Below are 144,179 nucleotides of genomic sequence, written 5' to 3'. Positions count from 1 at the left end.
GTTAAAAACATGCAGAAAACAACAATTGGCACTAGGCACTATGTCAATAGGTTAGTACCAAAAAAGATATAAAATAATTGTAAAACATCCAAGAATGATAATATAACAAATGGAACAAACAAAAATTATAGATACATTAGAGACGTATCACCGGGCGACCTCAAATGCATCGACCTCACCATAGTGCAGGCGACACCTTCCCCAACCTCCGGTTGAACAAAGCAGCAAGGTGAGATTCCAAGCTTCCCGCCCAAAATTGATGAATTCCTGCTTCCCAATAAATCGATGCCCAGTCCAATAAATATGAATTGCTAGCAGTTGATGTCTAGTGCTCTAGTGGCCCAATCTAGTGTATATTTTTACTGGTTTATAGGCAATGCTTAACAGTTGATGCTTATATTAGTTGTCCTTGTTTTTATTGTAATTGTAGATAGGACTAGAGAGAACTATTTGTGTAGAAGTAATTCGGTATGCTGCTGCCAATGATTTTTTTATTTTAGATATAATTGCAGAGCAGAAAATGAAGATATGAATGGTGTGTTGGGGAACGTAGCATGCAATTTCAAAAAAATCGTATGATCATGCAAGATCTATCTAGGAGATGCATAGCAACGAGATGGGGAGAGTGTGTCCACGTACCCTCGTAGACAGAAAGCGGAAGCGTTATGTTAACGCAGTTGATGTAGTCGAACGTCTTCACAATCCAACCGATCCAAGTACCGAACGTACGGCACCTCTGTGTTCAGCACACATTCAGCTCGATGATGTCCCTCGAGCTCTTGATCTAGTAGAGGGTCGAGGGAGAGTTTCGACAGCACGATGGCATGGTGACAGTGATGGTGATGTGATCCGCGCAGGGCTTCGCCTAAGCACTACGACGATATGAGCGAAGGAGTAAACTGTGGAGGGGGGCTTCGCAGACGACTAAGAAACAACTGTTGTGTCTTTGGGGTGCCCCCTGGCCATGTATATAAAGGAGGGGGGAGGAAGCCGGCAGCCTAGGAGGGGCGTGCCAAGGGGGGAGTCCTACTTGGACTCCTAGTCGAAGTAGGATTCAACCCCCCCTCTTTTCCTTTCTCCACCGGAGGGAATAGGAAGGAGAGGAAGAGGGAAAGGGAAGGGGGGCGCCCCCTCCCCTTGTCCAATTCGGATTGGGCAAGGGGGGCGCACGCCACCTCCCATGCGGCTCTCCTCTCTCTCCACTAAGGCCCACTAAGGCCCATTATTCCCCCGGGGGGTTCCGGTAACCCCTCGGTGCTCCGGTAAAATATCTGAATCACTTGGAACCATTCCTATGTCCGAATATAACCTACCAATATATGAATCTTTACCTCTCGACCATTTTGAGACTCCTCGCCATGTCCGTGATCTCATCCGGGACTCCGAACATACTTCGGTCACCAAAACACGTAACTCATAATACAAATCATCATTGAACGTTAAGCGTGCGGACCCTACGGGTTCGAGAACTATGTAGACAAGACTAAGACACATCTCCGGTCAATAACCAATAGCAGAACCTGGATGCTCATATTGGTTCCTACATATTCTACGAAGATCTTTATCGGTCAAACCGCATAACAACATACGTTATTCCCTTTGTCATCGGTATGTTACTTGCCCGAGATTCAATCGTCGGTATCATCATACCTAGTTTAATCTCGTTACCGGAAAGTCTCTTTACTCGTTCCGTAATGCATCATCTCGTAACTAACTCATTAGTCACATTGCTTGCAAGGCTTATAGTGATGTGCAGTACCGAGAAGGCCCAGAGATACCTCTCCGATATACGGAGTGACAAATCCTAATATTTATCTATGCCAACTCAACAAACACCTTCGGAGACACCTGTAGAGCATCTTTATAATAACCTAGTTATGTTGTGACGTTTGATAGCACACAAAGTGTTCCTCCGGTATTCGGGAGTTGCATAATCTCATAGTCAGAGGAATATTTATAAGTCATGAAGAAAGCAATAGTAATAAAACTAAATGATCATAATGCTAAGCTAACGTATGGGTCTTTTCCATCACATCCTTCTCTAATGATGTGATCCCGTTCATCAAATGACAACACATGTCAATGGTGAGGAAACTGAACCATCTTTGATTGACGAGCTAGTCAAGTAGAGGCATACTAGGGACACTCTGTTTGTCTATGTATTCACACATGTACTAAGTTTCCGGTTAATACAATTCTAGCATGAATAATAAACATTTATCATGATATAAGGAAATACAAATAACAACTTTATTATTGCCTCCAGGGCATATTTCCTTCATGGTGCCATTCTGGACCTTCTTCGAAAACATGAAGAGAAAGCGAGGAAGATTGCTCATCACACCAAAGATATTAGAAACTTGCGTTGTCCTAATTCCGCACCTCTAATCCATTCCGATACGAACATGGATAGATACTGAGATCGATGTTGAAATTGAAGATGCAATAGCAAGTCTTCCATCACCCCAACAACCAAGTGAACATGTCTTTTTAGGTGATATAGGAAAAAAACTCCTATTTCAGAGTATGCTTTTAATGATCAAGATAGTGTTCGAAGAAGAGATATTGCTAAAACTGCATGCCGGCCATATGCACATGCTTTTCAAGTCAGGAAAATCTATGGTAAAAATTGACACTTTAGTTTTGTTTGGTTTGAGAAGTACAGTTGGCTAGAATATAGTGTCTCAAAGGAAGCATCATATTGCTTTGTGTGGTATTTGTTCAAAGGGAAAACTAATGGGGGGGGGCTACGGGTGATGCCTTTGTTAAAACTGGTTGGAGAAATTGAGACAAACCGGATGCACTGGACAAACATATGGGTGGTATTGGTAGCATTCACAACCAAGCTCAAGAGAAGTAAAATTTATTTGTGACACCTGAAACGTCAATTGTTAATATCATTGTGAGGGTTTCTAAATAGGATCTACGTCTTTAAAAGGCTAGGCTAAGTTATTCACTAAGATGCTTCAGATTTCTTTTGAACCAAGGATTGGCATTTAGTGGACATGATGAGAGTGAAGAATCTAGCAATAGGGGGAGCTTTCTTGAACTTCTAAAATGGCTTTCATAAAATGATGAAGAAGTTGATAAGATTGTTTTGCATAATGCTCCTAGAAACTGCATCTTTACTAGGCAGTCCAATGATACAAAAACATATTATTGAATGTTGTGTTGTGCTAACTACTAAACAAATTATTGAAGAAATTGGTGATGAGCACTATGCAATCCTAGATGATGAGTCTAGTAATGCATCTCACAAAGAGCAATCCAAGGATACCCAAAAGAAACTGTTGGGTACACCTTCTATCACAGATCTGAAGGCAAGATATTCGTTGCTAAGAATGGATCCTTTCTAGAGAAGGAGTTTCTCTCAAAGAAGTGAGTGGGAGGAAAGTAGAACTTGATGAGGTAGTTGTACCTTCTCTCGAATTGGAAAATGGTTCATCACAGAAATCAGTTCCAGTGATGCCTACACCAATTAGTGAGGAAGTTAATGATGATGATCATGAAACTTCATATAAAGTTACTATCGAACCTCGTAGGTCAACCAGAGTGGTACGGTAATCTTGTTTTGGAAGTCATGTTACTAGACCATGACGAACCTACGAACTATGAGGAAGTGATGATGGGCCCAGATTCCGTGAAATGGCTTGAGGCCATGAAATCTGAGATGGGATCCATGTATAAGAACAAAGTGTGGACTTTGGTGGACTTGCCCGATGATCGTCAAGCCATAGAGAATAAATGGATCTTCAAGAGGAAGAAGGATGCTGCACTTGATGAAATCTGGCAAATGGATGTCAAAACAACAATTCTTAATGGATTTATTAAAGAAGAGTTGTATATGATGCAACCAGAAGGTTTTGTCGATCCTAAAGGTGCTAACAAAGTGTGCAAGCTCCAGTGATCCATCTATGGACTGGTGCAAGCATCTCGGAGTTGGAATATACGCTTTGATGAGTTGATCAAAGCATATAGTTTTATACAGACTTTTGGAGAAGCATGTATTTACAAGAAAGTGAGTGGGAGCACTACAACCTTTCTGATAAGTATATGTGAATGACATATTGTTGATCGAAAATGATGTAGAATTTTCTGGAAAGCATAAAGGAGTGTTTGAAAGGTGTTTTTCAAAGAAAGTCCTCGGTGAAGCTGCTTACATATTGAGCATCAAGATCTATAGAGATAGATCAAGACGCATGCTAAGATTTTTCAATGAGTACATACCTTGACAAGATTTTGAAGTAGTTCAAAATGGAACAAGTCAAATAAAGGAGTTCTTGCCTATATTGCAAGGTGTAAAGTTGAGTAAGATTCAAAACCCGACCACGGCAGAAAATAGAAAGAGAATGAAAGTCATTCCCTATGCCTCAGCCATAGGTTCTATAAAGTATGCTAAGATGTGTAACAGACCTATTGTGTACCTTGCCATGAGTTTGGCAAAGGGGTACAATAGTGATCTAGGAGTAGATCACTGGATAGCGGTCAAAATTATCCTTAAAAGACTAAGGAGATATTTCTCAGTTATGGAGGTGATAATGAGTTTGTCATAAAGAGTTACGTCGATGCAAGCTTTGACACCGATCTGGATGACTCTGTGTCTCAATATGGATACATATTGAAAGTGGGAGAAATTATCTAGAGTAGCTCTATGCAGAGCATTGTAGACATAGAAATTTACAAAATACATACGGATCTGAATGTGGCAGACCCGTTGACTAAACTTCTCTCACCAGCAAAACATTATCACACCTTAGTACTCTTTGGGTGTTAATCACATAGCAATGTGAACTAGATTATTGACTCTAGTAAACCCTTTGGGTGTTGATCACATGGCGGTGTGAACTATGGGTGTTAATCACATAAAGATGTGAACTATTAGTATTAAATCACATGGCGATGTGAACTAGATTATTGACTCTAGTGCAAGTGGGAGACTGAAGGAAATATGCCCTAGAGGCAATAATAAAGTTGTTATTTCATATTTCCTTATATCATGATAAATGTTTATTATCCATGCTAGAATTGTATTAACCGAAAACTTGACACATGTGTGGATACATAGACAAAACACAGTGTCCCTAGTAAGCCTATACTAGACTAGCTCGTTAATCAAAGATGGTTAAGTTTCTTGACCATAGACATGTGTTGTCATTTGATGAACGGGATCACATCATTAGATAATGATGTGATGGACAAGACCCATATGCTAGCTTAGCATTATGATCGTTTAGTTTTATTGCTATTGCTTTCTTCATGACTTATACATATTCCTCCGACTATGAGATTATGCAACTCCCGAATACCGTAGGAACACCTTGTGTGCTACCAAATGTCACAACGTATCTGCGTGATTATAAAGATGCTCTACAGGTGTCTCCGAAGGTGTTTGTTGGGTTGGCATATATCAATATTAGGATTTGTCACTCCATGTATCGGAGAGGTATCTCTGGGCCCTCTCAGTAATGCACATCACTATAAGCCTTGCAAGAAATGTGACTAATGAGTTAGTTGCGGGATGATGCATTACGGAACGGGTAAAGAGACTTGCCGGCAACGAGATTGAACTAGGTATAATGTTACCGACGATCGAATCTCGGGCAAGTAACATACCGATGACAAAGGGATTGACGTATGTTGATATGCGGTTTGACCGATAAAGATCTTCGTAGAATATGTAGGGACCAATATGAGCATCTAGGTTCCTCTATTGGTTATTGACCGGAGATGTGTCTCGGTCGTGTCTACATAGTTCTCGAACCCGTAGGGTCCGCACGCTTAACGTTCGATGACAATTTGTATTATGAGTTATGTGTTTTGGTGACCGAAGTTTGTTCGGGGTCACGGATGAGATCATGGACATGACGAGGAGTATCAAAATGGCCGAGAGGTAAAGATTGATATATTGGAAGGTAGTATTCAGACACCGGAAGGGTTCCGGAGTGTATCGGGCACATACCGGAGTACCGGAGGAGTTACCAGAACCCCCGGGGAAAGATATGGGCCATATGGGCCATAGGAGGGAGGCTAACCATCCCACAAGGGGCTAGTGTGCCCCCCACAAGGGATGAGGCCGAATTGGACTAGGGAAGGGGGTGCCACCCCCCTTTCCTTCTCATACTCCCTCTCCTTTCCCCCTCCATGAGAAGGAAAAGAAGGGGGGCCGAATCCTACTAGGACTGGGAGTCCTAGTAGGACTCCCCCCTTATGGCGCACCCCCTAGGGCCGGCCTCCTCCCTCTCCCTCCTTTATATACGTGGGCAGGGCACCCCTTGGACACAACAACAATTGTTCCAAGTTGTGTGTGGCGTCTCTCTCCACAGTTTGCTCCTCCGGTCATAGCATCTAGTGCTTAGGCGAAGCCCTGCGCGGGTCACATCACCATCACCTTCACCACGCCGTCGTGCTGACGAAACTCTCCCTCGACCCTCTGCTACATCAAGAATTTGAGGGACGTCATCGAGTCGAACGTGTGCAGAACTCGGAGGTGCCGTACGTTCGGTACTTGATCGGTTGGATCGCGAAGTCGTTTGACTACATCAACTGCGTTAACCTAATGCTTCCTCTTTCGGTCTATGAGGGTATGTGAACACACTCTCCCGTCTCGTTGCTATGCATCTCCTAGATAGATCTTGCGTGATCGTAGGAAATTTCTGAATTACTACGTTCCCCAACAAAAATGGTCCTCAGTTTGAACTAAAAAATATTATTTTTCTTTTGGGCCATCTTTGTATTTTTCTTGTGAGGTTTCATGTTTCTTAACTAAACACATACAGTGCAGTTTGTAATGTCATTATAAATAGATGATGCATCAGGCTACTAGAGTATCTAGTTTCTATCAGAAATAGATAAGAAATAAGGGCACGATAAGGTGATACTAAATATGTGTTATTGCAGAACATAGAATGTTTGGTTTCTATGTTTATATGTGTGCAGCGCAATCCCCAGTATCGTGCAAATAGTATCAAGTTCGGAGACTTGATCATGGAAGCTAGCAGAAATGTGTGATTTAGTACGCAAGCTAAACTGAATGTTTGCTTGCATATTTGTTCAAATATGGTGAGTGGTACAATTGTCCGCCAGTGTGCAATTCCTAGTGGCTAAACTGAAGCTTGCTCTTTTTTAAAGATCAGTCACAAAAAACAAATACTTGACTGTTATTTTTCTGGGAAGCATATTTAGTTCAGTTCACATTAGGATTACATCTGACTCCTTTTGTAGGTAAACATAGGTGTTGTGGCCTTTTGCTGATTGAGTAGCTTCGAATGCAATCTCTAAAATTATAGTAAGGACCTTACTCCTGATGGCTTAGAACAACCTGATTGCTCATCGACGAGTTCATACATTTTTATAGTAAGCCATTTCTGATATGCTAGGTGCCATGCTGACTTTGGTTTATATTCTAATAAGGTTACCTTTTGTAACTCGAATCTTTGCTTTATAACTATAGCATGCATGAACCACAATGACATGCATAATTTTTATTAGAGAGGTCAGGCAATCAAGTATCAGTTTACTTTTCTTGTATGCAAGTTGGTGTGTTGTACATCTTCTATTTCTTAGACCTTTGGACTCAAAGGAAACTCATGAATTTGAATACATTGTATTGTTTCAAATATTGCTGAAACATACGAGTTCTTTTATAGGGACAAATGGTAGAAAGTAGCAAGTCCACTAGTTGATCGAAGATCTTCTCATGATTGCTTTTCTTGAGAACACGGATGACACATTTTGTTCCTACGGAAGTTGATTTGGCTTGGCGATTGAAGATTTGGTCTTCTATAATATTTTGTAGTAGTAGCAGTCCAGGGAACAAGCACTTGGTCTCTTATGAATTTTGTTCATTATGTTTGTAACATGCCTCTATTGTATATCTGACTTGTGTATTTCCATAATGGTTGTAGCTAACTTGGGTGAAGAAAACTAATGGATCTTGTATATATACATATATGTATGTATATATATTGAATTAATGCATTGATCAATGATATCTTGTGATGAATGGAAGAGTGCATTTGCTTGTATGTGTTGCATATTGAACATGAATTCAATATTATGAATGTAATTTCAAAAAAAATGCTCATTTGAATTTCTGCTGAAATGTAGAACACTGACAGCAAATGTGTCGGTAGAAGCATTTGACGTCGCACAAACTGTCGGCATACCGCATTGATAGACAAACTGTCGGCGTATCAATGGGCGTTGCACAATCTGTCGGCATAGCACTATAACATCCCAAATTTTCAATTTGGAATGTTATATATAGATCATTCATGCATATCATATTTTATTGCATTTCGTTTCGCGATCCTGGAAATCGTAAGCAACTCAAGGACCCTCGGAGAGAGTTGGGGATTTCATTGTTTTCATATTTGAATTTTATCAAATATATTTTTTTGACCATGAATTTTATCAAATATTGAAACGAGGATTATTGATTTTCATTATTTTTCTCTCCGAAAATATTTCATATTAAAATATATGAGAGGAGATAATATGACTTCTCTAAAATAATTGAAATATTGGAGGAAAAATATTAAAATCAAATATTTGCTTTTATTTGGATTTTATTGCTAATTTTATTTGCATTAGAAAAATTGCATGTTTTTCAAAATTGCATTCTAGGGCCAAGAAAATGTTCATCTCGTTCTAAATATTTTATTTAGACGGTGAAAATTTGTTTTGGTATTTTTAGATTTTTATTTTATATTCTAGAATTTATTTAAGTTCCGGCGAAATTATTTTAAAAAAATCTCTCAGCCTCGATTGGGCCGAAGCCCAGCCGAGCCGGCCCGCTAGCCCCGTGCCGCCCTCTCCCTCCACGAGACCGGGAGGCTGCCGCTGCCCCGACCCCGAGTCCGGCCGGGACTCCGCCTCCCGCGCCGCTTGCCCCCTCCCCCAAGCAGCCCCCTCCTTAAATACCACGCCACCAGACCCCCCCCACCACCAACCCCGCCGCCTGCCCGCCCCGCCTGCAGCGCCGCCGCCGCCGCCCGCGCACCCCGCCTCGCCGGAGCCGCAGCCCCGCCTCGCCGGACCTCGCCGGAGGTATACGCCTCATTGTCGTTCGGTTTTTTTAAACCGATCCGGGTTTTTTTAGAAACCCTAGTTCGTTTTTTTTAGATTGGTTCACCGGTTTTCTTGGTTTAGTTTATATAGCGGGCATTCGTCCTTACGTTCGTTTTAATGAACGGTTTTCGCTCGTTAGTTACAGACAATGAACGTTCGTTCGTTAGCCTGTTCGTCAGTTTTCTTTTTCTCGGATTTTTCCGCGATTATTTTTTATCGCAATTTCTGATCCGATTTTCGTTTTAGTTTATCTTTTCGCTCGTTTATCGGAATCAGGCGATTCAAGCGCCTAGATCTTCGTCTCAAAACCCTCTTTCTTTTTGACCAACTTGAACATGATTTTGGTACTGTAAAATTTGACTTTAGTCCAGATTAGTAAACGGATCTTGTTTCTTTCGCAGTTTGAGTTTCGTTGCTCCGTTTGATTTGATTATTTTCACAAACCGGAGTTATTAAGTTGAACTTTCTGGTTAGATCTTCTTATTTGAGATTTACCCGTGTTTCTTTGCTTGATTGATTATGTATGCTATTGTCTGTTTGTGATAGAATTCCCGGAGTGCGAAGCGTGCTACTACGAGTCCCTAGGTTTTGCGGATCATCAACAAGGCAAGTAACACATTGATCATACTCCTTCCATATCCAGTTTTTATGCATTAGTTTCAATCCTCAAACACTGCATGATTAGGTTGTGATTAACTTGTGGGTTGGGAAGTAGTTGATGAGGTAGAACCTATTGCCCTGTTATATTCAAACCTTGGGAGTTACTTCTACGTATTGCTTATATTGCTATGCTATGCTTGTAGACGTGGATTGGGTTTGAGTGTATCCATGACAGATGTGAGATTGTTAATTAATGGTTCAACTTAAGGTGGCAACTTAAATACACATCTGGGTGGATTGCTTGTCGGGCACCTGGAGAATCCAGTGTTGTCCTAGGATATCCCGGAGTACCCGTGTGATCGTCCTAAGGTCCGCCACCCAGGCTCAAAGGGAACTGAGATATTTTCATGCTAGAAACTTCCTTGTGCATCCACAAGCTATTATGGGCTCTAGCATAGTTCAGTAAGTTACATGAGCTTTTGAAGAGGTGGATCAGCAGGTAGAGGAATGTAGGTTTTGTATGGTCTACCCGGAGTAAAGAGTTAATGTTTCTGAAAGACTGTGTCTCGGTCATCCGTTTCTCAAACACCATGTAGTGCAAGAAATCCAACGGAGGTGATCGAGTCTTGTGGAGAAAAGTGCGCAAACCTCTGCAGAGTGTACAATCTAATCATGGTTAGCCGTGTCCCCGGTTATGGACAATCTTGAGTATCTAGTACTTGGAGTATCCTAAGTATCTCATCACTCTAATTTAATATTGTTGGGTTGTTAATTACTTTAATTAGGATTGAGTTGGAGGAACCTTCTCAATGATGTTTCAACCATCATGATAGTTAAAATAAAATTTATTCCTTTGTTGTAGGGAAAAATTGGCTTTTCGCAAAAACTATAACCATAGAGCTTTCCACCAGCCAAATATGCATGTAGTGATAGCATTATTCTGTTCTTGCTCTACTGTGTTATCTTGCCAGCATTTTCCATGTGCTGACCCGTTTTCGGGCTGCAACATATTATGTTGCAGACTTTTCAGACAAGGAGTAAAGTTCGTTAGGTCGTTGCCGTGCAGCTCAGCTATGCCGTTGGAGTTGATGGACTCACTTTATCTTCCAAGCCTTCCGTTGTTATCGTATTAGATAGCCTTAAGACATATTTACTGTAATAAGTTCTCTTTTGAGACAGTCGATGTAATAAGTGTGTGATTGCTCCTCTGTTATAAATCCTTCGAGTACTGTGTGTGTCAGCATTACCGATCCAGGGATGACACTGAAGCACAGGGACTTGACCGTCTAAGGTCGGGTTGCTACAAGATGGTATCAGAGCACACGCTGAGTGTAGGACACGACCATTAAGATAAGCCATAGGTCACTCTTCTCTACTCATTTCTGACTCCTCTCCTATTTTCTACTCTTTAGGATGGCGGATACAAGGATCAAGTTCACGCAACCGGATGAAGACACACCCTTTGGACGCCACTTGAAGGAAGTCACTAGGTACTTAAATATCGGAAAACCAAGCTTCACCGGGACGTACAACACCACCTTACCAGAAGAGGAGCGCTGGATGATTCAAGTTCAAGTTCCAGGAAGGACATTCATGCCAATCACTGAGCCCATAGAGTTTTCTTTTGATGCACCAACCTGGAGTCTAGGCAAGAGCATGGCAGCCTACATTGCCATGGGACGCATTGGAGAAGTTTACAACAAGGATCTTAAGGATACTATCTATCAGATATGTGGGCGCCGAGATGAGCAATGGGAGATAGTTAGCACCCAGAAGGATAGATCCATTGCAGCTTTTATCCAGGAGTTAAACCAGCACATTTGACGCCAGGAGAACCAGATGTGCTCAGACATGTTAGAATTAAAGAAGGCAAAGACAAGGATCATCGATCTGGAACAAGAACTCAAGTCTACACACGATGGATATGAGGAGGAAATTACAACACTATTGGAGAAGAATGACGACTTGATAAGGAAGATCGGAATATTCATGGGAGACCCCGCGCCGGGAGGAGAGGACGACGATTCCACTTGCCCGGAGAACTACATCATCATCGACGACACCGACTCCGACCCCAGTGATGATGACTTTGAGGACGAAGCTGGAGCAGACATCATGGAGTCCTCTATTGATCAAAATTTCTAGATGACCACCAAATAATTAGTAGTATTTCCCCCATGTATATAGTAGTACTTGAGCACTTTAATGATAGTTCTAGACCGCTTGTATGCCCTTGCTTGATTGATTGAGTGAAATGATTGTGTTTGTCTCATGTGCATATGGGTAGTGCTTTCTCATTAGACCCCCTTTCTATTCTAATCTCTCCCCTCTAAACCCATCAGATGCCTCCGAGACGTGACACCGGATTTACCTTCCCGCCGGAGCTCACTCAGTTGATCCAGCAGCAGAATGCCTTGATGCAATTGTTAGTCCAGAACCAAGGCAACAACAACAACAACCCGCCTCCAGTTGACAACTTAGCTCGCTTTCTGAGGTTGCAGCCGCCGGTGTTTTCCAGTAGCACCGAGCCTATAGTTGCAGATGATTGGCTACGCCGTATTGGAAGGGAGTTGACCACCGCAGGTTGCATAGATGCTGAGAAGGTGCGCTTTGCCGCACATCAATTGGATGGACCAGCAGCCTCATGGTGGGAGAATTATACAGCCACTTTCCCCATAGCCAACGTCACTTGGGATCAGTTTCAGCAAGCTTTCCGCACAGCCCATGTCTCAACTGGAGCTATGAGCATGAAGAAGCGTGAGTTTTGCAACTTATGCCAGGGAAACCGTATTGTAGCTCAGTACGTGGATGATTTTAGTAAGTTATCCCGCTATGCCCTGGATGATGTGGCCACGGACGCCGCGAAGTAGGAGAAGTTTATGGAAGGGCTGAATGATGAGTTGAGCATGCAGTTGATGGTGGCAACATTCAACAACTACCAGGAGTTGGTATATAAGGCTCTTATGATTGAAGGGAAGTAGCAACAAATTGAGAGCCGTAAGAGGAAGTATGGGCAAGGGAGGTATAACTCAGGAGCTCAGCAGAAGCCTCGCCTAACCCCGAACTCGGGAGGACTTCTTCATAACCATGGAGGTCATAACCACACCGGAGGAAGTTCGCATAACCACAATGGTTCTAAGAATGAGACTGGGAACAGAACAAACAACAATCAGAACCGCCCCAATCCAGCCACACCCGCCAAGAGAGATCTAAGTCACATTACTTGCTTTAAGTGCGGGAAGACTGGACAGTATGCCACGAAGTGCCCTGAAGCGAAGAATAGAAACGACAATGGGAGCGCTGGGAAGCAGCCCAATCCATTCAACAAAGGACAAGTGAACCATGTTAACGTGGAGGAGGTTGAAGAGCAGCCAGATGCGGTTATAGGTAATTTTTGGTTAAGTCTTTTACCGCCCTTGTTCTTTTTGATACTGGTGCATCACATTCATACATATCAAGGGGATTCGTGGATAAGTTTAAACTACCAACCCAAACCCTTAGGACCCCTCTATTAGTGAGTTCACCTAGAGCAGAGCATATGGCCAGTCGATGGTGCGACCAGATACCCTTAACCATTGGTAGCCATGTTTTTCCATCCGACCTAATTGTCTTGGAGTCACAAGGATTGGATGTGATATTAGGCATGGACTGGATGTCAAAGTATGGAGGAAGCATTGACTGTGCTAGTAAGTCGATTTTTCTCACCACCCCGGAGGGAAAAAGGATCAAGTATGTATCTAGGCATGCGCCTAGGAGGAGCCAAGTAAATACCCTCACGGGAGTTGTTTAGGAGGAAGTGCCAGTTGTGAAGGATTACCCGGATGTTTTTCCAGAGGAGTTACCGGCATGCCACCGGATCGAGACATCGAGTTTTTGATAGAGCTATTGCCAGGTACAGGGCCAATATCAAAGAGACCATACCGGATGTCCGCAAATGATCTAGAGGAGATTAAGAAGCAGATCAAGGAGTTATTGGAGAAAGGTTACATTCGACGGATTTCATCACCATGGGGAGCCCCAATGCTTTTGGTTGAGAAGAAGGATAAGTCTCTAAGAATGGTTGTTGATTATCGTGCGTTAAATGAAGTGACGATCAAGAACAAATACCCACTGCCGATGATTAATGATTTGTTTGACCAACTGCAAGGAGCTAAGGTGTTTTCAAAGATCGATCTGCGATCAGGATATCACTAGTTGAAGATTCGAGAGAAGGATATACCAATGACGGCATTCACCACACGATACGGGTTGTATGAATATACGGTCATGTCATTTGGACTGACTAACGCCCCTGCCTACTTCATGAGCATGATGAACAAAGTGTTCATGGAATATTTGGATAAGTTTGTTGTGGTGTTAATTGATGATATAATGGTATACTCGAAGAATCAGGAGGAGCACAAAGAGCATTTGCGTTTAGTTCTCGAGAAACTCAGGGAACATCAGTTGTATGCCAAGTTCAGCAAATGCGAGTTTTGGTTGAAGGAAGTTGGATTCCTTGGACATGTTATGTTAGGAGAAGGTATAGCAGTAGATCCCACCAAGGTACAGTCAGTCACTGAATGGTTGGCACCCAATTCAGTTAGCGAGATCCGCAGTTTTCTTGGACTCGCGGGATACTATCGGAGATTCATTGAGAATTTTTCCAAGATTGCGAAGCCAATGATGGAGTTATTGAAAAAGGATACCAAGTTTAAATGGACGGAAGTATGTGAAGCGAGTTTTCAGGAGTTAAAGAAACGTTTGACTATAGCCCAAGTGCTGATTCTGCCTGATATACGCAAGGATTTCCAAGTGTATTGCGACTCTTCTCGCCTAGGACTTGGAAATGTGCTTATGCAGGACGAAAGAGTTGTTTCGTATGCCTCATGACAACTAAAACCACACGGATTGAATTATGCCACGCATGATTTGGAGTTGGCAGCCGTAGTGCATGCGTTGAAGACCTGGAGACATTACCTTATTGGATATCGTTGTGATGTGTACACGGATCATAAGAGTTTGAAGTACATTTTCACACAGAAGGAGCTGAACCTTAGGCAGAGGAGATGGTTTGAGCTTATAAAGGATTATGACATGAAGCTTCACTATCATCCAGGCAAGGCCAATGTCGTAGCAGATGCTTTGAGTCAGAAGAGTTATGCTAACACCCTAGTAAGCACATAATTGCCAAAGGAGTTAGCAGAGGATCTCTGATGAGGACACCACAACCATCGACAAGTCTCCAACAATTATAGGTCCAATCACACGAAGTCGCGCCGAACAAATAAGTGACCAGGTGAACGCTAACTTAAGTTTACCTTGTAACCTTGATGACACAACTATGCTTTCATCTCCATTGTTGTTGGGTGAACTTAGGTATAACATGGAAGAAATCCAACAACCTATGAGCTCTTGAAGCAACCGCTTTGGAGGAACAAGTTTGGAGAAAACAAGTTGCAAGTGAAGTTGATGCTCTCAGTTTTTACCTATGATGTTTTGGTGTGGGACACCCATGTGATGGAGAGACGGGGCCATAGGGGTACATCAACAGAAGCTACATCAAATTATCTTTCCAATTCAAAAAACCTCACATTATTTGGAGTTGTGAGTCAAAAGTTCTAGTCATTCTCGTGGAAGGTGTCTAGGTTGTCAAGACTTCACGAATTTCCGAGGAGCTCTGCAACAACTCCCAAAGTTGACTGCTTATTCACCCAAGAAAGCCAGGCAAACCTGTTTACTTTTAAAACCATTTTCACACCTAGCTAAGGGGGGTTGTCCCTGCTATAAAACCCCATCTCCCCCATCCTCTAGGGAACCTTTTGTCAAACCATTCAGCTACAAGCTTATGCAGCAAGACTGCTAGAGAGATCCGAGAGATCTTGCTACCTTTGCTCTTGTGAGTTCATTCGGATTCGCAAGAAGGAGCCTTTGGTTCCCCCTAGTTCGCGCTCTACGGTTCCGGCCGTTTTGTGTGGATTAGTCCCGGTTTGTGGTTCTGCGATTGTTCGGACAGCGGGTTGGAGTTCTTGTAGCTTCGGCCAACCATCCCCAACGTACGGGTTGCATCCAACCTTAGCAGGTATAAAGCTAGTTATCCTGGTTGCTTGCAGCTAGTTATCCCTCCCGATTCGATCCTACGACATGAAGATCGGGCCACCCTCGGGCGTGAACTCATTCATCGGGTTCCCACCTATCATCTGGTATCAGAGCTTTCGTTGACACGGTAGGATCTGTTATCCAACTTTATCTTGCTATCATCCCTTTAGATCGAGTATTTTTCATGCTATATTTTCTATCCTAGAAGTCCAAAGCCCCACCAAAAATAAATCCAAGCCTTGTTGGTGCTGAGATCTTGTTGTTGCATACCTTGCATGTTCTTCATCTTTTAGATCTGCACCAAGTTCGTCTTCATAATTGCTTTCAGATTTGGTTGTGCTTTGGAAAAAGAGATAAAAAAGAGTGGCAAAAAAATCAAAGAGAGAAAAAAGAGTGGAAAAAAGTCAAGAGAGAAAAATAAAGTCTTGTGTAAGATCCAAAAGTTTCAGCTTGATAGAAAAAATTTCAAAAGCTTGTGTGTTTGTGTTTTTCAATCTTGGTGCAAAGGTGCAGCAGATCCATCCACATATTTTTCTTGGTTTGCATCAACTTGATTTCAGCACAAGCCCCTTTTTGTTTACCCCACCGAGCTCCACCAAAAACCGAAGCTAGTTCTTTGATCCATGTCTTTCAATCGCTTTAACACATCCAGGAGAAGCACAATCTGATGTGAACTCATAAGAACTTTGGTGAGTAAGAGGTGAGGTTGTGTGATTCCACAAAATTATCATATTCCACTTTTGGCCTTACTAACATGGCAGGATCTAGATCGAGTGTTCATGGAGAAAACCACGGGGAAGAAGATGCCCCGGTCACACGTGCTGATTTTCAGGAATTACAGAACATGGTTCGAGACCTTGGAAGGATGTTTCACGAGCGACCTCCAGCAGGTGGCGATAGGGTTCGACACCGACAACACCCTATTGACCCACTTGAGGAAGTTGGGGATGAAAATTCCGTGCATGCTGCTGTGGATGGTGACTTGGAGGATGATAACAACAGCCATGGTGTACATGTGGCTGCTTCTCGTGGGCGTGGTGTTGCTGCTCATGGAGGGCAGCGAGGGGGACAACTTCGAGGGCGAGAACATGGTCCTCGTGGGCACTACTATGACCCTCATGAGTGTGTTGCTCGTGGTCATGGAGATGATTTTGATGATTATGATGGTGTCACATACCGTCGTGCTGCTGAAGATGGGCGTCGTGCAGAACATCGTGATCGAGATGGTCAAGATGACATAGCAAGAATCAAGTTGCATATCCCCAAGTTCAGAGGAAAGGAAGACCCCGATCATATTTTGATTGGGAAGAGTAGTGTGATCAGATTTTTCGTAAACCTTGCAGATCCAAAGAGAGTAAACCTTGCTTGTGTTGAGTTTTCTGGTTATGCACTCACTTGGTGGAATCAACTACAAGAAAATCAACTGCTGCTAGGCCGTGATCACATTGACACTTGGCAAGAGATGAAACAAGCCATGAGGCGAAGGTTTGTTCCTTCACAATATCAAAGAGTTCTCTGAAACAGATTGCAGCGTCTCAGCCAAGGTACGTGCACGGTGGATGAGTACTATAAAGAGATGAAATTGTTGTTGGTTCATGCTCGTATTCATGAAGATGAGGAGTCAAAGATGGCAAGATTTTTGCATGGTCTCGACAATGAAATTTCTGATTTTGTGGAGATGTTTCCCTTTAACACTCTACAAGATATTTTGGAGCAAGCAAAGCGCACAGAGAGGAAGGTGCAGCGGAGTGGTCATGGACGGATATCTCATAACCGCACCACCACACCATGGCAAAGGTTGCAGCCAAGTGTCTCTCATGGTGGTTCTCAGTTTTAGCATACTTCACACCCTACTGCCACCCAGCGAACAGCGGCTTCATCGGCATCATCACCAGCCCCTAGGAATGTGGACAAGCGTGCTCCTTCTGCTGCTTGAAGTACCTCTAACCCCACGGATGTACCATCATCTCGAAGCCGAGATATTGAGTGTTGGAAGTGCAAAGGGCATGGTCACATTTCTTCTGAATGTCGAAACAAGAGAGTTCTCTTTGTGAAAGAACAAGGTGAATGGGAATCTGAGAGTGAGCATGAAGATAATGGAGCATCGGGTGATCATGAGGATGAAGAGGGCGAGAAGAGTGGTTGTGATATTTTGGCCGACATGGGAGATTGCTTTGTTTCTCGTCGTGTGCTTAGTGTTAATGCAGCTAGAGAAGAGAAAGGGCAGCGACATAATATTTTTCACACCCGTGGCACCATCAAGGACAAGGTTTGCAGAATTATTGTTGACAATGGCAGTTGCAACAACATTGCAAGTTCAGATTTGGTAGAGAAGTTGGGACTAAAACAAATAAGGCACCCAAGTCCATATAAGATGCAATGTCTCAATGATTGTGGTACACTTCGAGTAAGCAACATTGTCACCGTTCAGTTTTCCATTGGGAAGTACCGGGATCAAGTGGAATGTGACGTGGTGCCAATGCAAGCATGCCAATTGTTGTTGGGAAGACCTTGGTTGTATGATCATGATGTGCAAATCAGCGGTCGTACTAATCGTCTCTCATTCCAATACGAGGGAGAGCGCATATCATTGCTCCATTTGACACCCGAAGAAATATTGATGGATGATCTGAAAAAGAAAGAGAGAGTGAGCGAGAAACACTTGAGTGACATCCACCAACATAGTGAGCGAGAGAATCCAAAGCCAAATAAAACCCCACAGCTTAAATTGACCAAGACATGAGGAAAATAGGGATTAGTTATGATGGCTAGGAAAAGGGACATGAGAGAGTTGAGAGAACCCAATTCCATGTTCTTTGTACTTTTGTACAAGGACTATTTTCTTCCTACTAATGAATTAACCTCCACCACTCCTAGTGTTGTTGTCGAAATTTTGCAGGGGTATGAAGATGTGTTCCCCGAGGAGATACCACCAGGGCTACCACCACAAAGAGGCATTGAACACCAAATTGATTTGGTTCCAGGAGCCCCATTGCCGAACTGACCACCATACCGCACAAATCTGGAGGAAACCAAGGAGATTCAGCGACAAGTTGAAGGCCTACTAAACAAAGGTTATGTAAGGGAAAGTCTCTCTTCTTGTGCTGTACCCGTTCTTTTAGTGCCAAAAAAAGATGGATCTTCCCGAATGTGTTGTGATTGTTGGCCTATTAACAACATCACCGTGAGGTATAGGCACCCCATACCTAGGCTTGATGATATGCTTGATGGACTTAGTGGCGCCACCGTCTTTCTAAAATTGACTTGCGAAGTGGCTACCACCAAATTAGAATGAGAGAGGGTGATGAATGGAAAACTACTTTCAAAACAAAATCTGGTTTGTATGAGTGGTTAGTTATGCCATATGGATTGACAAATGCACCTAGTACTTTCATGAGATTAATGAATCATGTGCTTAGAATGTTCATTGACAAGTTTGTGGTTGTTTACTTTGATGACATCCTGATTTATAGTAAAACTTTGGATGAACATGTTGAACACATTCGGTGTGTGCTTGCTGTCCTAAGAGAGGAGAAATTATATGCTAACAAGGAAAAGTGCACATTTTGCATAGAAAAAGTTGTGTTTCTTGGCTTTGTTGTTTCAGGTCAAGGTGTGGAGGTAGATGAGGAGAAGGTCAAGGCCATCCGTGAGTGGATGCCTCCACAAAATGTAAGCCAGGTATGAAACTTTCTTGGCCTTGCTGGTTTCTACCATCGGTTTGTGAAGGACTTAAACACCATTGCTGCCCCAATGAATGAACTAACCAAGAAAGTTGTTCCCTTCAAGTGGGCAAATGCACAAGAGAAGGCCTTCCAAGAGCTGAAAGAAAAATTGACATCTGCACCATTGCTCGCACTACCCAACTTTGGTAAGACTTTTGAAATTGAATGTGATGCAAGTGGTGTTGGTATTGGAGGCGTACTAATGCAAGAAGGCATGCCTATTGCATATTTTAGTGAGAAGCTAAGTGGCCCAACTCTAAGTTATTCAGTTTATGACAAAGAATTATATGCACTTGTGAGATCTTCGGAAACATAGCAACATTATTTGTGGCCTAAAGTATTTGTGATACATTCCGACCATGAATCTTTAAGGCACCTTAGGGGTCAACAAAAACTGAACCGTAGACATGCAAAATGGAGTGAATTCGTAGAATCTTTTCCCTATATTGTCAAGTACAAGAAAGAAAAAGATAATGTTGTTGCTGATGCTTTGTCTAGACGCCATATTTTACTCTCACAACTCGATACTAAAATTCTTGGGCTGCAAAGCATCAAAGAATTGTATGCCAATGACCCATATTTTGCTGAACCACACTCAAAGTGTAGTGAGGGGAAAGGTTGGGAAAAGTTTCACTTGCATGATGGATTCTTGTTTCGAGCTAACAAATTGTGCATCCCAGATTGCTCTGTTCGTTTGTTGCTTTTGCAGGAGGCTCATGCTGGTGGTCTCATGGGACATTTTGGAGCAAAGAAAACTGAGAGTGTGCTAATTGACCATTTCTTTTGGCCAAAGATGAGGCGTGATGTTGAGCACTACATACTATGTTGTGAGATTTGCCGCAAAGCTAAGTCACGTTTAAACCCTCATGGACGTTATACGCCCTTATCCATTCCTAGTACACCTTGGGAAGATATTTCTATGGATTTTGTTCTTGGATTACCACGCACTAAGAGGGGGAGTGATTCAGTTTTTGTGGTGGTTGATAGGTTTAGCAAGATGGCTCATTTTATCCCATGTCATAAGAGCGATGATGCTTCACACATTGCTGATTTGTTTTTCAAGGAAATCGTGCGGCTACATGGAGTACCACACACTATTGTTTCAGATCGTGACACCAAGTTTCTGAGCTATTTTTGGAAAACGTTGTGGGCAAAGCTAGGGACAAAGCTTCTCTTTTCCACTACATGCCACCCACAAACGGATGGACAAACTGAAGTTGTCAACCGCACGCTATCCATGATGCTGAGAGCAGTTTTAAAGAAAATTTTGAAGATGTGGGAAGAATGTCTCCCCCATGTGGAGTTTGCATACAATAGGGCAGTACATTCGACCACTAAATTTTGTCCTTTTGAAATTGTTTATGGTTTCAAACCTGCTGCTCCCATAGATCTTTTGCCTTTACCATTGCAAGAGCGAATCAATCTTCATGCAAGTAAGCGTGCTGACTTCATGAAGAAAATTCATGAGAAGACCAAGGAAAATATTGAGAAGATGAATGAACAATATGCAAAACAAGCAAACAAGGGAAGAAAGAAGGTGTTGTTTGAAGAAGGTGATCTTGTGTGGGTACACCTGCAGAAGAATCGTTTCCCAGATCAACACAAATGCAAGTTGCAGCCACGTGGACATGGTCCATTCAAAGTTCTTGCGAAGATCAATGACAATGCCTACAAGATTGACCTTCCGATGGATTATGGTGTTAGTCCAACTTTCAATGTGTCCGACCTCTCTCCATACTTTGGATCATCAGAGTCGAGGAAGACTCCTCTTCAAGAGGGGGAGGATGATGAGGACACCACAACCATCGACAAGTCTCCAACAATTATAGGTCCAATCACACAAAGTCGTGCCAAACAAATAAGTGACCAGGTGAACGCTAACTTAAGTTTACCTTGTAACCTTGATGACACAACTATGCTTTCATCTCCATTGTTGTTGGATGAACTTAGGTATAGCATGGAAGCAATCCAACAACCTATGAGCTCTTGAAGCAACCGCTTTGGAGGAACAAGTTTGGAGAAAACAAGTTGCAAGTGAAGCTGATGCTGTCAGTTTTTACCTATGATGTTTTGGTGTGTCACACCCATGTGATGGAGAGACGGGGCCATAGGGGTACATCAACAGAACCTACATCAAATTATCTGTCCAATTCAAAAAACCTCACATTATTTGGAGTTGTGAGTCAAAAGTTCTAGTCATTCTCGTGGAAGGTGTCCAGGCTGTCAAGGCTTCACGAATTTCCGAGGAGCTCTGCAACAACTCCCAAAGTTGACTGCTTATTCACCCAAGAAAGCCAGACAAACCTGTTTACTTTTGAAACCATTTTCACACCTAGCTAAGGGGGGTTGTCTATGCTATAAAATCCCATCTCCCCCATTCTCTAGGGAACCTTTTGTCAAACCATTCAGCTACAAGCTTATGCAGCAAGACTGCTAGAGAGATCCGAGAGATCTTGCTACCTTTGCTCTTGTGAGTTCATTCAGATTCACAAGAAGGAGCCTCTGGTTCCCCCTAGTTCGTGCTCTACAGTTCCGGCTGTTTTGTGTGGATTAGTCCCGGTTTGTGGTTCTGCGATTGTTCGGACAGTGGGTTGGAGTTCTTATAGCTTCGGTCAGCCATCCCCAACGTACGGGTTGCATCCAACCTTAGCATGTAGAAAGCTACTTATCCCGGCTGCTTGCAGCTAGTTATCCCTCATGATTCGATCCTACAACGTGAAGATCGGGCCACCCTCGGGCGTGAACTCGTTCATCGGGTTCCCACCTATCAATCTCAGGGAACTTCGATTGGAGATTGTTACTAGAGGTTTTGTTGCAACAATGGAGGTTCTGTCTACATTGTTAGGAAAGATTCGAGAAGCTCAGAAGGATGACAAAGAGATTGCCGAGATAAAAGAGAGAATGAGCAAAGGAAAGGCCAAAGGTTTTCGTGAGGATGAGCACGACACCTTATGGTTTGAGGACCGTGTTTATGTGCCCAATAACACAGAGATCAGGAAGTTAATACTTCAGGAGGCTCATGACTCACCATACTCAATACACCCCGGAAACACCAAGATGTATTTGGATTTGAAGGAACGTTTCTGGTGGACTGGTATGAAGAAGGATATTGCCGAGTATGTAGCCGTATGTGATGTGTGTCAAAGAGTGAAGACAGAGCATCAAAAGCCAGCAGGATTGTTACAGCCTATGCTGATACCCGAATGGAAGTGGGATAAACTTGGCATGGATTTCATCACCGGATTGCCCAGGACCAAATCAGGATATGATTCTATATGGGTAGTAGTTGATCGCTTGACCAAAGTAGCTCACTTTATCCCAGTGAAAACAACTTATACAAGTGCGAAGTTGGCCAAGATATATATGACCAGGATCGTATGTCTGCATGGAGTTCTGAGGACCATTCTATCAGATAGAGGAACACAGTTTACTTCCAAGTTTTGGCATCAGTTGCACCAAACTTTGGGAACAATGCTGGAATTCAGTACAACTTTTCACCCACACACAGATGGACAGACAGAGAGAGTCAACCAGATTCTGGAGGATATGTTGAGGTCCTGTGCACTAGATTATGGATCTAGTAGGGATGACAATTTACCTTACGCAGAGTTCTCATACAACTACCAAGCCAGTTTAAAGATGGCACCGTTCGAAGCCCTGTATGGACGAAGGTGCAGAACACCGTTGCTGTGGGATGAAGTTGGAGACCGACAGTTGTTTGGACCAGACTTGATCAAGGAGTCTGAAGAGAAAGTTTAGCTGATCCGAGATAGACTGGAGGTAGCTCAGTCCAGGCAGAAGAGTTATGCAGATTCGAAATGCAAGGAGGTAACCTATGAAATTGGAGATAGAGCATATCTGCGAGGAGTAAAACGTTTTGGAGTCAAGGGAAAGTTAGCCCCGAGAATTGTAGGACCATATCATGTTTTGGAACGTATGGGAGAAGTTGCCTACAAGTTGGAGTTACCTGAAGGACTGTCAGGAGTTCATGATGTATTTCATGTTTAACAGCTGAAGAAGTGTCATGCTGAGATGGCCGATATACCGTTAAGAGATACAGTACCTTTGGAGGCGATTCAGTTGGACAGTGATTTGACCTATGAGGAGAAGCCAGTCAGGATTCTTGAATTTGCCAGCCGAGTCACCCGGAGCAAGGTTATCAAGTTTTGCAAAGTTCAGTGGAGCCACCATACCAAGGATGAAGCCACCTGGGAACGAGAGGATGATCTTCGCAAAGACCACCCACACCTATTTTCTAGTCAACCCGAATCTCGAGGGCGAGATTCATCTTAAGGGGGTAGGTTTGTAACATCCCAAATTTTCAATTTGGAATGTTATACATAGATCATTCATGCATATCATATTTTATTGCATTTAGTTTTGCGATCCTCGAAATCCTAAGCAACTCAAGGACCCTCGGAGAGAGTTGGAGATTTCATTGTTTTCATATTTGAATTTTATCAAATATTGAAACGAGGATTATTGATTTTCATTATTTTTCTCTCCGAAAATATTTCATATTAAAATATATGACAGGAGATAATATGACTTCTCCAAAATAATTGAAATATTGGAGGAAAAATATTAAAATCAAATATTTGCTTTTATTCGGATTTTATTGCTAATTTTATTTGCATTAGAAAAATTGCACGTTTTTTCAAAATTGCATTTTAGGGCCAAGAAAATGTTCATCTCGTTCTAAATATTTTATTTAGACCGTGAAATTTGTTTTGGTATTTTTAGATTTTATTTTATTTTCTAGGATTTATTTAAGTTCGGTGAAATTATTTAAAAAATAAAATCTCTCAGCGCCCGACTGGGCCAAAGGCCAGCCGAGCCAGCCCGCTAGCCCCGCGCCGCCGTCTCCCTCCAGGAGACCGGGAGGCCGCCGCCGCCCCGACCCCGAGTCCGGCCGGGACTCCACCTCCCCGCGCCGCTTGGCCCCTCCCCCAAGCAGCCCCCTCCTTAAATACCCCGCCATCGGACCCCCACCATTAGCAACCCCGCCGCCTTCCCCACCCCGCCTACAGCGTCGCCGTCGTTGCCTTTGCCGCCGCCGCCCGTTGCTGCGCCACGCCGCTGCAGCCCGCCTCGCCGGAGCTGCAGCCCCGCCTCGCCGGACCTCGCCGGAGGTATATGCCTCGCCGCCGTTCGGTTTTTTTAAACCCGATCCGTTTTTTTAGAAATCCTAGTTCGTTTTTTTTCAGATCGGTTCACCAGTTTTCTCGGTTTAGTTTATATAGCGGACGTTCGTCCGTACGTTCGTTTTAATGAACGGTTTTCGCTCGTTAGTTACAGACAACAAATGTTCGTTCGTTAGCCTGTTCGTCAGTTTTCTTTTTCTCAGATTTTTCCGCGATTATTTTTTATCGCGATTTCTGATCCGATTTTCGTTTTAGTTTATCTTTTTGTTTGTTTATCGGAATCAGGCGATTCAAGCGCCTAGATCTTCGTCTCGAAACCCTCTTTCTGTTTGACCAACTTGAACATGATTTTGGTACTGTAAAATTTGACTTTAGTCCAGATTAGTAAACGGATCTTGTTTCTTTCGCAGTTTGAGTTTCTTTGCTCCGTTTGATTTGATTCTTTTCGCAAACCGGAGTTCTTAAGTTGAACTTTCTGGTTAGATCTTCTTATTTGAGATTTACCCGTGTTTCTTTGCTTGATTGATTATGTATGCTATTGTCTATTTGCGATAGAATTCCCGGAGTGCGAAGCGTGCTACTATGAGTCCGTAGGTTTTGCGGATCATCAACAAGGCAAGTAACACATTGATCATACTCCTTCCATACCCAGTTTTTATGCATTAGTTTCAATCCTCAAACACTGCATGATTAGGTTGTGATTAACTTGTGGGTTGGGAAGTAGTTGATGAGGTAGAACCTATTGCCCTGTTATATTCAAACCTTGGGAGTTACTTCTACATATTGCTTATATTGCTATGCTATGCTTGTAGACGTGGATTGGGTTTGAGTGTATCCATGACAGATGTGAGATTGTTAATTAATGGTTCAACTTAAGGTGGCAACTTAAATACACATCTGGGTGGATTGCTTGTCGGGCACCTGGAGAATCCAGTGTTGTCCTAGGATATCCCGGAGTACCCGTGTGATCGTCCTAAGGTCCGCCACCCAGGCTCAAAGGGAATTGAGATATTTTCATGCTAGAAACTTCTGTGTGCAGCCACAAGCTATTATGGGCTCTAGCATAGTTGAGTAAGTTACATGAGCTTTTGAAGAGGTGGATCAACAGGTAGAGGGATGTAGGTTTGGTATGGTTTGCCCGGAGTAAAGAGTTAATGTTTCTGAAAGACTGTGTCTCGGTCATCCGTTTCTCAAACACCATGTAATGAGAGAAATCCAACGGAGGCGATTGAGTCTTGTGGGGAAAAGTGCGCAAACCTCTACAGAATGTACAATCTAATCATGGTTAGCTGTGTCCCCGGTTATGGACAATCTTGAGTATCTAGTACTTGGAGTATCCTAAGTATCTCATCACTCTAATTTAATGTTGTTGGGTTGTTAATTACTTTAATTGGGATTGAGTTGGAGGAACCTTCCCAATGATGTTTCAACCACCATGATAGTTAAAATAAAATGTATTCCTCTGTTGTAGGGAAAAATTGGCTTTTCGCAAAAACTATAACCATAGAGCTTTCCACCAGCCAAATATGCATGTAGTGATAGCATTATTCTGTTCTTGCTCTACTGTGTTATCTTGCCAGCATATTCCATGTGCTGACCCGTTTTCGGGTTGCAACATATTATGTTGCAGAATTTTTAGACGAGGAGTAAGGTTCATTAGGTCGTTGCCATGCAGCTCAGCTATGCCGTTGGAGTTGATGGACTCACTTTATCTTCCAAGCCTTCCGCTGTTATCGTATTAGATGGCCTTAAGCCATATTTACTGTAATAAGTTCTCTTTTGAGACAGTCGATGTAATAAGTGTGTGATTGCTACTCTGTTATAAATCCTTCGAGTACTGTGTGTGTCAGCATTACCGATCCAGGGATGACACTGAAGCATAGAGACTTGACTGTGTAAGGTCGGGTCGCTACAAGCACACTAGCAGATGAACTGTCGGCACATAGTAGTTTGTCGGTGTATGTCGTGGGATTGTCACGGCAGATGTCCTCATTGAAAGGACTTAGTCGTGAGGCCAACGCATCTATGTGGTAGCTTGAGAGGGGTTGAGTGGCATGAGAGACGCAAGGTTTTACCCAGGTCCGGCCCCTCACGGTGGAGGTAAAAGCCTACATCCTGCTTCATTGATTTTGATGATGATGATCACGATTACATGAGTGCTCTAACTCGAGAGCTATAGACTTGTTTGTCTATCCCTAATCTGTCTAACTTGTGGAACTTGTCCCTCTTGGGGTGCTCTGCCCCTCCTTATATATGTTGAAGGGGCGGGTTACATGACTAGTCCTAGTAGGATTAGGATTACTCTATTACAAGTGGAGTCCTAGTCTACCTTCTAATACAAACCGGATACAAGTCCGGGTCTTGACTCCTTTTAAGGGAAATATTCATCACGCCTTTCCTATTAAACCGGCCCACCATTAACATAAACCGGCCTTCTGGGCCTTGGGCCTTGTCATCCCTTTGTCCCGCCCGCTGGGTTACCAGTGAGTCATAATGTTCAGGCGGGTTGCTTGTAAACCGTCTGGTTAGGGCGGGTCGCCAGTGAATCGCCAAGTGACAACTGGGTTATATTTCTGGCCGGGTTACACCACGGGGTATATCCCTGACATTAGCCCCAAGTTTAGCTTGGATTTATCCATGGTAAACTTATGCTACAAAATAAACACAAGAACAAATTTGACAGGTTGTGCTCCGGGTAAGAATTCTTGTAAACCGGCACCTGATCATCCTTAATTCCTTGTCATTTCCTCCTAGAAAATCCGGGTCAATAGACCAGCTTCATAATCAATTTGCTTGTAGAATAAATATTGTAAATAAAGAATCCATTTGATTCAGCCTTTAATCCTCTGACTTGACAAAAATATTGGTCTCCAAATATTCAAGTGATATTCAGCCGGCTTGAAAATGTAGAACTTGCCAAGCTATGATTTCCATAATCGGCGGGTTATAAAAATTGATAATTTCGGGTCATGATTGTTGCCAACGCCGGTTCATGATTATTGATGATGCCGGGTCATGATTATTGATGACGCCGGGTCAATCTAATTTATTCAAAACTGAGAATTCGAAGATTTTTCTCCCTTATATCCATATTATCTGTAGCCCCCAAGTCTTGAACAGAACAAAGTGATGGCTTAAGACTTGCTTCAATATAAATACTGCCTCTTAAGAAATCCATGTTGTTCATCCCAGTCACTTAGTAAAAACTGAATACTCCATATTATGTAGCCCCCAAGTGCCGGGTTGTCATTCTTGCAGCAACCTGGGACTTGTAATTGCCTGATGCTCAAAAATCTTCAACCAGTGTAGCCCCCAAGTGCCGGGTCATTATGCAATAATGAGCAGGGACTTTATAAATATAATCATGCTTCATTGAAAATAACATCATATGATGTAACTCCACCATGGGGCTTTGAACCCACGTCCACAAGGTTAAGAGCTTTGTGCTTTACCAACTGAGCAGTGGACCTTTCAATATAATGATTTTAAGACTTGTGTACCTTGAATTGTTGATAGGAGCAATTGGTAGCCCCCAAGGGCCGGCTCATTACAATGTGATGAGTCGGGTCTTCAATAAGGTGAGCAAAAAATGACTTTGCATTAGCCCCCAAGTGTCATGGTGCATACTTGCAGAGACATGAGACTTGCCTATTTGATGTAATCTCAACTTGAATAATGTAGCCCCCAAGTGTCGGGTCGTAAGCTTGCAGCGACGCGGGACTATTCCTTCAATTGTAGAATAAATCATTTCCATTGATAATATAACAGCCATTGCGCTAAAGCGAATTTGAAAACCTTAATCATAATACTGGTTACTGATAACCATAATAAAATCCCAGCCATGTTGGCTATTTGAAGATTTGAATAATATAATCCAATGATTTATGAGCGCATGATTCCAATGGCACAATCCAAATATATACTGGCAACTTATAATCCCAAGCCAGTCTGGGTTAATGAACACTGGATAATTTATCATCATACTGGCGACCTATAGTCGAAAACCAGGCCGGGTTAATAAACGCCGGTGATTTATAATCATGCTTTATTCAACCTGTTTCTGCATACAACAAGTTTAAAGTGTCCTGGCGGTTTTCGGCCGGACGGGTCATAATGCCCAACATATAACCCGGGTTTATAACCAAGGCTGCACTTAAGAATAATCAAATATGAAATATATCATACCTGTGACATTGAATCACATTGTTGGTTTACCAACTTTCTGTAGTAAGGGTGATAACCCAAATCTTGAGTACTGATAACTCCTCCCATGTCTTGCCGGTTTTGTAATAAAACCGTACCGGCTTGTAATAAACACCAAATTATCCATATATAATACTGGCGACTTATAGTCGAAACTAGACCGGGTAAATAAATGTCGGATTATAATTGATCATGTACTGACAACTTGTTGTTGAAAGCTGAGCCGGGTTAATGAACGCCGGTTTATCAAAACCATTATAAATCTCATCAAAGGAGAAGAAACTTGGCAAATAAAAGCATATGAAAACTTGTAGTCGAGGCTTTTCACGGGCTGCCAGGCCCCAAATTCGAGGCTTTTCATGGGCTGCCAGGCCGCTGAGTTAAACCATTTTACAAAGCTTTTAAGATGGACCTCAATCTTTAACCAATCATCGTTTTAACTTTGAAAAGTTCAGGGTCTATGAGATTGACTTGTCAAAAGTTCGGCGGGTCATACCAGTTTTACCTGGATGGAGTGGCTTACTTAAAAAGGCAGGCTAACCCGGGGTTTTAGGTGTATACACTAGGCTTCCAAGCCGTGTCTTGATAGCCTATTACAAGTGTAGATTATTTGTTCATTGTGAAGCAAAGAATCCGCAAGCAATATTTTGAGCTGTGCTCAGCGGGTGCCTATGTTTGAGTTGTGCTTTTGCAACACTCTCTTTGGCCCCTAAGTAATTTCCCTGGCGGTCTTACGCGGATCAAGAGGTGTAGCTATGGTTCGATTACGACCAAGCCCCCAAGTGATTTCTCTGGTGGCCTTACGCCTATCAAGAGGTGTAGCTATGGTTCAAATACGACCAAGCCCCCAAGTGATTTTATATATGGCTTTATAAGCTGGATCAATGGGTAAACCAGACTCCACTTTATAAACGGAAGCCCCCATGTGATCAATAATATGATAAGCCAATAAGGCAGGATACCCATGTTTGAACCATGCATCATGGCAATAGGTCCCCTTCGGCAACTTTTAACTTTTTGCAAGAGATAAATTCTTCTTGAACCGGGATTTTGAACCGGATATTGAGAGCGTCAGAGCTTTGCAAGAGATAGTTTCCTCTTTAAACCGGATTTGAACCAGATACTAAGGGCTTTAGTGTTGTGTGGGAGACAGGATTTCCCATAAACCGGACTATAAACCGGAAGCATCATTGTGAGCCGGAATATTTCTGACGGCCTTTAAATTTTCATCAATATAACAGTAGCCTCCGGGACCGAGTTATCTTTCCCTTCAACATCCTGGGGCACTTGAATTTGCTGAAACTGGCAAGACTTGCTGAGCCATATCATCGTAGCCCCTGAGTCTTAAGATGACTCAAGGAGTTGTCTTGAAATCCTCCGTACTTGACCATAGCAGAAGGTATATATCATTGGTTCGATAACACGATGTAAATCCACAGAAGGTTGAGGTGTCTGCGGCGGGTTATAAATGATCCCGTATGAGCCGTGTCAGCAACTCGGCCAATGGTTCCTTCCAACTGGCTGTTTGAAGTTAACCGAACTGTAGTGGCAGCGATCTGTGGCCTGCCCATTGAGCCATCCAGTGCAGACGGCGGTTGATAGTATATGATAATTTGCCTCCATTTTGTTTGAAAGAAAACCGGGCTACCCAAGTTGTGACTTGCTCATACTCAATAAACCGCTCAAGCAGACAGGTGCGGCGCTGGTGTGTTGATGTAGACCAGGCCGCGATAGACGGACTATAAAGACGTCCATAGTATTAGAGGTGGCTCGGACAGATGAATCGGCTGCGGCGTTGTAAGCCTGTGCGGACGGGCGAGTCAATCGTAGGCGCGGTAAACTGCGTGGACAGGCGAGTCAATCGCAGGCGCGGTAAGCCACGCGGACGGGTAAGTGTAGCCACGTCGTATTGATGTAGACAGGGCCGCAGAGGCCGTGGCTTGCATATATATATATATTCGTTGATCAATATGGCGGGTCAGATGCTAGTGCATGATATCCATGACATGACCATCGCTCTTGCAGTGAACAATTGTCCTGCATCAAAAAATATCGCAACCCAAAGTAATTGCTCTTTTTAAAGAAAGTAATATATAATATAAAAATATAATTGATGGATTTCACCTGATCTGTCGGGCCAGTAGTTATCCTCCTCGTTGTAAGCCGGTGGGGACGTGTGAACCGGCTGCGAGGGCGGATGGACGAGTTGTCTTTGGCATTGTAAAGCGGCGCGGGCGGATGAGTTGGTCGGCGTGTTGATGTAAACTAGACCGCGGCACATATGTTCGTGAAGCTGTGCGGCACAGCCGAACATGCATCCGCGGTATAATGGCATAAACAATTATCCTGTGTAAAAATGTTACAGGGCAAATAATTGTTCTTTGACAAAAAACAATAAGTGTTTAATAAGATAAATTTAGATGGATATCACCTGACTCGCCCGGACAACAGGTAAGTTGGCCGCGGCGTCATAAGCCGGTGCGGACGGGCGAGTTAATCGCGGCATTGTAAGCTGGCGCGGACAAGAAAATCGACCGTAGCGTTGGAAATGTCACGGCCGCGGGCGAGTCGGCCGCGGGCACGGACGATGAGTCAGTCGCATATGTTGATGTAGCGGGAGCGGCGACTTGCGCATGTATCCGTCCAGTAGCACGACACGAACATGCTAGTGCAAAAATAATATTGGCGCACACCCCTTTGCGACACCGTTGTAATGAATAATGGTCATGTGAAAAAATACCCCAGACTAGAGTAATTGTTCTCATAGGAATGAAAATATATTAATAGAAATAGACCGGATAAATTTCACCTGATGCATTTGGACGACAGATGATCTGCGTAGGTTAGAATTTAATTGGGTCCAATAGCACTGTGCATGTTCTAGTATTTTAGTCTTGATGGGTTGCTACTAGTAGTAGTAGTAGAACTCTCTCACTGTATGAGCGGATGTACTGTAAGTACTAGTTAATTTTGCCTCCGTCTTCTTGTGAGAAAGTGGAGATGACAGTGCCTAACATCCTGATGACCCACAAGTATAGGGGATCTATCATAGTCCATTCGATAAGTAAGCGTGTCGAACCCAATGAGGAGCAGAAGGAAATGATAAGCAGTTTTCAGCAAGGTATTCTCTGCAAGTACTGAAATAAGTGGTAACAAATAGTTTTGTGATAAGATAAATTGTAATGAGCAATCAAGTAACAAAAGTAAATAAAGTGCAGCAAGGTGGCCCAATCCTTTTTGTAGCAAAGGACAAGTCGGAACAAACTCTTATAATAGGAAAAGCGCTCCCGAGGACACATGAGAATATCGTCAAGCTAGTTTTCATCATGTTCATATATTCGCGTTCGATACTTTGATAATTTAATATGTGGGTGGACCGGTGCTTGGGTGTTGTTCTTACTTGAACAAGCATCCCACTTATGATTAACCTCTATTGCAAGCATCCGCAACTACAACAAAAGTATTAAGGTAAACCTAACCACAACATGAAACATATGGATCCAAATCAGCCCCTTACGAAGCAACGCATAAACTAGGGTTTAAGCTTCTGTCACTCTAGCAACCCATCATCTACTTATTACTTTCCAAAGCCTTCCTCTAGGCCCAAATAATGGTGAAGTGTTATGTAGTCGATGTTCACATAACACCACTAGAGGCTAGACAACATACATCTTATCAAAATATCAAACGAATACCAAATTCACATGACTACTAATAGCAAGACTTCTCCCTTGTCCTCAGGAACAAACGTAATTACTCACAAAGCATATTCATGTTCATAATCAGAGGGGTAATAATATGCATATAGGATCTGAACATATGATCTTCCACCAAATAAACCAACTAGCATCAACTACAAGGAGTAATCAACACTACTAGCAACCTACTAGCACCAATCCTGGACTTTGAGACAAGAATTGGATACAAGAGATGAACTAGGGTTTGGAGATGAGATGGTGCTGGTGAAGATGTTGATGGAGATTGCCCTCTCCCGATGAGAGGAGCGTTGGTGATGACGATGGTGATGATTTCCCCCTCCCGGAGGGAAGTATCCCCGGCAGAACAGCTCTGGCGGACCTCTAGATTGGTTCCGCCAAGGTTCCGCCTCGTGGTGGCGGAGTCTCGTCCCGAAAGGTTGTTGGGGAACGTTGCAGAAAATTAAAATTTTTCCTACGGTTTCACCAAGATCCATCTATGAGTTCATCTAAGCAACGAGTCAAGGGAGAGAGTTTGCATCTACATACCACTTGTAGATCGCGTGCGGAAGCTTGCAAGGTGATGATGGAGTCGTACTCGACGTGATTCGAATCACCGATGACCAAGTGCTGAACGGACAGCACCTCCGCGTTCAACACACGTACGGGACGGGAGACGTCTCCTCCTTCTTGATCCAGCAAGGGGGAAGGAGAGGTTGAGGAAGACAGCTCCACCGGCAGCACGACGGCGTGGTGATGGTGGAGAGGCAGTACTCCGACAGGGCTTCGCCAAGCACACAACGGAGGAGGAGAGGTGTTGGGGAGGGCAGGGCTGCGCCTTGGAGGGGTGGTTCGGCTGCCCTCCCCTCACCCCTCTATTTATAGGGAGAAGGGAGAATGGGGCTGGCCCCTCTAGAACCCATCTAGAGGGGGGCGGCGGCCAAGGGGAGAGGGGGAGAGGGTGGCTTGCCCCCCAAGCCAAGGGGGCGCCCCCTCTAGGGTTCCCCCCTCAACCCTAGGCGCAAGGGCCCAAGGGAGGGGGTGCGCCCAGCCCACCAGGGGCTGGCTCCCTGCCCCACGCAGCCCATGTGGCCCCCCGGGAGGGGTGGCCCCTCCCGGTGGACCACCGGAACCCTTTCGGTGGCCCCGGTACAATACCGGTATGACCCCGAAACTTCCCGGTGCCCGTTTGACAACTTCCCATATATAAATCTTTACCTCCGGACCCTTCCGGAGCTCCTCGTGACGTCCGGGATCCCATCCGAGACTCCGAACAACATTCGGTAGTCACATACTAGTCTTCCTAATAACCCTAGCGTCACCGAACCTTAAGTGTGTAGACCCTACGGGTTCGGGAGACATGCAGACATGACGGAGACGCTCTCAGATCAATAACCAACAGCGGGATCTGGATACCCATGATGGCTCCCACATGCTCCTCGATGTTGTCATCGAATGAACCACTATGTCGAGGATTCGATCAAACCCTGTATACAATTCCCTTTGTCAATCGGTACGTTACTTGCCCGAGACTCGATCGTCGGTATCCCAATACCTTGTTCAGTCTCGTTACCGGCAAGTCACTTTACTCGTACCGTAATGCATGATCCCGTGTCCAACACCTTGGTCACATTGAGCTCATTATGATGATGCATTACCGAGTGGGCCCAGAGATACCTCTCCGTCATACGGAGTGACAAATCCCAGTCTCGATCCGTGTCAACCCAACAGCTACTTTCGGAGATACCTGTAATGCACCTTTATAGTCACCCATTTACGTTGTGACGTTTGATACACCCAAGGCACTCCTACGGTATCCGGGAGTTACACGATCTCATGGTCTAAGGAAGAGATACTTGACATTGGCAAAGCTCTAGCAAACGAACTAAACGACCTTTGTGCTATGCTTAGGATTGGGTCTTGTCCATCACATCATTCTCCTAATGATGTGATCCCGTTATCAACGACATCCAATGTCCATAGCCAGGAAATCATGACTATCTGTTGATCACAACGAGCTAGTCAACTAGAGGCTCACTAGGGACATATTGAGGTCTAAGTATTCACACGTGTATTACGATTTCCGGATAATACAGTTATAGCATGAATAAAAGACATTTATCATGAACATTGAAATATAATAATACTTTTATTATTGCCTCTAGGGCATATTTCCAACAGTCTCCCACTTGCACTAGAGTCACCAATCTAGTTACATTGTGATGAATCGAACACCCATAGAGTTCTGGTGTTGATCATGTTTAGCTCGCGAGAGAGGTTTAGTCAACGGATCTGCGACATTCAGATCCGTGTGCACTTTGCAAATCTCTATGTCTCCATCTTGAACATTTTCACGGATGGAGTTGAAACGACGCTTGATGTGCCTGGTCTTCTTGTGAAACCTGGGCTCCTTGGCGAGGGCAATAGCTCCAGTGTTGTCACAGAAGAGTTTGATCGGCCCCGACGCATTGGGTATGACTCCTAGGTCGGTGATGAACTCCTTCACCCAAATCGCTTCATGCGCTGCCTCCGAGGCTGCCATGTACTCCGCTTCACACGTAGATCCCGCCACGACACTCTGCTTGCAGCTGCACCAGCTTACTGCTCCACCATTCAACATATACACGTATCCGGTTTGTGACTTAGAGTCATCCAGATCTGAGTCGAAGCTAGCGTCGACGTAACCCTTTACGACGAGCTCTTCGTCTCCTCCATAAACGAGAAACATGTCCTTCGTCCTTTTCAGGTACTTCAGGATATTCTTGACCGCTGTCCAGTGTTCCTTGCCGGGATTACTTTGATATCTTGCTACCAAACTTACGGCAAGGTTTACATCGGGTCTGGTACACAGCATGGCATACATAATAGATCCTATGGCTGAAGCATAGGGGATGACACTCATCTCTTCTTTATCTTTTGCCGTGGTCGGTGACTGAGCCGAGCTCAGTCTCACACCTTGTAACATAGGCAAGAACCCCTTTTTGGACTGATCCATTTTGAACCTCTTCAAAATCTTATCAAGGTATGTGCTTTGTGAAAGACCTATGAGGCGTCTCGATCTATCTCTATAGATCTTGATGCCTAATATGTAAGCAGCTTCTCCAAGGTCCTTCATTGAAAAACACTTATTCAAGTAGGCCTTAATACTGTCCAGAAATTCTATATTATTTCCCATCAAGAGTATGTCATCTACATATAATATGAGAAATGCTACAGAGCTCCCACTCACTTTCTTGTAAACGCAGGCTTCTCCATAAGTCTGCATAAACCCAAACGCTTTGATCATCTCATCAAAGCGAATGTTCCAACTCCGAGATGCTTGCACCAGTCCATAAATGGATCGCTGGAGCTTGCATACTTTGTTAGCGTTCCGAGGATCGACAAAACCTTCCGGCTGCATCATATACAGCTCTTCCTTAAGATGTCCGTTAAGGAATGCCGTTTTGACGTCCATCTGCCATATCTCATAATCATAGTATGCGGCAATTGCTAACATGATTCGGACGGACTTCAGCTTCGCTACGGGAGAGAAAGTCTCGTCGTAGTCAATCCCTTGAACTTGTCGATAACCCTTAGCGACAAGTCGAGCCTTATAGATGGTAACATTTGCCATCCGCGTCCGTCTTCTTCTTAAAAATCCATTTGTTTTCTATCGCTCACCGATCATCGGGCAAGTCTGTCAAAGTCCATACTTTGTTTTCATACATGGATTCTATCTCGGATTTCATGGCTTCAAGCCATTTGTTGGAATCCGGGCCCGCCATCGCTTCTTCATAGTTCGAAGGTTCATTGTTGTCTAACAACATGATTTCCAGGACAGGGTTTCCGTACCACTCTGGTGCGGAACGTGTCCTTGTGGACCTACGAAGTTCAGCAGTAACTTGATCCGAAGTACCTTGATCATCATCATTGTTTTCCTCTTCAGTTGGTGTGGGCATCACAGGAACATTTTCCTGAGCTGCACCACTTTCCCGTTCGAGAGGTAGTACTTCATCGAGTTCTACTTTCCTCCCACTTACTTCTTTCGAGAGAAACTCTTTTTCTAGAAAGCATCCGTTCTTGGCAACAAAGATTTTGCCCTCGGATCTTAAGTAGAAGGTATACCCGACAGTTTCCTTAGGGTATCCTATGAATACGCATTTTTCCGACTTGGGTTCGAGCTTTTCAGGTTGAAGTTTCTTGACATAAGCATCGCATCCCCAAACTTTTAGAAACAACAGCTTAGGTTTCTTTCCAAACCATAATTCATACGGTGTCGTCTCAACGGATTTAGACGGTGCCCTATTTAAAGTGAATGTAGCTATCTCTAGAGCGTATCCCCAAAATGATAGCGGTAAATCGGTAAGAGACATCATAGACCGCACCATATCCAATAGAGTGCGATTACGACGTTCGGACACACCGTTTCGCTGAGGTGTTCCAGGCGGCGTTAGTTGTGAAACGATTCCACATTTCCTTAAGTGTGTACCAAATTCGTGACTTAAGTATTCTCCTCCACGATCTGATCGTAAGAAATTTATCTTTCGGTCACGTTGATTCTCTACCTCATTCTGAAATTCCTTGAACTTTTCAAAGGTCTCAGACTTGTGTTTCATTAAGTAGACATACCCATATCTACTCAAGTCATCAGTGAGAGTGAGAACATAACGATATCCTCCGCGAGCCTCAACGCTCATTGGACCGCACACATCGGTATGTATGATTTCCAACAAGTTGGTTGCTCGCTCCATTGTTCCGGAGAACGGAGTCTTGGTCATCTTGCCCATGAGGCATGGTTCGCATGTGTCAAACGATTCATAATCAAGAGACTCTAAAAGTCCATCGGCATGGAGCTTCTTCATGCGCTTGACACCAATGTGACCAAGGCGGCAGTGCCACAAGTATGTGGGACTATCGTTATCAACTTTACATCTTTTGGCATCTACACTATGAACATGTGTAATATTACGCTCGAGATTCATTAAGAATAAACCATTGACCATCGGAGCATGACCATAAAACATATCTCTCATATAAATCGAACAACCATTATTCTCAGACTTAAATGAGTAGCCATCTCGTATTAAACGAGATCCAGATACAATGTTCATGCTCAAACTTGGCACTAAATAACAATTATTAAGGTTCAAAACTAATCCCGTAGGTAAATGTAGAAGCAGCGTGCCGACGCCGATCACATCGACTCTGGAACCATTCCCGACGCGCATCGTCACCTCGTCCTTCGCCAGTCTCCGTTTATTCCGCAGCTCCTGCTGTGAGTTACAAATATGAGCAACAGCACCGGTATCAAATACCCAGGAGTTACTACGAGTACTGGTAAGGTACACATCAATCACATGTATATCAAATATACCTTTGGTGTTGCCGGCCTTCTTATCCGCTAAGTATTTGGGGCAGTTCCGCTTCCAGTGACCCTTCCCCTTGCAATAAAAGCACTCAGTCTCAAGCTTGGGTCCATTCTTTGACTTCTTCCCGGTAACTGGCTTACCAGGCGCGGCAACCTCCTTGCCGTCCTTCTTGAAGTTCTTCTTACCCTTGCCCTTCTTGAACTTAGTGGTCTTATTGACCATCAACACTTGATGTTCTTTCTTGATTTCAGCCTCTGCTGACTTCAGCATCGAGAACACTTCAGGAATGGTCTTTTCCATCCCCTGCATGTTGTAGTTCATCACAAAGCTCTTGTAGCTTGGTGGGAGCGACTGGAGGATTCTGTCAATGACCGCCTCATCTGGGAGGTTGATGTTCAGCTGGGTCATACGGTTGTGCAACCCAGACATCTTCAGGATGTGCTCACTGACAGAACCGTTTTCCTCCATCTTACAACTGTAGAACTTGTCGGAGACATCATATCTCTCGACCCGGGCATGAGCTTGGAAAACTAGTTTCAGCTCTTCGAACATCTCATATGCTCCGTGGTGCTCAAAACGCTTTTGGAGCCCCGGTTCTAAGCTGTAAAGCATGCCGCACTGAACGAGGGAGTAATCATCAACACGAGACTGCCAAGCATTCATAATGTCTTGGTTCTCTGGAACGGGAGCGTCACCTAGCGGTCCTTCTAGGACATATTGTTTCCTGGCAGCTATGAGGATGATCCTCAGGTTCCGGACCCAGTCCGTATAGTTGCTGCCATCATCTTTCAGCTTGGTTTTCTCTAGGAACGCGTTGAAGTTCATGTTGACATTAGCGTTGGCCATTGATCTACAAGACATATTTGCAAAGGTTTTAGACTAAGTTCATGATAATAAAGTTCTAATCAAATTATGAACTCCCACTTAGATTAGACATCCCTCTAGTCATCTAAGTGTTACACGGTCCGAGTCGACTAGGCCGTGTCCGATCATCACGTGAGACGGACTAGTCATCGTCGGTGAACATTCTCATGTTGATCGTATCTTCCATACGACTCGTGTTCGACCTTTCGGTCTCCGTGTTCCGAGGCCATGTCTGCACATGCTAGGCTCGTCAAGTTAACCCTAAGTGTTTTCGCTGTGTAAAACTGTCTTACACCCGTTGTATGTGAACGTAAGAATCCATCACACCCGATCATCACGTGGTGCTTAGAAGCGACGAACTATAGCAACGGTGCATAGTTAGGGGAGAACACTTCTTGAAATTTTTGTAAGGGATCATCTTATTTACTACCGTCGTCCTAAGTAAACAAGATGCATATACATAATAAACATCACATGCAATTATATAGTTGTGACATGATATGGCCAATATCATATAGCTCCATTGATCTTCATCTTCGAGGCTCCATGATCATCTTGTCACCGGCTTGACACCATGATCTCCATCATCATGATCTCCATCATCGTGTCTTCATGAAGTTGTCACGCCAACGACTACTTCTACTTCTATGACTAACGTTTAGCAATAAAGTAAAGTAGTTTACATGGCGTTATTCAATGACACGCAGGTCATACAAAAAATAAAGACAACTCCTATGGCTCCTGCCGGTTGTCATACTCATCGACATGCAAGTCGTGAATCCTATTACAAAGAACATGATCTCATACATCACAATTCATCATTCATCACAACTTCTGGCCATATCACATCACATGATCAATCGCTGCAAAAACAAGTTAGACGTCCTCTAATTGTTGTTGCATCTTTTACGTGGCTGCAATTGGGTTCTAGCAAGAACGTTTTCTTACCTACGAATCACCACAACGTGATTTTGTCAACTTCTATTTACCCTTCATAAGGGCCCTGTTCATCGATTCCGCTCCAACTAAAGTGGGAGAGACAGACACCCGCCAGCCACCTTATGCAACTAGTGCATGTCAGTCGGTGGAACCGGTCTCACGTAAGCATACGTGTAAGGTTGGTCCGGGACGCTTCATCCCACAATACCGTTGAGCAAGAAAAGACTAGTAGAGGCAAGTAAGATGACAAAATCCACGCCCACAACAAAATTGTGTTCTACTCGTGCAAAGAGAACTACGCATAGACCTAGCTCATGATGCCATTGTTGGGGAACGTTGCAGAAAATTAAAAAATTTCCTACGGTTTCACCAAGATCCATCTATGAGTTCATCTAAGCAATGAGTCAAGGGAGAGAGTTTGCATCTACATACCACTTGTAGATCGCGTGCGGAAGCTTGCAAGGTGATGATGGAGTCGTACTCGACGTGATTCGAATCACCGATGACCAAGTGCTGAACGGACAGCACCTCCGCGTTCAACACACGTACGGGACGGGAGACGTCTCCTCCTTCTTGATCCAGCAAGGGGGAAGGAGAGGTTGAGGAAGACAGCTCCACCGGCAGCACGACGGCGTGGTGATGGTGGAGAGGCAGTACTCCGACAGGGCTTCGCCAAGCACACAACGGAGGAGGAGAGGTGTTGGGGAGGGGAGGGTTGCGCCTTGGAGGGGTGGTTCGGCTGCCCTCCCCTCACCCCTCTATTTATAGGGAGAAGGGAGAAGGGGGCCGGCCCCTCTAGAACCCATCTAGAGGGGGGCGGCGGCCAAGGGGAGAGGGGGAGAGGGTGGCTTGCCCCCCAAGCCAAGGGGGCGCCCCCTCTAGGGTTCCCCCTCAACCCTAGGCGCAAGGGCCCAAGGGAGGGGGTGCGCCCAGCCCACCAGGGGCTGGCTCCCTGCCCCACGCAGCCCATGTGGCCCCCCGGGAGGGGTGGCCCCTCCCGGTGGACCCCCGGAACCCTTCCGGTGGCCCCGGTACAATACCGGTATGACCCCGAAACTTCCCGGTGCCCGTTTGACAACTTCCCTTATATAAATCTTTACCTCCGGACCCTTCCGGAGCTCCTCGTGACGTCCGGGATCCCATCCGGGACTCCGAACAACATTTGGTAGTCACATACTAGTCTTCCTAATAACCCTAGCGTCACCGAACCTTAAGTGTGTAGACCCTACGGGTTCGGGAGACATGCAGACATGACGGAGACGCTCTCAGATCAATAACCAACAGTGGGATCTGGATACCCATGATGGCTCCCACATGCTCCTCGATGTTGTCATCGGATGAACCACTATGTCGAGGATTCGATCAAACCCTGTATACAATTCCCTTTGTCAATCGGTACGTTACTTGCCCGAGACTCGATCGTCGGTATCCCAATACCTTGTTCAGTCTCGTTACCGGCAAGTCACTTTACTCGTACCGTAATGCATGATCCCGTGTCCAACACCTTGGTCACATTGAGCTCATTATGATGATGCATTACCGAGTGGGCCCAGAGATACCTCTCCGTCATACGGAGTGACAAATCCCAGTCTCGATCCGTGTCAACCCAACAGCTACTTTCGGAGATACCTGTAATGCACCTTTATAGTCACCCATTTACGTTGTGACGTTTGATACACCCAAGGCACTCCTACGGTATCCGGGAGTTACACGATCTCATGGTCTAAGGAAGAGATACTTGACATTGGCAAAGCTCTAGCAAACGAACTAAACGACCTTTGTGCTATGCTTAGGATTGGGTCTTGTCCATCACATCATTCTCCTAATGATGTGATCCCGTTATCAACGACATCCAATGTCCATAGCCAGGAAATCATGACTATCTGTTGATCACAACGAGCTAGTCAACTAGAGGCTCACTAGGGACATATTGAGGTCTAAGTATTCACACGTGTATTACGATTTCTGGATAATACAGTTATAGCATGAATAAAAGACATTTATCATGAACATTGAAATATAATAATACTTTTATTATTGCCTCTAGGGCATATTTCCAACAAAGGTTCCCTCTGATTTTTTCTCATCGAAAGACTTCATATAGCAGAAGATAGACGTCGGAGAGCCACCAGGGGGCCCACGAGGTAGGGGGCGCGCCCCCCACCCTCGTGAGCAGGGTGTGGGCCCCCTGGCCTTCATCTTTGGCGAGGATTTTTCTTTATTTATTTTAAGATGTTCCGTGGAGTTTCAGGACTTTTGGAGTTGCACAGAATAGGTCTCTAATATTTGCTCCTTTTCCAGCCCAGAAATCCAGCTGCCGGCATTCTCCCTCCTTATGTAAACCTTGTAAAATAAGAGAGAATAGCCATAAGTATTGTGACATAAAGTTAAATAATAGTCCATAATGCAATAAATATCGATATAAAAGCATGATGCAAAATGGACGTATCAACTCCCCCAAGCTTAGACCTCGCTTGTCCTCAAGCGAAAAGCCGATAACAATAAATATGTCCTCATGTTTAGAGGTAGAGGCGTCGATAAAAATAAAATACGGACATGAAGGCATCATGATTATTCTCATAACAGCAACATATATAGATTTTGTCATATGATTACTTATGTTCAAGTGATGATCTATTCACAATGCAAAAGTATAAATCATAAACCTTATTGGGCTCCGAAAAACTATTATCTCAGTCATTGAAGCAATTGCAATTTATCATAACATCGGAAAGAGACTATGTCAGAGCTAAAAAGGAAGTCCACGTACTCAACTATCATTTAGTCCTCCATAATTGCTAACACTCACGCAATACTTGTGGTTACGGAGTTTTGATCGGACACAGAGAAAGATAGGGGCTTATAGTTTTGCCCCACAACCTTTTACCTCAAGGGTAATGTCAACAATAATGGTTCATGATCCCCTACATCCAATTAGATATATATATCATGTTCTTTCCAACATGCTGAGCTTGCCAAAGGATAAAATGAAAAAGAAAAGGTGAAGATCACCGTGACTCTTGCATAAGGTAGAAGATAATAATAAAGGATAGGCCCTTCGCAGAGGGAAGCAGAGGTTGCCATGCGCTTTTATGGTTGGATGCATAAAATCTCAATGCGAAAGAATGTCACTTTATATTGCCCCTTGTGATATGAACCTTTATTATGCAGTCCGTCGCTTTTATTACTTCCACATCACAAGATCGTATAAAGCTTATTTCTCCCACACCAATCAATCATACATATTTAGAGCAATTTTTATTGCTTTGCACCGATGACAACTTACTTGAAGGATCTTACTCAATCCATAGGTAGATATGGTGGACTCTCATGGCAAAACTGGTTTAAGGGTATTTGGAAGCACAAGTAGTATTTCTACTTGGTGCTGAGATTTGGCTAGCATGAGGGGGAAAGGTAAGCTCAACAAGTTAGAGGATCCATGACAACATACATTATCTCAGATATAAGAAAGACATAACTCATTATGTTGTCTTCCTTGTCCAATATCAACCCTTTAGCATGTCATATTTTAATGAGTGCTCCCAATCATAAAAGATGTCAATGATAATATATCTATATGTGAAAACCTCTCTTTCCTTATTACTTCCTATTAATTGCAATAATGACCAAAGCTATGTCTGCCAACTCCCAACAACTTTTAATCATCATACTCTTTCTATGTGAAGTCATTACTCTCAATAAGATCAATATGAACTCTTTGTTTCTTTTTATTCTTTTTCTCTTTTCTTTTATTCACCCAAGATCATGGCAAAATAATCAAGCCCTTGACTCAACGCTAATCTTTATTATACATAGCTCACAGACTCGATTACAAAGAGAGATCATAAAGCAAACTCAAAACTAGATCATGCCATAAACTTTATTCTACTAGATCAAGATACTACTAATAGGATCGAACTAAGAAAAACGGTAAAGATAGGAGTTGTGATTGTGATACGATACCAGGGCACCTCCCCCAAGCTTGGCAATTGCCAAGGGGAGTGCCCATACCCATGTGATTATTTCTCCTTTGTCGGTGAAGAAGGTGGAGGTGACGGATAATCGCACATCGAGCGTAACAGGTCCTCTAGCTTGCGAATAATGCCCTTGAGTGCAACAATATGCTCCTTCAACAAAATATTTTCTTGTGTGAGATACTTGTTTTGTATACGAGCTAACTCAATCATCTTGAAAGCTTTGATCTCAGTTGGGGTAAGAAGGTTATGATCAAGTTGAAGGATGTCTTTTGCTGCTGGAGCTTGATCCTCCGTGGCCTTCTTCATCCTTTCATCCTTGTTGACCCTCGTGGGTTCTTCCCTCTTCAGATCTATCTTCATTAGCCAAGCATCGTTGTCACAATTGTTGGAGGAGGGAGACGACATGATGCCTAGCCTGGAAAACCCTGACAGAAAATAGCTCGAAACAAGAACAGAGGAGGTTTGCGTGATACGGGAGTCAAAACCTTCGGGAGAATATATAATGAATTTTTACCGACCAAAATACGTATCGTGCAAGAAAACGGAGTCTGGAAGGCACACGAGGTCCTCACGAGGTAGGGGGCGCGTCCAGGGGGTAGGGCGCGCCCACCACCCTCGTGGGGCCCTCGAGTCCTTCCCGGACTGCTACTTATTTTTCTATTTTTCTAAATATTCCAAAACGGAGAAATATTGCCTTAAAAATTGTTTTCGAGTCAGTTTACTTACTGTACCACATACCTATTCCTTTTCGGGGTCTGAAACGCTCCGGAAAGTGTCCCTTATGTATTCCTCCGGGGTTACGGTTTCAATAATATTGGTTTCAACATTTATGGGATTACCTGAGATATAATGTTTAATTCTTTGACCATTTACCACCTTCGGATTTGTGCCTTCAAAGTTGTTGATCTTTATGGCACCGGAATGAGAGACCTCTTCGATAACATAGGGGCCTTCCCATTTAGAGAGAAGTTTTCCTGCAAAAAATCTTAAGCGAGAGTTGTATAGCAATACATAATCACCTACATTAAACTCACGCTTTTGTATCCTTTTGTCATGCCATCTTTTAACTTTTTCTTTAAACAACTTGGCATTTTCATAAGCTTGGGTTCTCCATTCATCAAGTGAGCTAATATCAAATAACCTCTTCTCACCGGCAAGTTTCAAATCATAGTTAAGCTCTTTAATAGCCCAATACGCCTTATGTTCTAGTTCGAGAGGTAAGTGACATTCTTTTCCATAAACCATTTTATACGGAGACATACCCATAGGATTTTTGTATGCAGTTCTATAAGCCCACAATGCATCATCAACTTTCTTGGACCAATTCTTTCTAGACCTATTAACAGTCTTTTGCAAAATTAATTTGAGCTCTCTATTGCTCAACTCTACTTGACCACTAGACTGAGGGTGATAAGGAGATGCAATTCTATGATTAACATCATATTTAGCAAGCATTTTACGGAAAGCACCATGAATAAAGTGTGAACCACCATCAGTCATTAAATATCTAGGGACTCCAAACCTCGGGAAAATAACTTCCTTAAGCATTTTAATAGAAGTGTTATGATCAACACTACTAGTTGGAATAGCTTCTACCCACTTGGTAACGTAATCAACAGCAACTAAAATATGTCTGTATCCATTAGAGGCAGGAAAAGGTCCCATATAATCAAAGCCCCAAACATCAAATGGTTCAATAACAAATGAATAATTCGTAGGCATTTCTTGACGTCTACTAATATTACCAATTCTTTGACATTCATCACAAGACAAGACAAACTTACGGGCATCCTTGAAGAGAGTAGGCCAATAAAAACCAGATTGCAATACATTATGTGCAGTTCTATCTCCAGCGTGGTGTCCTCCATAAGCCTCGGAATGACACTTGCGTAGGATCTGTCCTGTTCATGCTCAGGTACACAACGTCTAATAACACCATCTACTCCTTCTTTATAAAGATGTGGGTTATCCCAAAAGTAATGTCTTAAATCATAGAAAAACTTTTTCTTTTGCTGGTATGTGAAGCTAGGTGGTATAAACTTAGCAACAATATAATTAGCATAATCAACATACCATGGAATACTACGAGAAGTACTTATAACATTTAATTGTTCATCAGGAAAGCTATCATTAATAGGTAGTGGGTCATCAAGAACATTCTCTAACCTAGAAAAGTTGTCTGCAACGGGGTTCTCAGCTCCCTTTCTATCAACAATATGCAAATCAAATTCTTGTAGCAAGATAACCCATCTAATAAGTCTAGGTTTAGCATCTTTCTTTTCCATAAGGTATTTAATAGCAGCATGATCAGTGTGAATAGTTACTTTAGAATCAATAATATAAGGTCTGAACTTATCACAAGCAAATACAACTGCTAAAAGCTCTTTTTCAGTAGTAGCATAATTTCTTTGAGCATTGTCTAGAGTCTTACTAGCATAATAAATAACATTTAATTTCTTATCAACTCTTTGTCCTAGAACAACACCTACAGCATAATCACTAGCATCACACATAATTTCAAAGGGTAAATTCCAATCAGGTGGCTGAACAACAGGTGCAAAGACTAATGCTTTCTTAAGTATTTCAAATGCTTCTACACAATCATCATCAAAGACAAATGGTATATCTTTTTGCAATAAATTAGTCAGAGGCCGAGAAATTTTTGAGAAGTCCTTAATGAACCTCCTGTAAAATCCGGCGTGACCAAGGAAACTTCTTATACCTTTGATGTCCTTGGGACATGGCATCTTTTCAATAGCATCGACCTTGGCTTTATCAACTTCAATAGCTCTTTCAGAAACTTTGTGCCCCAAGACAATACCTTCATTAACCATAAAGTGGCACTTTTCCCAATTCAAGACAAGATTAGTTTCTTCACATCTCTGCAAAACTCGATCAAGATTGCTCAAGCAATCATCAAAAGAGGAACCATAGATGGAAAAATCATCCATGAAAACCTCACAAATCTTTTCACAGAAGTCATAGAATATAGCCATCATGCATCTTTGAAAGGTAGCAGGTGCATTACATAAACCAAAAGGCATACGTCTATAAGAAAAAGTACCAAAAGGGCATGTAAAAGTAGTCTTTGATTGATCTCTAGCCGACACAGGTATTTGAGAGAAACCAGAATAACCATCTAGGAAGCAATAGTGTGTATGTTTGCATAATCTTTCTAGCATTTGATCAATAAAAGGTAAGGGGTAATGATCTTTCTTAGTAGCTTTATTTAATTTGCGGAAATCAATTACCATCCTATAGCCTGTGATAATTCTTTGTGGAATCAATTCATCTTTATCATTAGGAACAACAGTAATACCTCCCTTCTTAGGGACACAATGGACAGGACTTACCCACTGACTATCAGCAACGGGATAGATTATACCTGCCTCCAGAAGCTTGAGTATTTCTTTTCTTACCACTTCTTTCATTTTAGGATTCAGACGTCGTTGAGGATCACGAACTGGTTTGGCATCTGCTTCCAAATTTATTTTATGTTGACATAGAGTGGGACTAATGCCCTTAAGATCATCAAGAGTATATCCAATAGCAGCACGATGCTTCTTCAGAGTTTTTAATAATCTTTCTTCTTCATGCTCTGAAAGGTTAGAACTAATAATAATAGGATATATCTTCTTTTCATCAAGATAATCATATTTAAGATTATCAGGCAAAGGTTTAAGCTCAAACACGGGATCACCCTTGGGTGGAGGAGGATCCCCTAAAATTTTAACACGCAAATTGTGTTGCAGAATAGGTTCGTGTTTAAAGAATACTTCATCTATTTCCCTTTTTTCATTCATGAACATATCATTTTCATGGTCTAGCAAATAGTGTTCTAAAGGATCACTAGGAGGTACGGCAATAGAAGCAAGACCAATAATTTCATCCTTACTAGGTAATTCTTCCTCGCGATGTTGCTTACTAAATTTAGAGAAATTAAACTCATGAACCATATCATCCAAGCTAATAGTAACAACATTCTTTTTGCAATCTATCCTAGCATTAACAGTGTTCAAGAAGGGTCTACCAAATATAATGGGACAAAAGCTATCTTGCGGAGAAGTAAGAACAAGAAAATCAGCAGGATATTTAGTTTTCCCACACAAGACTTCAACATCTCTAACAACTCCAATTGGTGAAATAGTATCTCTATTGGCAAGTTTAATTGTGACATCAATACCTTCTAACTCAGCAGGTGCAATTTTATTCTTAATTTCTTCTTATAAAGTATGCGGTATAACACTAGCACTCGCACCCATATCACATAAGCCATGATAACAATGATCTCCTATTTTAACAGAAATAACAGGCACGCCTACCACAAGTCTATGTTTATCTTTAGCACAAGGTTTAGCAATTCTAGTAGTTTCACCTTCGAACTGAATAACATGCCCATCAATATTATCAGACAAGAGATCTTTAACAATAGCAATATTAGGTTCTACTTTAACTTGCTCAGGAGGTGTATAAGTTCTAATATTGCTTTTACGAACAATAGTTGAAGCTTTAGCATGATCCTTTATTTTAATAGGGAAAGGTGGTTTCTCAACATAAAAAGTAGGAACAATAGGATCATTATAAGTGACCGTCTTTTCTTCAACTTTAATAGGTGCAGCTACTTTTACTTCTATGGGAGGATGATATTTAAACCACTTCTCCTTAGGGAGATCAACATAAGTAGCAAAAGATTCACAGAAAGAAGCTACTATCTCAGAGTCAAGTCCATATTTAGTGCTAAACTTATGGAAAATATCGGTGTCCATAAAAGATTTAACACAATCAAACTTAGGTGTCATACCTGACTCCTTACCTTCGTCGAGGTCCCAATCTTCAGAGTTGCGTTTAATTCTATCCAATAAATTCCATCTGAATTCAATAGTCTTCATCATAAAAGAGCCAGCACAAGAAGTATCGAGCATGGTTTGATTATTATGAGAAAGCCGAGCATAAAAACTTTGCATAATTATTTCTCTCGAGAGCTCATGATTGGGGCATGAATATAACATTGATTTAAGCCTCCCCCAAGCTTGAGCGATGCTTTCTCCTTCGCGAGGCTAGAAATTATATATATAATTGCGATCACGATGAACAAGATGCATAGGATAATACTTTTGATGAAATTCCAATTTCAATCTTTTATAGTTCCATGATTTCATATCATCACATAGCCTATACCATATCAATGTGTCTCCCTTCAAAGATAAAGGGAAGACCTTCTTCTTAGCAACATCATCGGGTATACCTGCAAGCTTAAATAATCCACAAACTTCATCCACATATATTAAGTGCTCATCAGGATGCTTTGTTCCATCTCCTGTAAAAGGGTTAGCTAGTAGTTTTTCCATCATACCCGAAGGAAATTCAAAAGGAGTTTCATTTTCAATAGGTTCAGTAGGTTGAGGAGCAACTCTTTGCTCTACAAGACGGGGTGAAGATACCCGAACAAGCCCCTCAGAGAATTACTTTCCATAGTAACAAGTGACAGTAAATTTCAGCACACTATATAAAATTTTCCTTACCAAATTCCACCTACCAAAGGCGCTACACTCCCGGGCAACGGTGCCAGAAAAGAGTCTTGATGAACCACAAGTATAGGGGATCTATCGTAGTCCTTTCGATAAGTAAGAGTGTCGAACCCAACGAGGAGCAGAAGGAAATGATAAGCGGTTTTCAGCAAGGTATTCTCTGCAAGTACTGAAATAAGTGGTAACAGATAGTTTTGTGATAAGATAAATTGTAATAAGCAATCAAGTTACAAAAGTAAATAAAGTGCAGCAAGGTGGCCCAATCCTTTAGTAGCAAAGGACAAGTCGGAACAAACTCTTATAATAGGAAAAGCGCTCCCGAGGACACATGGGAATATCGTCAAGCTAGTTTTCATCACGTTCATATGATTCGCGTTCGATACTTTGATAATTTGATATGTGGGTGGACCGGTGCTTGGGTGCTGTTCTTACTTGAACAAGCATCCCACTTATGATTAACCTCTATTGCAAGCATCCACACCTACAACAAAAGTATTAAGGTAAACCTAACCATAGCATGAAACATATGGATCCAAATCAGCCCCTTATGAAGCAACGCATAAACTAGGGTTTAAGCTTCTGTCTCTCTAGCAACCCATAATCTACTTATTACTTCCCAATGCCTTCCTCTAGGCCCAAATAATGGTGAAGTGTTATGTAGTCGACGTTCACATAACACCACTAGAGGCTAGACAACATACATCTTATCAAAATATCAAACGAATACCAAATTCACATGACTACTAATAGCAAGACTTCTCCCTTGTCCTCAGGAACAAACGTAATTACTCACAAAGCATATTCATGTTCATAATCAGAGGGGTAATAATATGCATATAGGATCTGAACATATGATCTTCCACCAAATAAACCAACTAGCATCAACTACAAGGAGTAATCAACACTACTAGCAACCTACTAGCACCAATCCCGGACTTTGAGACAAGAATTGGATACAAGAGATGAACTAGGGTTTGGAGATGAGATGGTGCTGGTGAATATGTTGATGGAGATTGCCCTCTCCCGATGAGAGGAGCATTGGTGATGATGATGGTGATGATTTTCCCCTCCCGGAGGGAAGTATCCCCGGCAGAATAGCTCTGCCGGAACTCTAGATTGGTTCCGCCAAGTTTCCGCCTCGTGGCGGCGGAGTCTCATCCCGAAAGGTTCCCTCTGATTTTTTTCTCATCAAAAGACTTCATATAGCAGAAGATGGACGTCGGAGAGCCACCAGGGAGCCCACGAGGTAGGGGGGCATGCCCTAGGGGGGGCGCCCCCCACCCTCATGAGCAGGGTGTGGGGCCCCTGGCCTTCATCTTTGGCGAGGATTTTTCTTTATTTATTTTAAGATGTTCCGTGGAGTTTCAGGACTTTTGGAGTTGCGCAGAATAGGTCTCTAATATTTGCTCCTTTTCCAGCCCAGAATTCCAGCTGTCGACATTCTCCCTCCTTATGTAAACCTTGTAAAATAAGAGAGAATAGCCATAAGTATTGTGACATAAAGTGAAATAATAGTCCATAATGCAATAAATATCTATATAAAAGCATGATGCAAAATGGACGTATCACATCCCACGCAGGCTGCCACTGATTTCCCTTTTAGCGTCTGTCGAGTGACTTGATGGGTCAATGTAAACCATGGATGGTATTTTTTTGCCTTTATGCCTCTTTGGTGGCCCGTTTTACTGAACGAATACCGCCGTAAAATGATGCTTGCATGATCTCTCTCTCTCTTTCTCTTTTTTTCTTTCTTTTTTTTTAACTTCCACCACTGGGAGCTAGGCCTTATAATCTGTCTTCAGAAAACCCTGATGCAGTTTTGGCAATTCTGACGGAGCTTTGTCCTCCTCCAAAGATGGATTTTCTCAGTATTAACCAAAGGGTTGTCTTGCCTTGTATAGCAATATTAACAGACCCTTCCAGCCGTGCACCTGCCATAAACGTCGACGGGACACGCTTGCAGGAGCGGTGCACCGTGGTGCTAGAATCTAGCAGGCGGCTCGAGGCCGTGCCACGGCGGAGGAGGTGAGGCTGGCCAGGTATGGTGCAACGGCGACTCGCTGGCGGCCACAACAGCTCGAAGATGACGGCTCAAGGCTAGGTTGGTGACTCGGCAGCCCGGGACTGGTCACGGCAAAGGCGCAGCTTGATGACGAAGCGGCAAGGTGGCAGCGGCTCAGCCTGGCGCGACAAAGCACGAGGACCGGCTCAAAGTGGGTTTAGGCGGCCATAACAAAAGCAGAAGCAAGGGCCCCGGGCGGCTCGAGCGGCGGGTCACCGGCCGGTGGCTCGCAACAGCAGTTGAGGCTACTCACGGGCAGCATGAGGGCGGCTCGACGCTCGACAGTGGAGCCACGCGCTGATGTTTTTGCTTTGGCAGAACCAGCAAAGAAGGCCAGGCGCCCTCGGGCAGGCGGCAGCTCGGATCAGAGATCGTATAGACGAAGGAGGCCGGTTTGAGGTCGAGGCCAGCCAGACGGTCCTGTTTGAATTTCTCTTCCGGCTCGTGGATAATCCACCCATGCCGTGTTTTTTTCTTTTTTCATAATTTTTTTTCAACCACGACAAGGCAGGGAGACTCAGAGGTAGCTTGTTCAATCATGGCCCATGGGAATCTTCCTGGCTTCCTCTGATGTCTTCACGTGGTGGTTGACGCTGATGCACGTAATACGTAGCAGAATTAATCCATGACTTTGATGTGTTGATAGTACTAGCGGTTTGTCTCGATCCTCATGTCTGCCGCAACAGAGATTTTGTTTCTCGGTGAAAACTTGTGTTTGGACCGGCGTACAGCTCACCGCCCAAACAAACAAAATCACTCAGCGACTTGCGGCGATGCAAAACCAAAACCGACCCTCTGTTGGATTCGGCGGATCACCAAAGACGGGTGCGGGGGACTGATCGCAAAACCCTAAATTTCTTCTTCGACTTCAATCTCATGGATTGTGAAACCTTCATCTGGAAAATTGCAAACTCCTCAAGCCCTGGGGAGATATCCCTCCAAGAACTCATCATCACCGTGCACGGGCCCCACGATGGGCGCCAACTGTCGTGGAATTGTCACGGCAGATGTCCTCATTGAAAGGACTTAGTCGTGAGGCCAACATATCTATGTGGTAACTTGAGAGGGGTTGAGTGGGACGAGAGACGCAAGGTTTTACCCAGGTTCGACCCCTTGCGGTGGAGGTAAAAGCCTACATCCCGCTTCATTGATATTGATGATGATGATCATGATTACACGGGTGCTCTAACTCGAGAGCTATAGACTTGTTTGTCTAACCCTAATCTGTCTAACTTGTCCCTCTTGGGGTGCCCTGCCCCTCCTTATATATGTTGAAGGGGCGGGTTACATGACTAGTCCTAGTAGGATTAGGATTACTCTATTATAAGTGGAGTCCTAGTCTACCTTCTAATACAAATCGGATACAAGTCCGGGTCTTGACTCCTTGTAAGGGAAATATTCCTCATGCCTTTCCTATTAAACCGGCCCACCATTAACATAAATAGGCCTTCTGGGCCTTGGGCCTTGTCATCCATCTGTCCCGCACGCCGGGTTACCTGTGAGTCATAATGTTTAGGCGGGTTACTTGTAAACCGTCTGGTCAGGGTGGGTCGCCAGTGAATCACCAAGTGTCAACCGGGTTATATTTCTGGCCGGGTTACGCCGCGGGGTATATCCCCGACAGTGTAGATCTCACAAACGGTGTCATACTTTTTATCGGCATAGATTTATCTGTCGGAAAGACCTTTCCCGGCAGGAATATAGGCGATAACTCCTTTATGTCGGGAAAGGTCTTTGCCGACACAAAATGTGTCGCCTTAGGTGACCCATACCGACAGATTGTTTGACGTTGCTTTGATCGTCATGGTGTAGTGTTTCTCAACAAAATTTTCACCCTCCGAATCATTAGGACGCCTTCTACCTAAAGTTGACTCTTCTCAAGTCCCTTTTTCATCAATCTTAACTTTACTAAACAAGGAATCAATAGAATAAACACCAATCATTTTTAAGATCTTCATCCCTTTTGCGAAAGAAATTACTAGAAAATGTTTTTTCTAAAAATTCTCTTTTAGCTCTAAGAATAGCAGTTCTTTTCTTACTTTCATCCATAGAAACATAAAGAGTGTTAATTGATTCATCTACTTTAGGGACAAAAAATTCATCTTGAGATTTTCCACATCATGAGCAATTGTATCAACACTTCTAGACAAATCGTCAATCTTACTCAACTTTTCTTCTATGGAAGTGTTGAAAACTTTTTGCGTATTGATAAATTCTTTAATATTGTTCTCAAGATCAGCGGTGTTCCTATTATTATTATAAGATTGATTTCCATAGGAATTACCATAATTATTAGAGGAATTACTAGGAAAAGGCCTAGGATTAAAATTACCTCTATAAGCATTGTTATTGAAATTATTTTGAGAGATAAAATTCACATCTATGGCATCACTATTTTGCTCAATCAAAGTATACAAAGGCATATCATTAAAATCAATAGGAGCACTTCTACTAGCAACCAATTTCACAAGACAATCAACTTTTTCACTCGAAGAAGAAATTTCTTCATCCGAATTAACATTTTTACTAGTAGTAGCTCTTTCGGTATGCCACTGCGAATAATTTGCCATGATATTATCAAGAAATTGGTGGATTCACCCAAAGTAATTTCCATAAAAGTCCCACCCGCAGCGGATCTAAAATATTACGTGAAACAAAATTCAACCCCGCATAAAAATTTTGTATGATCATCCAAAGATTTAACCCATTAGTTGGGCAATTCCTTAGCATCATTTTTCCCAAGATTGTGCAACATGCTCATGTTCAAGTTGCTTGAAATTCATGATCTGGGATCTAAGGGAAATAAATTTTGCAGGCGGAAAATACTTGGTGATAAAAGCATCTTTGCACTTATTCCAAGAATCTATAATATTGCGAGGCAAAGAAGATAACCAGTTTTTTGCAGAATCACGCAAAGAAAACAGAAATAATTTCATCTTCACAACATCATTGTCCACATATTTTTTCTTTTGCATATCGCATAATTCCATGAAGGTATTAAGATGGGACGCGACATCCTCATTAGGAGTACGGGAAAATTGATCTTTCATAACAAGATTCAACAAAGCAGTATTAATATCACAAGACTCCGCACTAGTGGCAGGAGAAGCAATCGGAATGTCGATAAATTCATTGTTGTTGGCATTTGAGAAATCACATAACTTGGTGTTCTCTTGAGTCATGATGACCGTACAACAAGATTACACTCAAAAACAGATCCGGCAAGAAAATGGCGAACGAAAAAGAGGGGTGAATAAAATGACAATTTTTTGTGAAGTGGGGGAGAGGGAAATGAGAGGCAAATGGAAAATAAAGTAAATCGCGAGGAGATGATATTTGTGATTAGGAACCTGGTATATGTTGAAGATCCTCCCCGGCAACGACGCCAGAAATTCCTTTTGATGTCGCTTGAAGCTACGTCGGTATTTCCCCAAAGAGGAAGGGATGATGCAGCATAGCGGCGATAGGTATTTCCCTCAGATGTGAAACCAAGGTTATCGAACCAGTAGGGGAACCAAGCAACACTATGTAAACAACACCTGCACACAAATAAAAACTTCTCGCAACCCGACCTATTAAAGGGGTTGTCAATCCCTTCTGGGGTACGGCGCCTAAAGATAGGCAAACGGACGTGAGATAAATTTGTAGTAGATTGATAGATCGAACGCCAAATAAAATAAATAATTATAAATTGCAGCAAGGTATTTTTGGGTTTTTGGTTTAATAGATATGAAAATAAATGCAAGGAAAAGGTAGATCACAAAGGCAAATATATGAGAAAGAGATCCGGGGCCGTAGGTTTCACTAGTGGCTTCTCTCGAGAAAAATAGCAAATGGTGGGTGAACAAATTACTGTTGGGCAATTGATAAAACTTCAAATACTCATGACGATATCTAGGCAATGATCATTACATAGGCATCACGTCCAATATTAGTAGACCGACTCCTACCTGCATCTACTACTATTACTCCACACATCGACTGCTATCCAGCATGCATATAGTGTATTAAGTTCATGGAAAAACGGAGTAATGCAATAAGAATGATGACATGATGTAGACAAGATCTATCTATGTAGAGATAGACCCCCATCGTTTTATCCTTAGTAGCAACGATACATACGTGTCGGTTCCCTTTCTGTCACTTGGATCAAGCACCGTAAGATCGAACCCACGACAAAGCACCTCTTCCCATTGCAAGATAAATAGATCAAGTTGGCCAAACGAAACCCAAATATCGGAGAACAAATATGAGGCTATAAGTAATCATGCATAAAAGAGATCAAAGAAACTCAAATACTTTCATGGATATAAAAAGATAGATCTGATCATAAACTCAAAGTTCATCGATCCCAACAAACACATCGCAAAAAGAGTTACATCGTATGGATCTCCAAGAGACCATTGTATTGAGAATCAATAGAGAGAGAGAGGAAGCCATCTAGCAACTAACTACGGACCCGAAGGTCTACAAAGAACTACTCACGCATCATCAGAGAGGCACCAATGGAGGTGGTGAACCCCATCCGAGATGGTGTCTAGATTGGATCTGGTGGTTCTGGACTCTGCGGCGGTTGGATGAATATTTCGTTGACTCCCCTAGGGTTTATGGAATATTGGGGTATTTATAGAGCAAAGAGGCGGTCCGGGGGCACCCGAGGTGGGCACAACCCACCAGGGCGCGCCTGTGCCTCCTGGCGCGCCCTGGTGGTTGTGCTCACCTCAGAGCTGAAGGAAATATGCCCTAGAGGCAAAAACAAAGTTGTTATTTATATTTCCTTATATGATGATAAATGTTTATTATTCATGCTAGAATTGTATTAACCAGAAACTTAGTACATGTGTGAATACATAGACAAACAAAGTGTCACTAGTATGCCTCTACTTGACTAGCTCGTTAATCAAAGATGGTTAAGTTTCCTAACCATAGACATGAGTTGTCATTTGATGAACGGGATCACATCATTAGAGAATGATGTGATTGACTTGACCCATTCGTTAGCTTAGCACTATGATCGTTTAATTTATTGCTATTGCTTTATTCATGACTTGTACATGTTCCTATGACTATGAGATTATGCAACTCCTGAATACCGGAGGAACACTCGGTGTGCTGTCAAACTTCACAACGTAACTGGGTGACTATAAAGATGCTCTACAGGTGTCTCCAATGGTGTTTGTTGAGTTGGCATAGATCGAGATTAGGATTTGTCACTCTATGTATCAGAGAGGTATCTCTGGGCCCTCTCGGTAATGCATATCACTATAAGCCTTGCAAGCAATGTGACTAATGAGTTTGTTGCGGGATGTTGCATTATGGAACGAGTAAAGAGACTTGCCAGTAATGAGATTGAACTAGGTATTGAGATATCGATGATCCAATCTTGGGAAAGTAACATACCGATGACAAAGGGAACAACGTATGTTGTTATGCGGTTTGACCGATAAAGATCTTCATAGAATATGCAGGAACCAATATGAGCATCCAGGTTCTGCTATTGATTATTGTCCAGAGATGAGTCTCGGTCATGTCTACATAGTTCTCGAACCCGTAGGGTCCGCACGCTTAACGTTCGATGACGATCGGTATTATGAGTTTATGTGTTTTGATGTACCGAAGGTAGTTCGAAATCCCGGATGTGATCACGGACATGACGAGGAGTCTCGAAATGGTCGAGACATAAATATTGATATATTGGACGATGTTATTCGGGCATCAGATGAGTTTCGGAATCACCGGATAAATATCGGAGTGCAGGGGGTTATCGGAAGCCCCGAGGGAACTAATGGGCCAACATGGGCCTTGTGTGTGAGAGAGGAGAGGGCCCAAGGGCTGGCCGCGCACCCCCCTTGAGGAGTCCAAATTGGACTAGGAGGGGGCGGCAGCCCCTCCCTTTCCTTCTCCCTCTCTCCCTCTCCTTCCTTCCCCCTCTCTTCCCTTGTTGGAAACCTACTAGGAATAGGATTCCTATTCCTAGTAGGAATCCTACTTGGGGCGCGCCCCATGAGGGTTGGCCAGCCTCCCCCCTTGCTCCTTTATATACGGGGGCAGGGGGCACCCTAGAACACACAAGTTGACAGTTGTCTTAGCCGTGTGCAGTGCCCCCCTCTACAGATTTCCACCTCGGTCATATCGTTGTAGTGCTTAGGTGAAGCCCTGTGTCGGTAACTTCATCATCACCGTCATCACGCCGTCGTGCTGATGAAACTCTCCCTCGGCCTCAACTGGATCAAGAGTCTGAGGGACATCACCGAGCTGAACATGTGCAGATCGCGAAGGTGCCATGCGTTCGGTACTTGATCAGTTGGATTGCGAAGACGTTTGACTACATCAACCGCGTTTCTTAACGCTTCCGCTTTCGGTCTACGAGGGTACATGGACACACTCTCCCCTCTTGTTTCTATGCATCTCCTAAATAGATCTTGCATGATCATAGGAATTTTTTTGAAATTCTGCGTTCCCAACAGTGGCATCCGAGCCAGGTCTATGCGTAGATGTTATATGCACGAGTAGAACACAAAGGAGTTGTGGGCGTGGGTATATACATATTGCTTGCCGTCACTAGTTGATTCTTGATCCAGCGGTATTGTTGGATGAAGCGTCTCAGACCGACATTACACATACGCTTACGCGAGACTGGTTCTACCGACGTGCTTGGCACACAGGTGGCTAGTTGGTGTCTGTTTCTCCAACTTTAGTTGAATCGGTTTCAATGAACAGAGTTCTTTCTGAAGATCAAAAAGCAATCACTATACTGCGTTGTGGTTTTGATGCGTAGGTAAGAATGGTTCTTGCTAGAAGCCCGTAGCAGCCACGTAAAACTTGCAACAACAAAGTAGAGGACGTCTAACTTGTTTTTGCAGGGCATGTTATGATGTGATATGGTCAAGACATGATTATATAAATTGTTGTATGAGATGATCATCTTTTGTAACACAGTTATCGGCAACTGGCAAGAGCCATATGGTTGTCTCTTTATTGTATGAAATGCAATCGCCTTGTAATTGCTTTACTTTATCACTAAGCGGTAGAGATAGTCGTGGAAGCAATAGTTGGCGAGACGACAATGATGCTTCAATGGAGATCAAGGTGTCAAGCCGGTGAGGATGGTGATCATGACGGTGCTTTGGAGATGGAGATCAAAAGGCACAAGATGATGATAGCCATATCACATCACTTATTTTGATTGCATGTGATGTTTATCCTTTATGCATCTTATTTTGCTTAGTACGGTGGTAGGATTATAAGATGATCTCTCACTAAATTTCAAGATACAAGTGTTCTCCCTGAGTATGCATCGTTGCTATAGTTCGTCGTGCGGAGACACCACATGATGATCGGGTGTGATAAGCTCTATGTTCACATACAATGGGTGCAAGCCAGTTTTGCACAAGCAGAATACTCGGGTTAAACTTGACGAGCCTAGCATATGCAGATATGGCCTCAGAACACTGAGACCGAAAGGTCGAGTGTGAATCATATAGTAGATATGATCAACATAGTGATGTTCACCATTGAAAACTACTCCATCTCACGTGATGATCGGACATGGTTTAGTTGATATGGATCACGTGATCACTTAGATGATTAGAGAGATGTCTATCTAAGTGGGAGTTCGTAAGTAATATGATTAAATAGAACTTTAATTTATCATGAACTTAGTACCTGATAGTATTTTGCATGTGTATGTTGTTGTAGATAAATGGCCCGTGTTGTTGTTCTGTTGAATTTTAATGCATTCCTAGAGAAAGCTAAGTTGAAAAATGATGGTAGCAACTACACAGACTGGGTCCATAAATTGAGGATTATCCTCATTGCCGCACAGAAGAATTCTGTCCTGGAAGCACCGCTAGGTGTACCACCCGCGCCAGCAACTGCAGACTTTGTGAATGCATGGCAGACGCGTGTTGATGACTACTCGATAGTTCAGTGTGCCATGCTTTACGGCTTAGAACAGGGACTTCAACGACGTTTTGAACGTCATGGAGCATATGAGATGTTCCAGGAGTTGAAGTTAATATTTCAAGAAAATGCCCGGATTGAGAGATATGAAGTCTCCAATAAGTTCTACAGCTACAAAATGGAGGAGAATAGTTATGTCAGTGAACATATACTCAGAATGCCTGGGTACCACAACCACTTGACTCAATTGGGAGTTAATCTTCCTGATGATAGTGTCATTGGCAGAGTTCTTCAATCACTGCCACCAAGCTACAAGAGGTTCGTGATGAACTATAATATGCAAGGGATGGATAAGACAATTCCTGAGCTCTTTGCAATTCTAAAGGCTGCGGAGGTAGAAATCAAGAAGGAGCATCAACTGTTGATGGTCAACAGACCACCAGTTTCAAGAAGAAGGGCAAAGGGAAGAAGAGGAACTTCAAGAAGAACAGCAAGCAAGTTGCTGCTCAAGTGAAGAAGCCCAAGTCTCGACCTAAGCCTGAGATTGAGTGCTTCTATTGCAAAGGGACTAGTCACTGGAAGCGGAACTGCCCCAAGTATTTGGCGGATAAGAAGGATGGCAAAGTGAAAGGTGTATTTGATGTACATGTTATTGATGTGTACCTTACTAATACTCGCAGTAGCACCTGGGTATTTGACACTGGTTCTGTTGCTAATATTTGCAACTCAAAACAAGGGCTACGGATTAATCCAAGATTGGCTAAGGACGAGGTGACTATGCGCGTGGGAAATGGTTCCAAAGTCGATGTGATCGCCGTCGGCACGCTACCTCTACATCTACCTTCGAGATTAGTTTTAGACCTAAATAATTGTTATTTGGTGCCAGCGTTAAGCATGAACATTATATCTGGATCTTGTTTGGTGCGAGACGGTTATTCGTTTAAAACAGAGAATAATTGTTGTTCTATTTATATGAGTAATATCTTTTATGGTCATGCACCCTTGATGAATGGTCTATTTTTACAAAATCTTGATAGTAGTGATACACATATTCATAGTATTGAAGCCAAAAGATATAAGTTTAATAATGATAGTGCAACTTATTTGTGGCACTGCCGTTTAGGTCATATTGGTGTAAAGCGCATGAAGAAACTCCAAGTTGATGTGCTTTTGGAATCACTTGATTATGAATCACTTGATGCTTGCGAACCATGCCTCATGGGCAAGATGACTAAGACTCCGTTCTCCGGAACAATGGAACGAGCAACAGACTTATTGGAAATAATACATACTGATGTATGCAGTCCGATGAGTGTTGATGTTCATGCCGGGTATCGTTATTTTCTGACCTTCACAGATGATTTGAGCAGATATGGGTATATTACTTGATGAAACATAAGTCTGAAACATTTGAAAAGTTCAAAGAATTTCAGAGTGAAGTGGAAAATCATCGTAACAAGAAAATAAAGTTTCTATAATCTGATCGTGGAGGAGAATATTTGAGTTACGAGTTTGGTCTTCATTTGAAAAAAAGCGGAATAGTTTCGCAACTCACGCCACCTGGAACACCACAACGTAATGGTGTGTCCGAACGTCGTAACCGCACTTTATTAGATATGGTGCGATCTATGATGTCTCTTACTAATTTACCGCTGCATTCATGTTAAATAGGGCACCATCGAAATCCGTTGAGATGACACCTTATGAACTGTGGTTTGGCAAGAAACCCAAGTTGTCGGTTCTTAAAGTTTGGGGCTGCGATACTTATGTGAAAAAGCTTCAACCTGATAAGCTCGAACCCAAATCGGAGAAATGTGTCTTCATAGGATACCCAAAAGAGACTGTTGGGTACACCTTCTATCACATATATGAAGGTAAGTTATCCGTTACTAAGAATGGATCCTTTCTAGAGAAGGAGTTTCTCTCGAAAGAAGTGAGTGGGAGGAAGTAGAACTTGATGAGGTAAATGTACCTACTCCCTTATTAGAAAGTACTCAATCACAACAATCAGTTCCTGTGATTCCTACACCAATTAGTGAGGATGCTAATGATGATGATCATGAAACTTCTGATCAAGTTACTACCAAACCTCATAGGTCATCCAGAGTAAGATCTGCACCAGAGTGGTACAGTAATCCTATTCTGGAAGTCATGTTACTTGACCATGATGAACGTACGAACTACGAGGAAGCGACGATGAGCCTAGATTCCGCAAAATGGCTTGAGGCCATGAAATCTGAGATGGGATCCATGTATGAGAACAAAGTGTGGACTTTAGTTGACTTGCCCGTTGATCGGCAAGCCATAGAGAATAAATGGATCTTCAAGAAGAAGACTGACGCTGACGGTAATGTTACTCTCTACAAAGCACGACTTGTTGCGAAAGGTTTTCGACAAGTTCAAGGAGTTGACTATGATGAGACCTTCTCACCCGTCGCGATACTTAAGTTCGTCTGAATCATGTTAGCAATTACCGCTTTTTATGATTATGAAATTTGGCAAATGGATGTCAAAACTGCATTACTTAATGGATATCTTAAAGAAGAGTTGTATATGATGCAACCAGAAGGTTCTTTCGATCCAAAAGTTGCTAACAAAGTGTATAAGCTCCAGCGATCCATTTCTGGACTGGTGCAAGCATCTCGGAGTTGGGATATATGATTTGATAGTGTGATCAACGCATATGGTTTTATACAGACTTCTGGAGAAGCCTGTATTTTCAATAAAGTGAGTGGGAGCTCTGTAGCATTTCTGATATTATATGTGGATGACATATTGTTGATCTAAAATGGTACTGAATTTCTGAATAGCATAAAAGGATACTTGAATAATAATTTTTCAATGAAAGACCTCGGTGAAGCTTGCTACCTCTTGAGCACTGCGTTGGTTTTCCCTTGAAGAGGAAAGAGTGATGTAGTAAACTAGCATAAGTATTTCCCTCAGTTTTTGAGAACCAAGGTATCAATCCAGTAGGAGACTACACGCAAGTCACCTCGCACCCACACAGAAAAATAAGAACCTTGCAACCAACGTGATAAAGGGGTTGTCAATCCCTTCATGACCACTTGCAAAAGTGAGATCTGATAGAGATAATAAGATAAATATTTTTGGTACTTTTATGATATAGATTGAAAGTAAAGATTGCAAAGTAAAATTGATCGGAAACTTATATGATGAAAATAGACCCGGGGGCCATAGGTTTCACTAGTGGCTTCTCTCAGGATAGCATAAGTATTACGGTGGGTAAACAGATTACTGTCGAGCAATTGATAGAAAAGTGCATAATTAAGAGAATATCTAGGCATGATCATGTATATAGGCATCATGTCCGCGACAAGTAGATCGAAACGATTCTGCATCTACTACTATTACTCCACACATCGACCGCTATCCAGCATGCATCTAGAGCATTAAGTTCATAAGAATAGAGTAACACATTAGGCAAGATGACATGATGTAGAGGGATAAACTCAAGCAATATGATATAAACCCCATCTTTTTATCCTCGATGGCAACAATACAATATGTGCCTAGCTGCCCATGCTGTCACTGGGAAAGGACACCGCAAGATTGAACCCAAAGCTAAGCACTTCTCCCATTGCAAGAAAGATCAATCTAGTAGGCCAAACCAAATTGATAATTCGAAGAGACTTGCAAAGATAACCAATCATACATAAAAGATTTCAGAGAAGAATCAAATATTGTTCATAGATAAACTTGATCATAAACCCACAATTCATCGGATCTCGACAAACACACCGCAAAAAGAGTTACATTGAATAGATCTCCAAGAAGATCGAGGAGAACTTTGTATTGAGATCCAAAGAGAGAGAAGAAGCCATCTAGCTAATAACTATGGATCCGAAGGTTTGTGGTAAACTACTCACACATCATCGGAGAGGCTATGGTGTTGATGTAGAAGCCCTCCATGATAGATTCCCCCTCCGATGGAGCGCCAGAAAAGGCCCCAAGATGGGTTCTCACGGGTACAGAAGGTTGCGGTGGTGGAAATAGGGTTTCATGGTGCTCCTGGCTGTTTTTGGGGTATATGGGTATATATAGGAGGAAGAAGTATGTTGGTGGAGCTGCGAGGGGCCCACGAGGGTGGGGGCGCGCCCCCTGCCTCGTGGCCTCCTCGCTTCTTTCTTGATGGCCACTCCAAGTCTCCTAGATCACGTTTGTTCGAAAAACAACTCTCCCAAAGGTTTCATTCCGTTTGGATTCTGTTTGATATTCCTTTTCCGCGAAACACTGAAATAGGCAAAAAAATAGCAATTTGCACTGGGCCTTTGGTTAGTAGGTCAGTCCCAAAAATAATATAAAAAAGGTAAATTAAAGCCCATTAAACATCCAAAATAGATAATATAATATCATGGAACAATCAAAAAATATAGATACGTTGGAGACGTATCAAGCATCCCCAAGCTTAATTCCTGCTCGTCCTCGAGTAGGTAAATGATAAAAACAGAATTTTTGATGTGGAATGCTACCTAGCATAATTCTCAATGTAATTTATTTATTGTTGCATGAATGTTCAGATCCGAAAGATTCAAGACAAAAGTTTAATATTGACATAAAAATTATAATACTTCAAGCATACTAATAAAGCAATCATGTCTTCTCAAAATAACATGGCCAAAGAAAGTTATCCCTACAAAATCATATAGTCTGGCTATGCTCCATCTTCACCACACAAAATATTTAAATCATGCACAACCCTAATGACAAGCCAAGCAATTGTTTCATACTTTTGATGTTCTCAAACTTTTTCAGTCTTCACGCAATATATGAGCGTGAGCCATGGATATAGCACTATAGGTGGAATAGAATGGTGGTTGTGGAGAAGACAAAAGGAGAAGATAGTCTCACATCAACTAGGCGTATCAACGGGCTATGGAGATGCCCATCAATAGATATCAATGTGAGTGAGTAGGGATCGCCATGCAACGGATGCACTAGAGTTATAAGTGTATGAAAGCTCAAAAAGAAACTAAGTGGGTGTGCATCCAACTTGCGTGCTCACGAAGACCTAGGGCAATTTGAGGAAGCCCATCATTGGAATATACAAGCCAAGTTCTATAATGTGAAATTCCCGCTTAGTATATGAAAGTGACAACATAGGAGGCTCTCTATTATGAAGATCTTGGTGCTACTTTGAAGCACAAGTGTGGTAAAAGGATAGTAACATTGTCCCTTCTCTCTTTTTATCTCATTTCTTTTTTTATTTGGGCATTTTTCTCCTTTTTTATGGCCACTTTTTTTCTTCTTCTTTTTTACTTTTCGTCCGGAGTCTCATCCCGACTTGTGGGGGAATCATAGTCTCCATCATCCTTTCCTCACATGGGATAATGCTCTAATAATGATGATCACCACACTTTTATTTACTTACAACTCGAAAAATTACAACTCAATACTTAGAACAAAATATGACTCTATGTGAATGCCTCCGGTGGTGTACCGGGATGTGCAATGACTCATGAGTGACATGTATGAAAGAATTATGAAGGTGGCTTTGCCACAAATACGATGTCAACTACATGATCATGTAAAGCAATATGACAATGATGAAGCGTGTCATAACAAACGAAACAGTGGTAAATTACATGGCAATATATCTCGAAATGGCTATGGAAATGCCATAATAGGTAGGTATGGTGGCTGTTTTGAGGAATTATATGGTGGGTGTATGGTACCGGCGAAAGTTATGTGGTACTAGAGAGGCTACCAATGGTGGAAGGGTGAGAGTGCGTATAATCCATGGACTCAACATTAGTCATAAGAACTCATATACTTATTGCAAAAATCTATTAGTTATCGAAACAAAGTACTATGTGCATGCTCCTAGGGGGATAGATTGGTAGGAAAAGACCATCACTCGTCTCCGACCGCCAATCATAAGGAAGACAGTCAATAAATAAATCATGCTCCGACTTCATCACATAACGGTTCAACATACGTGCATGCTACGGGAATCACAAACTTTAACACAAGTATTTCTCAAATTCACGACTACTCAACTAGCATGACTCTAATATCACCATCTTCATATCTCAAAACAATCATCAAGTATCAAACTTCTCATCGTATTCAATGCACTTTTTATGATAGTTTTTATTATACCCATCTTGGATGCCTATCATATTAGGACTAATTTTATAGCCAAAGCAAATTACCATGCTGTTCTAGAGGACTCTCAAAATGATATAAGTGAAGCATGCGAGATCAATAATTTCTATAAAATAAAACCACCACCGTGCTCTAAAAAGATATAAGCGAAGCACTAGAGCAAAATTATCTAGCTCAAAAGATATAAGTGAAGCACATAGAGTATTCTAATAAATTCTGATTCATGTGTGTCTCTCCAAAATGTGTGTACAGCAAGGATGATTGTGGTACACTAAAAAGCAAAGACTCAAATCATACAAGACGCTCCAAGCAAAACACATATCATGTGGTGAATAAAAATATATCATCAAGTAAAGTTACCGATGGACGAAGACGAAAGAGGGGATGCCTTCCGGGGCATCCCCAAGCTTAGGATTTTGGTTGTCCTTTAATTTTACCTTGTGGTGCCTTGGTAATCCCCAAGCTTAGGCTCTTGCCACTCCTAGCTCCATAATCCATCAAATCTTTACCCAAAACTTGAAAACTTCACAACACAAAACTCAACAGAAAATCTCGTGAGCTCCGTTAGTATAAGAAAACAAACCAGCACTTAAGGTACTTTAATGAACTCATTATTTATTTATATTGGTGTTAAACCTACTGTGTTCCAACTTCTCTATAGTTCATACCCCCGATACTAGCCATAGATTCATCAAAATAAGCAAACAACACACGAAAAACAGAATCTGTCAAAAACAGAACAGTCTGTAGTAATCTGTAGGTCTCAAATACTTCTGTAACCCCAAAAATTCATAACAAAATTGGTGGACGTGAGGAATTTGTCTATTAATCATCTTCAAAAAGAATCAACCTAATTTCACTCTCCAGTAAAAACTGACAGCAAATCTCGTGAGCGCTAAAGTTTCTGTTTTTTACAGCAAGATCGCAAAAACTTCCCCCAAGTCTTCCCAAAGGTTCTACTTGGCACAAACACTAATTAAAAGCATAAAAACACATATAAAAATAAGCTAGATTAATTATTTATTGCTAAACAGAACCAAAAAGCAAGAAACAAAAATAAAATTGGGTTGCCTCCTAACAAGCGTTATCGTTTAACGCCCCTAGCTAGGCATAAAAACAAGAATAGATCTAGGTATTATCATCTTTGGTATGCAATCCATAAGTGGCTCTCATAATAGATTCATAAGGTAATTTAATTTTATTTCTAGGAAAGTGTTCCATGCCTTTTCTTAACGGAAATTGGAATCTAATATTCCCTTCTTTCATATTAATAATTGCACCAATCGTTCTAAGGAAAGGTCTACCAAGAATAATGGGACATGTAGGATTGCAATCAATGTCAAGAACAATGAAATCTACGGGCACATAATTCCTATATGCAACAATAAGAACATCATTAATCCTTCCCATAGGTTTCTTAATAGTGGAATCCGCGAGGTGCAAATTTAAAGAACAATCATCAAATTCACAGAAACCTAACACGTCACACAAAGTTTTTGGAATCATGGAAATGCTAGCACCCAAATCACATAAAGCATAGCATTCATAATCTTTAATTTTAATTTTAATAGTAGGTTCCAACTCATCATGAAGTTTTCTAGGGATAGAAACTTCTAATTCAAGCTTTTCTTCATAAGATTGCATTAAAGCATCAACGATATGTTTGGTAAAAGCTTTATTTTGATCATAAGCATGAGGAGAATTTAACACGGATTGCAACAAGGAAATACAATCTATTAAAGAACAATTATCATAATTAAATTACTTGAAATCAAAAATAGTGGGTTCATTGCTATGTAAAGTTTTGACCTCTTCAATCCCACTTTTATTAATTTTTGCATCAAGATCTAAAAACTCTGAACCATTGGGACGCCTTTTAACTAAAGTTGACTCATCTCCAGTCCCATCATTGTAAAGATTCATATTGCAAAACAAAGATTTAATAGGAGACACATCAACCTTTTAGATCTTCATCCTTATTGTCATCAAAACTAGAAGAACACGCTTTTATAAAGCAATCTTTTTTAGCAGGCATCCTAGCGGTTCTTTATTTGCACTCATCAATGGAAATTCTCATGTCTTTGAGAGACTCATTGATATCATGCTTAGGTGGAATAGATCTAAGTTTCAAAGAATCAACATCAAGAGAAATTCTATCCACGTTCCTAGCCAACTCATCAATCTTAGACAATTTTTCTTCAATCAAAGCATTGAAACTCTTTTGCGAACTAATAAATTCTTTAATACTAGATTCAAAATCAGAGGGAATCTTATTATAATTTCCATAAGAATTGTTGTATGAATTACCATAATTATCAGAGGAATTACTAGGATACAGCCTAGGATTAAAGTTTCCTCTATACGCATTGTTACCAAAATTGTTCCTACCAACTAAATTCACATCCATAGATTCATTATTATTCTCAATCAAAGTAGACAAAGGCATATCATTAGGATGAGAAGAAACACTCTCATTAGCAAACAATTTCATAAGTTCATCCATCTTTCCACTCAAAACATTAATTTATTCTATAGCATGAACCTTTTTACTAGTAGATCTTTCGGTGTGCCATTGAGAATAATTAACCATAATATTATCTAGGAGTTTGGTAGCTTCTCCTAGAGTGATTTCCATAAAAGTGCCTCCCGCGGCTGAATCTAAAAGATTTCTAGAAGCAAAATTCAATCCAACATAAATTTTTTGTATGATCATCCACAAATTCAAACCATGTGTAGGGCAATTACGTATCATTAATTTCATCCTCTCCCAAACTTGTGCAACATGCTCATGATCAAGTTGCTTAAAATTTGTAATATCGTTTCTAAGGGAGATGATCTTAGCGGGAGGAAAATACTTAGAGATAAAAGCATCTTTGCACTTGTTCCAAGAATCAATACTATTTTTAGGCAAAGACGAAAACCAAGTTTTAGCACGATCTCTAAGCGAAAACGGAAATAGCTTCAATTTAACAATATCATTATCCACATCTTTCTTCTTTTGCATATCCCACAAATCAACAAAGCTGTTTAGGTGGGTAGCGGCATCTTCACTAGGAAGGCCAGAAAACGGATCTTTCATGACAAGATTCAGCAAAGTACTATTAATTTCAGAAGATTCAACATCGGTAATAGGAGCAATCAAAGTGCTAATAAAATCATTATTGTTGGTATTGGAAAAATCACACAATTTAGTATTATCTTGAGCCATCATGACAAACAATCCAACACACAAGTACACAAGGAGCGAGCGAAAAAAAGGCGAACGGAAAAAGAGGGCAAATAAAATGGCAAGGATGAAGTGTGCGAGAGGAAAACGAGAGGCAAATGGCAAATAATGTAATGCGAGGGATAAGAGTTTGTGATGGGTACTTGGTATGTCTTGACTTGTGCGTAGATCTCCCCGACAACGACGCCAGAAATCCTTCTTGCTACCTCTTGAGCACTGCGTTGGTTTTCCCTTGAAGAGGAAAGGGTGATGCAGTAAAGTAGCTTAAGTATTTCCCTCACTTTTTGAGAACCAAGGTATCAATCCAGTAGGAGACTACACGTAGGTCACCCCGCACCTACACAAACAAATAAGAACCTTGCAACCAACACGATAAAGGGGTTGTCAATCCCTTCACGGCCACTTGCAAAAGTGAGATCTGATAGAGATAATAAGATAAATATTTTTGGTATTTTTATGATATAGATTGAAAGTAAAGATTGCAAAGTAAAATAGATTGGAAACTTGTATGATGGAAAATAGACCCGGTGGCCATAGGTTTCACTAGTGGCTTCTCTCAAGATAGCATAAGTATTACGGTGGGTAAACAAATTACTGTTGAGCAATTGATAGAAAAGTGCATAATTATGAGAATATCTAGGCATGATCATGTATATAGGCATAATATCGCGACAAGTAGACCGAAACGATTCTGCATCTACTACTATTACTCCACACATCGACCGCTATCCAGCATGCATCTAGAGTATTAAGTTCATAAGAACAGAGTAACGCATTAGGCAAGATGACATGATGTAGAGGGATAAACTCAAGCAATATGATATAAACCCCATCTTTTTATCCTCGATGGCAACAATACAATGCGTGCCTTGCTGCCCCTACTGTCACTGGGAAAGGACACCGCAAGATTGAACCCAAAGCTAAGCACTTCTCCCATTGCAAGAAAGATGAATCTAGTAGGCCAAACCAAACTGATAATTCGAAGAGACTTGCAAAGATAACAAATCATACATAAAAGATTTCAGAGAAGAATCAAATATTGTTCATAGATAATCTTGATCATAAACCCACAATTCATCAGATCTTGACAAACACACCACAAAAAGAATTACATCGAATAGATCTCCAAGAAGATCGAGGAGAACTTTGTATTGAGATTCAAAGAGAGAAAAGAAGCCATCTAGCTAATAACTATGGACCTGAAGGTGTGTGGTAAACTACTCACACATCATCAGAGAGGCTATGGTGTTGATATAGAAGCCCTCCGTGATCGATTCCCCCTCCGGCGGAGCGCCGAAAAAGGCCCCAAGATGAGATCTCACGGGTACAGAAGGTTGCGGCGGTGGAAATAGGGTTCCGTGGTTCTCCTAGCTGTTTTCGGGGTATATGGGTATATATAGGAGGAAGAAGTACGTCGGTGGAGCTACGAGGGGCCCACGAGGGTGAGGGCGCGCCTGCCCCCTTGGGCGTGCCCCCTACCTCATGGCCTCCTCGCTTCTTTCTTGACGGTCACTCCAAGTCTCCTGGACCATGTTTGTTCCAACAATAACTCTACCAAACATTTCATTCCGTTTGTATTCCGTTTGATATTCCTTTTCTGTGAAACACTGAAATAGGCGAAAAAAACAGCAATTTGCACTGGGCCTTTGGTTAGTAGGTTAGTCCCAAAATAATATAAAAACATAAATTAAAGCCCATTAAATATCCAAAATAGATAATATAATAGCATGGAACAATAAAAAATTATAGATACATTGGAGATGTATCAAAGCTGCTTATATATTGGGCATCAAGATCTATAGAGATGGATCAAGATGCTTAATTGGACTTTCAGAAAGCACATACCTTGATAAAGTTTTGAAGAAGTTCAAAATGGATCAAGCAAAGAAAGGGTTATTGCCTGTGTTATAAGGTGTGAAGTTGAGTCAGACTCAATGCCCGACCACTGCAGAAGATAGAGAGAAAATGAAAGTCATTCCCTATGCTTCAGCCATAGGTTCTATCATGTATGAAATGTTGTGTACCAGACCTGATGTGTGCCTTGATATTAGTTTAGCAGGGAGGTACCAAAGTAATCCATGAGTGGTACAGCGGTCAAGAACATCCTGAAATACCTGAAAAGGACTAAGGATATGTTTCTCATTTATGGAGGTGACAAAGAGCTTGTCGTAAACGGTTACGTCGATGCAAGCTTTGACACTGATCCGAATTACTCTAAGTCACAATCCGGATACGTATTTTTATTGAATGGTGGAGCTATCTGTTGGTGCAGCTCTAAGCAAAGCATAGTGGCGGGATCTACGTGTGAAGAAGGAATACATAGCTGCTTCGGAAGCAGCAAATGAAGGAGTCTGGATGAAGGAGTTCATATCCGATCTAGGTGTCATACCTAGTGCATCGGGTCCAATGAAAATCTTTTGTGACAATACTGGTGCAATTGCCTTGGCAAAGGAATCCAGATTTCACAAGAGAACCAAGAACATCAAGAGAAGCGTCAATTCCATCCGCGATCAAGTCAAGGAGGGAGACATAGAGATTTGCAAGATACATACGGATCTGAATGTTGCAGACCCATTAACTAAGCCTCTCTCACGAGAAAAACATGATCAACACCATCACATCCTTCCTAGCCTGATCGGCTATATCACTATCGAGCTAATTTTAACTGTGCTACCCGGTCCTTCTTCCCGGAGCACAACTTCCGACGACGATCTAAGCTTACGTCGATCTTCCTCATCTTATTATTTCACCTCAAATAACAAGCTTGATTTCGAGCTTGTGTCGCATCCGTGGTTCCAATAACCTTTCGCTTCATCGTTCCTTTTGCTTGATGTCGTCGCCGTTCAATGGCCTCTTCATAGTACCTCGACAAAATCTGCCGTAATCCCCATCAATATACTGACCTGTTTCAGGATATCAATCAAATTCATGATGAGAAATACCATCCTCCCCCCTCGATGATTGTGTTATCATCGACAACGTCCTTGACTTCCTGCCAACACGTACCTGATTTTTGTTTGGTTGTACCTTACGTTCCGAGATAATCTTGGAATTGTTTCTCGGTATCTCTTGAGATCTTCGAACCCAATCTTTACTTGACACCATATCATAGCTGCATTGAAGCATGACCGTGGTATCCGAATATCAACAAGAACATCGGAAGCATAATACTAAATGTTTCTTGATCAATTATCCAAACACCGTTGTATGGGTAAACCTCATAAATTTCTTGCCCCTTTGTCTAAATGGTTTAATACTTGGAGACCTATCATGCTCTGCCTTTCCTTGGGAAAGTTATACCCTAATACTTGGGTATAAACACCTTTCCTTTCCATTGGTCTGATTATCATAATAATCACATTTTCCTTTCCATTGTTTTGTTTCACCTTTCTTGTAATCTAACTTGTCTGGGCAGTGATAATTCCATCCTTATGTAAACACCTCAGTGTACAAACTCTGTCAGTAAGACCCTGTTACTATTGTTGATGACATTCCGGTAACCACCGATGGACGAGAACTTTGCCTATTGGTCCGCCTCGTCTTGCGAGCAGGAGAATGGTTCTCTCCGTCCCTCGCCCTTGGTACCAACGTTGTTGCCAACATAATTGACAGTCTATGCTCTGACCTGCCTTGCTATCATGACCGTGCAAAATGCTAGCGCCCTTCCTGCTTTTAACCCACATGGTGGGCCCATAACCCACAGTTCCATAGGATCGAAACCTGACTCTCCTGTTTATCCTTTATTCCAAAGTATCATTTGCTCTTGGCTTTGTGTGTTGTCACGAGCCACTGTCCGAGAGATGATCTATTCCCGATGCTCTGAACCCCCTTCTCACACTCTGTTCAGGTATCGATCGTTTGTCCATTCGCTTGAAACTTCCTATTGTACCTTCATATTTTGCTCTTGATGTTTTCTTAAGTTTCAACTCGAGAGATACTTCTGCCACATTCCCTGAATTGTTCATCAGATAATTAACCCTATAAGGGCCAGTTCTCCCAAAGTTACTATTTACTTCCCCACTTAAATCTCGGGACGAGATTTCTTGTAGTGGGGGAGATTTGTAACACCCCAGTGTCTTGCTACAGTAATCCCCTGTTAATGGTGCCATGTCACCAAGTTATTGTTGCTAATCTTCACTTGATCCCAAATCACAATTCAAATTCAAATCTAATCTAAAGTCAAAAATTCATATTTGTCAGACATGAAATCTAAAATGTTCATAATATCCTATAAATTCACTTAATCATTGTCATGTTGGAACCAACCTCTTTTGGATTCCCAAAGTGCCCCTGGAAATTATTTAGTGGTCCAGCAGCATTTAAAATTGGCCTTTTCAATTTCTAAAAATGGTTAGACAACTTCTTTTGGCCTCAAACTTTTTGTGACTTCTATAAATAATGTGCTTGATTTATGTGACAAGTCTCATATCTAGCAAAACTCTTTTAGTCTTACAATTAAATCGAAAACAGTAGCTAGTTAATTACAGAAAAGGAAAAGGAGAAAAAATAGAAAATAAACCAAAATAGATAAAAAGAGAAAAAGGCCCACAAAACCCCCCTGTCCCTAGGACTAGCCCAGCCCAACACCCCCTGTTTCTCCTTCCTACTGCTCATAGCGGCGTGCTGGTCGCGCGCCCGGCGTCCGTGGCCGCGGATGGCCATGTGCCGGCCATCCGCCACATCCCCGGCGGGTCGGCATCGACCCCTCTGCGAAACCCTAGCTCCCCCAATCCCCTCGCTCGTCTCAATCTCTCCTCCCCCGCTTGAGGCCGAACCACACATCACCATGGATCCGTCGATCCCGTGGCCACCATGCTCCCCGGCGCTTGGGGGGATGTCCGTGAACTTCACCTCCGCCGTCTCCTTCGCCTACGTGCATCGAATCGAGCAGGGAGGCCCTGTACGCTCGTCACCGCTGCGTCTTCCTCACCTGCGGCCGCCGCACTGCATCGCCGTCGTCCCGCACTGCCTCCCCAACTCTCTCCGACCACGCCTGCAACATCTCTGTGAGCCCCCCCCCCGGTTAATTCCATCCTTCCCCTTCCCCTTTGTTGCTGTCGTTGTAGCCACCATGGTCGATGCTCGTCGTGGCCGCACCCTTAGGCTGCGCTACTCGCGTCCTGGGTTCTCGGCCAGCGACCGTAGTCGCGTCCCCGCGATGCCCCTGCCCTGCGCTCGCACGCCCGGCCGCCCTCCTCGCCTCTGCCCGCTCGGCCTCGCCTCGCGCGGGCCGCGCCGCCGTCGCCCCTGTCCGCTCGAGGCCCTGTTTCCCCCGCTGCTGCGTTTTGCTCTTGTCTCGCCCGCGGCCGCTCCGCTACCGCTGCAGCATGGTGCCACTACCGCCTGCTCGCGCCCTCCTGCTCCGCCTAGCGCTCGCCGGATCTGCTCGCCGCGCCCGGCCAATCCCGCGGTCCCGCACGCGCGGCCTCGCTCCGGCGCCCGCCCACGCGCCCCCGCTAACGCCTGCACGCCGCCCAGCCAGCCGCGTCCGACCGCCCGCCACCGCTCGCCGCGCCACTGCGCTGGTCGCCGTTGCCGGCCGAGCTCCGGCCACCGCCGCCTACCGCTCGGCCATGGCCGGCCTCGCACGCACAGGCAAGCAAACCCCCCTCCTGGAGGCTTTGTACCTCTGCCGCTGGGGCCGACCCAATTAAATTAGGATAATCCCAATTAGTATTTAACCACCCCCCCCACTAATTAGTCACTGGCAGCGGGCCCCGCAACCAGTTGGTTTATTTTTTAGAACAATCTGTAAAGATGTGAAAATGACAACCGGGCCCCCACTGGCACTGTTCATGGGTGGACCAGTCAACCTTTGACTTGGTCAGCCGGGCCCCATTGGCCCGCTGTCAGCCTCAACAGCCACTTGATGGGTACACTTTTGGGTACCTCCAGCTTTTTCCCATTTAATCTTTTTCGAATTAATAATATACCTGAAAATTCATAAAATGTAATAAACTTTAATAATTCATAGAAAATAATCCGTAACTCCGATGAAAATGTTTTCTATATGAAAGTTGCTCAGAACGACGAGACGAATCTGAATACGCGATCCGTTCGTCTGCCACATGCCACTAACTACCTGAACATGCAACTTTTCCCCTCCGTTTCATCTGTCCGAAAATGCTAAACCTGGGAAAACATTCCCGAATGTTATCCCCCTTCGCCGGTAATGTGTAGCACCGCGTTAGAACACAACTAGCTCCGCATGTTGTCCTGTTATGCTCTTGCTCGCTATGTATTTATTGTTTCTCCCCCCTCTTCTCTCCGGTAGACCCTGAGACTGCCGCTGATGCCGCTGTGTTCAACTACGTTGACGGCGACCCCTCCTTCTTGTCTGAGCAACCAGGCAAGCAAACCCCCCTTGAGCATTCCGATATCGCCCATTTCTTTCCCTCTCATGCCTGCATTAGAACTGCTACTGCTTTTTGTATGATCTTACTCTGATGCATAGCCTGTTTTTGTTACCTGCTTTCACACCTTACCTGCTTATCCTAAACTGCTTAGTATAGGTTGGTTAGTGATCCATCAGTGACACCCCACCTTGTCCCAGTTGCCTTTCTTTATGTTCGATGACTCGATCAACGTGATCGACGTCCAGGCCCCGACACCGCACATCAGCCCCCCTAGTTGTATGACTTTGCAGAGTTACCATCGAGTGCCGAGGGTGGAACCTCTTACGTCACTCCTGATGAGATCTCTGTAGTGTAGCTATTCGGTCGTGGTCATCGAGGGTGATTTTCTCCTTAACCACTTCCGATACGACTCTATCGTGCAACCCCTCAAGTGTAAACCTCGAGGGTGGTTTCTCTTATGTTCACCTTGATGTTTACATCGAGTGGGAATCCGACAAGGGTGATTCCTCAGGTTTTCCCCCTTGGTGTTAGACACACGGTTACTATGGTTACTATGACTTTGCACTGGACCTTGTTACTAAAGACGGGTTGGCCCTGATGGGTACCCGCGCGAGCTTAATTGCGAGTGATGTGGAGTCGGGCGAACCTGAAAGGTGCCCGCGAGATAATTACGAGGCGTGGCCGGGCATTCCTAGCCCTCGCCGCAAGTCCTCGAGATGGGGCAACGGGGTCACACCTTTCGTGAGTCTCTGCTTGTTATTGCGCGTTCCTAATCCACTACGATTTGGATATTTGATCCGAGGGGCCTCTGGCCTGATAGCACTAACCATCACGTGGGCATAGTATGGGCGTTATGCGTCGTATACATCAGCCGAAGCTTAATAGACGTCAGCGACTGAATGGCGCGCGCCGGGTTGGACTGGTAAGCTCCTTTTTTTAAGGAAGTAGCTAGGTCTGCTCATCGGCTGCCCACGCAACGTGCAGGAGCTCCCGGGGAGATGGCCCATGACCCCTGGGGGCATACGTTTAGTCCGGCGTGCTGGCCTCTCTATTAAGCCTAGGTCGGGTTGCGGCGTATTGTTTGGCCGAGGCCGGGCATGACCCAGGAAAGTGTGTCCGGTCGGAGTTAATCGAGCGTGGTGGGTAAGTTGGTGCAACCCTGCAGGGAAGAAAACATCTATCGATACCCTGTCCTACGGTAACGGACACTTGGAGTTGTATCCCGATCGATACAACTAGAACTGGATACTTGTGATGAGAAATGGATTGTGATGAGAAATGGATGGTGATGAGAAATGGATAGTATGGCTCTGGGATTGCTTTCTCGCAGGGAGTCGAGAAAGGATCTCTGGCCGAGGTTGATAACTCTACTGCTACTTTACTTTATGTTACTCTACTCCCTCCTGTTGCTGCAAGATGGTGGTTTTCAGAAGATGCTAATCTTCGATAGGCTAGGCTTTCCCCTTCCCTTCCAGCATTCTGCAGTTTAGTCCACAGATACAACCCATTCCTTTGATACAGATGCATACATAGTTTAGATCTGATGTAAGTCTTGCGAGTACTTTGGATGAGTACTCACGGTTGCTTTGCTACTTCTTTTCCCCCATACCCGATTGTTGTGACCAGATGACGGAGCCCAGGAGCCAGACGACGCCACTGATGTCTACTACTACCCGGAGGATGCCTACTACTACGTGAAGACCGCTGACGACTAGGAGTAGTTAGGAGGCTCCCAGGCAGGAGGCCTTGCCTTTTCGATCATTGTTGCTTTTGTGCTAGCCTTCTTAAGACAATCTTGTTTCACTCATGTCTGTACTCAGATATTGTTGCTCCCGCTGACTCTTGTGTATTCGAGCCTTCGAGGCCCCTGGCTTGTAATATAAAGCTTGTATTATTTTAATTTGTGTCTAGAGTTGTGTTGTGATATCTTCCCGTGAGTCCTTGATCTTGATCGTACACATTTGCGTGTATGATTAGTGTACGATCGAATCTCAGGCAAGTAACATACCGATGACAAAAGGAACAACGTATGTTGTTATGCGGTTTGACCGATAAAGATCTTCGTAGAATATGTAGGAGGCAATATGAGCATCTAGGTTCCGCTATTGGTAATTGACTGGAGACGAGTCTCGGTCATGTCTACATAGTTCTCGAACCCGTAGGGTTCGCACGCTTAACGTTCGGTGACGATCGGTAATATGAGTTTGTGTTTTGATGTACCGAAGGTAGTTTGGAGTCCCGGATATGATCATGGACATGACGAGGAGTCTCGAAATGGTCGAGACATAAAGATTGATATATTGAATGACTATGTTTGAACTTCGGAAGGGTTCTGAGCAAGTTCGGACAAATACCGGAGTACCGGGGGGTTACCGGAACCCCCCGGGGAGTGTAATGGTCCTATTGGGCCTTAGTGGAGAAGAGGAGGAGCAGCCAGGGTAGGTCGCGTGCCCCTCCCCCTCTAGTCCGAATTGGATAAGGAGGGGGGAGGGCGGCGCCCCCCTTTCCTTCCCCCTCTCTCCTCCTTCCCTCTCTCCTACTCCTACTCTTGGAAGGGTTGGAGTCCTACTCCCGGTGGGAGTAGGACTCCCCTTGGGGCGCGCCTAGGAGGGCTGGCCTCTCCCCTTCCTCCACTCCTTTATATACGGGGGAGGGGGCACCCCATAGACTCACAAGTTGATCATTGATTTTTTAGCCGTGTGTGGTGCCCCCCTCCACCATAATCCACCTCAGTTATATCGTAGTGGTGCTTAGGCGAAGCGTTGTTTTGTAAGCATCATCATCGCTGTCATCATGCCATCGTGCTGAGGAAACTCTCCCTCAAAGCTCTACTGGATCGTGAGTTCGCGGGACGTCACCGAGTTGAATGTGTGCAGATCGCGGAGATGTCGTACCTTCCGTGCTAGATCGGTCGATCGTGAAGACGTACGACTACATCAACCGCGTTGTCATAACGCTTCCGCTTACGGTCTACAAGGGTATGTAGACGATACTCTCCCCTCTCGTTGCTATGCATCACCATGATCTTGCATGTGCGTAGGAATTTTTTGAAATTACTGCGTTCCCCAACTGTGGCATCCGAGCCAGGTTTATGCGTAGATGTCATATGCACGAGTAGAACCCAAAGGAGTTGTGGGCGTGGGTATATACATATTGGTTGCTGTCACTAGTTGATTCTTGATTCAGCGGCATTGTTGGATGAAGCGGCCCAGACCGACATTACCCGTACACTTACGAGAGATTGGTTCTACCGACATGCTTCGCACACAGGTGGCTAGTGGGTGTCTGTTTCTCCAGCTTTAGTTGAATCGGATTCAATGAACAGGGTTCTTTCTGAAGATCATTAAGCAATCACTATACCGCGTTGTGGTTTTTTGATGCGTAGGTAAGAACGGTTCTTGCTCAGCCTATAGCAGCCACGTAAAACTTGCAACAACAAAGTAGAGAACGTCTAACTTGTTTTTGCAGGGCATGTGGTGATGTGATATGGTCAAGACATGATGCTAAATTTTATTGTATGAGATGATCATGTTTTGTAACACAGTTATCGGCAACTGGCAGGAGCCATATGGTTGTCGCTTTATTGTATGAAATGCAATCGCCATGTAATTGCTTTACTTTATCACTAAGCGGTAGCGATAGTCGAGGAGGCAATAGTTGGCGTGATGACAACGATGCTTCGATGGAGATCAAGGTGTCAAGCCGGTGACGATGGTGATCATGTCGGTGCTTTGGAGATGGAGATCAAAGGCACAAGATGACGATGGCCATATCATATCACTTAGATTGATTGCATGCGATGTTTATCCTTTATGCATCTTATTTTGCTTAGTTCGGCGGTAGCATTATAAGATGATCTCTCACTAAATTTCAAGGTATAAGTGTTCTCCCTGAGTATGCACCATTGCTAAAGTTCATCGTGCCGAGACATCACGTGATGATCGGGTGTGATAAGCTCTACGTTCACATACAACGGGTGCAAGCCAGTTTTGCACACGCAGAATACTCGGGTTAAACTTGACGAGCCTAGTATATGCAGATATGGCCTCAGGACACTGGAGACCAAAAGGTCGAGCGTGAATCATATAGTAGGTATGACCAACATAGTGATGTTCACCATTGAAACTACTCCATCTCACGTGATGATCAGACATGGTTTAGTTGACGTGGATCACGTGATCACTTAGATGATTAGAGGGATGTCTATCTAAGTGTGAGTTCTTAAGTAATTTGATTAATTGAACTTTAATTTATCATGAACTTAGTACCTGATAGTATTTTGCATGTCTATGTTGTTGTAGATAGATGGCCTGTGTTGTTGTTCCGTTGAATTTTAATGCGTTCCTAGAGAAAGCTAAGTTGAAATATGATGGTAGAAACTACACGGACTGGGTCCGTAACTTGAGGATTATCCTCATTGCTGCATAGAAGAATTACGTCCTGGAAGCACTGCTAGGTGACAAACCCACTGCAGGAGCAACGCCAGATGTTATGAACACCTGGCAGAGCAAAGCTGATGACTACTCGATAGTTCAGTGTGTCATGCTTTACGGCTTAGAACCGGGACTTCAACGACATTTTGAACGTCATGGAGCATATGAGATGTTCCAGGAGTTGAAGTTAATATTTCAAGCAAATGCCCGGATTGAGAGATATGAAGTCTCTAATAAGTTCTACAGCTGCAAGATGGAGGAGAATAGTTCTGTCAGTGAACATATAGTCAGAATGTCTGGGTACCACAACCACTTGACTCAACTGGGAGTTAATCTTCCTGATGGTAGTGTCATTGACAGAGTTCTTCAATCACTGCCACCAAGCTACAAGAGCTTCGTGATGAACTATAATATGTAAGGTATGGATAAGACGATTCCCGAGCTCTTCGCAATGCTAAAGGCTGCAGAGGTAGAAATAAAGAAGGAGCATCAAGTCTTGATGGTCAACAAGACCACCAGTTTCAAGAAAAAAGGTAAAGGAAAGAAGGGGAACTTCAAGAAGAACCGCAAGCCAGTTGTTGTTCAAGTGAAGAAATCCAAGTCTGGACCTAAGCCTAAGACTGAGTGCTTCTACTGCAAAGGAACTGGTCACTAGAAGCGGAACTGCCCCAAGTATTTGGCGGAGAAGAAGGAAGGAAAGTGAAAGGTATATTTAATATACATGTTATTGATGTGTACCTTACTAATTCTCGCAGTAGTGCCTGGGTATTTGATACTAGTTTTGTTGCTAACATTTGCAACTTGAAACAGGGGCTACGGATTAAGCAAAGATTGGCTAAGGACGAGGTGACGATGCACATGGGAAATGGTTCCAAAGTCGATGTGATCGCCGTCGGCACGCTACCTCTACATCTACCTTAAGGATTAGTATTGGACGTAAATAATTGTTATTTGGTGCCAGCGTTGAGCATGAGCATTATATCTGGATCCTGTTTGATGCAAGACGGTTATTCATTTAAATCAAAGAATAATGGTTGTTCTATTTATATGAGTAATATCTTTTATGGTCATGCACCCGTGATGAGTGGTCTATTTTTACTAAATCTTGATAGTAGTGATACACTTGTTCATAGTATTGAATCCAAAAGATGCAAAGTTGATAATGATAGTGCAACTTATTTGTGGCACTGCCGTTTAGGTCATATTGGTGTAAAGCGCATGAAGAAACTCTATTCTGATGGACTTCTGGAATCACTTGATTATGAATCACTTGGTACTTGTGAACCATGCCTCATGAGCAAGATGACTAAAACTCCGTTCTCCGGAACAATAGAGCGAGCAACAGACTTATTGGAAATCATACATACTGATGTATGTGGTCCAATGAACATTGAAGCTCGCGGCGGATATCATTATTTTCTCACATTCATAGATGATTTGAGCATATATGGGTATATCTACTTAATGAAACATAAGTCTGAAACATTTGAAAAGTTCAAAGAATTCCAGAGTGAAGTGGGAAATCATCGTAACAAGAAAATCAAGTTTCTACAATCTGATCATGGAGGCGAATATTTGAGTTATGAGTTTGGACTTCATTTGAAACAATGTGGAATACTTTTGCAACTCACGCCACCTGGAACACCACAGCATAATGGTGTGTCCGAACATCGTAATCGTACTTTACTAGATATGGTGCGATCTATGATGTCTCTCACTGATTTACTGCTATCATTTTGGGGTTACGCTTTAGAGGCAGCTACATTCACATTAAATAGGGCACCATCTAAATCCGTTGAGACGACATCTTATGAACCGTGGTTTAGAAGAAACCCAAGTTGTCGTTTCTTAAAGTTTGGGGCTGCGATGCTTATGTGAAAAAGCATCAACCTAATAAGCTCAAACCCAAATCGAAGAAATGTGTCCTAATAGGATACCCAAAGGAGACTATTGGGTACACCTTCTATCACAGATCCGAAGGCAAGATATTCGTTGCTAAGAATGGATCCTTTCTAGAGAAGGAGTTTCTCTCGAAAGAAGTGAGTGGGAGGAAAGTAGAACTTGACGAGGTAATTGTACCTTCACCCTTATTGGAAAGTAGTTCATCACTAAAATCAGTTCCAGTGATCGCTACACCAGTAAGTGAGGAAGCTAATGATGATGATCATGAAACTTCTGATCAAGTTACTACCGAACCTCGTAGGTTGATGTCTACTACACAACCTTCTTCTTGTAGACGTTGTTGGGCCTCCAAGTGTAGAGATTTGTAGGACAGTAGCAAATTTCCCTCAAGTGGATGACCTAAGGTTTATCAATCCGTGGGAGGCGTAGGATGAAGATGGTCTCTCTCAAACAACCCTGCAACCAAATAACAAAGAGTCTCTTGTGTCCCCAACACACCCAATACAATGGTAAATTGTATAGGTGCACTAGTTCGGCGAAGAGATGGTGATACAAGTGCAATATGGATGGTAGATAACGGTTTTTGTAATCTGAAAATATAAAAACAGCAAGGTAACTAATAATAAAAGTGAGCACAAATGGTATTGCAATGTGTTGAAACAAGGCCTAGGGTTCATACTTTCACTAGTGAAAGTTCTCTCAACAATAATAACATAATTGGATCATATAACTATCCCTCAACATGCAACAAAGAGTCACTCCAAAGTCACTAATAGCAGAGAACAAATGAAGAGATTATTGTAGGGTACGAAACCACCTCAAAGTTATTCTTTCTGATCGATCTATTCAAGAGTCCGTAGTAAAATAACATGAAGGTATTCTTTCCGTTCAATCTATCATAGAGTTTGTACTAGAATAACACCTTAAGACACAAATCAACCAAAACCCTAATGTCACCTAGATACTCCAATGTCACCTCAAGTATCCGTGGGTATGATTATATGATATGTGTCACACAATCTCAGATTCATCTATTCAAACCAACACAAAGTATTTCAAAGAGTGCCCCAAAGTTTCTACTGGAGAGTCAAGACGAAAACGTGTGCCAACCCCTATGCATAAGTTCACGAGGTCATGGAACTCGCAAGTTGATCACCAAAACATACATCAAGTGGATCATGTGATATCCCATTGTCACCACAGATAAGCACATGCAAGACATACATCAAGTGTTCTCAAATCCATAAAGACTCAATCCAATAAGATAACTTCAAAGGGAAAACTCAATTCATCACAAGAGAGTAGAGGGGGAGAAACATCATAAGATCCAAATATAATAGCAAAGCTCGCGATACATCAAGATCGTGCCGACTCAAGAACACGAGAGAGAGAGAGATCAAACACATAGCTACTGGTACACACCCTCAGCCCCGAGGGAGAACTACTCCCTCCTCGTCATGGAGAGCACCGGGATGATGAAGATGGCCACCGGAGAGGGATTCCCCCCTCCGGCGGGGTGCCGGAACGGGTCTAGATTGGTTTTCAGTGGCTACGGAGGCTTCTGGCGGCGGAACGCCCGATCTATTCTGCTCTCCGATGTTTTTAGGGTATATGGATATATATAGGCTAAAGAAGTCGGTCAGGGGATCCACGAGGGGGCCACGAGGGTGGGGGCACGCCCAGGGGGCAGGCGCACCTCCCTACCTCGTGGCCACCTCGAAGCTTCCCTAACGTCTACTCCAAGTCTCCTGGATTGCTTCCGTTCCTAAAATAACTCTTCCGAAGGTTTCATTTCGTTTGGACTCCGTTTGATATTCCTTTTCTTCGAAACACTGAAATAGGCAAGAAAACAAAATTTTGGGCTGGGCCTCCAGTTAATAGGTTAGTCCCAAAAATAATATAAAAGTGTAATAAAGCCCATAAACAACCAAAGCAGATAATATAATAGCATGGAACAATCAAAAATTATAGATACGTTGGAGACGTATCAACATCCCCAAGCTTAATTCCTGCTCGTCCTCGAGTAGGTAAATGATAAAAACAGAATTTTTATGTGGAATGCTACCTAACATATTTATCCATGTAATATTCTTTATTGTGGCATGAATATTCAGATCTGAAAGGTTCAAGATAAAAGTTTAATATCGACATAAAAATAATAATACTTCAAGCATACTGACTAAGCAATCATGTCTTCTCAAAATAACATGGCCAAAGAAAGCTATCCCTACAAAATCATATAGTCTCGCTATGCTCTATCTTCACCACACAAAATATTTAAATCATGCACAACCCCGATCACAAGCCAAGCAATTGTTTCACACTTTTGATGTTCTCAAACTTTTTCAATCTTCATGCAATACATGAGCGTGAGCCATGGACAGAGCACTATAGGTGGAATAGAATGGTGGTTGTGGAGAAGACAAAAGGAGAAGATAGTCTCACATCAACTAGGCATATCAACGGGCTATGGAGATGCCCATCAATATATATCAATGTGAGTGAGTAGGGATTGCCATGCAACGGATGCACTAGAGCTATAAGTGTATGAAAGCTCAAGAAAAGAAACTAAGTGGGTGTGCATCCAACTCGCTTGCTCATGAAGACCTAGGGCATTTTGAGGAAGCCCATCATTGGAATATACAAGCCAAGTTCTACAATGAAAGATTACCACTAGTATATGAAAGTGACAACATAGGAGACTCTCTATCATGAAGATCATGGTGCTACTTTGAAGCACAAGTGTGGAAAAAGGATAGTAGCATTGTCCCTTCTCTCTTTTTCTCTCATTTTTTTTCTTTTTTTGGGCCTTCTCCCTTTTTTATGGCCTACCTTTTTTTCGTCCAGAGTCTCATCCCAACTTTTGGGGGAATCGTAGTCTCCATCGTCCTTTCCTCACATGAGACAATGCTCTAATAATGATGATCATCACACCTTTATTTACTTACAACTCAAGAGTTACAACTCGATACTTAGAACAAAATATGACTCTATATGAATGCCTCCGGCGGTGTACCGGGATGTGCAATGACTCATGAGTGACATGTATGAAATAATTATGAACGGTGGCTTTGCCACAAATACGATGTCAACTACATGATCATGCAAAGCAATATGACAATGATGAAGCGTGTCATAATAACGGAATGGTGGAAAGTTGCATGGCAATATATCTCGGAATGGCTATGGAAATTCCATAATAGGTAGGTATGGTGGCTGTTTTGAGGAAGGTATATGGTGGCTTTATGGTACCGGCGAAAGTTGCGCGGTACTAGAGAGGCTAGCAATGGTGGAAGGATGAGAGTGCGTATAATCCATGGAGTCAACATTAGTCATACAAAACTCACATACTTATTGCAAAAATCTATTAGTTATCGAAACAAAGTATTACGCGCATGCTCCTAGGGGGATAGATTGGTAGGAAAAGACCATCGCTCGTCCCCGACCACCACTCATAAGGAAGGCAATCAATAAATAAATCATGCTCCGGCTTCATCACATAATGGTTCACCATACGTGCATGATACAGGAATCACAAACTTCAACACAAGTATTTCTCAAATTCACAACTACTCAACTAGCATGACTCTAATATCACCATCTTCATATCTCAAAACAATTATCAAGTATAAAACTTCTCATAGTATTCAACGCACTTTATACGAAAGTTTTTATTATATCCCTCTTGGATGCCCATCATATTAGGACAAAATTCATAACCAAAGCAAATTACCATGCTGTTTAGGACTCTCAAAATAATATAAGTGACGCATGAGAGTTCATCTATTTCTATAAAATAAAACCACCACCGTGCTCTAAAAAGATATAAGTGAAGCACTAGAGCAACAACAAACTACTCTGAAAGATATAAGTGAAGATCAATGAGTAGTCGAATAATTATGCAACTATATGAAGACTGTCTAACATTTAAGAATTTAAGATCTTGATATTTTATTCAAACAGCAAGCAAAACAAAATAAAATAAAATGACACTCCAAGCAAAACACATATGTGGTGAATAAAAATATAGCTCCAAGTAAAGTTACCGATGAACGAAGACGAAAGAGGGGATGCCTTCCGGGGCATCCCCAAGCTTAGGCTATTTGGTGTCCTTGGATTTTACCTTGCGGTGCCTTGGGCATGCCCAAGATTAGGCTCTTGCCACTCCTTATTCCTTAGTCCATCGAATCTTCACCCAAAACTTGAAAACTTCACAACACAAAACTTAATAGAAAACTCGTAAGCTCCGTTAGTTTAAGAAAATAAATCACCACTTAAGTACTATTGTGAACTCATTCTAAATTCATATTGGTGTAATATCTACTATATTCCAACTTCTCCATGGTTCATACCCTCCGATACTACTCATAGATTCATCAAAATAAGCAAACAACACATAGAGAACACAATCTGTCAAAAACAGAACAGTCTGTAGTAATCTGTAGGTTTAGAATACGTCTGTAACTCCAAAAATCATGATAAATTAGGAAGTCCTAGGAAATTTGTTTATTAATCTACTTCAAGTGGAATTGGTATTTTATCTCTCTCTGGTGAAAAATGAAAATTATTCTCGTGAGCGCATACTTTCTGTTTTTTACAGCAAGATCAAATAACAATCACCCAAGAAGATCCTAAAGGCTTACTTGGCACAAACACTAATTAAAACATAAAAACACAATCATAACAGAGGATAGATGATTAATTTATTACTAAACAGGAACAAAAAGCAAGGAGCAAAAATAAAATCGGGTTGCCTCCCAACAAGCGCAATCGTTTAACGGCCCTAGCTAGGCATGATAATTTCAATGATGCTCACATAAAAGATAAGAATTGAAATATAAAGAGAGCATAATAAAGAATATGACACATTTAAGTCTAACCCACTTCCTATGCATAGGATTTTGTGAGCAAACAATTTGTGGGAACAAGAATCAACTTCCATAGGAAGGTAAAACAAGCAAATCTTCAAGATTTTCAACACATAGAGAGGAAACTTGATATTATTGCAATTCCTACAAGCATATGTTCCTCCCTCATAATAATTTTCAGTAGTATCATGAATGAATTCAACAATATAGCCATCACATAAAGCATTCTTTTCATGATCTACAAGCATAGAAAACTTACTACTCTCCACATAAGCAAAATTCTTCTCATTCGGAATAGTAGTGGGAGCAAACTCAACAAAATAACTATCACGTGAGGCATAACCCAATTGAAAAATAAAATCAAGATGAAAAGTTTCATGGTTATCCCTGTTCTTTATAGCATACATGTCATCACAATAATCATCATAGATAGCAACTTTGTTCTCATAATCAATTGGAACCTCTTCCAAAATAGTGGATTCATCACTAAATAAAGCCATGACATCTCCAAATCCACTTTCATCAATATAATCATCATAAATAGGAGGCATGCTTTCATCATAATAGATTTTCTCATCTAAACTTGGGGGAGAAAAAATATCATCTTCATCAAACTAGCTTCCCAAACTTGTGGCTTTGCATATCATTAGCATCATGGATATTCAAGGAATTCGTACTAACAACATTGCAATCATGCTCATCATTCAAAGATTTGGTGCCTAACATTTTAATGCATTCTTCTTCTAGCATTTTGGCACAATTATCGGAATCCTTATTTTCATGAAAGATGTTAAAAAGATGAAGCATATGAGGTACCCTCAATTCCATTTTTTGTAATTTTCTTTTATAGACTAAACTAGTGATAAAACAAGAAACTAAAAGATTCGATTGCAAGATCTAAAGATATACCTTCAAGCGCTAACCTCCCCGGCAACAGCGCCAGAAAGAGCTTGATGTCTACTACACAACATTCTTCTTGTAGACGTTGTTGGGCCTCCAAGTGCAGAGGTTTGTAGGAGAGTAGCAAATTTCTCTCAAGTGGATGACCTAAGGTTTATCAATCCGTGGGAGGCGTAGGATGAAGATGGTCTCTCTCAAATAACCCTGCAACCAAATAACAAAGAGTCTCTTGTGCCCCCAACACACCCAATACAATGGTAAATTGTATAGGTGCACTAGTTCGGCGAAGAGATGGTGATACAAGTGCAATATGGATGGTAGATAATGGTTTTTGTAATCTGAAAATATAAAAACAGCAAGGTAACTATTGACAAAGTGAGCACAAACGGTATTGCAATGCGTTGAAACAAGGCCTAGGGTTCATACTTTCACTAGTGCAAGTTCTCTCAACAATAATAACATAATTGGATCATATAACTATCCCTCAACATGCAACAAAGAGTCACTCCAAAGTCACTAATAGTGGAGAACAAATGAAGAGATTATTGTAGGGTACGAAACCACCTCAAAGTTATTCTTTCTGATCGATCTATTCAAGAGTCCGTAGTAAAATAACATGAAGCTATTCTTTCCGTTCAATCTATCATAGAGTTCGTACTAGAATAACATCTTAAGATACAAATTAACCAAAACCCTAATGTCACCTAGATACTCCAATGTCACCTCAAGTATCTATGGGTATGATTATACGATATGCGTCACACAATCTCAGATTCATCTATTCAAACCAACACAAAGTACTTCAAAGAGTGCCCCAAAGTTTCTACCAGAGAGTCAAGACGAAAACGTGTGCCAACCCCTATGCATAAGTTCATGAGGTCATGGAACTCACAAGTTGATCACCAAAACATACATCAAGTGGATCATGTGATATCCCATTGTCACCACAGATAAGCACATGCAAGACATACATCAAGTGTTCTCAAATCCTTAAAGACTCAATCCGATAAGATAACTTCAAAGGGAAAACTCAATTCATCACAAGAGAGTAGAGGGGGAGAAACATCATAAGATCCATGTGACGCCCTCGATTTGATCGTACACTAATCATACACGCAAGTGTGTACGATCAAGATCAAGGACTCATGGGAAGATATCACAACACAACTCTAGACACAAATTAAAATAATACAAGCTTTATATGACAAGCCAGGGCCTCGAGGGCTCGAATACATAAGCTAGAAAACAAAAGAGTCAGCAAAAGCAATAATATATGAGTACATACATAAGTTAGACAAGTTGCCATATATAAAATGGCTAGCACAAACTGGGGTACAAATCGAAAGAGGCGTAGGCCTCCTGCCTGGGACCTCCTAACTACTCCTCGAAGCCGAACTCCATGTAGAATCATCCTCGGGATCCTCTGACTCCTAGAATCCATCATATGGTCGCAATAACCGGGAAAAGGGGAAAAAGAAGTAGCAAAGCAACCGTGAGTACTCATCCAAAGTACTCGCAAGCAAGGATCTACACTACGTATGCATTGGTATCAATGAAATGGGTTGTATCTGTGGACTGGACTGCAGAATGCCAGAATAAGAGGGGGATAGCTAGTCCTATCGAAGACTACGCTTCTGGCAGCCTCCATCTTGAAGTAGTAGAAGAGAGTAGATGGTAAGTTAACCAAGTATCATCGCATAGCATAATCCTACCCGGCGATCCCCCTCCTCGTCGCCCTGTGAGAGAGCAATCACCGGTTGTATCTGGCACTTGGAAGGGTGTGTTTTATTAAGTATCTGGTTCTAGTTGTCATAAGGTCAAGGTACAACTCCGGGTCGTCCTTTTACCGAGGGACACGTCTATTCGAATAGATCAACTTCCCTACAGGGGTGCACCACATTTCCCAACACGCTCGATCCCCTTTGTCCGGACACACTTTCCTGGGTCATGGCCGGCCTCGGAAGATCAACACGTCGCAGCCCCACCTAGGCACAACAGAGAGGTCAGCACGCCGGTCTAAATCCTAAGTGCGCAGAGGTCTGGGCCCATCGCCCATTGCACACCTGCATGTTGCGTACGCGGACGGTGAGTAGACCTAGCAACCTCCATTACAAAGGAAGTTGCGTTACGCGGTCCAACCCGGCGCGCGTCGCTCAGTCGCTGACGTCATGAAGGCTTCGACTGATACCACGACGTCGAGGGCCCATAATTGTTCCCGCGTAGTTGGTTAGTGCGTATAGGCCAGTGGCCAGACTCAGATCAAATACCAAGATCTCGTTAAGCGTGTTATTTTGAAGTAACCACGAACGCCGACCAGGGCCAGGCCCACCTCTCTCCTAGGTGGTCTCAACCTACCCTGTCGCTCCGCCATAAAGTAACAGTTGGGAGCCGTCGGGAACTCAGGCCCACCACTACCTGGATGGAGCCACCTATCCTTTTAGCCCCCACATCGGAATCACTTGCGGGTACTCTACGAGCCAACCCGACTTTAGTCACCACATGTATCATGTGTAATATGTCTAGTATATATCCATGATCACCTCCCAAGTGATCACGACCCGATAGTATACCATGGCAGACAGACAAGAATGTAGGGCCACCGATGGAATACTAGCATCCTATACTAAGCATTTAGAATTACAGGTAAAGGTAACAACAGTAGTAGCAAGGACAGGATATGCATCAGAATAGGATTAACGGAAAGCAGTAGCATCCTACACTACTCTAATGCAAGCAGTAGAGAGAAGAATAGGCGATATCGGGTTGATCAAGGGGGGGGGGGGCTTGCCTGGTTGCTTTGGGAAGAAGGGTTCGTCGGGGATGTAGTCGTACTCAGTGGCATCAGCGCCGGTCTCGGGGTCTACCGGAGAAGAAGAGGGGGAAGAAACAATAAATACGGAGCAAACAAAGCATCTCAAAACATAACGAGGCAATACACGGTGCTAGATATGCCCTAACGCGGTGCTAGGCGATGCCGGCGAAGGGGGGAAACATCCGGGAAAGTATTCCCGGTGTTTGACGTTTTCAGACAAATGAACCGGAGGGGGAAAAGTTGTGTGTTCGCTATGCTAGGTATGTGTGGCGGACGAACGAGCTACGTATCTGGGTTCGTCTCGTCGTCCTGAGCAACTTTCATATATAAAACTTTTTCATCCGAGTTACGGATTATTTTCTATGATTTTTCAAAGATTTAACAATACCCGGAAAAAATCCCTGAAATTTTGCTAAGTATGAGAATTCGTAAATCTTAAACATTTTAAGCTATTTTCAAAAGGCTACAACTATGGATCTATACCTCCTATGATTTTGTGCCCTATATCAATTTTGAGCATTTTTCTGTGATCTACATGTTAGCATCACTTTCATCCATATTAGAGTTCATTTGCTTGACCATCAACGGCTCTAAAGTAGCTATGCAAATAAAGCTATTTTTCATTTTTTCAGTTAACAGAACACACCACTTTGCAATTTTCATAGGATTTAATCCATACATCGAAATGGTTTGGTCCAGTGGGATAAAACGGAGTTTGTCATGTATACTTTCTAATCATATTTTTGTTAGCCTTGTTAACAGTTGTTTAACTGCAGTTTAGGGGCTGCCTAGGGGTTTACTCAATGTAAAAACTAGAAAGCTAGCTAGTAGCTACAGTAGCTACAAGTAGTATTACAGCAAAGCAGCAGCGGCACTAGCAGCAGGCAGCACAAGCGGCAACGGCGACGGGTGCAGATGGCTGCAGGAGGACGCGCGCGAGCACGCACGCACAAGGCGAGGCCACAGCCGGACGGCGACGGCGCGCGCAGGGCGGAGGGGCTGCGCGAGCGGCAGCGGGAGTTGGGCGCGGCCCGACGCGCGTGGGTGGCGCAGCACTCACAGGCAGGCGGGTGGCAAGCCGGGCACGGCGGCTATGGTGAGCAGAGGCGGGGTGCGGCAGCCGCGCAGCGCCGGCAGGCGAGCAGGGGGAGGGGACGCACGCGTGTGCACTGAGCGCGGCCGGCGCGGCCGAGCGAAGGCAGGCGCGGCTCACGGCGGGCGCGAACGGCTGGGTGAGTGCGAGCTCGTGTGGGATCGGACCGCGGCGGCTACGGCGATGGAATCGAACGGGGGTAAGGGGGAATTGAAGGCGCATCTCACTATGGTTCTTTAGGCGAGATCGAGCTGGTCGGGGATGAACCGGAGAGGCGCGAATCGACGACGGGGTCGACGACTGTGGCGGAGAAGATGACGGCGGTGACGAGCATACAAGGCCGCCCTTCTCGATTCGACGTACGTAGGCGAAGTAAAAGACGACGGTGAAGCTCCTGATCATCACCGGGAAGCTCGGAGAGGCTCCGGCACACGAGGTTGACGACGACGCGGCCATGGTTTCGCTCGGGCAATCTCGGGATTGTGTGTGAGATGCGAGGGAGGGGAAAACTGAGGGACTAGGGTTTCGGCGAGAGAGAGAGCGTCGAGGGCTTGCTCTTATCCAACCCCTCGACCGCAGGATGGCCGACATCAACGGCTTCGACGGCCATGGCGGGTGGATGCGTGCCACTCACAGCCTCTGCCTTCTCCTCTGTACTGAGATTGAAGGAGGCCTGTGGTGGGCTGGGCCTAATACTGTAGCAATAGGCCTTTAGTGCATAGTAGACCTTTAGCGTATTCCCTTTTCTGTTTTATATTCTCCCCGCTTTGTACTCTATATTAATACTAGAAAGAGTTTTGATAAATATGAGACTTGTCTCATAAATACTCTGCAATATTATGGGGCTGTCCACAAAGTTTGGGGTCAACTGGAAAATGTCTAGCCTTTTGTTAATTTTGAAAAGGCCGTATTTAGTGTTGTTAACCTTGTTTTAAATAGGTTAGGAGCATCTAATTACTTCTAAAGATTTTTATTCTTATATGAAAATTACTTAGTGATTAATTGTAATACAATGAACATTTTTAATTCACTATTTTATGAAATTATAATTTGACTTGTTTTTTTTTGAATTTGAATTTGATCTCAATTTGAAACAAGTGTGGTTTAGAAAAAGTTTAATTATGATGACATGGCATGATTAGCAAGGGTTTACTATAGCTTAAATATCGGGGTGTCACAATCCAAATATAATAGCAAAGCTCGCGATACATCAAGATCATGCCGACTCAAGAACATGAGAGAGAGAGAGAGAGAGAGAGATATCAAACACATAGCTACTGGTACATACCCTCAGCCCCGAGGGAGAACTACTCCCTCCTCATCATGGAGAGCACCAGGATGATGAAGATGGCTACCGAAGAGGAATTCCCCCCTCAGGCAGGGTGCCGGAACGGGTCTAGATTGGTTTTCGGTGGCTACGGAGTCTTCTAGGCGGAACTCCCGATCTATTCTGCCCCTCGATGTTTTTAGGGTATATGGATATATATAGGCGAAAGAAGTCGGTCAGGGGAGCCACGAGGGGCCACAAGGGTGGGGGCGCGCCCAGGGGGGAAGCGCGCCTCCCTGCCTCGTGGCCACCTAGAAGCTTCCTTAACTTCAACTCCAAGTCTCTTGGATCACGTTCGTTCAAAAAATCACGCTCCCGAAGGTTTCATTCCGTTTGGACTCCATTTGATATTCCTTTTCTACGAAACACTGAAACAAGGGGAAAAATAGAAACTGGCACTAGGCTCTGCGTTAATAGGTTAGTCCAAAAAATAATATAAAAGTGTTTAATAAAGCCCATAAACATCCAAAAGAGATAATATAATAGCATGGAACAATCAAAAATTATATATAAGTTGGAGACGTATCATAGGTCAACCAGAGTAAGATCCGCACCAGAGTGGTGCGGTAATCCTGTTCTGGAAGTCATGTTACTTGACCATGACGAACCTACGAACAATGCAGAAGCGATGATGAGCCCAGATTCCGCAAAATGGCTTGAAGCCATGAAATCTGAGATGGGATCCATGTATGAGAACAAAGTATGGACTTTGGTTGACTTGCCCGATGATCGGCAGGCCATAGAGAATAAATGGATCTTCAATAAGAAGACCGGCATTGATGGTAATGTTATTGTCTACAAAGCTCGACTTGTTGCGAAAGGTTTTTGACAAGTTCAAGGAGTTGACTACGATGAGACCTTCTCACCCGTAGCGATGCTTAAATCCGTCCGAATCATGTTAGAAATTGCCGCATTTTATGATTATGAAATTTGGCAAATGGATGTCAAAACTACATTCCTTAATGGATATCTTAAAGAAGAGTTGTATATGATGCAACCAGAGGTTTTGTCGATCCAAAAGGTGCTAACAAAGTGTGCAAACTCCAGCGATCCATTTATGGACTGGTGCAAGCCTCTCGGAGTTGGAATATACGCTTTGATAGTGTGATCAAAGCATATGGTTTTATACAGACTTTTGAAGAAGCCTGTATTTAAAAGAAAGTGAGTGGGAGTTTCATAGCATTTCTGATATTATATGTAGATGACATATTATTAATCAGAAATGATGCTGAATTTCTGAATATCATAAAAGGATACTTGCATAAGAATTTTTCAATGAAAGACCTCAGTGAAGTTGCTTATATATTGGGCATCAAGATCTATAGAGATAGATCAAGACGCTTAATTGGACTTTCACAAAGCACATACCTTGATAAAGTTTTGAAGAAGTTCAAACTGGATCAGGCAAAGAAAGGGTTCTTGCCTATATTACAAGGTGTGAAGTTGTGTCGCCCCAAGGCCGACGCTCTAGAAGCCTTCCATGTTTTCCGTTGTTCGTCATGTGATTTGTTTTGCTTGTTGCATTCATCATTGCATATTTTGCATGGCATCATGTCATCATGCCATCTTTTTCTTAAAGCTAACTAAAACTCAACTAAATAAATTGCATGGATCTTTGATCCATTTAAATCGAGGGAATTCACATGGTCCCTTGCCCGAACCCCCTCCTAACCCTAACCCTCTCCCTTGCCCGATCCCCATCTCCCTGTTCTTTCCCCTCCCGCAGAGCCGCACACACGCACACATCCAGCGCCAGGAGAGTGCCCGCGCTCGATCCCATGGCCGCGCCTCCCTGTCGTCGTTGCTGCTCCATGCTCCGCCTCCAGCCGCCTCCGTCGTGCTGCCGCCTCGCCATGGACCGGCGCCCGCCGACCCCCTCGCTCTCGCATCCGCGCGCCTCCAGTGCTAGACCCTCGCGCTCCGCCCTCGCTGGAGAAGCGACCAGGCCGGAGCCCCGTCGGCCTCGTCTTCGTCGTCCTGTTCCTTTCATCAACAACAGCCCAGCCCTGTCAGCTCCCGTTGTTCCAGCCCCGCCGCAAGCCCCCTACAAACCATCACCGACCGCTGCCATGCCCGTTCGGTGCCACCACCTCGTCCCCGCGTCGTAGGGCGTCGCCTCCGGCCGAATCCAGCCACCCTCGGCCTCTCCTCGAGCACCCGAGGCCCTGCGAGCCTCCCGCTCGCCCGCATCTGCCTCTGCCCGGTCCGCCGCCAGTTTCCTCCATCGGGCGCCTTGCTCCGCTTCTTGCACATCCGCTGCCGTCGGCAGCGTCTGCAGTTCCACCTCCCTGCCTGAGCTACAAGCTCCATCCATGGTGCCTCCGCTCCGTTCGCTGTTGCCATTGGTCCATTGGGTTCCCGGTGCCCCCCGCGTCCTGCTGGACCAGTGCTTGCCCCGCTGCTGCTTTGACCTCCCCTGGTTCAGCTCATTTCCAACGAACAGCAGCCCGATGGCTTCTTTGTTCCAAGTGTCTTCTGCACGCCAAGGCCCGGTGCACCCCTCGTTTCGCCAAGTACCACGACACCCACGTTCGCCTACAGAATGCGTACCACTACGCCGAAGACCTTGGATGCACCAAGTTCCACTACAAGATGCATCACTACCGCCGCACAAATCGAGAACGGCAAGTTCGAAGACTCCAAGTACCACGACTACCCTCGAGGACATTGGTTCCATCAAGTTCGACTACGAAACGTGTACCACTACTTCCGCTACTGTCACGAGAACGACTACTTCCACTATGACCCGTGAACGACTACTTCCCTCGACATTTTAAACCGCCTCGAAACGCACGCTTCAAAGGTATACCGCTGAGACGACCGCCCGTGAACAAATGCATGTTGTATGAGATGCTTGTGTTTGCACCGTGTTCGAATTTTCACTCGTTTCCATGCCACTAACTCATGGGAACCCGGTAGTCGGGAGCACCCCACCATATCTTGCATGTTCCGCACACTTGTTCTTTTTCACCGGCATCTCAATCGAGTTACCAGAACCGGAACGTTGCCGTGGCACTGTTTTCGTTATTGTCGCCGTGGCACCCTTTCTTTCCACCACGGTGACAAATGTTTCATAATATGCTCAAGTCAACTTTTAACAACAATTGCATAAAACTTGCACATGTCATCCGCATCATGATAATAACATTTAAAGTGTTTAAAATAGTTGTTGCATTAAATTGCTAATGCACATGAGGATTTACCGGAATTGTTGTTTGATGTTTCCGGCCTCATTTAAAATGCCTAACTGTGTATTTTTCTCATGTTTCACCTCTTGCCATGTTTAACAACATTTAATATTGTTGGGTACATAACTGAGAGAACTAAATAAATGAATGTGGTGTTTCGTCCATATGCAACTCGTTGCATATTGAGCTCCACTTAATTTGTAGTATTGCTTGTTGCATTTTGCCATGCCATGCATATTTAAACCGGACATGCATCATACTTGGTTGTGCATCATGCCTTGTTTATGTGATGGTTGTTTACCATGTTGTTTGCTTCTTTCCGGTGTTGCTTCTTCTTGTTAGTTCCGATAACGTCGCGTTTGTGAGGATCCGTTCGACTACGTTGGGTCGTCTACTTCTTGGACTCATTCTTCTTCCTTGCGGCATCTCAAGCAAGATGACCATATCCTCGAAATCACTTCTATCTTTGCTTGCTAGTTGTTCGCTCTATCGCTATGTCGCGCTACCTACCACTTGTTATATCATGCCTCTCATATTGCCATGTCAAGCCTCTAACCCACCTTCCTAGCAAACCGTTGTTTGTCTAAGTTACCGCTTTTGCTCAGCCCCTCTTCTAGCGTTGTTTGTTGCAGGTGAAGCTGAAGTTTGTTCCATGTTGGAACATGGATATGTTGGGATATCACAATATCTCTTATTTAATTAATGCATCTATATACTTGGTAAAGGGCGGAAGGCTCGGCCTTATGCCTCGTGTTTTGTTCCACTCTTGTCGCCTTAGTTTCCATCATACCGGTGTTATGTTCCTTGATTTTGCGTTCCTTACGCGGTTGGGTGTTATGGGAACCCCTTGACAGCTCGCTTTGAATAAAACTCCTCCAGCAAGGCCCAACCTTGGTTTTACATTTGCCTAACAACCTATACCTTTCCCTTGGGAGTATTTAACCCGAGGGTCATCTTTACTTTAACCCCCCCGGGCCAGTGCTTCTCTAAGTGTTGGTCCGAACCGAGCCGCCTGCGGAACCACCTCGGGGAAACTCGAGGGCTAGTTTTGCTCGTAGCCTGTCTCATTCGGTGTTGCCCTGAGAACAAGATACGTGCGACCCCTATCGGGATTGTCAGCACATCGGGTGGCTTTGCTAGTCTTATTTTACCATTGTCGAAATGTCTTGTAACCGAGATTCCGAGACTGATCGGGTCTTCCCGGGAGAAGGAATATCCTTTGTTGACCGTGAGAGCTTGTGATGGGCTAAGTTAGGACACCCCTGCAGGGTTTAAACTTTTGAAAGTCGTGCCTGTGGTTATGTGGCAGATGGGAATTTGTTAATGTCCGGTTGTAGAGAACTTGACACTTGACTTAATTGAAATGCATCAACCGCGTGTGTAGCCGTGATGGTCTCTTTTCGGAGGAGTCCGGGAAGTGAACACGGTCTTGTGTTATGCTTGAACGTAAGTAGCTTCAGGACCACTTCTTGATCACTTCTATCTTCTCGACCGTTGTGTTGCTTCTCTTCTCGCTCTTATTTGCGTATGTTAGCCACCATATATGCTTAGTGCTTGTTGCAGCTTCACCTCACTACCTTCTCCTACCCATAAGCTTAAATAGTCTTGATCTCACAGGTGTGAGATTGTTGAGTCCTCGTGACTCACGGATACTTCCAAACAGTTGCAGGTGCCGAGGATACCAGTGTAGGTGACGCAACAGAGCTCAAGTGGGAGCTCGCTGAAGATCTTGATCGTTGTTATGTGTCTTTTCTGGTTGATCAGTAGTGGAGCCCAATTGGGACTATCGGGGATCTAGCATTTGGGGTTGTCTTCGTTTATTTTGGTTCCGTAGTCGGACCTTTGATTGTACTCTGGATGATGTATGTTTAACTTGTTATTTGTGTGAAGTGGCGATTGTAAGCCAACTCTTTATCCCTTTCTTATTCAGTACATGGGATTGTGTGAAGATTACCCCACTTGCGACTAAACCACCATGCGGTTATGCCTCTAAGTCATGCCTCGACACGTGGGAGATATAGCCGCATCGTGGGTGTTACAAGTTGGTAATCAGAGCCATCCCCGACTTACGAGCCCCCTGCTCGATCGAATCGCTGACGTTGTTGAGTCTAGAATAAAAATGTTTTAAGTCTTAGGATTATATATATATATATATATATATATATATCAGAGAGTAGGATTCTTTTTTCTTCTCAGTCCCTTCGTCGCTCTGGTGAGGCCTCCTGACGTAGAAGTTTTGACTTCCGTCTCCTCAAATTTCACGAATATTTTTTAGGATCACGTGGGTATCTTGGAATAGTTCCAATAGTCTTGTGACGAGAACATTCTTCTTGGTGCCTCATGACATTTAGGGGTTGTGGTAGTGTCCCGGGGAGTTGAGCTCCGAGGTGTTGTCGTTACAATTTTATCATTGCAGTTCTGTAATACCTGAGTTCACGGACATCGAAAATCTCTTTTATGCAGTTGTTGGTGAGATAACCTCGACGCCACCCAGTACTGGGGTAGGAGTTCGGGAGTATTGCCCTAACTCGTATAACGGATGCTTTTCGAAGGTTGAGGTACATGATTTCCGAAGGTTTCTTAGTTATGTGTTGAAGGATGGATACAGCTGGATGTAGGGATTATTAGTTTGGGTGAGATATTATGCTTCCCCTGTATCCCCAACACCTGATTGCATAACCAGAAAGTTTTAGGAGTTTATAAGTGGGAATTCAAGTAGCTCCTAGAATATCTTTCCAACAGACACATGATATGATATGGGGTCTATCATATGTTTGTTCCGGCTTATTCTGCAAGCCAAATCCTTTGTTTTGTTTTGAGTGGTGGTATTCGAGTTGCTTCAATGTCAAGTGTGATTCCATACCTTTCCTAAGCAGTGTTCTCATATTTGTATGGGATTACTAATCCTTCTTGATCATTGAGTTTGTCATCTCAATTTCTTCTCAACTGGTGTGCTCCTCTTCAAGTGGATCCAATCATTTTCAACATCCGCAAGATCAACTCTAAGTATTCTCAACGGTGTTTGTTTCATTCGTCCCAAGTTGTCTTTGTTTTTCCCGCCCTCCCACCCTTTTCTTCAAGGACTCAAGTTTCTTAATCAAGTATCGATGTTATGGATGTGGAGTTTCTTCATTCTTTTCTTTCAAAGTTCTTACCTGGTGATTCTCATGAACATGCTAAGGAAGCTTCAAGTCTATTATTCTTCATTCTTTTTCTTCTCCGGTGGATTCAATTCAAGCTTTGTCGATCATATCCTTTCCTCGTTCCAAATGTTTTCTCATGCTAGTGCACCTCTTAATCATCCACTTCTCGCCATTCATTTGTTTTGGAGTGCTGAAGATATATCAGAAGATTCGAGTTTCCATTCTCAATTCGCTCAAGTTCTTTCGAGGATGTTATCTCATTCAAGCCATTTAATTCAACGGGTGCAATCTCTCTTCAAAATCATTCCAATGGTGTTTCTCGCGAGTGGGCCCTAACCCACAGGTCTTTTCCCTAGGATTTTACCTGACTCTTCTAATTTTTTCGGAGTTATTCTCAAATTCATTTCAAAGTTTGACATAAGAATGAATCATCATCAGTCAAATGCCTTTCTCCAAGATCTTGCAAAATTCTATCATCGTTGGTTCAACCTTTCTAATTTTCATCCCGGAGTATCTCAACAATTCATAGTGGTGTTTCTCGTCGTCGTTCTCGGATTTTGAAGACCGAAGAGGAGTTCCTCTTAAATCCTCACCCGTTCTTCCAAAGATGTGAAGTTCTAGCTTGATGCATTCCTCTCATAATTGTTTTCGATTGTGAGAATTCTTTTCACCCCTCCGGAGCAATTCAGGAGTCTTTTCAGTTTGATTCTCCGAAGGCCATCATTTTGGATTTATTCATTCTGAGCTTTCAGCTCTCATTCTCTAAATCTTACTGGTGCATCGCTCAAGTATTCTCTAATCAGCTCGTGATCCATTTGTTCTCATGTATCTAAATTCCTTCAAGTATCTTTATTCATTTTCCAATTCTTCCAGGTGAATTGTGCCTTTGCTACGTTCATTTTCAATTCTTACGGTGGTTTGTTCAAGATTTCCCTTCCTTTGTTTTCATATCAATTTATTCATTGTTTCAATCCTACCGGTGGTTCGTCGAAGACATTCTCAAGTTTGTGCTATATCTTTCCTCAATCCTTTCCAATGAGAATGAGTAGTATGCCAAATCCACTGCGTGTCATCAATTTAATTGATGAAGGATAAGCATAATGTAATTTTTATTCTTGTTTCCTCGATTATATTCAACTCCTTATTCCAGAGATTCATCAAAATTCTCGGTTTCAATTGTTCATCTTTCTTTTCCGGAGTTCCAAGTTTTCTCGGTTATATCATCACGAAGCTCCATCTAATCATTGCAAGGCTTCAACCTTGTTCGCTTCAAACCTTCAATTCGTTAATGTTATCATTTCCTTACCGGAGTTCTTCATGGAGGCTCTACATGGTAGTTCGTCAAGGATTCCTTTCATTCTTCAATTGTTCTTCAATATTTCTCTCGAAACTAAGATCCGCCAAGCTTTACTCAAAATTAAACATGGTTCTCAACACATGCTTTGATTTGAGGAGTTCAAGTATTCTTCATCTTGTATTCCAAAGTGCAATTCGTTGACCTTATCTTCTGAGATGGTGTTATGTCATTCTTAACAGTTTCCTTTCGTGTTTCATGATTCGCAAGTTGTTAAGAATGAGATATTTTAAACCCATCTTTTTCTCTTTGTTCAGGAGATCCTTTGCAACCCATCAATCTCTTCATTGGAGTTATCTTGGGTTATATTTCACTTAAAGCCTTCCCTAAGGAATGTTGCTATTGCGGTGCTTGGCAATGATCCAAGTTATCTCTCTATCATCTTGGTGGAAGAAGTTTCCTATCTTTTCTAGCTATCAATCAAATCTTTTTCCCATGAGTGGCAGGTTGTTACCTCATAATTTTTAGAAGTTCTCCATAAGCCCACTACAAGCTTATTCATTTCGTTGTTGGTTTTCCAACAATTACGTTATAACCTTCTCGGAAGGGTGCTTCCCAAGCTCATTTGTGGCAGAAGTTGGCATTTTCTTCTCCATTCTTTTATTTAAATGATCTATCTTCTATTCTTTTTTCTGGTGTCATTGTGATGTTGCTCTCTTCACTCATCATCTCGAATTGTGAGGATTGTGCTCTTTTCATGCTTATCCATTTAACCGGAGTGTTGTGTCATCTCTTCAAGTTATTTTCAACTTATCAAGTCTTGCATCTCTTTTCAATCGGAGTGCTGTCCGAATTTGTTGTTCCTTGTTCCTCTTCTCTAACAGAGTGTTTTCAACTTTGTTCATCTTCGTTGTATTCTTTCTTTCAGTTGTTTAACCTCTCAACATTCTTTGGTTTCACTCGTTTGTACACGAAGCAACTTAGTTTACCTCTTCTCTTCCTTTTCTGCTTCTCTCAGGTGCCATCCTAGATCTCGGGACGAGATCCTCTCGTAGTGGTGGAGTGTTGTGACGCCCCAAGACCGACACTCCAGAAGCCTTCCATGTTTTCCGTTGTTCGTCATGTGATTTGTTTTGCTACTTGCATTCATCATTGCATATTTTGCATGGCGTCATGTCATCATGCCATCTTTTTCTTAAAGCTAACTAAAACTCAACTAAATAAATTGCATGGATCTTCGATCCATTTAAATCGAGGGAATTCACATGGTGAAATTCTCTTTAAAACATACCAAAGTCTCCTACTACTATTAGGGAGCTATAATATAATATTCCATCATTTTGGAATTAACCATAGCAAACTTGCATCTTAATCCCCTCTTGTTTTTTTAAAATCTTTTAAAACCTTCTTCTTCTCCAATTACTCATCCTCTAGTTGTGGAGCTTTGATATATCAAAGTAGCCACATGCCAAATGTTAGTTCAATTCCTATTTATTTGGCTCTTCCAAATAAATATTTTGCTTCTCTGTTTTTTTGTTTATTTAGGAGAAGAGACTTTTTTCTCTTAACCGGGGCTGGCCCATCTCTCCTTTTGTTTTTTCCTTTTCTAGGCATTTTATCCCACAACCAGGCTGGCCCATAAGCCCAACCGGCGCCCCCACCTGCTCTAACCCTAGGCCTAGCCGAACCCCCTCCTAACCCTAACCCTAACCCTCTCCCTTGCCTGATCCCCATCTCCCGTTCTTTCCCCTCCCGCGACGCCACACGCGCGGACACATCCAGCGCCAGGAGAGCGCCCGTGCTCGATCCCACGGTCGTGCCTTCCTGTCGCCGTTGCTGCTCCATGCTCCGCCTCTAGCCGCCTCCGTCGTGCTGCCGCCTCGCCATGGACCGGCGCCCGCCGACCCCCTTGCTCTTGCATCCGCGCGCCTCCACTGCCAGACCCCCTCACTCCGCCCTCGCCGGAGAAGCGACCAGACCGGAGCCCCGTTAGCCTCGTCGTCGTCGTCCCGTTCCTTCCATCAGCAGCAGCACAACCCTATCGCTTCCCGTCGCTCCAGCCCCGCCGCAAGCCCCCTGCAAACCGTCGCCGACCGTTGTCGTGCCCGTTTGGCGCCACCACCTCGTCCTGGCGCCGTAGGGCGTCGCCTCCGGCCGGATCCAGCCGCCCTCGGCCTCTCCTCGAGCACCCGAGGCCCTGCGAGCCTCCCGCTCGCCCGCATCTGCCTCTGCCCGGGCCGCCGCCAGTTTCCTCCATCGGGCGCCTTGCTCCGCCTCTTGCACATCCGCTGCCATCGGCAGCGTTTGCACTTCCACCTCCCTGCCTGAGATGCAAGCTCCATCCATGGTGCCTCCGCTCCGTTCGCTGTTGTTGTTGCTCCACTAGGTTACCGGCGACCCCCGCGTCCAGCTGGACCAGTGCTTGTCCTGCTGCTGCTTTGACCTCCCCTGGTTTAGCTCGTTTCCAACGAACAGCAGCCCGATGGCTTCTCTGTTCCAAGTGTCTTCTGCACGCCAAGGTCCGGTGCACCCCTCGTTTCGCCAAGTACCACGACACCCACGTTCACCTACAGAATGTGTACCACTACGCCGAAGACCTTGGATGCACCAAGTTCCACTACAAGATTACCAGTACCGTCGCACAAATCGAGAACGGCAAGTCCGAAGACCGCAAGTACGACGACTACCCTCAAGGACATTGGTTCCATCAAGTTCGACTATGAAACGTGTACCACTACTTCCGCTACCGTCGCGAGAACGACTACTTCCACTGTGACCCGTGAACGACTACTTCCCTCGACATTTTGAACCGCCTCGAAACGCACGCTTCGAAGGTATACCGCTGAGACGACCACCCGTGAACGAATGCATGTTGTATGAGATGCTCGTGTTTGCACCGTGTCCGAATTGTCACTCGTTTCCATGCCACTAACTCGTGGGAACCCGGTAGTCGGGAGCACCCCACCATCTCTTGCATGTTCCGCACACTTGTTCTTTTCCACCGGCATCTCAATCGAGTTATCGGAACCGAAACGTTGCCATGGCACCGTTTTCGTTATCATCGCCGTGGCACCCTTTCTTTCCACCACGGTGACAAATGCTTCATAATATCCTCATGTCAACTTTTAACAAAAAATGCATAAAACTTGCACATGTCATCTGCATCATGATAATAACATTTAAAAAATTTAAAATTGTTGTTGCATTAAATTTCTAATGCACATGAGGATTTACCGGAATTGTTGTTTGATGTTTCTGGCCTCATTTAAAATGCCTAACTGTGTATTTTACTCATGTTTCACCTCTTGCCATGTTTAACAACATTTCATATTATTGGGTACATAAACGGGAGAGAACTAAATAAATGAATGTGGTGTTTCGTCGATATGCAACTCGTTGCATATTGAGCTCCACTTAATTTGTAGTATTGCTTTGTTTCATTTTGCCCTGCCATGCATATTTAAACCGGAGATGCATCATACTTGGTTGTGCATCATGCCTTGTTTATGTGATGGTTGTTTACCATGTTGTTTGCTTCTTTCCGGTGTTGCTTCTTCTTGTTAGTTCCGGTAACGTCGCGTTTGTGAGGATCCGTTCGACTACGTTGGGTTGTATACTTCTTGGACTCGTTCTTCTTCCTTGCAGGACCTCAGGCAAGATGACCATACCCTCGAAATCACTTCTATCTTTGCTTGCTAGTTGTTCGCTCTATCGCTATGTCGCACTACCTACCACTTGTTATATCATGCCTCCCATATTGCCATGTCAAGCCTCTAACCCACCTTCCTAGCAAACCATTGTTTGGCTAAGTTACTGCTTTTGCTCAGCCCCTCTTCTAGCGTTGTTAGTTGCAGGTGAAGCTGAAATTTGTTCCATGTTGGAACATGGATATGTTGGGATATCACAATATCTCTTATTTAATTAATGCATCTATATACTTGGTAAAGGGTGGAAGGCTCGGCCTTATGCCTGGTGTTTTGTTCCACTCTTGCCGCCTTAGTTTCCGTCATACCGGTGTTATGTTCCTTGATTTTGTGTTCCTTACGCGGTTGGGTGTTATGGGAACCCCTTGACCGTTCACTTTGAATAAAACTAAAACTCCTCCAGCAAGGCCCAACCATGGTTTTACATGTGCCTAACAACCTATACCTTTCCCTTGGGAGTAATTAACCCCCCCGAGCCAGTGCTTCTCTAAGTGTTGGTCCGAACCGAGCCGCCTGTGGGGCCACCTCGGGGAAACTCGAGGGCTGGTTTTACTCGTAGCCTTTCTCATCCGGTGTTGCCCTGAGAACGAGATACGTGCGACTCCTATCGGGATTGTCGGCACATTGGGTGGCTTTGCTGGTCTTGTTTTACCATTGTCGAAATGTCTTGTAACCGGGATTCCGAGACTGATCGGGTCTTCCCGGGAGAAGAAATATCCTTCGTTGACCGTGAGAGCTTGTGATGGGCTAACTTGGGACACCCCTGTAGGGTTTAAACTTTTGAAAGTCGTGCCCGCGGTTATGTGGCAGATGGGAAATTGTTAATGTTCGGTTGTAGAGAACTTGACACTTTACTTAATTAAAATGCATCAACCGCGTGCGTAGCTGTGATGGTCTCTTTTCGGCGGAGTCCGGGAAGTGAACACGGTCTTGTGTTATGCTTGAACATAAGTAGCTTCAGGATCACTTCTTGATCACTTCTAGCTTCTCGATCATTGTGTTGCTTCTCTTCTCGCTCTTATTTGCGTATGTTAGCCACCATATATGCTTAGTGCTTGCTGCAGCTCCACCTCACTACCTTCTCCTACCCATAAGCTTAAATAGTCTTGATCTCGCGGGTGTGAGATTGCTGAGTCCTCGTGACTCATAGGTACTTCCAAACAGTTGTAGGTGCCGAGGATACCAGTGCAGGTGATGCAACAGAGCTCAAGTGGGAGCTCACTGAAGATTTTGATCGTTGTTATGTGTCTTTTCCGGTTGATAAGTGGTGGAGCCCAGTTGAGGCGATCGAGGATGTAACACCCCGGATGTAATTTACCTTATTTGTACTCCAACTCTTGCCGTTTCCGGCACTAAGTTATTTTATTTCCTCATTGTCGGTTTTTTGTCTCCGTGTGTTTTCGTCATTGTCATGCGTCTCATATCATGTCATCATGTGCATTGCATTTGCATACGTGTTCGTCTCATGCATCCGAACATTTTCCCCGTTGTCCGTTTTGCATTCCGGCACTCCTATGTCCTCCGGTGTCCCTTTCTACCTCTTTTCATTTGCGGGTGTTAAACATTTTCGGATTGGACCGAGACTTGTCATGCGGCCTTGGTTTACTACCGGTAGACCGCCTGTCAAGTTTCGTACCATTTGGACTTGGTTTGATACTCCAATGGTTAACCGACGGACCGAAAAGGCCTCGTGTGTGTTGCAGCCCAACACCCCTCCAAAGTGGCCCAAAACCCACCTAAACCCCTTCCATCATCTATAGTGTTCGACCATGATCACGTGGCCGAAAACCGCACCTCATTTGGAGCCTCCTAGCTCCCTCTACCTATATATAAGGCCTTCTCCCTCAAAATTCCGGATCAATACACCCTCTAACCCTAGCCCCGCTCCTTCCGCCGCGCCGGACGTGTCCGTTCCGACCGGGCAACGTCCGCCGCCGCCTCCGTGCCAATCATGTTGTGACACTTGTCCCGCCGGACCATCTCCGCAGCCGGCCCAGGAGGCCCAAACCCGGCCCCCGAGGCCCGTTCGCCGCGCCCGCGCCGTCTGGGAGCGCGCGCCGCCCGCGTCTCCACTCCGCCGCCGTCTGCTTCCTTCGTCCCGACGCTGCTCCGCCGCCCGCCGGTGTTGCAGTACGGCCGCTAGAGCCCGCCATCGCCAAGCTCCGCCGCGATGCGCCCTCACCGCGCCACGCCCTTCTCCGCCCGGCGGCGCCGCCGCCAACGCCGCCGTCCACCAAGTCCAGCCGGCCACCTCCTCTTCGGACGAGCTCCGGCCACCTCAGTCTCCGGCGAACAGGATTTCCGGCGACCTCGAAGTCCGTGCTCCGGCGAGATCCGGATCTGGATCTGGATCCAAACTCGGTTGACTTTCCCTCCAAGCCCTAATAATTTTTGCACATATTCATCGCATCATAACTTCCTCATCGTGGCTCCGATTCGCGCGTGTAGCATATCAAAATGTTCGTCTCGATGAGTTGAGCTCATCTTGATGCCCGAAATGCTGTTGGAAGAGGGCTATGTGATGATAGTTTCAGATCTGTTTCAGCAAATGCACTTTTGTCATTTTTACCATGTTTAATGTGTGCATGCTATGATCCCGAGCTCTACATGTGTTTTGAAATATGCCATGTAGTTTTTTGATCTTTGTGGTGACTAGCACAAGCATGCAAAGTAGCTTACTCAATGATGCTGATTTCAGGGACTTAGAATTTCACTAAGTCCTTGCCCTGTCATTATTTTTATGCCATATGTTCATGTTGTTTCCTAGTGATCCGTGCCTCTTTTGAGCATGATCAGTAAGGATGTTTTGTAGATAATGTTGTGCTCTATCCACCCATGTCTTTGTTTGCAATTATGGAGCACACTAGCTTGAGTCAATCGAGCTCTACTTTTGCTGTAAAATGTTCCTGGCAGATTGTTAACATGTTTAGCAATTTTGCCGAGCTTGTTGTTGTTGATCCATGCATGCTATGATGTTGTTCTTGCCATGTCTATTTGCTGGGTGTATGCTTAGTTTGTCATGCAATGCCTCGTAGTGAGTGCATCGAGCTCGTAAACATGCCTACTCGTTATCTGTTTTGCATGCTCCAGTTTTTCACTAAGTCTGAATCTGTTTTCGTTAATTGCTATGTTCACATGCTTGCAATTGTATTTTCGTATCCCTTTTGGCTCATGGTCACTAAGGGACTTTTGTTGTATGCTTTGAGTAGTTTCATGCCATGCCTTGCTTTGCCATGATATGTTCCTGTAGCATGTAGTTTTCGTGCTCTAAACATTGCTTCCTGATGATAAATTCCTGACTTGCTGTTAATTTCACTAAGTCTGAAACCTGATATGTTTTGCACTTTTGTCATGCTTGTTTGGACCTGTTATTGAGTGAATTAGCCGTAGCTCAGTGTTCATATTTTGTCAAGCATCATGAGTAGATCCCTGCCATGTATTTTGTTGTCATTGTGGAGTGTTGTAGCATGTTGTTCTTGATGCATTTAGATGGTCTCGTGCTGATTATCGCAGACCGGTGCCATATTTGTTTTGCTTGCCTTTTCCAAACCGCGCATCCGATTCCGGTGATCTTTATATCGATTTCGACCGAAATCAACTCACCTTTCCAGTGGAACTCTTGGTTTTCCAAGTTGAGGCCAGGTTCAATCATTCCTTTGCAAATCATGCATATGCATCGCATATCGCATCCCGCATATCATACCATGTTTGCATCATGTTGCTTGAGCTTTGCACGTGGTTGATTGTGTTCCTTTTGTTTGTTGTTCTTGCTTGGGTAGAGCCGGGAGACGAGTACGTGAACGAGGAGCCCGTTGAGTACGCTCACAAGGATCAAGGCAACTCTGAGAACTTTGCAGGCAAGATGACCATACACTCAAAATCACTTCTATCTTTGCTTGCCAGATGCTCGCTCTTTTGCTATGCCTATGCTACGATACCTACCACTTGCTTATCATGCCTCCCACATTGCCATGTCAAACCACTAACCCACCTTGTCCTAGCAAACCGTTGTTTGGCTATGTTACCGCTTTGCTCAGCCCCTCTTATAGCGTTGCTAGTTGCAGGTGAAGATTGGAGATCATTCCTTGTTGGAACATGTTTATTGTTGGGTTATCACCATATTATCTTGTTTATCTTAATGCACCTATATACTTGGTAAAGGGTGGAAGGCTCGGCCTTATGCCTAGTGTTTGTTCCACTCTTGTCACCCTAGTTTCCGTCATATCGGTGTTATGTTCCCGGATTTTGCGTTCCTTACACGGTTGGGTTATAATGGGAACCCCTTGACACTTCGCCTTGAATAAAAATCCTCCAGCATGGCCCAACATTGGTTTTACCATTCGCCACCTAGCCTCTTTTTCCCTTGGGTTCCGCGGACTCAAGGGTCATCTTTATTTAAACCCCCGGGCCAGTGCTCCTCTGAGTGTTGGTCCAACCTGTCAGGTGCCGGTGGCCACCAGGGGCAACTCTGGGCTGGCCTACCGGAACCTTGGACAATCCGGTGTGCCCTAAGAACGAGATATGTGTAGCTCCTATCGGGATTTGTCGGCACATTCGGGTGGCTTTGCTAGTTTAGTTTTACCATTGTCGAGATGTCTTGTAACCAGGATGCCGAGTTTGATCGGATTGTCTTGGGAGAAGGAATATCCTTAGTTGACTGTGAGAGCTTGTGATGGGCTAAGTTGGGACTCCCCTGCAGGGATTTGATCTTTCGAAAGCCGTGCCCGCGGTTATGGGCAGATGGGAATTTGTTAATGTCCGGTTGTAGATAACCTGAAACTTAATTTAACTAAAATGCATCAACCGCGTGTGTAACCGTGATGGTCTCTTCTCGGCGGAGTCCGGGAAGTGAACACGGTGTTGGAGTAATGCTTGACGTAGGTTGTTCTAGGATCACTTCTTGATCATAGTGGTTCGGCCGTGCTTTTGCCTTCTCTTATCGCTCTCATTTGCGTATGTTTAGCCACCATATATGCTAGTCGCTTGCTGCAGCTCCACACCATCCCTTTACCTTACCTATAAGCTTAAATAGTCTTGATCGCGAGGGTGTGAGATTGCTGAGTCCCCGTGACTCACAGATTCCTTCCAAAACCAGATGCAGGGACCGATGATACCACTCCAGGTGATTCAACTAAGCTCAAGTGGGAGTTCGATGAAGACTCTCGTCGTTACTACGTGTCTTTCCCAGATGATCAGTAGTGGTGCCCAGTTGGGGCGATCGGGGACTATGTTGCATTTGGGGTTTATCTTCATTTTGGTTACGTAGTCGGACCTTGAGTGTATTTGGATGAATGTAATGTTATTTATGTATTTGTGTGACATGGCGAGTGTAAGCCAACTATGTATCCTTTTCCCTTATTGTATTACATGGGTTGTTGTGAAGATTACCTCACTTGCGACATTGCTTTCAATGCGGTTATGACTCTAAGTCGTGCTTCGACACGTGGGAGATATAGCCGTATCGAGGGCGTTACAGAGGATCTAGCATTTGGGGTTGTCTTCCTTTATTTTGGTTCCGTTATCGGACCTTTGATTGTACTCTGGATGATGTATGTTTAACTTGTTATTTGTGTGAAGTGGCGATTGTAAGCCAACTATTTATCCATTTCTTATTCAGTACATGGGATTGTGTGAAGATTACACCACTTATGACTAAACCACCATGCGGTTATGCCTCTAAGTTGTGCCTCGACACGTGGGAGATATAGCCGCATCGTGGGTGTTACAGAAGTTGAGTCAGACTCAATGCCCGACCACTGCAGAAGATAGAGAGAAAACGAAAGGTGTTCCCTATGCTTCAGCCATAGGCTCTATCATGTATGCAATGCTGTGTACCAGACTGATATGTGCCTTGCTATAAGTTTAGCAGGGAGGTACCAAAGTAATCCAGGAGTGGATCACTGGACAGCGGTCAAGAACATCCTGAAATACCTGAAAAGGGCTAAGGATATGTTTCTCGTATATGGAGGTGACAAAGAGCTCGTCGTAAACGGTTATGTCGATGCAAGTTTTGACACTGATCCGGATGACTCTAAGTCACAGACCGGATACATGTTTTTATTAAATGGAGGAGCTGTCAGTTGGTGCAGCTCCAAGTAGAGCGTCGTGGCGGGATCTACGTGTGAAGTGGAATACATAGCTGTTTCGGAAGTAGCAAAGGAAGGAGTCTGGATGAAGGAGTTCGTATCTGATCTAGGTATCATACCTAGTGCATTGGGTCCAACGAAAATCTTTTGAGACAATACTGGAGCAATTGCCTTGGCAAAGGAATCCAGATTTCACAAGAGAACCAGGCACATCAAGAGACGCTTCAATTCCATCCACGATCAAGTCAAGGAGGGAGACATAGAGATTTGCAAGATATATACGGATCTGAATGTTGCAGACCCGTTGACTAAGCCTCTCTCACGAGCAAAACATGATCAGCACCAAGACTCCATGGGTGTTAGAATCATTACTGTGTAATCTAGATTATTGACTCTAGTGCAAGTGGGAGACTAAAGGAAATATGCCCTAGAGGCAATAATAAAGTTGTTATCTATATTTCCTTATATCATGATAAATGTTTATTTATTTATTTTGGAAATGGAAGGTAGATCATATTCTACCTTATATATTCCAAAAGGCTAAAAGGAAAAGCCTAGAAGCCTTGGTCAAAGGTCACATACAAGATGCTCATATTATGCACCGTGGTGCAAGGCCATGAGCATCCCTGTTAGAGGCCGGGAGATATGGAGGAAGAGGCAAAATCATAACAAAGCAAATCCTAAGCTAAGCTAAGCTATGCCAACAGTTTCTATGACCAGCATACAAGAGCATTTTTGTCTTCTGGGCTTCGTGCACGGTGACTCCAAAGGGATAAGAGCTCAGCTACATACATCCTGGTGTAAGGTAGAGACTAGCGCTTACGGTTGAAGATCCGGTCATTTCTGGCATGCCAAAGAGTGACCAGAGCAGCAGCAATCAGAACATGAAGCTTACGTGAAGCTGGCAAGCGCAAGTGAGCATGCTGTAAGAAAGCCAATAAATCCACAGAGCTAAGAGCAACTTCAAGAAGGTCAAATCTCTCCCACAAGGCACAGGCAGAAGCACATCTCAAAGCTATATGGCTAAAAGACTCGATAGCTGGGCAGATGTCATAGGAAGCATGTGAGGCGATAGAGGTCCACTGTTTTTTTAGCCATATTGTCCCGAGTATTCAGCCGATCCCAGTAGGCCAGCCAGAGGAAGATTCTGTGCTTCAAAGGGATAATTGGATCCCAGACCCATCGTTGAAAACTACTGGTGGCACCTCTGAAAGTTAGCAAGTGATAGAAGAAAGCAGTAGAAATTTGCTTGGCATAAATAGACGAGACCCGTTGATCCTGGTCCGAGGGGGAGGGCTGGATACTGAGAAGATACCACGAAGATCATTTAACTCCCGAGCAGCCATTTGGGAAAGATTGGGGTGTAACTGGTGTAACACCCACGGTGCGGCTATATCTCCCATGTGTCAGAGCACGACTTAGATGCATAACCGCATTGTAGGCATGTCGCAAGAGGGGTAATCTTTACACATCCTATGTACTGAATAAGAAAGAGGTACAGAGTTGGCTTACAATCGCCACTTCACACAATACATAAATATAGCATTACATCATCCAGATACAATCAAGGTCCGACTATGGAACCAGAATAAAGACAACCCCAAATGCATAAGATCCTCAATCGCCCCAACTGGGCTCCACTACTAATCGTCTGGAAAGGAAACGTAGTAACATCCTGAGTCCTCGTCGAACTCCCACCTGAGTTCGGTCGCATCCCCTGGAATGGCATCATCGGCACCTGCATCTACTTTTGTAAGTAATATGTGAGTCACGGGGACTCGGCAATCTCACACCCTCGCGATCAAGACTATTTAAGCTTATGGGTCAGAAAAGGTAGTGAGGTGGAGCTTGTAAGTGCATCTAGTGCCACCCCTAGTTGGTTTTGGAGTATTGACGACAAACCTAGTTGAGGGACTAATGTGTTTGTGAGAATTGCAGGATAACACAGGTAGAAGTCCCTCATTGATTCGGTTTTCGTACCAGAGATGACCCCCAAAAATGTATGAAGACATTGAAGTCAAAGGTGGTATATGAAGATATTCACATTGAAGACTATGACAAGAGAAGACACCACATGAAGCCTATGGAGCTCGAAGACTTAGATCTTCCGTAGTTCTTTTTCTTTTGTGTTGAGTCATAGGAACCACCGTACTGTTAAGTGGGGTCCAAGAGAACCAGTCAGAATGACTGAAGTGATGCCTAACCAAAACCTATGTCTTTGAGTGAATACTATGAGAGCGAATCTTGTCCAGAGTCAGACAAGTCAGCTTTGCTTGTAGCCCAAGTAAAGTTGCCGTGTGAGTTTGAAATCTGACCGTTGGAACACGTGTTAGTTCCTTAGTGACTCAGGGTCATTTCAGACAAATCAGGTCGGGTTGCCAAGTGGCTATAAATAGCCCACCCCCTACAACCATAAACGGTTGGCTGCTCAGATTGAGAGTACGGCTTTTGTCGTTTGAGAGCAACCCACCTTGAAGCCTTTGAGAGAGAATTCATTGCGAGGATAAAGCCCTAACCACCCAAAGCCAAAGAGAATTAGGCATCACTTAAGTCTTCTTGTCTGTGTGATCTGAAGACTTATTACACTTGAGGACTGTGCATCCTCCAGCCGGTTAGGCGTCGCGTTCTGAGCATCCAAGAGACATTGTGGATTGCCGGTGAACGAAGTCTGTGAAGGTTTGGGAGTCTACCTTGAAGACTTACCAGAGTGATTGGGCGAGGTCTGTGTGACCTTAGCTCAAGGGGAATACAGTGAGAACTGGGTGTCCTAAGCTGCGTGTTCAGGACTGGGTGTCGGGGACTGTGTGTCCTAAGGTTTAAATACCTAGCCGCCCTAACCAGACATACAGTTGTCACAGCAACTGGAACTGGTCCAACAAATCATTGTCTTCAACGAGTCACTGGTTTCATCTTCCCTTCCCTTTACTTACTGTTACTCCTTGTGAAGTCATTGTATGTTCGCACTATCTTTTGTCTTCACTGAGTGACTGCATGTTCTGTGTGGCTTCACAATATCTTCCTACCTGATCCTTACTACATTGCTGCTATTAGTCATTGTGCTTTCACTATTGAATACTTGACTATGGCTTGCCTGGTGTAGTCTACCTTCCGCTGCAGGGTAATAGGTTTATTTCTATCGTTTGTCTTCATAACTTCCATGTTTTGAAGACTTTCTTAAAAATCGCCTATTCACCCCCCCTCTAGTCGATATAACGCACTTTCAATTGGTATCAGAGCAAGGTGCTCCCTTGTTCTGTGTGATTCGGTTTAACCACCTGGAGTTTTAGCTATGTCGACTGCAGGGATAATTAAAGTCTCCGATGCGTGTCCCGTCTTCGATGGAACTGAATATCCCTACTGGAAGAATAAGATGCGCAAGCATCTTGAAGCCATTGACGTCGACCTATGGTATGTCGTCGAGAACGGCGTTCCCAAGGCTGGAGAAGGTGTCACTGCTGCTGATGTCAAGAAATTCGTTCAACTGGACTCTACTGCCAAAAATATCATTTGTGGTCATCTGACCAAAGGACAGTATGGCCGTGTGAGTGCTTTGAAAACATCTAAACTAGTCTGGGACTGGCTCTCCAAGGTCAATGAAGGCGTCTCAACCCAGAGAGATCAGAGAATCAGTGTCCTTCGCAACCTCTTCAACCGCTTCAAGCGAAATGACAATGAGAATTTCCAGCTCACATTTGACCGACTCACTGACATCACAAATGAGCTTCAAGCCCTCGGCGCTACTGAGATCACCAAACATGAAGTCGTCAAGACACTACTGAGATCACTTGATAGTTTGTTTGACACCCTAGCCATGATGATTCAAGAACATCCTGATTTTAAGATACTCGATCCGTCTGACATACTTGAGAGGCTCAACACACACGAGTTTCAGCTTTCTGAGAAAAGAGATATCTACGGTCCAAACTATGGGCGAACTCGTGCCTTGAAGGCAAAAGCTGTTTCCTCATCTGAAGAAGAATCTGATAGCAGTTCTGATGATCCTGAAGACATTGGAAGGGAACTTGCTATGCTTGTCAAGAAGTTCCAAAAATTCACCAAGAAGACAGGCTTCAGAAAGTCTTCCCGATCAAGCTCAAGGAATGATGAAGCTTCTGCTCATGACTACAAGAAGAAAACATGTCACAAGTGCAAGAAACTTGGCCACTTCATTTCTGAGTGTCCACAGTGGGACAATGAGAACAAGAAGAAGAAGAAGAGCAAGGAATATGACTCTGACGACAAGAAGAAGAAGAAATACTCAAAGTCTTCTTCCAAGTCTTCCTCAAAGTCTTCATCACACAAGAAGAGCTCATCTGGCAAGGCACGTGCGTTTGTTGGCAAGGAAATGGATTCAGAGGAGGAGTCCGCTTCTGAGGAGGCGGAGGTGGAGTTTGAGGAGGAGTCCGATTCAGGCGTCGCAAGTCTGGCTACAACATACGTTGCCAAGTCCATCTTCAACATTGAAGACAATGACCTCGTCACCGACACCGATGCAAATGACAAGGACTACTCCGCTTCTACCTACTGCTTCATGGCACGCGGTGCCAAGGTAAACACACGCACTACTCACTATCAAACATCTAGTGACGATGACTCTGATTGTGGTTCAAAACCCAGCTACAAAACACTTGCTAAAATTGTAACTGAACAACAGAAAGCTATGGAACATATTCAAAAACTGTTAGACAGAAGCGATGATCTGTTAGCTGCTGAAATGACTCGATCTGAATCCTTAATTGAAGACATAAAAAATCTTCACGTTAAGTATCAGGAACTTGAAAGTCGTCATGAAACTCTCTCAACAACTCATGAAAAGCTTTCCTATGATTATCTTCAAAGGAAGCAAGATCTTGAGAAATTGAGAGCGGCTCATGAAGATCTTCAAAAGGAAAGCGAGTCACTTCCCGCCAAACAGATCAGTTCCGCTCAGGAAGGATTTGAACCACCATGTCTTAAATGCATTGAGCGTGATAATTCTACTTCTGTTGCTGAATGTTCTACTGCTACTGCTGTTGCAATATCTTCAACTGTTGATGTGGTAACTAACCCCTCTGCTGAGGATACCACCGCTATTGCTGATGAGAATGCTAGGTTGAAGACATTGCTTGAAACAGGGATGTACAAAACTCTTAAAGGGCATCAGACACTATGTGATGTCCTCAAAAAGCAGATTCTGAACCGAAACCCGAGGAAAGAAGGTGTTGGGTTCGTAAGGAAAATGAATGCTGATGGCTCTTACTGGAAACCTGAGCAGTACCCCAAAACCATGTGGGTTGCTGCAAAGGAACCTTCAGCAGATCCATCCAATCTATCTGGCTTCACTTGTGCTAACCCCATTATCATTGATGAATCCTTTGATGCAAACTATATACTGTTTAAGAATCAGAATGGTGAAGTGTTTGCCAGGTACATTGGTACTAACTGCAGGAATGGACCGCCTATGAAGAAGATCTGGGTTCCGAAAAGGTGTCTGGAGAATCTTCCTGTGAATGTCATCATGACACCTCAGGTGAAGAAGACAAACCTCAGACCAAAGGCTTCATACGGTCCAAAGGCTTCATACAGACAGAGGACTCACCTGAGCCGCACTAACGCAAATGTTTTGCAGGGAAACCATACTCAGGCATATGAATATGAGAGCAGTTCATCAAACCGTCATGTTCATAAGACCAAGAACTATTCTGCTTATTCTTATGAGTACTATTGTCCGCCTGCAAGACTGTTTGCTAGGGCTCCAAAGCCAAAATTCTCAGATGCTGCACTTAGACTTATTGCTCCTAAGCCACCCTTGAAGATGTGGGTGGCTAAGAAAGCTTAACTCTCTTTTGCAGGGAAAGGTCTCCAGCAGAAAACCAAAATCATCTGACGCTATTGCTGGGGACCTTAAACATCTTGTAGGGCGCAAGATCAAATGCCCGAATGGTCTTACTATGTACTTCGTTCCTGAATCGCTTGCTACTCTCCCTATTAGTCCTAATCTGGATCTAAGCTTTCATAACCCATTGGTTCGTCAAATGTTTTTGCTTCACAATGCTCTTGGTGAAGCCTATCCCCCTAACTGCACTGTAGGGTACGACACCAGCGTCTTCAGAATGGATTATTGATAGTGGGTGTACAAATCACATGATTGGCAAAAGAAGCCTTCTCATGGACTCAACCTTACGTCCATCCAACAAGAGTCACATCACATTTGCTGACACTGGTAAAAGTAAGGTATTGGGTCTAGGTAGAGTTGCAATCTCAAGGGATCAACACATGGATAAAGTCATGCTTGTTGAATCCCTTGGATTCAACTTAATGTCTGTCTCAATGCTTTGCGATTTGAACATGATTGTAATATTTGGAAAATATTGTTGCCTTGTACTAATGGAATCTGACAAGTCTCTAGTATTTGAAGGGTATCGAAAAGATGATTTGTATGTGGTAGATTTCTCAGCAGGACCACAGCTTGCCGTATGTCTTCTAGCAAAAGCTTCAGAATGCTGGCTCTGGCATCGGAGGCTAGGGCATGCTAGCATGAGGAACCTCCACACCCTTGCAAAGAAGAAGCATGTCATAGGCATTGAGGGCGTCAAGTTCAAGAAAGATCACTTATGCGGTGCCTGTGAAGCAGGGAAGATGACGAGGGCCAAACATCCCTCGAAGACAATCATGACCACTACTCGACCCTTCGAACTGCTTCACATGGATCTTTTCGGTCCCACTCATTACTCAACTCTTACTACTACTGCTTGTCTCTATGGCTTTGTCATTGTTGATGATTATTCTAGATATACTTAGGTGCACATAATCCTTTACAAGACTGAAGTGCAGGATGTCTTCAGACGCTTCGCCAATCGAGCTATGAACAATTATGGCACCAAGATAAAGCACATCAGAAGTGACAATGGCACTGAATTCAAGAACACTGGCCTTGATACATATCTTGATACCTTGGGCATCACACATGAATTCTCGGCTCCGTACACGCCACAGCAGAATGGCGTCGTCGAACGCAAGAACAGAACACTCATTGAGATGGCCAGAACGATGCTAGATGAATACAAGACTCCAAGAAAATTCTGGCCTGAAGCCATTGATACTGCATGCCATACAATCAATCATGTTTATCTTCACAAGCTTCTGAACAAGACATCTTATGAGCTCCTTACTGGCAAGAAGCCAAATGTCAGTTACTTCAGAGTATTTGGAGCCAGGTGCTGGATCAAGGACCCACATCACACCTCAAAGTTTGCACCAAAAGCACATGAGGGTTTTATGCTTGTATATGGAAAGGATTCGCACTCCTACAAAGTCTTCAATCTCTTTCATTACAAAGTGGTTGAAACTGTGGATGTGCGGTTCGATGAGACCAATGGTTCACAAAGAGAGCAACTGCCAAATGTGCTAGATGAAGTTCCATCCAGTGAATCAATCAAGCTAATGGGAACTAGAGAAATTATACCTTCTGAAGCTCATCCTGAAGAAGAACTTATCATCTCAGCACCTGATCAACATGAAGACAATGCTCAGCCTGAAGACATTCCTTCTAACAACAACAATGACCAGCAAGAGCAAAATCTTCTCCCTGTACATCCTCGTGTTGCCAATGAAGTGCAGATTGAAAGAATAATTGATAGCATCAATGCACCCGGTCCACTCACTCGTTCAAGGGCAACTCAGCTAGCAAATTTCTGTGGGCACTTCGCATTCGTCTCAATAACAGAACCCAAGAAAGTTGAAGAAGCCTTCATGGAACCTGAATGGATTCAAGCTATGCAAGAAGAGCTTCATCAGTTTGAGCTGAATAATGTATGGGAACTGGTTAAGCATCCTGATCCACGGAAGCACAATATAATAGGCACCAAATGGATATACCGCAACAAGCAAGATGAGCATGGTCAAGTTGTCAGAAACAAAGCTCGTCTCGTTGCTCAAGGATATACTCAAGTGGAAGGCATTGACTTCGATGAAACATTTGCTCCCGTGGCTAGACTTGAAGCCATACACATATTGCTGGCATATGCAAATCATCATAACATACTTCTATATCAAATGGATGTGAAGAGTGCTTTTCTTAATGGCAAGATTGAAGAAGAAGTGTATGTTGCACAACCGCCTGGCTTTAAGATCCAAAACATCTTGACATGGTATACAAACTCAACAAGGCACTGTATGGCCTCAAACAAGCCCCTCGGGCCTGGTATTACACACTCAAATACTTCCTGAAGAGCAAAGGCTTCATACCTGGTTCCCTAGACCCCACTCTCTTCATGAAGACATATGATGGTGAACTGTTTGTGTGCCAAATATATGTGGATGACATTATCTTCGGCTGCACCAATCAGAAGTATAGTGAAGAGTTTGGATATATGATGCAAGAGCAATATCAGATGTCTATGATGGAAGAGCTAAAGTTCTTCCTCGGTCTTCAAATACGACAACAACGCAACGACATCTTCATATCTCAAGAGAAATATCTCAAAGATTGCCTGAAGAAGTTCGGTATGCAAGACTGCAAAGGCTTCACGACACCAATGCCAGCCAAACATCATCTGGGTCCCGACGACAATGGTAAAGAGTTCGATCAAAAGGTATACCGCTCCATGATTGGTTCTTTACTTTATCTATGTGCATATAGGCCAGATATTATGCTTAGTGTTTGCATGTGTGCTCGAGTTCAAGCGGCACCAAAGGAGTCGCATCACTTAGCTGTGAAGCGAATTCTTCGATATTTGGCTCACACCCCAACTCTAGGATTATGGTATCCAAAGGGCTCAGAGTTTGATCTGGTTGGATTCTCGGATGCTGATTATGTTGGTGACAAAGTTGATCGCAAGTCTACATCAGGCACATGTCACTTTCTGGGACGATCACTTGTATGTTGGTCTTCAAAGAAGCAGAACTGTGTATCTCTCTCCACTGCTGAATCTGAATACATTGCTGCTGGATCTTGTTGCGCTCAGCTTCTGTGGATGAAGCAAACACTCAAAGACTATGGCATTCATCTGAAGCAAGTGCCACTTTACTGCGACAACGAAAGCGCCATCAAGATTGCCAACAACCCAGTTCAGCACTCGAAGACAAAACACATTGAAATTCGTCATCACTTTCTCAGAGATCATGTTGTGAAGGAAGATATTGATATCATACACGTCAACACTGAAGAGCAATTGGCAGATATCTTCACCAAGCCCTTAGATGAGAAGAGATTTTCCAAGTTACGGTGTGAGCTAAATATCCTGGAATCCTCAAATGTCCTGTGATCAGGCACACATCCTAACCCTTATGCATATTGATGACTTAGATGTGCAACACACGAAGTAAAGTATATCTTCAATCAATGAAGACATACATTCTAAGTGTGAATACATTAATGTGGAATTTGACTTCGGAGCGCCACGATAATTGTGCGTCGTGTCTGGATCTAATACTTCCTATAAGGTGGGTAACGCCACCACGAAATGTTCTATTTTGAAGTGTTTCACTCATGGCGTTACATTTGCTATGTCTTCACATTTAGCTTGGCTTCAATCTCAACATATCTTCATGATTATCTTCACTATGTTGATTATATAGATATATATATCTACTAGTGTTCTGTCCTCTACAGCATTCACTTATAGCTATGACTTCTTGTTGAATCTTTTGAACTAAGTGAATGTGATCGGACCCTAACCTCTCTATGCTTTCTATCTCAAATTCTATCTCTCCAAATCATATGCATTCTATTGAAACTGTCGAATGTCTTCTCTGCGTCCTTGTCAGCAGAAGATACAGAGACAACCATTAAGTCTGTTTTCAATGCTCATTCCTCCACATAAAACCCGGAGAAGAAGGAACGACCACCCGACAATCCAGGCGTGCGTGGGACGTGGAACAAACCCCAAAATTCCGCATAATGACCACGTGTTCCTCAGATGCGAATCGCCAGGGGCACCTGTATATTAACGCAGTGCCGCCCCTGTGCCTATAAATACACACTTCACAGCGGTCATTATCTCTTCTTCCACTCTCGAACCCTAGCGCCACCGCTAGCCCTCGACGACACCGGCGACGAAGCGCTTCACTGCCGCAACCTCTCCGACGCCGTCTTCACGCCGACCGCGGACATCGTCCTCTCCGCCGTCGCCGTAGGTGTCCTCCGTCGCCAAGTTAGGGCATGGAAGATTGAACTGCTCGGCCTCATCTCCCACTCCGTCTAGCAGTTCTTAGTGTGGTAAATAAAACTTCCTTTTTACAGCATCGTTGATCCTATGGCTTTGTCACTTTCTACCACAAGCAGTTTCTATTCACACAAGTTAGATCTCTCTCATACTGCATCTCATAACATGCCTACTATATTCACTTATGCTTCACAAAGTAGTTAGATTCCTCACTTGTACTGATCTGTGGATTCGTACAAATCTGGAACGAACTCCTTATCTATGAGTGAATGTCTTCGCACGATGAGGTCAATGTCTTCTAAACTGATTTATCTTCAAAATCTTCTGAGAATGCATATGACCTCTTCCCCTTCCCTCGCACCTTAATAATTTCACAGGTACATGTCCGTGGGAGAATCCTTTGGTTCTCATAGTCTGCATTCATTTGCAGAATTCTTACAGCATCACATAAATTCTCCCGAAGCCAGTTCCTGTTTGACCAGCAAGCGAAAACCTTTGAAGCCTTTGAACGTGTTGAAGCCTTTCAGTTTAAAGTTTATGGCTTCAGAGAAATCAGCAAGGAAGGGTGGCAGAAAGCGTCATGGAGAAACATCTAGAGATCTGCCAGATGACCTCTCAGAACTGTACAAGACAGATCCTGAAGAGGATTACAATCAGCGCAAGACCCGAATCCAATGGATTCGAAGATATTGGGCAGAACAATGGTTCAAATACCGATTTGTAACCCAGGAATATGCTGAGAAAAATGCCATCAAGAGACCGTGGGGAGACATCCTATACAAGAATCTTCTACCCAGGTCCAGAGATGAAGTCATTGAACAAGGCTTCTATCCCTGCATGGTCCGTGGGCCACAGCCTGCTGATGCACACCCATCGTCACTACTATGGTGTCGTGACGACAACCTGTTCAAGTGCAACTTCCAGTTTGTCCAGAACTCAGCGAAGCAAAACAAGAAGACATTGGGACTAGACTTCAACCCTGGTCCCTCAGCTCCAAGGGCTAATGGCACACGAGATGCAGAACCCAATGTCATCGGTCCTTTCTACAACCTTGAAGGCCTCATCACCCACATCTTGGTTCAAGGGACTGCAGTGAATGAGCCTGCAGCTGACGCTGAATCAGATGAAGTGCCTGCAGTGCTGAAGACAAAGAAGCTGAAGAAGCCTAAAGCTTCAAAGCCTGCCCCTTCACCAAAAATCTCACGGGAGAATCCACTGGCAACTGCACCTCCTGAAGACAGTGTGCAGTCCGAAGACTTATCACGCATCTCCAAGCCCCAGAAGGTCAAGATGCCTCTGCCTCACACCGGCCAAGAGCTAACAGCCGCTGCCATTCTACGTAATGACGCCATCGATCTGTCAAGTGATGAAGATCTTGCAGATGACGCTCTTGAGCAACTCATCAAGAGCAAAGAAGAAGCAGAAATCTTCAATGATCTGCATCTCTTTGATGTAACCATCATCCACAACTTCATTGATGAGTGGTTTGACACGCCAAACATCAGCTTCGAAGATCTGCAGCTACCCATTGGCCTCGGTGTCGCCTTCCAAGGCGCCATTGCTTCAGAGCTAGCTGTCGCCCAGCGCATTGTTGAACTGAAGCAAAAGATTGACTATGAAAAGGCTCAATTCAAGAAGCATATGGCCAAGCTCAGCGTGCAAGAAGTGAAAAACTTCAAGACAATGATGCATGAGCTCAAGGAAGCCTTTGTAAAGAAACACGCAGAAGCTCAGGGTTCGCGTGAGTGCATGAAGTCTCTGGCTGACAGATGTGTGCAAGCCTACAATGAGGCTCAGAAGCGCAAGGCCCTTGGGCGTCCTGGCATCGACCCCAGGATGGCCGCGAAGAAGAATAAGAAGCCTGCTACGGCTGAACCCAACGCACCAAGGCAGGAAGCAGTTCCGATTGTCTTCCCAACTAGACTGACTGGCTCGAAGCCAAAAAGGCGGTCAACCGCTTCAGAGCTCAAGAAGACAAGGACTACTGAGGCTGAAGCCAGGAAGAGGAAACATCCTGAAGCCTCTCCTACTGCCCCCTCCAAAAAGAAGAGGAAGACCAAGAAAGATCGGGCTGCTCCCACAGAGCCTTTGATAGTTGAACCCATTTCCTGAAGGTGAACGTCAACTGACAATCCATGAGCCTGCTTCCACAGAGGCTCATGAAGCTGAAGACTTTCCAGCAGCTGATCCCATCGCTGCTGAAGACATTGGTCAACATGACCATGTAGAAGATGGTGCAGTCCTTCCTCAGCTCGAGAACAGCGAACTCATCAGCATTGGTCGTCCACTGACGCCAATTGCATAGGATGCTTCATGGGCGGATCGCCCACAAGAGGAAGAAGACCTTGAGGCCCAGCCAACTCCAACTCCATAGGCGTCGCCTGCGTTGCGCAGGCTTCGCAAAGGTCCAAGGCCTCAAGTCTCTGCTGAAGACATTCCGGCTGCATTAGCCATGGAAGAAGAAGTCCCCCAAGTTGCCACTCCCCTATCCCACCAAGAAGCAGTTCTCAAGGAGAACGTGCTTGAAAATCTTGCGGCTGCCACAACCACCAATGAAGCTAATGTGGAGCCCTCCCCAACAAAAGCATGAGAAGACAGCGAAGCCACTGATCCCGCCACTTCTGTTCCTGAGTCTGCTGCCGGTCCCCAGTTCGACTATCATGTTGAGCACAAGCCTCAGGTACAGAAGCCAATCCCAAGATTGCCAAGGTTCCCAGGTCTTGCATCAACACCTGGCTCCTTCAACATCAATGGCTTCAGAGCAGACAACACGTTCTTTGATAGCTCCAGGAACCCCTACTCAAGGGAAAGGATATCATCTGATCGGTTCTAGAGCTATCCGCAACGAAGCTATTACTCATGCATTCTTTACAACCAAGGTCGCATCTTCCCACACAAGCGCCTTGACATTGAAGCTATAGCTGGTCTGCCCTGTCTAGAAGAAGCTTTGGATTGCTTCAAGGAAGTTGGACTGCTGCCGTTCATTACTGACCAAGAGCATTGGAATGAAGAGTTGCTGCTCCAATTCTATGCCACACTTCACATCCGCGGGTATAGCGGAGATCCAAAGACTTGGGTCCTGGAGTAGATGACTGGAAATGTTCATCACGAAGCCAAAGCCTTTGACATCATTGAGCTCACTGGTTTGCCCACTCCTGGCAATCTCTACGAGCATGGCTGTCAGCTGCATAGTGAAGCTATTGAGAGCATCTTTCAGAAGCCTGAACCTAATATGAGTCAGATGCTCAGCATGATGAAGCCATTGCCCCAAGATGCTGCTTATCCCACGGAGTTCTTTGTTGAAGACCTTAAGTATCTGCCAAGAACCATTTATCACATCATCAGGCGAACTCTCTGGCCCATCAAAGGGCATTCTCCACATGCCAAGCTTGAGGGTGCAATGAAGACTTTGATCTTCTATATTCTTCATGGCAAATGCTTCAATGCACAGGACTTCTTCATTCGCCAACTTGCTGCATCAGGCTCTGATCTGTTTGGCTTGAAGTTCTACGCCCCATGGGTAATGCGGCTAATCAAACTTCACTCCGCTGTCTCATATCAGCCATCTGCTCGCAATCATCAGATTTTCTGCCTGATGTGGATATCTCTATTGAAGCCATCTATCATGAGCCTGCCAAGGAACCTCTAAGTCTTCAGAATGCAGAGCATCAGAGTTTCTCTCAGAACACTGAAGGAGTTGAAGCAGTCACTCGTGTGTATCCTTTGGCTGGCACTACACGTGCACCACACCCTACTTCCACTGAAGCCACTGATAGTACAACTGCTCCACGACCCAAGAAGCGCACTCGTGTTCTCAACGATCGAGAGCTTCTTGTGGCACTTCATCAGAAACAGGATAGGCATCACAACTGGCTGAAGCGTCAGATGCAAAGCCTCTTGGTGGATGTTAATCGCATTCGCAATCTTGCCACCAAGAATGCTTTCGTTGCCCATGAAACCTGTCGCCGCACATGGAAAGGGCTAACGATGATGTGTTCTGAAGATGATCTTCAAGAGGATGGCTTCACTGAGCGATTCAAGTTTGCACACCTCCTCGAAGGGCTGTGCTGCTATGAACTCCATCCCTTGAAGACTCTGAGTTCTCTTCCTCTGCTGCAACTGTGACTGCCAGAGTTATCGAGGATGAAGACGATGCTACCTCACCACCACCCCCTTCAGCATGCTTCGACTCTGCTCCAAGCTCTTCAGCACCGCCAAACACCACCAACGACCCTGCTACTTCACCTACTCCTCATGGGAACGAGTAGAGGCTCTATGTCTTCAAACCTTTTTGGTCCTTACTGACAAAAGGGGGAGAAGCATATGAGGTTGATAGTCTTCAAGCGGGTCCATATGGGCGGGTGCTTTATATTTTTCTTCGTGCTTACAACTCTTGTTTTGCTACATTTGGTTCTTTTGAGTTGTAACACTTAAACTCGATGGTCGCCTGCTACTTATCTGCCACCTTGCTTTGCGATGATAAATTCCGCATGTGCGACAATAAATTCCTCACTTAGATCATTTTGTAGACGTCCATTTTCCATTATGCATGTCATTATCTTCATATACTTTCACATGCATAGTGGATTGTCATCATAAGTTGAAGTGGATCTCCACAAGTACAACCTGCCATGTGCATTTGCATTCCAAAAGCAAATTACTTATATGCACATCTTCAGGGGGAGCCCTTGCAACTTATGAAGACAATTCCTTATCCTTTACAATTCCATAGATTATATTCCCGTTGAAAACTTTAACTAGTTTGTCATCAATCACCAAAAAGGGGGAGATTGTAAGTGCATCTGGTGCCACCCCTAGTTGGTTTTGGAGTATTGACGACAAACCTAGTTGAGGGACTAATGTGTTTGTGAGAATTGCAGGATAACATAGGTAGAAGTCCCTCATTGATTCGGTTTTCCTACCAGAGATGACCCCCAAAAATGTATGAAGACATTGAAGTCAAAGGTGGTATATGAAGATATTCACATTGAAGACTATGACAAGAGAAGACACCACATGAAGCCTATGGAGCTCGAAGACTCAGATCTTCCGTAGTTCTTTTTCTTTTGTGTTGAGTCATAGGAACCACCGTACTGTTAAGTGGGGTCCAAGAGAACCAGTCAGAATGACTGAAGTGATGCCTAACCAAAACCTATGTCTTTGAGTGAATACTATGAGAGCGAATCTTGTCCAGAGTCGGACAAGTCAGCTTTGCTTGTAGCCCAAGTAAAGTTACCGTGTGAGTTTGAAATCTGACCGTTGGAACACGTGTCAGTTCCTTAGTAACCCAGGGTCATTTCGGACAAATCAGGTCGGGTTGCCAAGTGGCTATAAATAGCCCACCCCCTACAACCATAAACGGTTGGCTGCTCAGATTGAGAGTACGGCTTTTGTTGTTTGAGAGCAACCCACCTCGAAGCCTTTGAGAGAGAATTCATTGCGAGGATAAAGCCCTAACCACCCAGAGCCAAAGAGAATTAGGCATCACTTAAGTCTTCTTGTCTGTGTGATCTGAAGACTTATTACACTTGAGGACTGTGCATCCTCCAGCCGGTTAGGCATCGCGTTCTGAGCATCCAAGAGACACTGTGGATTGCCAGTGAACGAAGTCTGTGAAGGTTTGGGAGTCTACCTTGAAGACTTACCAGAGTGATTGGGTGAGGTCTGTGTGACCTTAGCTCAAGGGGAATACGGTGAGGACTGGGTGTCCTGAGCTGCGTGTTCAGGACTGGGTGTCCGGGACTGTGTGTCCTAAGGTTTAAATACCTAGCCGCCCTAACCAGACGTACAGTTGTCACAGCAACTGGAACTGGTCCAACAAATCATTGTGTTCAACGAGTCACTGGTTTCATCTTCCCTTCCCTTTACTTACTGTTACTCCTTGTGAAGTCATTGTATGTTCGCACTATCTTTTGTCTTCACTGAGTGACTGCATGTTCTGTGTGGCTTCACAATATCTTCCTACCTGATCCTTACTACATTGCTGCTATTAGTCATTGTGCTTTCACTATTGAATACTTGACTATGGCTTGCCTGGTGTAGTCTACCTTCCGCTGCAGGGTAATAGGTTTATTTCTATCGTTTGTCTTCATAACTTCCACGTTTTGAAGACTTTCTTAAAAATCGCCTATTCACCCCCCTCTAGTCGATATAACGCACTTTCAATTGGTATCAGAGCAAGGTGCTCCCTTGTTCTGTGTGATTCGGTTTAACCACCTGGAGTTTTAGCTATGTCGACTGCAGGGATAATTAAAGTCTCCGCTGCGTGTCCCGTCTTCGATGGAACTGAATATCCCTACTAGAAGAATAAGATGCGCAAGCATCTTGAAGCCATTGACGTCGACCTATGGTATGTCGTCGAGAATGGCGTTCCCAAGGCTGGAGAAGGTGTCACTGCTGCTGATGTCAAGAAATTCGTTCAACTGGACTCTACTGCCAAAAATATCATTTGTGGTCATCTGACCAAAGGACAGTATGGCCGTGTGAGTGCTTTGAAAACATCTAAACTAGTCTGGGACTGGCTCCCCAAGGTCAATGAAGGCGTCTCAACCTAGAGAGATCAGAGAATCAGTGTCCTTCGCAACCTCTTCAACCGCTGCAAGCGAAATGGTGGCTAACTTATGTAAATGAGAGCGAGAAGAGAAGGCAAGGCACAGTCGAGAAGTTATAAGATCAAGAAGTGATCATACAACTACTTACGCTCAAGCATAACACGAGACCTTGTTCTCTTCCCGGACTCCGCCGAAAAGAGACCATCACGGCTACACACGCTGTTGATTCATTTTAGTTAAGTTAAGTGTCAGGTTCTCTACAACCGGATATTAACAAATTCCCATCTGCCCATAACCGCAGGCACGGCTTTCGAAAGTTCAAAACCTTGCAGGGGTGTCCCAACTTAGCCCATCACAAGCTCTCACAGTCAACGAAGGATATTCCTTCTCCCAGGACGACCCGATCAGACTCGGAATCCCGGTTACAAGACATCTCGACAATGGTAAAACAAGACCAGCAAAGCCGCCCAAATGTGCCGACAAATCTCGATAGGAGCTGTACATATCTCGTTCTTAGGGCACACCGATTGTCCAAGATTCCGGTAGGCCAACCCAGAGTTGCCCCTGGTGGCCACCGGCTGCTGACAGGTCGGACCAACACTCAGAGGAGCACTGGCCCGGGGGTTTAAAATAAAGATGACCCTTGAGTCCGCGGAACCCAAGGGAAAAAGGCTTAGGTGGGAAATGGTAAAACCAAGGTTGGGCCTTGCTGGAGGAGTTTTATTCAAGGTGAACTATCAAGGGGTTCCCATTATAACCCAACCGCGTAAGGAACGCAAAATCAAGGAACATAACACCGGTATGACGGAAACTAAGGCGGCAAGAGTGGAACAAAACACCAGGCATAAGGCCGAGACTTCCACCCTTTACCAAGTATATAGATGCATTAAAGTAAACAAGATATAATAATGATATCCCAACAATAACCATGTTCCAACAAGGAACAAACTCCAATCTTCACCTGCAACTAGCAACGCTATAAGAGGGGCTGAACAAAGCGGTAACATAGCCAAACAACGGTTTGCTAGGACAAGGTGGGTTAGAGGTTTGACATGGCAATATGGGAGGCATGATATAGCAGGTGGTAGGTATCGCGGCATAGGCATAGCAATAGAGCGAGCAACTAGCAAGCAAACATAGAAGTAATTTCGAGGGTATGGTTATCTTGCCTGCAAAGTTCTCCGAGTTGACGTAAGCTTGATCCTTGTAAGCTTACTCAACGGGTTACTCGATCACGTACTCGTCTCCCGGCTCTACCCAAGGCAAGAACACAAGCAAGGGAAACACAATCAACCATGGTGCAATCCGCAACCAACATGATGCAAAACATGGCATGATATGCGGGATGTAATATGCAATGCATATGCGTGCTTCGGAAGGGAAAGATTGACCCAGGCCTCAACTTGGCAAACCAAGAGTGCCACTGGAAAGATGAGTCGATTTCGGTCGAAATCGATATAAAGATCACCGGAATCGGATGCATGGTTTGCAAATGGCAAGCAAAACAATAATGGCACAAATCTGCGATTAACAGCACGATGCCATCTAAAATGCAACAAGAAACTAAGCTACTGCACTCTAACATAGCAACAAAGCACATGGCTGGGATCTACTCAAGATGCTTGACAAAAGATGAACACTGAGTTACGGCTAAATCACCCAAGAACAGGTTCAAACAAGCATGGCAAAAGTGCAATAGATAACATCATCACAGACTTAATGAAAATACTAACATGTCAGGAATTAACATCAGGAAGCAATGTTTGGAGCAAGATATCAACATGCGACAGGATCAGGACATAGCAAAGCAAGGCATGGCATGAATCTACTCAAAGCATATAACAAAAGTCCCTCACCGACCATAAGCTAAAAAGGACACAGAAAACATGATGGCACCCATGTAAACATAGCAAGTTTCGTTAACAGATTCAGACTTAGCAGAAAACTGGGCATGGCAAAAACAGAGTTACGTAGGCATGTTTGCGAGCTCGATGCACTCACCACAAGGCATTGCATGAAAAACTAAGCATACACCCAGCAAGAAGAAATGTTCGAGAAGCTAACCATGGCAAGAACCATCTCATAGCATGTGTGGATCAACTACAACACCCTTGGAAAAATTTATTAACACGTAAATAATGTGCCAGGAACATTTTATAGCAAAAGTAGAGCAAGATTGAGTCATGCTAGGATACTCCATAATTGCAAACAAAGACATGGATCGATAGAACATAACGATATCCCAAAATCATCCTTACTGAACATGCTCAAAAGAGGCATGGATCACTTTGTAGCAACATGAATACATGGCATAAAAATAACATCAGGGAAATGACTTTGAAGAATTCTAAGTCCCTGAAATCAGCAACATCACGAGAGCTACTTTGCATGCTTGTGCTAGTCACCACATTGATCACAAAAATACATGGCATACACACCTGTAAAGATGGCATGGCATAGCCCAAAACACATGTAGGGCTCAAGTTCATAGGAGGCACACAATAATCATGGCAAAAATGTCAAATGCTCATAATCTGATAAGAACCAGGAACTAACATTATGAAGCACTCTTCCAACAGCATTTTAGGCATCAAGATGGATTCAAACAAGCATGGTGCAATGGAACAAAATGAAGAGCACATCCTAACGAACATTTTGATATGCCACACGCACGAAACGGATCCGGCAGCAGGCGGCGCGGGGTGAGCGGTGGCGTGCTCGGCGGCGGGCGGCACGGTGGCTGGCGGCGACGGGCGGCGGAGGGCGCGGGCGGCGGCGGCTGGCGGGCGCGGGCGATGCGGAGGAGCGAGCACGCGGGGGCCAGCGTCGGGCCTGGCGGGCCGCGGCGCGCGCGGTGGACGGTGGGAAACGTGACGGCTCACGACTGGCTGGGGCGCGACGGCGATTTTCATCCGGTGCGGACCGGACGTGTCCGGCGGCGGCGGGGATGGATCTAGGGTTTTTGTACCGCGAATTGGACGGGGAGAGCACATATTTATAGGTAGAGGGAGCTAGGAGAGTCCAAATGAGGTGCGGTTTTTGGCCACGCAATCGTGATCGAACGAGCGAGAGGATGGAGGGGGTTTGGATGGGTTTTGGGCCACTTTGGAGGGGTGTTGGGTTGCAACACACACGAGGCCTTTACGGTTCCTCGGTTAACCGTTGGAGTATCAAACGGACTCCAAATGGTACGAAACTTGACAGGCGGTCTACCGGTGGTATACCAAGGCCGCTTGGCAAATCTCGGTCCAATCGGAGAACATTTAACACTCGCACAAGAAAAGAGGCAAAAGGGAATGCCGGAGGACGTATGAGTGACGGAATGCAAAACGGACAACGGGGAAAATGCTCGGATGCAAGAGACGAACACGTATGCAAATGCGATGCACATGATGACATGATATGAGATGCATGACATGGACAAAATGCAAAACGAAGACAAAACCCAACCACGAGGGAATATCATAACTTAGAGCCGAAAATGGCAAGAGTCGGAGTACAAATATGGCAAATTACATACGGGGCGTTACAACTGGATATCCCAACCGTTGTCTGAGAACTGGGAAGCAACACTGCACCATGCATGCTTGGCAAAGGAAAACAGAACCGGGAACTCATGGCATAGACGTCCCACAGGTAGCCATTTGTCCTTCCAGAAGGAGTTGAGATGCCCAGCCCCCAAAGCACAATGGGAGGAAGCGGTTATTAAAGGTATGAACTGCTTAAAGTTCTTCCAGAGCGGCGTGTCCCTGTGATGGCCAGCAGAGAACAACTGTTGCTTGCAATATTGCACTGCAAACCATTGAAAGCAAGGGATATCAGATTGTTGCAGGATCTTGGCCACAAACTTGCATAACATGGCACTGTTATGAGCAGAGAGATCTCTCACACCGAGCCCCCCAGACTCCTTTGGCAAAGTGACATAATCCCATGCAACTAAGCATTGTCCACCCCTAATAATAAATGTTTATTATTCATGCTAGACTTGTATTAACCGGAAACTTAGTACATGTGTGAATACATAGACAAACAGAGTGTCACTAGTTTGCCTCTACTTGACTAGCTCGTTGAATCAATGATGGTTATGTTTCCTAACCATAGACATGAGTTGTCATTTCATTAACGGGATCACATCATTAGAGAATGATGTGATTGACTTGACCCATTCGTTAGCTTAGCACGTTGATCGTTTAGTTTGTTGCTATTGCTTTCTCCATAACTATACATGTTCCTATGACTATGAGATCATGCAACTCCCGAATACCGGAGGAACACTTTGTATGCTACCAAACGTCACAACGTAACTGGGTGATTATAAATGTGCTCTATAGGTGTCTCCGATGGTGTTTGTTGAGTTGGCATGGATCAAGATTAGGATTTGTCACTCTGATTGTCGGAGAGGTATCTCTGGGCCCTCTCGGTAATGTACATCACAATAAGCCTTGCAAGCAATGTAGCTAATGAGTTAGTTATGGGATGTAGCATTACGAAACGAGAAAATAAACTTGTCGCTAACGAGATTGAACTAGGTATTGAGATACCGATGATCGAATCTCGGGCAAGTAACATACCTATGACAAAGGGAACAACGTATGTTGTTGTGCGGTTTGACCGATAAAGATCTTCATTGAATATGTAGGAGCCAATATGAGCATCCAGGTTCCGCTGTTGGTTATTGACTAGAGACGAGTCTCGTTCATGCCTACATAGTTCTCGAACCCGTAGGGTCCGCACGCTTAACGTTTGGTGACGATCGGTAATATGAGTTTACATGTTTTGATGTACCAAATGTAGTTCAGAGTCCTGGATATGATCACGGACATGACGTGGAGTCTCGAAATTGTCGAGACATAAAGATCGATATATTGGATGACTATGTTTGAACTTCGGAAGGGTTCCGGGCAAGCTCGGACAAATACCGGAGTACCGGGGGGTTACCGGAACCCCTCAGGGAGTGTAATGGGCCTATTGGGCCTTAGTGCAGAAGAGGAGGGGCGGCCAGGGCAGGCCGCGCGCCCCTCCCTCTCTAGTCCGAATTGGACAAGGAGGGGGGCAACGCCCCCCTTTCCTTCCCCCCTCTCCTCCTTCCCACTCTCCTACTCCTACTCTTGGAAGGGTTGGAGTCCTACTCCCGGTGAGAGTAGGACTCCCCTTGGGGCGTGTCGGATTTCAGGTTCTGGCAAAACCTTAAGGTTCAAACACTAGGGTGCGCGCGAAGATCTCTCCCCCACCAATCATGCCCTCACACACTTCACGATTTCTAAGGCAAGCTCGATGAACTCACAACACAAGGGACACGAGATTTATACTGGTTCGGGCCACCATTGCGGTGTAATACCCTACTCCAATGTGGTGGTGGTGGATTGCCTCTTGGGCTGATGATGAATAGTACAAGGGGAAGAACAGCCTCCTGAGGAGAGGTGTTCTTGTGCTTGGTGAACTTGTGGTTGGTCGGATCGCTCTCCCTCTCTCTCTCTGGTGGCTAGTCCTATTTATAGAGGCCCTGGTCCTCTCCCCAAATATTGAGCGGGAAGGGAGCCAACAAGGCCAATTTTTAAAGGGGACAAATAGTAAAAGTTATCCTGACAAAAGATGGTCTTCGCCTGCCAAAGGCTCTGGTGGTGACGCTGTCTTGGGCTCCACGGTGACCTTCGTCATGTCGTCCTGCTGGTCTTGGTCTCGTTGCACCGATATGGAAACATTTGCCTGATGCCTCGGAACTCCTCTCCTGCGCTTGCCTCCTTAGCACCAAAGAGGAAACAAGGATATTGTGCATGCTGGCGCCCGCCTGGCTCCCGCCTGGCCTTGGTCGTCATGGCTCACGTCATTGGAACCTTGCGAGGTTTGTTTCGCCTTGATCTCTCCGCCCCTCGCGAGCCAGCCTGGTGAGGCCGCTCCTGAGGAGGTCTTGTGTCGTCCGCCTCGCGAGGCTTGTCCCCTCGCGAGGGTCTTGAATGCTTGTTGGTGAAGATGGGCCGTATGGGCCCGCTTGCAGAGCCACGCCATGGGCCGCAGGTAGGCAAGTCTAGGGACCCCCATTCCCAGAACGCCGACAGTAGCCCCCGAGCCCAAGGCGCGCTCGGGCTTGGCTTCAAGGCGAAGCCGAAGGGCAAGTGCGGAGCGTCGCGGGCCCCATTAGCCTGCGGCCTTGGTCAATGTGTGGCGATTGATTGGACGTGGACGTCTCTGCTTCCCCATGTCGCCTAGGCAACTGCCCGATTTGACGAGTCCCTGCTGCATGCAATGAAAAACCATCATTACCTGTGATCGTGGGGGCGCTGGTTGGCCTTCTTCTGCTATAAATGGGGAGGGGGGCAGAGCCCCCGTCGCCCATCTCTTCCCATTCCGCTCGCTTCTCCCCCTTTGCTCCATCACCAGTTGCGACACCAATGGCGTCGCCGAAGAGGTTCTCCGCCGCGGAGAAGCGAGAGGCCCCTCATGAGGGGCTCGGCTCTCCGGTGCCCAAGTGTGGACGTGGCCATCCCCGCAAACACACCGCGACCCCCACCACGGCCCCGCGCAGCCGTGGCGGTGCCGCTTCGCGTGGCAGGGGTCGCTCCAGTCGTGGCGGTCCTATTGATGAAGGGAGACGTGCCGTGGTCGCGCGGCCTCCCCGGCCGCACTTCCACTTGGCGGAGGTGTTGCCGGAGTTCGTCATCTGGTTGGAGAACCCAGCCAACAACTGGCTTCAGCTCCCGCGCTTCTTCATCGACGAGCTGCCGGCCTCAGGTCCAGGCGGGCTCTGGCTACAGGCGGACGGTGCAGCAGGGCTTCCTGGGTCGCGGTTGAGGTCTCCGTCACGGGCAACATAGCCCTGGCCTGTGGTTGGTAGACGTTTGCCCCCGCGCGCGGCCTGGGCACGCGGTGCACCCTCCATTTCAAGTATGACGGTGACGTGACCCTCTACGTGAGGGTGTTTGGGGAAGATGGTCACCGTGCCGGGTGCTGCCCTGAGGTCAACGACGGCGAGGAGGTGCTCGGCCTTGGCGATGGTAGGGATGAGGATGAGGGCAAACCCGCCCTTGGGGCCGACCACGTCTCGTCCAACTACGGCGGCTCTCCCTCCAGCGACAGCTCCAGCAACGGTGGTTACGACCAGCCGCCGCGCCCGCTTCGAAGGCGGCAGTGGGTCGTCTCATCGTCGCGCCTCCATGAAGCACGAGGAGGGGTCTGGCTGAGCTCGGGACGGCACCAAGAGCCCTCCCTCGCGGATCGCTTTAGGGGCATGTGCCGCTTTTGTTTTGTTCTTCTTTTCCTTCCTGTTTTAAGAAAGAAACCAGTATGGGCCCCGAGGGGCGTGCAACGAACTATGATTTCTCAAGTATTATGCTATGTTTACCGTTCTTGTGCTGTGTTGCAACATCTTCGTTTTATGTAGGGATAACTTAGCTCGACTTGCTCCGAGTAGCCTCCTCCTCACGAAGCGCTTGCTTCCTGGTGCCTGCCGAGGCCTCATTGGCCTCGTAGGTGCTTAGGAACTGCAAAAAATTCGTTAAGAGGTTTATCATTCACCCAAGGCTTGGTCACAGGCGCCGCTGGCCTTGACCCAGCGCTTCGTATCGCGGTACCTGAGGGGCACGGATTAGGAGAGGTGCGCCAGCTTGTGGGCTCGAACGAGGGTGCCTCGCGAAAAGTAGACGAAAGGCAAAAAAGGAAAAATGCTCACGAGGGCAAGGAAAAACGCTCACGAGGGCACCCGTCCAGCCCCCTCCCAAGGAATGTGAGAGAGAGCACAAGCTAGACTGAAGACGGAAACAGAGGCAGAAGGCGACGGAACCAAATTAGCGAAGAACACCAGAAGCAAACTTCAATTAAAAGAGGGGCGAGCCAACTTTGGAAAGCAAATGAAAAGCCGCGTCCGGCACCTAGTCTAGTCTTCATGTCTTCTCACCAGCGCGGAGCTAAGTGCTGCCACTAAGACATGGGAGGGAGCCCCCGAGGCCCAAGGACGACACTCCTGAGACTTCGGGGCATGTACAACCCCACTCATTATTACGTGAGAGTGTCACCAGCGGAGACCTTCACAGGCACGGGGCCTTGCTTCACAGGCGCTAGGCCTTTCTTCACAGGCGCTGGGCCTTTCTTCAGGGGTAGAACTTCCGAAGGTGCTGGATGTTCCAGGCGTTCTGGATGGGTACCCCGTCCTGTGTCTCCAGGCGCGCGGCGCCAGGCCTTGAGACATGGACGACCTTGAACGGGCCCTCCCACATGGGTGAGAGCTTATGCAGCCCTTCCCCGGAGAGCACCCGCCTCAGGACGAGGTCACCCACCTCGAGCGTCCTGGAGCGGCCGCTGCAACAGTGGTACCGCCGCAGCGTCTGCTGGTATCTTGCCGCCTGTAGTGCAGCTTCGCAGCGACATTCCTCCCCCAGCACAAGGTCCATCCCCTGCCTGGCGTCTGCTGCGTTTCATCGAACGCCAGGACCCGTGCGGAGTGATGTCTGACCTTGTGAGGCAGGACTGCTTCTGCTTTGTAGACGAGGAAGAATGCGGTCTCGCCCATCGGCTTGGTGGCGGTGGTGCGGATGGACCACAACACGGACTGGAGCTCATCGTGTCAGCCCCTGCTGCAGGCCTCGAGCTTCTTCTTGAAGGTCCTGGTCTTGAGGCCTCTCAGGACCTCCGCGTTGGCACGTTCGGCCTGGACATTGCTCCTGGGGTGCGCTACCGAAGTCTAGCAGATATGCGTTCCAAGGTTAGCACAATATGACTTGAAGAGATTACTAGTGAACTGCGAGCCATTATCGGTGATGATGCGTTTGGGAACCCCAAAACGGCTCATGAGGCCCTTGATGAACTTGACAGCACAGCCAGCTGGGATGGTGCGGACGGCTTCAACCTCCGCCCACTTAGTGAACTTGTCGATGGCGACGTAGAGGTATCGGTAGCCCCCATGCGCCCGAGGGAACGGGCCCAGGATATCCAATCCCCAGACTGCGAACGGCCACGAGAGTGGAATGGTCTGGAGGCCCTGAGCTAGCTGATGGATCTGCTTGGTGTGGAATTGGCAGGCCTCGCAGGACTTCACCAGCTCAGCTGCGTCATTGAGCGCCGTAGGCCAGTAGAATCCGCTACGGAATGCCTTGCCGACGAGGGTTTGTGACGATGAATGGTGCCCACAGTCCCCGCCGTGTATGTCGGCTAGCAGCTCCTTCCCCTGTTCCCTGGAGATGCAACATAGTGAAACGTCATTTGGCCGCTTCCTGTATAACTCACCGTCTTGGATGCAGTATGCCGTGGCTTGCTGGGCCACACGCTCCACGCCCTCCTCCTTCTCTGGGAGTGTCCCTTGCATTAGGTATTCCTTGAATTCCTTGGTCCAGCATCCCTCCTGGGGCTCGAGTGCCAAGAGTAGACGCGCTCCCGAAGTCGGGCCACAGGCTGGGGCTCCCACGACAGGTGGCCGCGGGAGCTCCTCCCGAGGCTGCGTTGTCCTTTAAAGCGGTGGTGTCGCCGATGGCTTGAAGAGCCGATCCTCGAAGATGCTGGGCTCTTGGGGTTGTCGCTTGGATGCCCTTCTGGCGATGTCATTGGCTTCCTTATTGGTTCCTCGGGGCACGTGCTGCAACTCCAGGCCCGGGAACTGCTTCTCCATCTTGCGTACTTCCGCGAGGTATGCCTCCATGTGTTCGTCCTTCGGCTCGTATACCTTGTTGGAGAAGTTGACGAGGAGCTGCGAGTCACCCCTGATAGTGAGACGCTTCACCCCCAGTGCCACCGCACCCATCAGGCTAGCTATGAGGCCTTCGTACTCTGCAATGTTGTTGGAGACCTTCTCGCCCTGCTGGAAGCAGAGCTGCACGGCGTTGTAGAGCTTGTCCTGAGTGGGCGAGATGAGCACTGCTCCAGCCCCCGCGCCTTGGCGCGCGAAGGCACCATCGAAATACATGACCCAGCCGTCGGGCGCCTCACTTCCCCGCGAGAGGGACCGGTCCTCACCTATCTCAAGCGCTGGGGCATCCGTCCATTCTGCCGTGAAATCGGTGAGCGCGGCTCCCTTGATGACCCCGGTGGTGCTGAACTCCAACTGGAATTCCTGCAGCTCGATGTTCCACTCGGTGACCCTCCCGTCGGAGTTAGGGCTCCTGAGCACCCTCTCCAGTGGGTAGGCCGAGACGACTTTGATAGGGTAGCCTTGAAAGTAGTGCCGCGGCTTTCGTGAGGCCACCAGGAGTGCGAGTAGGAGCTTCTGAGGCATGGGGTACCGTGCTCTTGCATCCCGCAACATCGTGCTGATGAAGTATACCGGGTGCTCGACGAGGGTAGGCGCGCTGATGAGGCTTGCACCTTCCGAGAGTTGGGGTGCCTCCTGAGGCGGTGGAGCCCCCAACGCTTGATTGCTTGTCGGGGCCTTCGCGGGTTTGGGTGCGTCGTCCTGCTGAGCTTGATCCTCTGCGGCCCTTGTGGCGCCCTCCTGGTCTTGCGTCGTCTCTGCTGGGGGCATAGCACGGCGTGATGCGCCCTTGGCTTGGTGTTCTTCCCGAACCGCCACTAGTGTCACGCTGGCGGAGTAGGAAGTTGCGGCAAGATAAAGCACTAGGGGCTCAAGAGGTCGCGGCGCCACCATCACTGGAGGGCTGGTCAGGTATCTCTTGAGGTCTTGAAATGCTCGGTCGGCCTTCGGGGTCCACTCGAATGGGCCCTTCTTCTTCATCAGCTTGAAGAAGGGTAGGGCACGCTCTCCCAGCTTGGAAATAAAGCGTCCCAATGCAGTCACCCGTCCAACAAGCTTCTGCATTTCCTTGAGGGTTTGCGGTGGGCTCATGTCTTCAATGGCCTTGACCTTCTGTGGGTTGGCCTCGATCCCCCTATGGGACACAAGGAAGCCTAGCAGCTTGTCAGAAGGGACGCCAAACACACACTTCTCCGGGTTGAGCCGCAAGTCCACCTGGCGGAGGCTTTCAAAGGTCACCTCCAGGTCTTGGATCAAGGCCCTCGCCTCCCGAGACTTCACCACGATGTTGTCAACATAGGCTTCGGCGTTTCTCCCGAGTTGCCGCCCCAAGGCGATGTGCATGAGCCGCTGGAAGGTTGCGCCCGCGTTGCGCAGCCCGAACGGCATGCGAGTGTAGCAGTACACCCCACACGCGGTTAGGAAGGCCGTCTTCTCCACATCTTCTACCGCCATCTTGATCTGGTGATATCCTGAGAATGCATCCAGGAAGCATAGCAAGTCGCACTCGGTAGTGGAGTCGACGGTCTGGTCGATGCATGGAAGAGGGAACGGATCTTGGGGGCGGGCCTTGTTTAGGTTGGTGAATTCGATGCACATCCGCTCCTTCCCGCTTTTCTTGGGGATGACGACGGGGTTTGCCAGCCACTCGGGGTACCAAACCTCGCGAATGACACCCGCAGCCTCCAACTTGCGGGTTTCTTGGACGATGAAAGCTTGCTTCTCCATGGACTACCGCCTCACCTTCTGCTTCACGGGGCGTACGTTGGGGCACACCTTCAGGTGGTGCTCTATCACCCCTCTTGGGACCCCTACCAGCCGATCGGGCTCCCAAGTGAACACTTCCTTGTTTGCACGCAAGAACTTCACTAGCGCCTCCTCCTGACCAGGCTCAAGGTTGGCGCCTATGGTAAAGGTTGCCCCCGAGGACCCGTCCTCCTCGACTGGCACTTGCTTGGTTTCTGCCTTGTCTTGAGTGAAGAACTGCTTCTTCTTGGTTGGTGCGGCTCCCTTGGCCTTGGAGGTATCCGCGTTGGCGGGGTGTGCTGTCAAGGCGGTCTTGAGGGTGAGCTTGAGTGTCATCAAGGCCTCCTTGGTGTCCCCAACTACCATGAGGACACTCTTGCTCTTGGGCATCTTCATGAGGTTGTAGGCCGGATGGGTCGCCGCCATGAACTGAGCCAGGGCCAGGTACCCGAGGATGGCGTTGTACGGGAGGCCAATGTGGGGGATGTCGAAGTCGATGAGCTCGGTGCGGTAGTTGTCGCGCGTGCCGAAGGTCACGAGGAGGTGGATCTGCCCCAAGGAGCAGGCGGAGCCTCCACCAACCCATGAGAAAGGCTTTCTAGGGCGGAGCCACTCGAGCGGTACGTGAAGAAGGCTGAAGGCCTCGACGGAGAGCACGTTGAGGCCAGCGCCGCCGTCGACGAGCGTCTTGGTGATGGATATGTGGTAGATGGTGGGCGTGCAAAGCATTGGGAGCGCACCCGAGCCGACGGTGGAGGCGGGATGATCCCCTGAGTCAAAGGTGAGGTCGGCCTCGGGCGCGGCCCAGCCCGGTGGAGCCCCCGGGCGCTTGGAAGTGGTGCCGATCTGGCAAAAGAACGACTTGACGTGACGATCCAAGGGCGATGCTTGTGAGCTACCGAGGAGGGCCGCAACCGCGTGGTGCACCGGCGCCGCGTAGCGTGCGGCGAAGAGGTCACGCAACTCCTCGCAAGATGACACCGTGTATCCGGGGAGGTTGAGCAGCCAGGCGCGCGGTGCGCCAGTGAGGGCCATGGGAAGCCAGTTGGCCATGACCTTGTCGTCGCCCCCGGCCTTAAGGACGGCCTCCTCATACACCAGCAGGAAAGCCGACGGGTCCGCCGCGCTGTCGTAGCGCGGCGGCATCTCCGGCTTGAACTTGGGTGGCCACCACACCTGCCACAAGGCGGGAGCAAGGGCTCAGAGCCCCCGAGCGCCACTGTGGGCACCCATAGATCCAGCCGGAAGTGCAGTGCCAGCCATGGAGAATCGACGCGAAGATGGTGGAGCGTGAACCGACGGAAGGAAAACTTCGGCGCACCCCTACCTGGCGCGCCAAATGTCGGATTTCGGGTTATGGCAAAACCCTTAAGGTTTGAACACTGGAGTGTGCGCGAAGATCTCTCCCTCACCGATCACGCCCTCACACACTTCGCGATTTATAAGGCTAGCTTGACAAACTCACAACACAAGGGACACAAGATTTATACTGGTTTGGCCACCGTTACGGTGTAATACCCTACTCCAGTGTGGTTGTGGTGGATTGGCTCTTGGGCTGATGATGAACAGTACAAGGGGAAGAACAGCCTCCTGAGGAGAGGTGTTCTTGTGCTTGGTGAACTTGTGGTTGTTCGGATTGATCTCTCTCTCTCTCTCTCTCTCTGGTGGCTAGTCCTATTTATAGAGGCCCTGGTCCTCTCCCCAAATATTGAGCGGGAAGGGAGCCAACAATGGCCAATTTTGAAAGGGGACAGCTAGTACAAGTTATTCTGACAAAAGGTGGTCTTCGCCTGCCAAAGGCTCTGGTGGTGACGCCGTCATGGGCTCCACGGTGACCTCCGTCCTGCCGTCCTGCTGGTCTTGGTATCGTTGCACCGACATGGAAACCTTTGCCTGATGCCTCGGAACTCCTCGCCTGCGCTTGGCTCCTTGGCACCAAAGAGGAAACAAAGACACTGTGCATGCTGGCGCCCGCCTGGCTCCCGCCTGGCCTTGGTCGTCATGGCTCACGTCATTGGAACCTCGTGAGGTTTGTTTCGCCTTGATCTCCCCGCCCCTCGCGAGCCAGCCTAGTGAGGCCGCTCCTGAGGAGGTCTTGTGTCGTTCACCTCCCGAGGCTTGGCCCCTCACGAGGGTCTTGAATGCTTGTTGGTGAAGATGGGTCGTACGTGCCCACTTGTAGAGCCACGCCGTGGGCCGCAGGAAGGCAAGTCTAGGGACCCCTGTTCCCAAAACACCGACAGGGCGCGCCTAGGAGGGCCGGCCTCTCCCCTCCTCCACTCTTTATATACGGGGGAGGGGGGCACACCATAGACACACAAGTTGATCATTGATTTTTTAGCCGTGTGTGGTGCCCCCCTCCACCATAATCCACCTCGGTTATATCATAGCGGTGCTTAGGCGAAGCCCTGTTCCGGTAGAATCATCATCACCGTCATCACGCTGTCGTGCTGACGAAACTCTCCCTCGTAGCTCTACTAGACCGTGAGTTTGCGGGACGTCACCGAGCTGAACGAGTGCAGATCGCGGAGGTGTCGTACCTTCGGTGCTAGATCGGTCGATCGTGAAGAAGCACGACTACATCAATCGTGTTGTCATAACGCTTCCGCTTATGGTCTACAAGGGTATGTGCACGATACTATCCCCTCTCGTTGCTATGCATCACCATGATCTTGCGTGTGCGTAGGATTTTTTGTAAATTACTACGTTCCCAACAAGAGCTTGCACATTCGAAAATAGAAAGCGCACGATAGCCTCTGCTTCCCTTTGCGAAGGGTCTATCTTTTACTTCTTTGTATTTACTTTTATGCAAGAGTCAATAATGTGCATCCCTATTTCGCTCTATTTATTATCTAGTTAGCAAGCATCATGTGGTGGGGACAGTTCCAGGCATATATATCCAGTTGGATGTAGGTGATCAGAGTTATTGTTGTTGACATTATCCTCGAGATAAATAAGTTGGGCAGTGAAAACTATAAACCCCCATCTTCCTATGTGTTTGACTAAAACTTTTCCTCTATAAATATGTCGTGAGTGTCAGCAATCATAGAAGATTATATGATAGTTGAGTATGTGAACTTGCTAAACAAAGCTCTTACATAGACTCTTTCTCAAAATATGATGGATTGTAATAGTTACAATGACTAAGATCATAGTTTGATAGTTCCCAATGAAGTTTATGGTTCATACTTTAGCATGTGGATGAATTGTTACTTTATCATGAGAAAATTTACGATAATATATTGCTGTTATGATAATGATCATGATGCTTTCATGTTTGCATTTTTTTTATCGACACCTCACTCTCTAAACATCTGGTCATGATTATCGAGTTCGGCTTTCAATTGAGGACAAGCGAGGTCTAAGCTTGGGGGAGTTGATACGCCCATTTTGCGTCATGTTTTCCTACTGTTATTTATTATGTTTTGGATTGATATTTCACTTTATGATGCAATTCTAATGCCTTTTTTCTCTTATTTTGCAAGTTTCACATGAAGAGGGAGATTGCCGGCAACTGGAATTCTGGACCTGAAAAGGCTACAACAGAGAAAACTATTCTGCACAACTCCAAATGACTTGAAAATTTATGGAGAATTATTTTGAAATATAAAAAAAATACTGGAAGAAGAATTACCAGAAGGGGGTCCACCAGGGAGCGACGAGCTCAAGGGGCGCGCCCTATAAGCTTGTGGCCCCCCTGGGTCGCCTCCGATACCCACCTTCTCCTATATGAATCCATTTTCCCTAGAAAAAAAATCAGGAGAGGACTTTCGGGATGAAGCGCCGCTGTCTCGAGGCGGAACCTGGGCAGTAGCACTTTTGCTCTCCGACGGAGCGATTCCGCCAGTGAAACTTCCCTCCGGGAGGGGGAAATCAAAGCCATCAACACCACCAATGATCCTCTCATCGTGGGAGGACCATTCTTCATAAACACCTTCACCAGCACCATCTCATCTCAAACCCTAGTTCATCTCTTCTATTCAATCTTTGTCCCAAAACCTCAGATTGGTACCCATGGGTTCCTAGTAGTGTTGATTACATCATGTAGTGTTGGGAACGAAGTATTTCAAAAGTTTTCCTACGATCATGGAAGATCTATCTAGGAGATGCATAGCAACGAGAGGGGAGAGTGTGTCTACGTACCCTCATAGACCGAAAGTGGAAGCGTTGAGTAACGTGGTTGATGTAGTCGAACGTCTTCGCGATCCAATCGATCAAGTACCAAATGCATGGCACCTCCGCGATCTGTACACGTTCATCTCAGTGATGTCCCTCGAACTCTAGATCCAGCTGAGGCCAAGGGAGAGTTTCATCAGCATGACGGCGTGTTGACGGTGATGATGAAGTTACCGATGCAGGGCTTCTTCTAAGCACTACGACAATATGATCGAGATGGAAATCTGCGGAGGGGGCACCGCACACGGCTAGAAAATCAACTTGTGTGTATATGGGGTGCGCCCTCCCCCGTATATAAAGGAGTGGAGGAGGGGGCCGGCCGGCCTCATAGGGCGCGCCCCAAGGGGGGATCCTACTCCAACTAGGAGTAGGTTCCCCCCTTTCCTAGTCCAACTAGGAGGGGAAGGAAAGGGAAGAGGGGAAGAAGGAAAGGGGGGCCGGCCCCCCTCCCCAATTCAGATCGGGCTTGGGGGTGCGCCCCTCCTCTTGGCCTCCTCCTCCTCTCTACCACTAATGCCCATGAAGGCCCATTAACCCCCCGTACTCCGGAAAATGCCCGAACCTATCCGAAACCTTTCCGGTGTCCAAACATAACCTTCCAATATATCAATCTTCATGTCTCGACCATTTCGAGACTCCTCGTCATGTCCGTGATCACATCCGGGACTCCGAACAACCTTCGGTACATCAAATCACATAACTCACAATACATATCATCATCGAATGTTAAGCGTGTGGACCCTATGGGCTTGAGAACTATGTAGACATGACCGAGACTCATCTTCGGTCAATAACCAATAGAGGACTTGGATGCTCATATTGGTTCATACATATTCTACGAATATCTTTATCGGTCAAACCGCATAACAACATACGTTGTTTCCTTTGTCATCGGTATGTTACTTGCCCAAGATTCGATCATTGGTATCATCATACCTAGTTCAATCTCGTCACCGGCAAGTTTATTTACTTGTTTCGTAATGCATCATCCCGTAACTAACTCATTAATCACATTGCTTGCAAGGCTCATAGTGATGTGCATTACCGAGAGGGTCCAGAGATACCTCTCCGACAATCAGAGTGATAAATCCTAATCTCGATCTATGCCAACTCAACAAACACCATCGGAGACACCTGTAGAGCATCTTTATAATCACCCAGTTACGTTGTGATCTTTGATAGCACACTAAGTGTTCCTCCGGTATTCGGGAGTTGCATAATCTGATAGTCATAGGAACATGTATAAGTTATGGAGAAAGCAATAGCAATAAATTAAACAATCATAGTGCTAAGCTAACAGATTGGTCTTGTCCATCACATCATTCTCTAATGATGTGATCCCGTTCATCAAATGACAACACATGTCTATAGCCAGGAAACTTAACCATCTTTGATTAACGAGCTAGTCTAGTAGAGGCATACTAGGGACACTCTGTTTGTCTATGTATTCACACATGTACTAAGTTTCCAGTTAATACAATTCTAGCATGAATAATAAAAATTTATCATGATATAAGGAAATATAAATAACAACTTTATTATTGCCTCTAGGGCATATTTCCTTTAGTCTCCCACTTGCACTAGAGTCAATAATCTAGATTACACAGTAATGTTTCTAACACCCATGGATCTTGGTGTTGATCATGTTTTGCTCGTGAGAGAGGCTTAGTCAACGGGTCTGCAAAATTCAGATCCATATGTATCTTGCAAATCTCTATGACTCCTTCCTTGAATTGATCGCGGATGGAATTGAAGCGTCTCTTGATGTGCTTGGTTCTCTTGTGAAATCTGGATTCCTTTGTCAAGGCAATTGCACCAGTATTGTCACAAAAGATTTTCATTGGACCCGATGCATTAGGTATGACACCTACATTGTATATGAACTCCTTCATTTGCTGCTTCCGAAGCAGCTATGTATTCCGCTTCACACGTAGATCCTGCCATGACGCTCTGCTTAGAACTGCACCAACTGATAGCTCTACCATTCAATAAAATATGCATCCGGTTTGTGACTTAGAGTCATCCAGATCAGTGTCAAAGCTTGCGTCGACGTAACCATTTACGACGAGCTCTTTGTCACCTCCATACATGAGAAACATATCCTTAGTCCTTTTCAGGTATTTTAGGATGTTCTTGACCGCTGTCCAGTGATCCACTCCTGGATTACTTTGGTACCTCCCTGCTAAACTAATAGCAAGGCACACATCAGGTCTGGTACACAACATTGCATACATGATAGAACCTATGGCTGAGGCATAGGGAATGACTTTCATTTTCTCTCTATCTTCTGCGGTGG

The sequence above is a fragment of the Triticum dicoccoides genome, chromosome 2A (assembly GCF_002162155.2).
Source record: "Triticum dicoccoides isolate Atlit2015 ecotype Zavitan chromosome 2A, WEW_v2.0, whole genome shotgun sequence".
Lineage (NCBI taxonomy): Eukaryota > Viridiplantae > Streptophyta > Magnoliopsida > Poales > Poaceae > Triticum > Triticum dicoccoides.
The sequence above is the reverse complement of the archived record's forward strand: the minus strand, read 5'-3'. Positions refer to the sequence as shown.